This window comes from Amphiura filiformis, chromosome 2 (genome assembly GCF_039555335.1).
Source record: "Amphiura filiformis chromosome 2, Afil_fr2py, whole genome shotgun sequence".
NCBI lineage: Eukaryota > Metazoa > Echinodermata > Ophiuroidea > Amphilepidida > Amphiuridae > Amphiura > Amphiura filiformis.
Genome location: NC_092629.1, coordinates 88,920,751 through 89,025,171, shown reverse-complemented (window position 1 = coordinate 89,025,171; position 104,421 = coordinate 88,920,751). Strand labels below are relative to the sequence as shown.

General features: G+C 36.4%; 1 protein-coding gene across 1 annotated transcript; it reads right to left on the bottom strand.

Moving 5' to 3' along the window:
• Positions 1-16,679: 16,679 nt before the first annotated feature.
• On the bottom strand, positions 16,680-91,435 carry LOC140144478 (SHC SH2 domain-binding protein 1 homolog B-like). Its single transcript, XM_072166290.1, has 11 exons — positions 91,070-91,435; positions 88,591-88,808; positions 86,092-86,303; positions 82,462-82,554; positions 80,428-80,682; positions 60,279-60,411; positions 29,036-29,189; positions 27,618-27,737; positions 21,996-22,138; positions 17,496-17,630; positions 16,680-16,964 (listed from the first exon to the last, which is right to left on the bottom strand). Exons 1-11 carry the CDS (start codon positions 91,260-91,262, stop codon positions 16,680-16,682), a joined length of 1,941 nt encoding a protein of 646 aa, XP_072022391.1. The 5' UTR covers positions 91,263-91,435.
• Positions 91,436-104,421: the final 12,986 nt, after the last annotated feature.

Below are 104,421 nucleotides of genomic sequence, written 5' to 3'. Positions count from 1 at the left end.
AACATTTTGTGATAATCTACTGCTCAGCAAACATAAAATGTTTTACAGAAAACGTTTAAATGTCGGGTTATATAAAGGGTATAAAAACGTTTTAATAACATTCCAAAAACATTCTTGAAACCTTGATACAAAACATTCTAAAAACATTTTTGCGAAAATGTTTGCCCAAAATATTTTCAATAACGTTTTAAAAATGTTTCATAACCCGACATTTAAATGTTATTAAAAGGTTTTGAAAAAAACATTTTAAGAACATTTCTGTGTTTCCTGGGTTCAAATATTGTAACATAATGTTATTTAAGTATTGACACAATATTTGGCAAAAATGTTTGTAAAACAAAGTTTACAATAACATTTTTTGAAAACATTTAAAAATATTGTTGTAGTGTGTTTTCAAACAAAACGTTTTAAAACGTTATCATGGCCTTTATATAACCCGACATTTTAATGTTATTAAAACGTTTTTACCTAAACCAAAAGCCAAAATATAAATTATTTAAAACGTTTTTAAAACGTTTTTGTGTTTGCTGGGTTATTGTGCTTATGGAAGGAAAGGAAAGTCTACTTTAATGTGCAAATTGCTCATGGAAGGAAGCTGGGAGCAAATAAAGTCTACTTTTTGCGCAAACAAATTGCCCACGGAAGGAGGCTCGGCGGCAAGAAAGTCTACTTTATTGTGCAAATTGTTCATGGAAGAAGGCCTGGAGCTAGGAAAGTCTACTTTATTATGCAAATTGCTCATAGAAGGAGGCTCGGAGCAAGGAAAGTATTATTATGCAAATTGCTCGAAAAAAGAGGCTCGGAGCAATAATCACCGCGCTTTTGTAAATAGCTCGGTATAACCTGTGTGCTCTTATTGAAACATGTGCATTTTTAATTAAATATTGCTAAATTGGTGCTGTTTGTATTTCTTTGGTGAAACAAATAAGCATTATATAGTGAAAACGAAACACCAACTGTTTGCTTAGTTCTGAACACATCAATTTATTGGCTTTTGATTTAAAATTGCTGTATTATGTAGGCTATATTCCTCGCTGATGTTGATGTTAATACTGTTTGTACCAAATTATTTGCATAAAAGTTGTGTTTTTACTTTTAAGGAGTATTTCGTGATAATAGCATCCTCATTTTATGATATATTTCAGTAGATATCCACAATGTCCACGAAAAAAGCTTATTCCCAAAATTTCAGTTGATTCCGATTTTGCATTTGTGAGTTATGAATTACACTGCTCCATAGACACTATGTTGTAATTTCGTTCTGGTGTACCAGGACGTAACGCGTAATTCAAATTTCACGATATTTTTGCTAAACGAATTAATCGGCATGAAATTGTGTGTACATAAACATTATGAGAGGTTTCCAGTGGTATCAAATCTCAACTTTTTTGTGAAAACTGGGGGTACTGTGGATCACGAAATGCTCTTTTAATAGTTTGATGTCTAAAATTCTAAATATTAATTTGAGTATTCCTGACAACCAAAGAGCGTGATTCCACCAGAATTTAAGCAGCTAAAATTGTGTATATCCTTCGTGTATTTGAATACCAAACAACTCTTATTCTAACCTTAATCCTATTCCTACCTTAACACTAACCATTATCCTAAATCGTAACCCTAACCATAATCCTACACTAATCCTAACCCTTACCCTAATCCCATTAGTATTCCGTGCTCTCTTACACTAAGGATAAACCTAAAATTGTTTACCAAAACAGAACAAAATATTGCATGTAAAACAGAAAGGTGATTTTATTCTTCAGAATTTAGTTGGTTGCATGCCTAGGCTAATATCAATTCAATTATTTAGTCGGTATATAGCCTATACCAACTGTCATACGAGTCTATTATGATCTGGAATAATATGAAGTTATTCAGTTAATAATAAAAATCGACGCTTGAATGCAAATTCATTGTTACCTTAGTAATTACGTCCGTCACAGAACAGAGATTTTGAATCGACAGGTTAACTAAGTAATCACAACTCCTCAAATAGCAAAGTACATTTTAATATGCAATTTTTGCAATTGAAGCGTTGATATTATTATGACACAGATTGTCCTGCAATAAAGGAGGCCAGTCGAGTGCAGATCCGTCGGAACATGCTTTTCAATACGGAATAAATGCTAACCTCATCGTGACATCATCCAAGTAGCAAAGTTCATTTCCCATTGAAAATGCGTTAAATCCGACGGATCTGCAGTCGACCATTCTGAAAGGGTTGATATGACTTGGCTTCACGCCATTTTAAAGATGCGTAATGATATTGACAATAATAATTATTGTTATGTTACATAAAGGTCACGTACGTCAGCAAAAATTGCAGTACTGGGCCAATAAAGTCTAATACCGGCATCGAACTGGGCCAGTAGGCTACTGGTGCTAAGCTGGAAAAGTATATATTTTCTGGCTGAACTTGCCAGTGTGTGGGTAAGAGAGTGAGAGTCATGATAAAGTATGAGAGAAAGAGAGCAAGCTTCAAGCGGTAATTTTTATTTGTCCAGTATTATAGCACCATAATGGTCCAGTCCGATGCCGGTGTGCAAACATACATTGGTCCAACCACGGGGCCCACTATTGGCCCAGTTAAGCAATGTTTGCCGTTAACTGTGTCGGGGGGGTACGCCTCTGATAATATGTTACGTAAAGTCACGTGGATCTGTCAAATTGTTATTTGTAATTTTGAAATGAATAATTTGGCAAGTTCAGATTCAGTTCAGTAGGCCTATTATATATCTCCAAACCGCTATGGGTCAGTGATTGTCAATAGACGGGTATTGACTGAATAGATCATGAAGATATAGGCCTACTCCCTTTTTCAGAAAAATACGGCACTAATTTTTTGGGATTAAAAATATTATCCTGTAATCTTTAGTTATTCCTACAACTAGCAATAAAAGTCAAATTTTAATATTTGGTCAATTTTGGAAAGGGCCAAAAAGCAGTAGGCCTATTGACAATGTTGAAGCCTTATTCAAATACACGTATAACTAATATACAGAAATATTACAGATTCATGTAAATGTCTTATTTCGCGCATATACCATAAACTTATTCTGTCGCCAAAAAGTGCTGCCCCATTCACTATACAAGAAATTTTCCCAACCTCATTCCCCCAATGTCCAAAAGAAATCCACGCCACTACTAGCTAGACGTTCGCTTTTCGTATCTCTTTCCTTGTTGGAAAGGTATAACGTTGAGGAGATAGGAACATGTACCGTCATCCGGGACCTACTCTGCCATGTTTGGCTGAGTAACGGTACATGAACACGGTCTTTTGTGCTTATGTAAATTAGTCATTGTGTAAAGATGTGTTTATACCCATGGGTTACTCATCATCAGACTGAATCCTTGTTGTTAACTGCACAAGTTATGTGTACAATTTTAGAGAACGTTGACCGACAGAGGGTGTCAATATAGGCCTACGTGTCGCTTTTGAAACATAGCGAATCATGCACATGCTCAGCAAGCAAATATGACGGCGATTTAGTACACTGATCATGCGTGCGATTCAGGTTTCTGCAAAAGCGATTGAGTATAAATGCATCTTTAGAAATGACCGGCGATTGTGTGTTCTCAAGTGGGTTTTATCATGTTAATTAGTGACCTGACACACCTTTGTATTGGTTCGATCAAGCATTGAAATGCTGTCATTTTTTGTACTGGATCGTTCAAGCATCTCCAACAAATTTTTCAATGTAAGTGCCTCTGGCCCTAGTAGAAGTCAAAAACGGATACTATGGCCAGAGTTCTAGGGCTACTACTAGCAAGCTAAAATACACTGCACTAACCATGCTAACCAAGGTGCCAAAATCTAAATTTTGATGATTTTTACGATCCTCCGGATGAGCAAATCACTAAAGATAAAAAAAAAATACAAAAAAAACCGACCTATATTAAAGCTACATAATTGATAAATAACAATAACAATGAATCATGATGCAGTCATGGTCCATGGCAAAGGCGATTCGACCTTTGTGGCATTAAACCCAGTTAACAGGAAATTAATCCAGTAAATCGATTCAGTAAAGCAAATAAGCTCATGCATTCGATCACTAACGGCAACAAGCTTCGGTCGATTCCCCCAGCTGCAGCGTGTGTAAACTCTAATTTGCATAGAGGCTGTACGTGAAATTATTGATTGGCTCCAAACAAAGGATTTGAACCGGTGCACGTAATCATGGCGCAGTGCAGTTCATTCAATCAAATGTTATCATCAACCTATTTGATCGCAGTGCATTGTTATGTGTGTGAGACGAACTGTCGCGGTTGATTGCAATCAAACAAACGATGTCTTATGTATTACTTTGTTCCGTGATGAAAATCGTGATGTTTTATTCAATCACTCTTGAAAAATGTATTTCTTTTGTAGGCCTATTACTTTGTTTTGTGATGAAAATCGTGATGTTTTATTTCATCACGCTCTAAACAATAATTATAGTTACATGCATTTCAAGAAAAATCTTATTAAAACGGTAGGCCCTATGTTGTTTAGAAAAAATGTAGAAAGTGATGATGATGATGATGTCGATGATGATGATGATGATGATGATGATGATGATGATGTGATGATGTGTCCAAAAGTGTCCCGGTTTGTTTTTTCTTGCCCTAAATCGTGCGTATCTATTAATAAGGCACTTCAATAATCAATAATCAGTCCCGTGACGGCCTCCACTAACTAGCTACTAACTTGGGTTTATGGGCGCTGATATTTCATGTTCACTGTCACTTATTTATCAGAAAAGTGCGACCATTTGTCAATCACCTACAGTACCCAATTTCGGCATACTATATAAGAAACTCATCATGATGATTGCCAGAGAATAGTTAAAATGTAGCTTGTACCGTTTTTTTGTGGCATCCTTCAGAAGTGAGCGGTCCGATACCAATATTTTCGGTCAAATCTCCATTCAATTAACACGGGGAGTTGGCTAGCTATGCCTTGCCCTCACTCATATTTTACAAAAGTGCGACTATTTCTGAACATCTAACCTAGCTGTAATTTTAGGTCATGTTAGAGAAATATATTTGCTAGAAGTTTGGAGAATAGCTAACATATTGGCTGGTTATTTTTCACACAGTGATGTTAACTAGGCAAGTGCCCATTCTTCCAACGTAGATCATTTGTAAAGGTCACGAGTCAATGGTGAGAGCACTGTGTATTGTGTATAGGAAAACGGACAGTAACTGCAGTATGTATTACCCCGCGAATGCAAATACCAATGACTGGCAACAAACAAAACAAATATCCACTATTGACAGAAAAGGTCGAATGCTACATATGCAGCCCAGAAGAGCCGCCTTCGCCATTGACAGGCCTACTAAAGTACTATGCCTCCACATAATTTGCCCCGTGACTATCAGATTATGAAAAGAACAAGCGATGGATAAAAATAAGGTAATAGTAAGGCAGAAAAGTGTCATGACTCTGTGAGTATCAGACCAAGCAACTTTGAATTTGTATCTATTTCTAAATAAGATCAGCTTGATATTGATTGGGTGCGCAGTTGATAGTGCCCAGGCCTATACTCTCATGGAAGACATGTCCTTAATCTCCAATACAGATTTCAAAAGGAGTCACCCATCCAGGTTAAACTCCATTTCAAATTCATACCCCTGGTGGGAGATTCAGGTCATCCATAGGCTATTGCGCCGCGGAATTCCTATTATCATTATGGCAGCAGGATTGAGTATAACCATAAGACCAAATATATTAGGCCTAATATAGACTACTCCGTAGGCCACTTGCCCATTCTGCATACTCTGGATATTGTATTTAAGCTTAAAACTCTGATTTAATTAATGTGTGCACAATTGATAGATTTTCACAACTGATCTTTTCAGTCACCGTACTCCCTCTGTTTGTTAGCTTCCCAAGTGGACTTCTGACTTTGGATTGCGGTTTGCATGCTTAACACGGCTGTCTATGGATGAGATTGTCGGATTTCTGGCCTACTAAAATTGGTCATGATGTAATGCATCTTTAAATGGATCTGGCTTGTGATTGGTCGCCCAGATCTCGTTATGGTTTAAATCCTCCGGGCACCTGCCATTACCATTAATAACTACATGGTATACACAACTATACCGCCCTTTTTTTTACGGTGTTGGCGGGAACATTAAACTCTCTGTAGGTGCATGAGCGCGTCTTGTACTTGCTTGCGGTTTAATTGGATTGATAAACAAGAATGATTGACAGTGTGAGTGTTAGGGACTTTGCCTGTTCAAAGTCCCGTTTAAAATCCAAAGTACATAGTCGACTATCATATATCTGTTCAAAATATATATTCAAGGGCATGGAACCACATCTGGTTTCTTTATACGAAATCATTTACGGGAGATATTCATCATTTTCTACCCGGTATCCAAATATTTTCTTCTCATATCAAACTCGTGCATAGCAAATTCCCGTGTATCGATCCCGGGTACATATTTTAGTATCTCTGCTAACAAAGTAATTATTAGCACTTGTTCAGTGCCTGTATGGGATCATGACAACCCCTCTCTGACATATTTCCGTGGTATTAGGCTGAGTTCACATAGAAGTATACGGTATTCGCTATATACGAAATACGCTCATTCGATCAGGCCAGGGATGCAAATTGTGCGGGAGCGGGGAGCACCGCTCCTAGGAAATGAGAGTTAAAATTGAGGAAATAATGACATGGGAAGAAAAAAGAGAGAGAGAGGAAAAAGGAGGGAGAGAGAAGAAGAGAGGAAGGGGGAAAAGAGGAAAGAAAACGAAGAGGAACTGAATGGAAGAGAGGAAATCTTTAAAGACACTGGTTGTGCAAAATTGGGAGGAATTCACATTATTGTTCAAGAAATAAGAGCAAAAAAGAGGAAGGTTTTGGTGTTAGACTATGGAAATGGGATATCATGAGGAAATTTACAATTCATCCCCATATGAGGTATTCAATGCAATTTAACAGGAAAAAAAGAAGTTGGATGAAGTCAGGTGGAAACAGGGCACATATCTGAGGAAATTTACAGAGAGATGGCAATCATATACATGATATATGAGAAAATTTATAGAGAGGCAGCAATGAGGATTTTATGGGAACAAAAGTCATGAAGGAATTCAGTGTATCAATACTAATGCCACTGAGAAGAGGACAAACTGGAAAATAATGAGGAAATTTAAAAAGAAGAACCATAAAGCACTGAACAAGTTGTGATCCCTCTGACAAAAAATGAAAGAGGAAATGGGGAGTAAAGGAAATTAAACTTGGAAAGAAGCCTCTGTCCCACCAAAATTGACCCCAAACTAATGTAAAATACCAATTTTTTGCCCGCTACGCGCGCACATTGTCCTCTGAAACCCTTTTTTGGAAGCTCGAAAACTTAACATAGAGTCGCTCTAAAAAACGTTCTCATCTTTTGAAGTGCAGAATAAAGCTATTTTATGCATGGTATGATTGAGGAAATATTGAGCCTAAAAAACTTGCTCCTGAGGAAGAAATCACAATTTGCACCCCTGGATCAGGCTGAGTTCATATAGGCGTATACTATGTGAACTCAGCCTTATCGAATGAGCGTATTTCGTATAGTGAATAGCGAGTAGGTCAGTTGACCAATGTTCTTCGTCTAGGCCCTAATCAAATGCTTGTAACTTTACTTCTTGAGGTCACATTGCATTCACGTGCAGAATTAGATAGTGCACCTATTTAAAAAATATGAATTTACCCACATATGGTTTAGTTTTAAAATTAGGACGGTATACGCTGCACTAAAATCGAACACGCACGATTCCCACTATACTATACTATACGCAGGTATACGGCCTTTTCGAATAGTGCCCTATGTGACTCGGTAGGCCCCTACTATGAAATTACCTTGCTCGATTTAAGCTATACGCGTACACCTGCAAAACGTGCACCGTATACCCGAATAGTATACTTCTTGTGAACGCAGCCTAAGACATTAATTTACACGGCTTGTTTACATGCACTCAGTGTCAAATACTATAGGTCTTAGCTTAACAAGCAAAGGGATTTGCATAAATTGGCATGCGCCATTATGTGCCTGTCAATAGACCCCCTTTTTTTTCTCTGCAACTAATAGTGATCCCCTTTTACAAATTAAAGCTTGCAATGTCATTATAATGCATAAAACTGTAATGAACGATACCCAGAGACCTTTCATTTTTCAAAATTATTAGCCTTATCATGAGCATATAATTTTATGGCTCATGCTCAATTAAAGGAGTAATTTTAATATAATATTTAAAAAAAACATACAAGGAAAATATACACGTTTTCGCTCAACAAACCACTTCGGGATGAAATCAAAACTCGACAGGCGGTTGGACGCCAGTTCCCATTGTTTAGAACAATAGAAACCGGACAAAAGCGGCAGTCAACCGCCAGTCGAGTTTTGATTTCGTCCCTTAACTTTTGTTTGGTCGTGTCGTGTGTTACAGCCGTGTCTAAACCAGCTGCATTCGTTAATATTTATGATCATGATAATTGAAGTCCATACCTTTTTGTATTCAAATGTGATTGTCACAAACACTTACATTTTCATTAATGTTCAATTTAATGGTTCATAAAAGCGTATTTTTAAAAAAAATTAAAATAATATTACATTTTACATAATTCAGTATTGTATTCTCATTTTATAGTAAGCAGTAGGGTTGCAGTTACGGTGTAGTATACATTACATATATATATATATATATATATATATATATATAGGCGTAAGAAATTTGAATAGACGACAACGTAGCTGAGTAACATTAACTTTAATTCCAAGCTTTCGCCCTCAGGGCTTCATCAAGGCATAGGCAAACTGTTAAATGAATAAACAGAGAGAGGATACATAAATACCAGGCAATAAATCCCTACATTACAAGAAAATATTATACAATCAAAAACCTGAGCAGACCAGAAACAATGTTCATGTATAAAGATTATACAGAAAAGGTATTATATTACAAACTGATGATGCAAAAATTGCAAAATTCTGATGCTATGATGTATAAAGTCAACAATAAAAAACATAATGAGTATGGGAATATTATAAAACCAAAGCAAAACCTTAACTTACCGAGAGAGGAGATGCTAGATGTAAAGTATGTGTGCTGGTTACGGAAAGACAATGATCAATGTGGAACAAGAACAAAGACAAAAAACAGCGCGAAAAAAGAAATGAGGGCGTAAACGGCCGAAACCAAAAGTGAGGGCGGAATTACGTAAAAAGTCCGAGGCTGAAAAAAGTAGGGCACTGGAGTACCGACGCGTTATGAAAAACAAAATTAATAGGCCTATAATTAAGATTCGGCGTTGATACCGTAACCAGCACACATACTTTACATCTAGCATCTCCTCTCTCGGTAAGTTAAGGTTTTGCTTTGGTTTTTATAATATTCCCATACTCATTATGTTTTTTATTGTTGACTTTATACATCATAGCATCAGAATTTTGCAATTTTTTTTTTTTTTTGGTTGTAATATAATACCTTTTCTGTATAATCTTTATACATGAACATTGTTTCTGGTCTGCTCAGGTTTTTGATTGTATAATATTTTCTTGTAATGTAGGGATTTATTGCCTGGTATTTATGTATCCTCTCTGTTTATTCATTTAACAGTTTGCTATGCCTTTGATGAAGCCCTGAGGGCTAAAGCTTGAATTAAAGTTATGTTACTCAGCTACGTTGTCGCTATTCAAATTTCTTACGCTTATATAATATTTCACTAATGGATGAACCAAGTCGTAAAAAAGCCAAGACCAAATCTCACACTATATATATATATATATATATATATATATATGTCAACATGGTTTTAAAGCATATAAACTAATGTAGACTTTCCTCGCTCTGGACCTCTCTACCCAAGCACTCTGTACTAATATAGACTTTCATTGCTCCGGACCTCCCTACCCAAGCACTCTGTACTAATATAGACTTTCCTTGCTCTAGACCACCCTACCTAAGCACTCTGTACTAATGTAGACTTCTCTTTCTCTGGACCTCCCTACCCAAGCACTCTGTACTAATGTAGACTTTCCTTGCTCTAGACCACCCTACCTAAGCACTCTGTACTACTGTAGACTTCCCTTTCTCTGGACCTCCCTACCCAAGCACTCTGTACTAATGTAGACTTTCCTTGCTCTAGACCTCCCTACCCAAGCACTCTGAACTAATGTAGACTTTCCTTGCTCTAGACCTCCCTACCCAAGCACTCTGTAGTAATGTAGACTTTCCTCGCTCTGGACCTCCCTACCCAAGCACTCTGTACTAATGTAGACTTTCCTTTCTCCGGACCTCCCTACCCAAGCACTCTGTAATGTAGACTTTCCTTGCTCTAGACCTCCCTACCCAAGCACTCTGTACTAATGTAGACTTGCCTTTCTCCGGACCTCCCTACCCAAGCACTCTGTAATGTAGACTTTCCTTGCTCTAGACCTCCCTACCCAAGCACTCTGTACTAATGTAGACTTTCCTTTCTCTGGACCTCCCTACCCCTTTGTACCAATGTCGATGACCTTTGAAGTTTGGTTTCAGTTGAATGTTATGACTTCTCATTTTCAGCCTAATTTAATTTATTTGACCTCAAGTAATCTTTGACCCTTGCATTTGACCTTTGATACCACTAATACATAAATGTTCCCATAGTGCAGATATGACCCAAGTTTGATATACAATTGGATGGTTTGAACCCAACACACAAATTCATTGGTCAATATTTTAAAACTCATAGCGAGACCAATACATTTTGTATTGGGTGAAAAAAAACATCAAGTTTTATCATTTTGTTTTCAGAATCTTTTCTTGGTCAAAAATGTGATTTTGTCAAAAATGAGTTTTGGTCAAAAAATTGTAGAAAACACAATTTTTGGGGAAAAGTGAGTCTATCCAACACAGTCCAAGTTTTGAGACCAAGTGTTGATTATATTGGACTCTTCAACTCTGTACAAAGTATAGGAAGGAAGATTCTGAGAACATAATAATGGTTGGAATAGGATTTGAACTGTTCACCTGAGAGCATTGAATCAAAACACAGTCAATGATTAAACCGTTAAATTTTTATCAAGTTTATTGAAAATGCTTTCAAGCGATTGATTACAAATGATATGTAAATAGCCCGTAAGTTGGAAGGTTTAATTTATGTGCGTAAAACAGCCATATTGGTGTGTCACTCATGAAGGCCAAAATAGTGTAACTCTGGCATTTATTGGCAAAGCCTGATATCACACACTTTAAATCAAAGTTTACCAGGTATATAGCAAAATAATTTGCAGGTAGTCTGTTCAGCTTATAAAATTGCCAAAAAAATTAGACATATAATCTGTGCATCCAGTTCGGCACAGCACTTATGCTAGTTGTGTACTTGGCGCAGGCTTATGTGAATTTACGCGAGCTTATGTTGGGACTTTATTGATACACGCAGTAACAAAAACCTAAACATTTTAGCCAATTGCAAGTCAAACAAACTATACACTATTGGAGGGCCATGAGTCACATGAAAACATGGTGGAGTCGGTTCTATTTGGACAGAATATCTTTGAATTTGTCAAACAAACATGTTCAATAAATCACAAGATCTACTCACTTGTTATACCCAGCAAACACAAAATGTTTTTAAAATATTCTAAATGTTTCACCACATTAAATGTCAGTTTACATAAATTTCATTTAAAATCATTTTGTATGAAAAAATACTACAAAATGTTCTCAAAATGTATATACTTTTTTAAGCAACCGTTTAAAAACACTGTTGTCAACACTTAAATAACATAGACATGTTCTAAATGTCTGTACTGTACACTGTTTATATAATCCAGCAGATAAACATTTTCTGGCAACTTTCTTAACCTTTCTAGAATGTTTTCGACATTTTGTGTTTGCTGGCAAAGTGGCAATAAAAACTCCAGCCCTTTTCATGTGCTATTTGAGTCTTTTAAATAAACATAAAAACTACAAGCCCCATCCCCACTTTGTTTTGTTTCAATGGTTTAAACAAAAATGTAGTAGCCTTATCCTGCAGCATGACACCACCTGTACTCTTGGGCCATTTTTGATACATTCTTGTTTCTTAAACCCAAACCGCATGAACAATGGAACTCAAACTTGAATTCAGATTGTTTTTTGGTGAAAACTTTAAAGTAAGGCCCACAGCGCTGTATGAAACAATCAGACCATCCTTCAAGAATATCTAAATTTTCAACACATTAATTTTCACTATGATAAATAATAACTGGAATTACTAAATTGAGTATGATAGTATAATAATATTGATAATATCTAACTTTGCAACATGTTATAATTTTCACTAAGGCCAAGAAAAAAAAGGTTTGTCTCACGAACCTCCATGCGTAAGTATGTGACAACAATTAAGCGCATTAGTCTATGCGCCGCTCGTCTTTTCAAAGGATTTTTTGTTTGTTTTGGATTCCATGTGGTTTCTTTTACAAAAACTAAGACACTCATTGAGTACCAACAAAAAAATTTACAAAACCTGTCGCAATGCCTAGTCATTTGCATCGATTTGTGTATCCTTATACTCGCAGTGTTCATATACAGCACAAACTATGTTGTACAATTTCCTTTTCCTACAAAAAATAGCATTTGCCGACTGGAAAAAAAAAAAAAAAAAAAAAAACGCATTAGCATAGCTCTTTTCACTGAAAAAAATAAATCACATAGCACTTACCTTTTTTGGCAAATGTTCGTGAGACAAACCTTTTTTTTTCTTGGCCTAATATAAAGAATATGATAATATAATTGATAAGTATACTAATATATGAAATATTGCTGTATTATAATAAATAACAAAATATAATAGATGATGTAAACACAAAATATGACCTCTACAGGAGTTTTGTATAATAAAATAGACATTTTAAAAGCTCCAACTATGCCCCTCAGGATATTCCTCGGTTCCTAAAGGCAAAATGTATAGATTTTTCAAAATGCCTTCCAAATAACCGATGCGCATTTATTAACCACTAAATCAATTAATTGACTTTTGTTAATTGTAATAACATTTACCCTTTGCATAAAATGGGGGATTGACCATCAATTCTGAAATGATTTTTCTACGATATATTAAAGGCAAGCTTAATATCATACTGGTAATTACCTCATTTGGCCAGTTCAACTTCCAGCTGTCCATACCCAGCTGATTAGCGGTTTTAGATTCCCTTTTCCTTTGAAACTGGTTAGTTGATACTTGCAGCATTGACAATTAGAAGATTGATCCAACATGGCTGCGGAGTAGCGTAGCCAGTGGGGGTGGCGGCCAGAGTGAAATAAATGAAAGAGAAAAGGGCCCTCTGACTAAAAATGAAAGATAAAATTGGGTAGGCAAAGCAAAAGAAAAGAGGCAAGAGCTAGTTTCCCACCAAATTCACAAATAAAGTCCTTTTTTTTAAGCTTGAAAAATTTACATGTACGGTAGTTTCTCTAAAAAAAAGTATTATATCTCACCGACAATACCGGGTCAAAATAATGCAATAGGGATTTTTTTGTTAATTGGCCCAAAATTTAAATTAGTCCCCCGACCAAGAAAGCAATGATAGTAAAGCTCAGTGGAAAAGCAAATGGGGAGCAAGGGGGGGCCGACAAAAAAATGTTGGTCTCTATCCCCCCCACTTTTTTATATTCATGAACACTCTAACCAACAATGCACAACACTCATCAGTGATATGTGATGTGATCAAGCAAAATCAGTCGGAAGTCAGAAATATTGATTTTAAGATATAGCCAAACAAAGGAAATAATTTACTTTTGTTTCTTGTTTTAGAAACTTTTTCACTAGTCATATCTTTTGAAATGGTTGCCCAATTTTGATGGAGTTTTCTGCAAAATGTAGCTTTGCAAATGCTTGTTACTGGAAACTGGAAATTGGAAATGGCCGACTTCAGACTGATTTTGCTTGATCACACCACATATGAAGAGTTATTGGCATAATATTATAGTGTGGGTAAAAATACACATTTTGGTGGTTGTTTGACCTTCATACTACCTTCCCTTCCAGAGTTATCGCATATTTCCCGTTTGGGAAATCTTAGGAATTTCCGAAATCTGAACTTAAAATGAATATAGAATTGTTTTGTTTTAATTTTTTGATGTATAATGGTAGCCTGGAATGTTCTTTACCTATTAAAACCAAAAGGAACTGTTTTTGGGTCACTGTGTTTGAAAAAATCATTTTAATTAACAAAAGGTGTAGCTTCGGAAATACCCAAAAAATGATTTTCAAAGCATTAGTCAAGTTACATAATGTAGTGCAAACAAATGGGCTCAAATTTGATTGCAAAGGTGGTTTCTAGAAAAGGGGTAAATTTATTTTGTTGCAAAACCCCTTACATCCACAAAAGGTGCGATATAAAAGAAATAATAAAATAAATAGGAAGGCTTGAAAATTGTCCCTCTACAGGAGTTTTGTATAATAAAATAGACATTTTAAAAGCTCCAACTATGCCCCTCAGGATATTCCTCGGTTCCTAAAGGCAAAATGTATAGATTTTTCAAAATGCCTTCCAAATAACCGATGCGCATTTATTAACCACTAAATCAATTAATTGACTTTGAAAATTGTCCCAAACCTATTCTTTTAGTTTCTATTCATCAACACTTTATCCAACCCCAAATTGAATCAAATCGAACAAGTAATACTTGCACAATTAAAAAAGCTGTTTTTCTCAAAAGTCAAAAGTGGATGTAAGGGGTTTTGCAACAAAGCTCTTCATATGTTTTTGTCAATACATTCAACAGTTTGTGCCTCCCCAGTTCCAAAATCTGGCTTTGCTACTGGTAATGATAAAGATAGAATGAACACAACTTTGATGATAATGATAATAACAGCGATCCAACAAAAATGGTATTAACAAAAAAATGAAGTGTTAAGGGATCTAGAATGAGCGTTTATGGCGTTTCGACAGTATTTTTGTGGGACATGAGAGCACCTCAGACGTGTCGAATTGCATTCTGAATAATGAAGCATGTCTTTCTGATATCAAATAATTTTCATTTTTGAAATTTACGATATAATACAAATTTTATGACAAATTATTAAAATTTGATATTTTTCACATTTTTGATATAACAGTCCTCAAAATATATTTTATAAATCTAATGATATATTCTTAAAGTGTATGTAGCTGGGAGGAAAAGCCGACGATCAATTGAACATTTTGACCTTTTATATTGAAGATATGGATTTTTTCCCAAAAGACCTATTTTTTTGGTGTTTTGGGGAAAAAAATCCAAATCTTCAATACGAAAGGTCAAAATTTTCAATTGATCGTCGGCTTTTCATCCCACCTACATACACTTTAAGTATAACTCATCAGATTTATAAAGTTTACTTCAAGTACTGTTAAATATCAAAATATCAATTTTTAATGATTTGCCATAAAATGTGTATTACATTGCAATTTCAAAAATCAAAATTATTTGATATCGGAAGGACATTCTTCGTATTCAGAATGCAATTCGATATGTCTGATGTGCTCTAATGTCCCACAATAAATACTGTCCAAACGTTCATACCCCTTCCCTTAACTCTAATCGTAATTTGGTAATTAACGGTTTCCTGCCACTAAGTATTAAACTGAATTTAATTGATTATGTATCCGCCAAGTCATCCAAATATATAGTAGAAACATGCAGCTGCATGTCTAGCATGAAACACAACATTTATCCCAGCCTATTCGCTGGTCTTTTAACATGTTTTTTTAAAAAAAAGCTTTTATATTTATATTTTTCAAAATTTTGATGTGCAATAATTTTATATGTACCAGTGATGAAGTTTAATAAATAAAATAAATAAATAAATTAAAAAAAAATACAAAAAAAAACAAACAAAAAAAAAACAAAAAAAAAAATACAAAAAAAAAAAAAAAAAAAAAAAAATAAATAAATAAATAAATAAATAAATAAATAAATAAATAAATAAATAAATAAATAAATAAATAAATAAATAAATAAATAAATAAATAAATAAATAAATAAATAAATAAAGTATTCATGTAATTGGTTATTCCTGTTCAAATCCATACATCCCCTACAGGAAGATATAACCATAATCTTCCACAAAGGGCCTGTGAATTTCAAATTGTATTACCTGAATGGGTGATTCCATTGAAATCTACACCTCGGCGAGATTACGGGGATGTCTATCATGTCTTCACCAAGTTTGTATGAATTTCAATTGGTATAGCCCATTGTGTGTATGAATCTTCCTATTTCTGTCTAAAAGAGGTATCTTTTGAGTATTGAAAAAAAAGGTTTTAAAAGGGAAAACCTGAAATTTGCAAAATGAGCAAAATGGGATGTTTTCCAAGTTTTGGGGATGAACGTGCTTAACAGGAGCCTGTCCAGTGTAGTAGGTTATCAGTAGCAGGGCTGCCCAGGATCTAGGTTAAACGGCTGCTGATTGCCTCAAAAGTGGGGTAGCGTGGGTCATCACATTGGGGGGCACCGACCATGATTGGGGGGGGGGCACAAGCCGTTTTTCAGCAATTTTCCTATGGGATTTTTTTAAATTTCAGATTGATTCGGGCCCCCTTATGATGCTACGCCACTGTGCCTCAAAATCCCCCAGTTTTCATGAACTCCTTCCTGATCCAGCAAACCATGTGCTAATCACCCCCCTGCTATACTTGTCAGCACACCTGTACACTTTCAAATTAGCTGCATGACTTTTCAGATGTCCGAGTCCATCGATTTAAAAACTTGTATCCATATTTTCCATGCTAGTCTTTCCCACATGCATCACACAGATATTCCCATCTTTGTTATTTGTAAAAGTATTGTCCTTTGTCTCCCACTTAATACCTGATGGCAACAGACTGGCAATCTCATTGTCTGATGCCACATTGATTGGTTTTGGAATGTCTGTGAGTTTTGCTGAGAAGATAGTGATGCATATACCTGAGCCATTGGAGTCTACTATTTTATTGTCGTGCATAGTAATGGTTGTCTGATCTAAACCTTCAGCACCTTCATCTGCCTGTTGAATAAAAAAAAATCACAAATTTTAGGCTTAGGGCTGCACCATTTTAAAAGTCATATTGTAACATTTGCCAATATGGGCAAGGTGCTTTACTTCATTTGCATCACCTCACCCAGATGTAATGGGAAGCTGTTAGGGATAATCACAATCAAAGTACTGACTCTGAGAGGAGCTGCACTGTAGTTGCAACCTTGTAGAAGTGAAATGATCCTCATGTATATATCTCAGTGGTAGTGGTATAAATTGTTGTAAAGCGCTTTGAACTATTATCATTTTTCTTAATTACTATAATAATTCTTAGTTTCAGTATCAGTATGGGAAGAAGAACATCAAATTCATGTTAGGGTAAGTGTACGAACACATTTTTTTCTGAAATTGTAGAATTTTTCTATACTTTTTTTGCAGAGAAGAGAAGATAAATTCAGAATTAATCCTGAAAACTTGTATCCCTGAAGCATAAAAATACAAAAGAATGTGCTTTTCCACAGCACATTGAATATCAATTCAAAGCCAATTCATACAGCTTACCTCGATCAACAAGTTATTACTACCGAGTCCAAGTCCCATTTGGTTCTCTGTGTTGGTGTTGCTCTGACCACAATGATGTATATGTGAGTTGGAAAGACTCAGGGTACCACCAGCCATAACTTGTATTCCCGGGCTCTTAATTTCATGAACACATAAAATACCAATTTATAAATCACTATAGTATAATTAAAATGCAGATTCAAAACTGAAACCGTGCAGACAAAAATAATGTGATAGTTATATACTGCACCGATAAAGTATCCTTAATACACTTGGAAAAATAATCACAATTTCCAAACTGAACAATATTGGGGTAAATTTGTTTTTTGATTAGATGCACTATCTAATCCTGCACATTATGACACCACATTGAATCAAAATGTGACTTCAAGAAGCAAAGTTACAAGCATTGATTTTAGACGAAGGTCCCGTTTTAAAAGTGACAAACTGGCCTATTCAAAACTCCACAGACTAGACATCTGGTTTGAGAGTGGTGAATGGCTAATTTATGCATTTGGCTTTTAATTTAAAACAAAAGGAACAAACGAAAATTGAAACAAAAGAACTGACAAATAAAATAAAGTTATGAAAAGTACAGAGAAGTAAAAACTGAAATAAAAACTGCTTTAAATAACGCTTCATTGAAGAAACTGTGTTGTCTCTTTGTTCATGTTGTTGCGCTTGTTGGAATCTTTTTGCGCCTTGTATAGGCCAGTTTGTCACTTTTAAAACCGGATCTTCATCTATTTAATTGGTTATAACTTTACTTCTTGAGGTCACATTGGATCCAATGTGGTGTCATAATGTGCAGGATTAGATTGTGCATCTATTAAAAAAACAAATTTACCCCAATATTGTTCAGTTTTGAAATTGTGATTATTTTTCCAAGTGTAAGGATACTTCATTGGCGCAGTATATAATTTTGCAGACCAGGTGCAATGATTACCATTACATAATGCAAGGAATACTGATAAAAAAGAAATAAAAACAATCAAAAGAAGGCACATGCATGTATACTAGCCTTAATTTAGAGTAAAATTGTAATATTTGCACAAGTGTACAATACGCCCTCAATTTATTTTCAAAATTCAAATTTTGACAAGTTTAAAACTTTAATTAACTAATAGTAATAATATACCCTGTAAAAAAACAAGGCATATAAGTTGTTGCATTTGTGACAAAAAATAGCAGTTTTCTTTCATTTAAACTCATTAGTTTTGGCTCAAAATGAAAAATCAATATATCCAAAAGTTAAAACTAATATTCTTTTTGGAAAAGAATACAAATTATTTATTTTTTCACAAATCTTACAAGTTTCTTTAAGCTTGCCAGTCAAAATACAGATATCATCCCATAGAATTTAACCTTAAAACATTAACCAGGCTCAGGCCTGTACGCAGGATTTTTTTTGGGGTGCTGATTTTGAATAAGTGGACTTTTTTCCCAGGAGGAGGTGCGATTTTTTTGCTCACTACGCTCGCAAATTCTGCAATTTTGGGACTTTTTTTATAGTTTTGCAAATTTGGGGAAGTGCGGTCGCACCCCCCTGCGTACGGGCCTGACCAGGCTCCAACAGCCTACCGGGTGTCTAGTGAGCTGAAGCATGTGATACTATGACCTTCATTTATAAGCTGAGTGAAACTTTTTCCACAACAGTATCATGATAACCTCATTGCCTAAAATGATGGATGGACAGGTGGCAATGTATAAGACCACAAGCTTTGTATGCACAAAACACGTTAGACCAAGTTAGACAATTCATATCCTAAACTGATAGGGCTACCCCCCCTTTAAGCTTGCCAGTCACAATATAGATATCATAGAATTTAACCTTAAATCCGGGTGTCTAGTGAGCTGAAGCATGTGATACTATGACCTTCATTTATAAGCTGAGTGAAACTTTTTCCACAACAGTATCATGATAACCTCATTGCCTAAAATGATGGATGGACAGGTGGCAATGTATAAGACCACAAGCTTTGTATGCACAAAACAAGTTAGACCAGGTCTAACTTTAGACCTTTCCGTATGCACAAAAGAGTTAGACTGGGACTTAAGTTAGACCTGGTCTAAGTGGAATTTAGTAACAGGAGAAAGGACATTTTCCTTTACATTTTCTTAAGTTAATTTGTATTATTTTTGAACTTTGCATTTTAAAAATCTTTAGAATTTGCTAGCTACTCATGGAAGAAAGTGAGAGTAAAGGACCATTCCTGATGGAAATAAATTCCACTTAGACCAGGTCTAACTTTAGACCCGGTCTAACTCTAGTCCTATAGAGAAGGAACATTTTGGTATTTAAAGGTGAACCTCATTGAAAATAAAGTTATATATCAATGGAAAGCTTATGATGTCAGGAAGCAGAAAAGAATATTTTTTATTTGCATAGCGTACCAGGCTAGACATAATCTCCATGCAAAGATTGGATATTGGCACCCCAACTAAAAAAAAAAACGAAATCGTTCAAATTGGGCGCTTTCGTTGATGACGCCAGCCCAGGGACACACAGTTACTTCCGGTTTGATTGTAAACACAATGTCCGTGTATTACTGTGGCATGCATCGGGCCAATGCACTAATTCAGTCATTGTCAACTTACCTTAAAAAATGTCTTCAATAAAATAAGAATAACATGAAGGAAATATCATGATCAAATCAAGAATGAAGTTCCTGAATAAAGTGTGGGATTTAAAATGGGAAAAGTGCTGGTCGGGTGATTTGGGATAGGCCAAGCCATCCACGATTTGCATAGGGAATATTACAGTAAAGCACTAAGAGTGGAGATTCGCCAAGAACCGGAAAGAAAACAGATTGCAAAAAATAACTGCTACCTACCAGTTCAGATCGTCACACCAAGTTGAGATGAACTTATCACAATGAGAAAATGAAGGAATAGAATAAGGTACATGTACAGGATTTTGTAATTATTTCTTAGCTTTACAACCGGTCATGGCCGGTCATGTATATGATAGGCGAACACGTATATAGATACATACGGGATGAGCTCAGTGACTGACTGAGTCTCACTACGCCGAGTGTTCAGTATCCGCGACTGTACTGTACTTGCAGACAAAATGACCGATTTGATATTGACATTCTGATATTTCCAACTTATTGCTACTTCATCAGCAAAATTTATTCCTGTAAATGTTCCAAATATAAGGGAACGATTGATCAAATCTGCTGAAACACCCCATGAGACACACGCGCAAGTGCTGAGGACGAAGCCCCGGCGAGTCGCTGTGTTTGTGCATATCCGTCCCTTCAATTTCTTCAGCAGTGCTAGCAATTTACGATCGTATTCGGTAATCCATAAAACATGAATGTTTCACTTTTTTTTTTTTTTTCACTGATTGTACTATCATTAAAGAATCGTGACACAAGTGACAATATTTTAATTTTATTCAGATTTCAGAATTCCATCAAATAATGGTCTACTATGCCTAAATTGTATTTATTTTATAATAAAGTAATCTGGCCGAGTATCTGTTTCTTTCAATCGCGATTGTGTGGAAAGAATGTATTATCGCAATGCGCTAAATATGAAAACCTTTATATGGGCTGGATTTGATGAAATCGGCGGTTTTTTATTAATTTTTTTATTACTGCAAGACGATATTTTTTGAAATCAGATATTTTAAAATGAATCAAGAATAGGGAATGTCACAAACAAGTATTTAATTTGTTATTCGATCATGTTTATTCAATCCATGACATGAACGGTAGCAGCAAGCATTTGCGCATGGGATTGATCCCAGCGCGAAATTCAAACTCAATTACCCAGTTATACCCAGCCAGTTATGACTGATTTTGTCAAAAATTTACGGAAAATTTATGTATTGACAATAATTCTATTATTTCTAATATATATAGAAGGAGCCAGCAACTTGAAGATTCCTCTAATTTCAAGCTTTATTGTGAAAATCAGACTTGCCGGGCAGCTTGCAAAGTACAGGAAGCAAGTCTTGTTTACATGTTTCCGAGTAGGATCACGTGATCATGAACCCTGAGCTTACGCCACGAGCATTCCCAAGGTCATAGACGATTGATTTGGGTGCTTTTTGGGCGCCTTAAAAACGACCAAAAATTCAATCATTTTTTTAATTTTTCAGCTTTATTGGCCATCAAAAAAATCGGAAAAATAATTTTTAATATCCTGACATCATAAGCTTTCCATTGATATATAACTTTATTTTCAATGAGGTTCACCTTTAAATACATGTAGCTTAATATTAGATGGCTGCAGTTTAACTTTTGGACTTTGCTAGGAGTTATAAAAGAAAAGACACTACCTCCGTTTAAAGTTTAACCTCCATAGTCAGATCAGTTGTATAACATTAAGACCTGGTCTAACTTGTTTGGTGCATACTGACCGGGTCAGGGGAAATGACAAGCTGATGTCCGTTGTACATGAATTTTCAACTCATTCATAGCTTTTGATTAAAATTCAAAGTTGTGATTTTATTTTAATCTTTTGTTCTTGTGAAGATCTTCAACTTACGAGAAATCCATGAATCTCACATTGATCCATTAAGAGTGAACCTTCCTTAGATACCATGATTGGTTGGCATAGCGACTTGAAGACACAGTTGCTTAAAGTGGTTGTGCCACTGCGCACATCTAGAGCTGCAAAATTGGGAGAATCTGTAAAAAAAAAAAAAAATTTATTAAAGATTTTGACCACATAGAATTAATACTAGTAGCCATTTGTTATTTGTACAGTTTAAAAGTGCAAAAATGAACTAACAGTTGACCTACACTGTAACATATAAAATGTAGTATTTTACAACTGAGCTTATCATTTATGTCATTCCCCTACAATCTACGAAAAAAGTCCTTGGAACGCTTGGTACACTCTGTCGAAATCCCGTGCAGAATTTCATATGGTCATGGAAATGACGTGTATTTTGCCTGGAAACAAGCATGACATCTACAACAATGATTTATTTCTTCCCTCTCCCCATCAATCAATGTTGGAACACATTGGGAAACCGCTGAAGACATTGGCATTTCTCAACATTGAACGGGGAAGGGGGGTGAGAGTTTTGCGTTATTTACACGCAAGCGCTCCAAGACATATTTTCGTTGATTGTCTCTACCGAATGCAAAATATTTCATATAAATTTCGTTTTTGTGTCATAACTCAAAAACAGAATGTCGTATGAGCTTCATATTGCACACGATTTGAGAGTGGATATTGGGCTTTGGAATCATAACAAAATTGTTGAATAAGAAATTGGTTTATTTAGGGAGTGGTCACTGAAACCATCCCCTATGCTAAACTACACACGTTTCGTAATTATGGCTCTAAACTGCTCTAAAATGTCATTTTTGTCCCATAACGTAAAAACAAAATGTTGTATGAACTTCATATTGCACACGATTTGGAAGGATATAATATTCCTTTGAATCATAATAAAATTGTTGATAAAGAAGTTGGAATATTTAGGGAATGGTCACTGAAAACACCTCCTTTGCTAAATTACACACATTTCGTAATTATGACTCTCTACTGTATGATATTGAGTCAAATCTCGTTTTTGTCTCCTAATTCAAAAACACTACAAATATAATTTTTAAAGAAATATTACAATGTTTGCAGCATGTTTTCTAAAATGTTTTTGAATTTTATTAAAACGTTCTGTACCCTTTATAATATAACCTAACATGTAAATGTTTTCTGTAAAACTTGCGTTTGCTGAGTATAGGCATATCCGAACGAATCAGAAAGATTGTGATATAACAATTTGAAACAACTCATTTCTGAATATTATTTATAATAAAATACGCTTTTGCCGTGCGCAAAAAAAAAGAAAAAAAAAACAACAATTCAATACACTTTAAAAAATCGACCACCACGGGACTCGAACCATTCACATCAATCAATAGTCAAAAGATTATGAGTCGAAGGTCTAAGCCGTTGCGCCACGCTGTCATTTCGCAATCAAAATAACCAGTTTTGGTCTTTTATAGTAGTCAAGTATCGGGGAAAATGTAAACCTGTATAGTGGAAATGGCAAAGTGCATCAGTTGACCATAATGACAAAATGGTCCAAAATCGACATTTTATGGTTTTTAGGCCGCATCTCATGAAGCGTGACGCTCGCTTACCTTAGCTATACCAATTGAGAATGTTTGAATACAAAAGGAATGACAAATTGATCACATTTATGACATTTGTTAACAGTTTGCCATTTTGAATTGAAATAAATATCTATACGTATATATTAATATCAATGCAGGGCAAACTGCTCAGTATGCAAGTTATTCAATGCAGCAGTTTACCATTACAGATTACCATTATGGGTTTACACTTTACACCCTTTGACTATTCGTGTTTTAATTGAGTGAATGTTTGCTAAATTATGTATTCATTATTTTCTATGCTTTTTTTCTTTCTTTGTATTAAAAATAACTAAAGAAAGAAAGAAAGAAAGAAAGAAAGAAAGAAAGAAAGAAAGAAAGAAAGAAAGAAAGAAAGAAAGAAAGAAAAAAGGAAAAAAAAAAAAAAAAATAAAAAAGAAAGAAAGAAGGAAAGAAAAATGAATGAATGAATAAATGAAAGACATTTGAAATAAATAAAAACATGAACGTGGAAAAGGGTTGAAGTGACCGCTTATATGTTCAAATTGCAAGCAACTTAATCACGAAGCTCTCGTGGCAAAGTGGTTAAGGCATAGGTCTTGTAAACATGAGGTCCTGGGTTCGAATCCCAGGCAGTGTTACTTTTTCTGTTTCATTTATTATTTGCGACGGTGAACCCGGTGAAAATATTTGTTTATCATAAATACATGAAGAATACATTTTTGATTTATTTTTTCTGTCTTTCTTTCTTCCTTTCTTTCTGTATGTTTGATTAATTAATTTAATTATTTCTTTCCCAAAAGCCCCCAAATGAAATACTTTCCGATTTAAATGTGATCTTATAATAGTCCTACAAACCTCCTCCACCCTACCCCATATACATCCCACGCCCAACATCTCGCACGCACACCCCCCTCCACATTATACACACACCCCATACACAAAAATGTGAAGCACAAATCTGCTGAAGATAGTTGTTACATCATGTCAAAAACAAGTTAATGCTATCTACTGAAGATAGTCTAGTTTATTATTTACTTCCTTACAATCTTAACGTATATGTGGTTTTAGTATTTAATTAAAACTCATTTTTCTGTTTTTCTAACGCTGCTCACCTATCTGACAAGTGCTATGAAGGTGAACTTTAAATATTAATTTTAAAAATAAATTAAACAACTCGGAATCATGCAGCTTAGAGCCGTGATATGATTTCTCGGTTTTGAGATATAGCATAAAAATGTCATTAAATGCGTGTATGTTAGGGTATGGGGTGTTTCAGTGTCCATTCCCTGAACCAACCAATTTCTTTATCAACAATTGTATTATGAATCCTAAGTACATGGTCTGCTTCCAAATCCTGTGCAATATGAAGCTCATACAACATTCTGTTTTTGAGTTATGGGACAAAGACGACATTTTAGAGCATTTTAGAGCTATAATTGCGAAATGTGTGTATTTTAGCACAGGGGGTGATTACAGTGACCACTACCTAAATAAACCAATTTCTTTATCAACAATTTTGTTATGATTCCAAAGCATATAATCCACTCTCAAATCGTGTGTAATGTGAAGTCATATGACATTCCGCTTTTTGAGTTATGAGACAAAAAACGAAATTTAGATGAAATATTTTGCATTCGCAGAGACAATCTACTGAAAAAAGTCCTTGGAACGCTTGGTACACTCTGTCGAAATCCCGTGCAGAATTTCATATGGTCATGGAAATGACGTGTATTTTGCCTGGAAACAAGCATGACATCTACAACAATGATTTACCCTTCCCCTCTCCCCATCAATCAATGTTGGAACACATTGGGAAACCGCTGAAGACATTGGCATTTCTCAACATTGAACGGGGAGAGGGGTGAGAGTTTTCCGTTATTTACACGCAAGCGTTCCAAGACATATTTCGTTGATTGTAGGTCAAAGTAGGGGTGTATATTCCATCCTGTGGAACAATCGCATTATTGTGGTATACGTATGTGCAGCCTTGGGGTACTCAAGTTGGTTTGAGTAGGGAAGTGCCGGTGAGAATTTGAAATCGACCCATAAATGCAAGAGTTTTTTACAACTTTTCCTCAAAATTGGGCTGATATTTTGGTTACAGTGAGGCAAAGCTATTTTCCCCCAAATTTAGAAAATTTAGGAAAAATTACCCATATATATGTGAATATGGCCGAAAATGTGAGCCATGTTTCTGCAATGTGATTAGAGTTGGGCGACTAAGTCGCCAATAGTCGTTAGTCGCGACTATTACTGGTAGTCGCGACTACGACTATTGAAAACCAAAAGTCGTCAAACGCAACTATATTTAAATGTTACAAAATCATGTTAAAAGCACCAGATATCCGCAACAAAACCAAGCAAATACTTACATATAAACTGTGAAAAAATGTTAGTCATTGTCTTACCAATAGTAATATACAAACAAGTAATCATAAAGTCCATAAATCATCATTAAATTGGTCTTGTTGACTTGTTATTGTAAATTTAAGCGCAAACTTTCACCCGATTATTTGGTCCAATTCTGACCACAGATAGTCGCGACTATAGTCGTAGTCGTGACTATTTGCTGCCGACTAGTCGACTAGGAAAAAAGTGATAGTCGCCCAACTCTAAATGTGATGACAATCAATCAATATTTTTTTAGACCTAATGAGGCAAATTTAAATGTGTGTCCTCATACAGGGTGATTACCAAGGTTGGCGTGATTAAATCAATACATTTAAATCATGATTTAAATCAAATGATTTAAAATTGTAATTTAAATTGTGATTTAAATCAAATGATTAAAAAAAAATCACAGATTTAAATCAACTTTTTCAATTTTTACCATTTTTGATAAATTTAAGTTAAATTCATTCTTAAATTAACTGACTGTTTTATTTCATTTCTAATGCTTGTACACATTTTGGATATAATTAAAATACCTCCATGATGTCATTTTATCTACTGATATAGTGCTAAAGATTAATCTTCAAGGTGCAGAATTCAACAGGTTTTTCCCCATAATTTTCCCGAATTCTTTCATCGAAATTTCCGCATGTAAAAACATGCTTTGATTTCTTGTAAATATCTGATGGGATTGCACATAATGTCTACAATCAACAAAATTAATAGTTGGCACACCTTGACAATATGTTACAACTCTTCATTGCCGCTCTGATAATTCAGTGAAATTAGTATAACTATGTTGGATGAGAAGTACAAACCTTCTCCTTTCCCCTTCCCTCCCCTATTCCCCCGAAATCAATGTTGGGGAGACTGGAGAGCCCAATGGAAAAAGTGCTTTCATCAACATTGAACTGGGGGAGAGGGGTGGTGATTTACATTTAGTATGCCACTGTGTGCCAACATTGTAGCATTCTACATTCCACTGGTCTCTTGACTTTATCATGGGGTATAGCAGTTCTTGGAAATAAAAAAAAAAAAAAAAAAATCTGATTTAATCAGGGTTCGCAGGTTTTTGCCGCAGGTGGAAAAAAACATGGTTTTAACCGTGGTTTTTTCCACTTGGCAAAAACAGTTTTTGCCGGCAAAATGGCAAAAACTAAAAATTGATAAACGTTTCACTTTTTTCATCTCAAAACAAATTATTATGTCACAAAAATAATTTCCTAGATTTAATACGGCAAGATTTGGTAATTATAAGCAATATTTTAAGAAATTATATGGATTTTCATTGTTCACTAGTGCACTTAGTGCATATGTGTCATATCAAATCCAAAACGTTTTCATTTTAAGGATTTGATGAGACAAAAAATATGTCAAATGATTCATTAAATGTTATGTATTACTGTTTATGAGCTTTCTGTGTTACTTTTTTATACTTGACTGACTATATGTGAGTTTTTGCCATTTTTGCCGGTTTAAACCAGGCAAAAACTGGCAAAAAGAGGTTTTTGCCACTTTTCCGGCAAAAAACAAACCCTGGATTTAATTAAATCAAATAAATCGATTTTTAAAATTTTTTATTTAAAAAAACAACAAAAACCAAAAAAAAACACCATTACCAATACATTCACAGTAATACACTTACCTTGGATCTCCGATTCAAAACTCATATTGCTAAGATGAAGCTTATAAGCCGTACAATCTACAAATATGCTGACTTTCTCCTGACACAAAATCACAACATCAGATGCACTCTTTCCAACACCTTCAGAAATTTGATAACAAAATAATGCAAATTTTTGAATTTTAAAGTTAATGAGAAACTAGTGATACTTTTGCCAGTCAAATAAGTGCACTCTTAGGACACACAATCCACTGATTTCTTAAAGGCCCCTTTAAAGGCACTATCAGAGATCCAATAATTCGGAATACTGTATTTCCTAAAATAGGAATATGCCTGCATTTATGATTCTTATCTTTAAATAAGGCCTGCTATCACAAATTTATTGAAGATATCACTAATTTGAAATAAGGTTCAGTATTTCTAAGGTTCAGTATCACTAATTTTAAATAAGGCCTGCTATCACAAATTTATTGAAGATTCACTATATCTTAGGTTCCTATCTATCACTAATTTTAAATAAGGCCCGCAATTTCTAATTTTAACAAACCCGATAGTCCTAAGGTTCGTTATCTCTAATTTGAAATAAGGCCCGCTATCTCTAAGGTTCGCTATCTCTAAGATTCGATATCTCTACGGTTCGATATCACTAATTTTAAATCAGGCCTGCTATCTCTAATTTTAAATAAGGTTTGTTATCTCTAATTTTAAATCAGGTCCACTAACCCTAATATTAAAAAAGGTACGCTATCTCTAATTTAAAATAAGGCCTGCTATATGCCTATCTAATTTATATGGGAGATATCGAACCTTATTGAAAATTAGAGATAACGGGCCTTAATTAATTAGTGATAGCGAACCTTAATTAAAATTAGTAATAGCGAACCTTAGGTATATCAAACCTTAATTGCAATTAGTGATAGCGAACCTTAGAGATAGCGAACCTTCAATATATTAGTGATAGCGGGCCTTATTCAAAATTAGTGATAACGAACCTTATTTAAAATTAGTGATAGCGAGCCTTATTTAAAATTAGTGATATCGAACCTTAGAACTTAAGCGAACCATATTCTGAATTAGTGATATCAAACCTTAGAAGTAGCAGACCCTTTTTTAGGTATAGCAAACCCTTTTCTCTATTAGAGATTCTGATCTCCATAGACTTTACACATTAGTGATAGCGAACCTTAGAGATAGCGGTCCTTAGAGATAGAGGGATGTTGCGCTCCCCATTCCAGAAAAATACAGCACTAATTTTTTGAGAAAGATACTATCAACTTCTGCCCAATCAAACACAGCTCAATCCTAATTATTAATTACTAACTGACAATAAAAGTTAAATTTCACTACTTGACCAAATTTATGAATTTAAAGGACCAAAAACATGCATTTTTTGGGTGTTTTTCACCTCCAGGAATTTGGTCTGTGAATAAAATTCTCACCTTTTATGTGAACAGACTGTGTGAGATTATAAAATCCTTCACCAGAATATGTTCCTGGATACAAGAGTATAGTGTCTCCATTATAACAGCTATCAAGTGCTGATAATAGGCCACTGTGCTGGACAATGACTGCATCATCTTTCAAGCTAAGATTCTGCAGAACAGAAAAAAGAAAGAAGATAATAAAGCAAGATGCCTTCCAAGGAGACCCATATTATAGTTGTAGTTTGTACTATGGCTGAGTAGGTAGGATGGCAGAGGGTCCATGAGAGCACTCAAAAATGTTTTTTGCCAGTCATCCCCCAAAGATCCCATACTTTTCATGTTTTCTCCCAAAGACCCCCTTCCCTCATTTCTGAACTCAGTCAATTGAAAAAATTAATGCAGATAAATCTAAAATGTATGGCAGACAGTTATTTTGTTGTCAAGATATTGTGTCTATCTTGACAACAAGGACTCCCTTTCTGGAACCATACATTTTAAGATTACTGTATCATCAACTATCTTTGGTCTATTAACAAAGCAGAAGGCAAATAAAAATACTGCCCTGATTCAGTCTAAAGCTGAAAAGCTTTATTGAACTGAAACGAAAGCTTGAGTATTGTATGGCCCCGAATGACCTACTCCTGTTTACATAATAATGTTTTAAGTGATTGGCAATTAATGCTTGTAAAACCTGCGTTAATGAATAATCACATAAATTCCCAATCATAATTTACAGAGAGCATACTGCACCACCCCTGGGGTGGGGGCAGGAGGGGTGGTTCTCAAGGATTTTTTTGTTTCCCATGCTAGATCTTGGGTTCTCAGAGTTAACCTAATGGGACTTGTTTTTGCAGCAAGTTTCGGTGACAGGCTATACCTATAAGGCCAATTACAATTGATTCTTAGTTTCCTGTTTCCCACCCGCGTCCAAAGTAGAGAATTGCAAAATATTTAATTATTTTATTTATATTTTGGATTTTCTCTTGAAAAATAACTTTTAATGACTACCATTTGCTACTTTCTGACTTTCTGATCATATCATCTATATAAATGATGAATAAACATAGAACCTAATTGTACCATTACTTATGTATAAAATCAAACATAGTAGTAAAATAATTAAATGCATGCTCCTTGTCAAAATGGCTTGATGTAGGTTGCGACCACTTATTTTGAAATAAAGAAAATAAAAGATAATTAATAATTAAAAGTCGCCTCATCCCTGGTTTTCAACCATGAAACAGGAAACTAAGAATTAATTGTGAAGGGCCTAAGACCAAGTGCACAAATACCACAATTATTATACCAAAAATGACTTTTGAACGGCCAAAAAGTCATATTTTGTTCTATTTTTATCAAGCAAACTAGAAGAGGCTACAGTGATTTTGATACTCCTTGTGAGAGTCCTGAGACTAGTGATTGTCTCCCCCTTTTTGGATCGAGCATGAGTAGAATTGACCATCGGGCCAGAATCGAAGTACACCCCCCTGCACCACCCTTTGCTGTGCAATAATATGTTATTATTAGGTATATCACCTCAAAAATAAGCGCAGCAGAAAAACGTTATTTAATGTTTCTACATGAATGAGCTTTATTAAAGCATCAAAAATCAAAAAACGGAATTGAAATCAGTCAATGCATTGTGATGTAGTGTCAATTTTAAGATGCTCGTAAATGGAGTTAAAACCTGCCACAAATGGCTATAATGACAAAATTGGCACATTTCGAGATTTTGAAGGTTTATTTGGACACTTGCTTGAAAAAGCAGCGTTAATTTAAATATCACATGTTAAATGCTTATCTGTCCTAACTTCGTTAAAGAAAACAAAATTAAAAAATCTATCATTGAATAATTATAATAAATTAACCCAATATACTATTTTAGCAAATTCAGCCAATCTGCAGATAAATTAAAGGTGAAAAAATGACTAAGTTCAGCTAATTAATATGCAAAATTGATGCCAATAGAAAACCGTACATGATATCAGGGTGCGGTTTTTTTTGCACACATATGTATACAAAGTTATTTCAATTGATAACAAAAATACACAAAAACTAATTAATTATGCAAATTAGCTAATTACAGGTAATTATGTATTCATGGTATTTTTATGTAAATTAGGCATGAGTAATTTTGGGTTTTTTCAATATTTAATGAAAGTCTATTCATTCACCATAAATATGTCAAGTATGAACCTGTTATGATGTTGAATAAAGAAACTGCAGTTAATTACTTAAATATAATACAAAACATACAAAGTTTGACATTTTGACCATGTCAGGAATAGAATTTTCATTTTTTTCTGTAAACATGGTATGTGTCACCATTGCTCAAAGCCAAATCCAAAAAGTAAAAATCATAATTCATTTGCAATGAGACTTTAAATGAACATTTTGTTATCTGGATAACATGGGATGACAAATGGTAAACGGAAAAGCCATTCCCACTGTACCGCATATACAAAAATAGTATGGCCTTGGACACACACAATGGCTTAGAGCTATTGAGGTTTGGAAAATTACTCCCTAGAAATATCTTTGATATAATGTTTTGTTTCAATTAGTTTTCTCAAGTGTTTCATTCGTTTCGACGGAAAATAATTTACATGCTAAGACAGATTAGTATTTCAGCTAAATGGTGGTAGGTCCCTTTATTTCAATAGGCCTATATTTACTGATTTATGAGCGATCTTCAAAAATCCATAAAACAGGCAGTAGTTCTTAAACAAAACAATTTTTAATTTTGGGGGACCCGATGGTAGCCTCGGGAAGGCTTCACACACCATATATTAAAAATTCAAACAATTTGAATAAATGAAGCATATGAAGAAATTCATTTATCGACATGGATGTTTTCTAAAATTGGCCAACTTTGAAGCGCACGCTTTTCAATTCACTGTTATGCTTGCATGCACAGTGTAGCAGAATTATTGTGCAGCCACTGTGACATACAGGCTGAGTCAAAAAGAAGTAAACTCATGTTTGAGTAGAGGGGTGATCTCTGACCAAAGTTTTAAAATACTTGTGGAAATTATTGTAGTGACATTGTGCGAGTGGGAAAATAACCTTTATTTCGTTCGATTCGGGCATTTTACCCCATGGACATGGCTTTTTACGTTTTTTTTTGCTCATTTTGGTACATTGTAATGCATAGTGTGTTAGCTGATAATAGTTTATGGGTGCAGGGCCGTTCTTAGGGATTTTGCCGCCCTAGTCAAAGCCCCTCCCTGCCGCCGCCCCACTTTTTCTCCGCCCCATTATTTCTTTCTTTTTCTCCGCCCCGTCTCTTCTTTCCTTTTCTCTGCCCCGTTTCTTTTCTTTTTCTCAGGTCCCCTTTTCCTTTCCCTTTTCTTTCTCTATTCCGTTTTTTTCTATTTTTGCCCTTTCTTTTGCGCCCCTCTGCATTTGCCGCCCTAGGCCACCGCCTTACCTGGCCTAATGGTCGGAACGGCCCTGTATGGGTGGCTTTAAAACTCAACAGCCGGTCGACCGGCAGCTAATGGTGGTTGAACCGCATTCCATATTGTTTAGAACAATAGAAACCGTCTATAAGGCGAGCCTGCACATTATCGCCACCCACTTTCGTGGTGACCACGAGCCCTTCGTCGTTAGCTTCTCACCATGTTGAGTTGTATGCTCGGCCACTAGCAACTACTAGAAAGCTATGCTTTCCTCGCCGAAAGATCACATTCCGTCACTGCGAGCGGCTTATAAACTAGAACCAGAAAGTATCGAAACGATTATAAATGGTCAGATATATCGGGAACTGAAATATAGCAAAAACATATTTAATGTTTATAAAGCGCAGCTTTCTCCTGCGCATTTTGATACCTCTTTTGTTGCTCTACGATATCCTTTGGTCGAGTTCTGGGCGCTTGAGTGGCTTCAAATCGGATTTTGAAAGTTGCACTTAGCACCTATTCAAGCCAAATGCGTTGTACTGTGACCAATAAATGACCATTGCTTTTGTCCGCCAAATTCAAATGAGTATGTGTGTCGTGTGTTGAGATGTCAGCAGAAAGAGTTCATGAGATAAGTCATGAGATAAGTCAGAGATAAGTAAAGGGTAGCAATTATTGAAGTTGGAAGCCGAAGGAGTAAAATAAAGTTCATGGTTAAGTAAACAGAGCACATCGGTGTCCTTTGTCTTGATTTTGTGTGTGGGGGGTGTGTGTGTACACGATACAAGTGCCAATGATGGCAGTGCTGGGGATCTGGTCCTTAATAGCTTCAAGCTTCCTGAGAAAGTCCGGGGTGTCGTGTATGGTGTATGTATGACGGAGTATGAGAAACAAGGGGTTTAATGAAGTGATCAACATAGAGGGATATGTATAAAATAATTAGAAAATGTTTTATAAAGCTTTCTTTATGTCTTTAAATGATATTAAACTGGTAAGAAGTCAGTATACACTACATGAGGATTTTAATTTTTTTTTATTTATTCTATGGTTTTCTAGCCACTTATTATAAATCTGACATATTTCTGGCGAGTTTTGCAACTTTTTAAATTCTATTTTTTGATTTAATTTTTAATGCTATACAGTAATGATAATGTGATACAGTTTGTTAAAAAGATCTGACTCACTATCTATTAATGTTAATTCAATGCATTGAAATCGAATTGAATTGAAACGAATTTTGGGCGATTTTCATTTCAATGCATTGGAATTGAAATGAGTGGGCTTGGGCATGAATTGAATTGGATCGAATTGAAATCATCGTGAACAATGAAGAATTGAATTGGATTGGAATTGAAATCATGTTGAGTGATGAAGAATGAAGTGGAATTGAAATGAAATTCAGCTTTGATTTCAATTCAGCATTTCAATTCACAAACAGATGTCTGTGATTCCAGATCATTCCACCTGTAAAAAGTGCCCTTCCCCGTTCTGAATTCTGATACACTTCCAGGTCTATTCACACATGAGACACACATTAAAAATTTAGCTTCAATAGATGGCACCATATAATGACCATCCCTGTGTGGCACAACATGCATTTTCAGGGAATTTTTGTTTATATATAGCAAGGAGTCTGGGAGAAAATGCTTATATTTTTGGCAGCTTTTTTCACACTTTTTCAAAAGTACAAGGATTTTGGGCGTAAAGTAGGGGCTATCTTGAGACAAGTAGGGGCTATCTTGATTTTTGACATCTTTGAGGTCAGTGTGGGGACAGGGTCCCATTATTGATCGTACCACACACCTTAAGTTTAGAAAATAATGTGCATGGTGGAAGTTAAGACAAATATTAGGAAGTCAGTCACCTAAGATTAGAACTAAGAACTTCCAAAGTTTCATAAAATAGGATTCAGAGGTCAAGGATCACTCGCATTGTTTGAATGTGAAAAGTGAGTTAACATAACAAAAAAGAAAGTTGAAATGCTTTTGTGACAAGTAGTGTACTTGATTTTGACTTTGTGTTGCTGACTCAAGTGTTATAAAATTGGTAGTAACATTTAACACATGCACTGCAAAAACAGTGTCTAGATATTAAACACAATTCTAGACACCATCTTGTTCTCGATTTGTAAACATGTCTATGCTAAACATGTTTAGTAATTTTAGTAATTTGATGCCTTGTGTTTAGATATTAAACACTTGATGTTTTGAAATTTGACATAAATTTGTGTTTAGATTTTACATTTGTTTACAAATCGAGGACAAAAAGTGTTCAATCTCTAGGCACAGTTTTTGCAGTGTGCCTTTGGTCAATTAATACAAACTGCAACTGTATTGGAATTGGAATTGAATTGGAATTGAAATGAATGCTCAGAATTGAATTGAAATTGATTCGCTGTTAATTTCACTGCACTGGATTGGAATTGAAATGAAATGATTTTGAAATTGAAAAATTGAATTGGAATCGAATTGAATTAATTCTAAAGCAAGGTGGATTGAATTGGAATTGAATAGCAAGACTCCAGGTGTAGAAAGAATTGAATTTGAATAGAATTGAAATCAATTTTCTGGGGTGAAATAACAATACTATCTACGTGCGTGTTTTGACAATAACACGCAACAGGTGCTCAACATTAGTGTTGTCTAAATGATGCTGTTTTCGAGACATTAAAGATCATTTTATACAACTGTTACGTGTAGAAATATATAGAAATACAGAGTACAAAATATGATTCACATAACTGATCAATTAAATAATATGCTAATGTTGTTGAGTTTTGTATTGTCGACTACGCTTACAATGTACAGTGTAGAAAACGTCATTCGGACCAGCTGTGTACAAAGAGTTTTGCAATGATGTGATTGTGTAGATCTGAATCGTGGCAATATGAGCGTCAGCTGGAGCGTGTTTATATTAAAGTAAATTTGCAGAATTGTACGTACATCTTTGACGATCATCTTTAATTTATCGCTACGGCTGCTGTTTATAGCGAATCAAATTTACCAAATTGAAAATAAATATTCCTCCCTCAAATGATCTGGGCTATACCGAGATAATAACTGCAAACATGGGCATCAATCCGGGGAGACAGGGGGACATAAATCCCGGGGAACAGGGGAGTGGACATCCCTCATGTTTTTAGATATAGGACACAATATCAAATCCCTCCATGTTTTGTCAAAATGCAAATTTCATGTCAGTATGTAATAAGTTGATACAGAATATCGACCGATATGCAAACATTTGGAAATTATTTGTTAGTAATGACATAAATTCACAAGCAGATTCACATTTACAAAACAGAAACATAAAAAAATCGAGTTAATGTAACTTATGGAAAACAGGTGCATGTGGCATGATAGAGGCAATGCTCTCGTATTAACAAACTGTCTGCAGTCATAAGCATTATTACAACTAGAGCTGCTGTGACTCACAAGCCACGCAGGTTAGGCGATGGCTTCTGACTTTGATGACATCTGCATGACATTGACCTCACCCATTATCAGGCGCGGGTACCGGTGGTGGGGGTGGGGGCTGTTGGCACATTTTGTCTCGAAATTCAGTACTAAGATGGACTCAATGCTGACTTCAATATCAATCCATGCATGCTTTGTAATTGTGAGTCTTAAGTTTTATTAAGTGTCAGTGGACCAGTGTAATAATAACAATTTTGCAAATTGAGTGTAAAAATAATGCGCCAAATGGCTTCAATTGGACCTTCATTTTGCACAGATTTCCAACTTCTCAGGGGGGAACATCCCTCAGACACCCCCTACATATGGATAAACAATTAGTGCCTGTTTTCGCTTCTGTTTTGGACACCCGTACACTTTATGTTTTAAGCAACAAGACAAAAGTAATTAAAATAATATGTACATAATTATTATCAGTTGGATTGTTTTGATAATGTGATATCAAACACCCAGGGGAATTTTATTTAACCATTGAATTTACTCAATACACTTCACGATCATGATGAAACGATTGCTTGTATGCTTAAAGGAAGGTGACCTGATATATTTGGAAAATCAAATTCTTTAAAACTTAAGTATAACATAAAATGTCATCCCTTTCAAGCACTCATGCAAAAAGAAAATGTAAATGTTTTTTGTAAATGTGACTAATTCCTAATGGAATTACTGACATTTATACAGTGTGATATTGGTAGTCTGCAATGTTTTTATTAATGATAATCATCATGATCATGTAATATATTGATTTCAAGTGAAAGGCCTTATTTTTCTCATAAACATATTGAAATTAGGCGTTCCAAATCGGTATATTTCCGAAGAAATCATCAAAAAACTGCCGAATTAGTCTCAACTATGGTTAATTCGGTTTTTGATGATTTCTTCGAAATACACCGATTTGGAAACGCAAAATTTCAATATGTTTATGAGAAAAATATGGGCTTTCATCTGATACCAAAAGCAGCATTTTGTTGAGGTAACGTGGGGGATTAGATTTTCAGGTTACCCACCTTTAACAACACCACGTAGGATACAACCGGCTGACACTAAGAAATTTGCATGGCAAAATGACCCGTCTCCTACGCAGCCAATTTGGTTCCGCTCCATCGAAATCAGGCTGGTCACGGAGGAGACTACCCTCCTTTGTGTTTGTTCATTTGTGTATGGAGAGCCATTTTTGGAGTCTATAATGACTTAGGCTACGCTCTCAGCTAGAGTCCGACGCTGCATTGTACTAGAAATACCTTTTCTGTGAAATCGCTATAGAGCCAACCGGGAACACGTATTCATTTAAATATATATAGCATTAATTTAGTATCACCCTTGTGGCCACCGTGCAGTGGAAAACCTTAATTCTTTCTTTAAAAAGAAATGAAAAAAAAAAAAAAAATACGGATCCACCTGTGCAACTATAAAATGGGCACAGCAATTTGTCTCAAATATGAATGAATTTTAAGAAACATATGGGATATGATGAACAATGACCTGACGCCATGATAGTAGGATCTATTAGTCGTATTATATACAATGTATATACCGTATTGTCATAATACCAATATTTGTCATAATATAATAATATTTAGCATCGTATATGTGCAGTCCATATGCACAAACGAATACTGATCTTTATGATATTCAGGTTTTTGTACATCTCATATAACATGTCACGCAGGAGGTCATACGTGTTGTCAAAACCTAATAAATTATTCATAACAGTTACGTAATCAATCGATAGTGCGGACACTTTTCACTTGCAAACCACCAAAATTTGTGATCTTTTAGCGTTGGAAAAGAAACCACGTGAATAGAGTGCCCTCTCAAGGATAGGTACTCTTTGGTAAGATAGTGCAATAAGCGATTTCAAAGGAAGTTTATGAGTGGTTCGTCGTGGTGGCCACTAGTCTTCGCTGTGAAGGGTGCTGTGAGTATTGAGTTATGCATTGCTGGTCGCAGATACATTATCATTCAGTGACTGTTATGTCCTAAAGGTGAAGCTTCATGGTCATCACGTAAGTGACGGCGATAATGTGCATACTCGCCTAACAGGGAAGAACCGGGCGTCACTGGTGCGCAACTGGCGGATGAGTTTTGAAGCCCTCTCTATAAATTATGTGAACTTATGATTATTGTTTTCAGTGCTCTCAGACTAATGAATAACAAGAATCAACACAGCATTTGTAAAAAGAAATTGAACAACTTTGTTACTGATGATATAAGGGAGTGTTGAGAGATGTTTTTATGGTAGGGGTTGCTTGTATTCTGAATTTCAGAAGGTTCAAAACATCTTGGCTCCCTAATCCCAAATTAAGTGGTAAGGCGGAAAAAGTTTTTTTAAAAAACCACATTTAAGTACCACCTTCTATGCGTGTTGGTGCAACCCACAAAAGACATCTTTATTATGACGTCATTGTGACGTCAAATGGGGGGGGGGGTGTTGGAACTTTTTTTGTTTTGTTTTATGATATAAAAAAAACCTCTCTGATATTAATGATAAGTTATGTTACAAAAATAAAATGGAAAGAATATTTGGTTAACTTGTTGTAATTGGCCTTATAGTCCTATAATCAAAATTTCAGACCCCATGTCCAGGGGGTAAAATAACCGAATCGGATTAAATGAAAGGCATTTTCCCACTAACGCAATGCCACTACAACTATTTGCACAAGTTTTGAAATGATATCTCACAAAGTGGTTCAGAGATCATCCCTCTAGTTTGAGGGGCTGTAATTTGAGATCTGTAAGGAATCTGCTAAAAATGAAAACACCACTGGAAAGAGCAACTTCTACACGTTTAAATAAAAAAAGAATTGTTGCAATTGCTCACAGGAAACTCAAGTTATACTCATTTGAATACAACCACCCATGTTTGTAGCTGCACACGGTTTCACTTCCCAAGTAGGGGCCTACCTATTATATTGATTGGTGGAGGCGCGATATTCAAATGCAAATAAAGTTCTGTGGCAGGTGTGGTTTCGATCAATAATTCCTACATGTTAAAGGGCTCTTTTAAGGTGAATTTTACCTCATTGCACTACATTATAATAAAACGGGCCAAATGACAACATGGCACCACAATTTACCGCACGGGAGCGCACCTTTCTGTCGACGAAGTATCATGAAACTAAGAGTCCCACTGAAGTTCAGTGTCTTTTTCATCTCCAATTTCCTACAGCTAACCGGGTTTCATGTAAGGGAGCAGTATATAAGAATATGAACAAGCTCAATGTGCATGATGTGCATGGGACACTAAGGAACAGACAGCCGGAACCTTTAGGCAGACCACGAACTGCTAGATCACAAGTGAACATTGTTAGAGTTAGACATGCGTTACAGCAAGACCAACTTGAAGATCAGCTCAATCCTTTACCCAATATTCCCCAATCAAGCTTCTGCCGGATCGTTCGTAAAGACTTGAATTGGTATTTTTACAAACTATAGTACCCATGGACTTTGTTGAATATTAATTAATAAAAGCAAAAGTTGTCTTTTCAACAATAAATCCTGTTAGCACTTTGCTGATTCGTCAAAATTGAAATAGATGAAAATCAATCAGCCGTGTGCAGCTACAAAAATGGGTGGTTGTATTCAAATGAGTATAACTTTAGTTTGCTGTGAGCAATTGCAACAATTCTTTTTTTATTTAGACATGTAGAATTTGCTCTTTCTTGTGGTATTTTTATTTTTTAGCAGATTCCTTGCAGATCTCGAGTTACAACCCCTCAAACATGAGTTTACTTCTTTTTGACTCAGCCTGTACCTATTATTATAACGGATGCATTCTCAACACATGCCATCACAAAATATGGGGAGAGTGATGATCCCCCTGCCAACAGGGTCTTAGCTAGCCACCCATCTGGCCGTCATTTTAGACGGCCAGTTTGCTCCTGGGACGGGCAAAATTAATGCCTTTGACAGATGCTATATTATAAATTGTATGTTTTGAGAAGCTAATTGACCTTTTTAGTAGACCCAATTTGTAGAACAAGGCCATATCAGCACATATTTGAACTCTTTGAGGCCCCCAATGGGCTATAGATGTCTGGTAAATGTTTTAAAGGTCAAATTAGGACAGGCAATTTTATTCAAATGATGGGCAACCCTCAATTTCTAGCTAAGACTCTGCCTGCCAACACCACTGTGAGTGGGGAAGGATCATTTATTTGGGGGGGTGTCACGGGCCATATTCAGCTAATTTGTGGGGTGGAACCTTCCCAAACTCCCACACAAAAACAACACTGTATAACCACCATGGAGAATGAAATTAACTGTTTTATTCATACCATGTAAAAGAACCACATACCTGGGGGGTAAGAATGAAATTAACTTTGTTCATACCATGTAAATCGACCTCCTGCCTAATGTTTTACTCCAGTTTTACTGGGGTAAGGTTACTGCAGGCTCATAACCAGGGAAGCTGGTGGGGCGGAAGGCTCCCCCACCCAAATCCCAAAATGCCCAAAAAGTACCATTGTGTTTTTTTACACCTTTTTGGTCAAAAAAGGTCCAAATTTTGGAAAAAAGTTCACTTTTACAAAATCCACTCCCTAGTGAAGGTCCAAATTTTGAAAAAAAGTCCACTTTATCAAAATCAGCCCCCCAAATAAATCCTGCTTACGGGCCTGGGTTACTGAACCACTTTTGCCTCGCTTGATCACCTGAGTTTGTGATTACCGTACCTTGGGCAAATGAAGTTAATAGTATGGATTATGGAAGAACACATTATCTCCCCCCCCGCAACCTGGTAGGACTACCCGGTACCCAGGGCTGTCAACTTTTTGGAATTGTTTAGAGTGAGATACTGTTATGGACAAAGATCACATTATAGACTAGAAGGAGGCAATTCAGGTCAGGAAGCAAGACAACATCATGAACAGGGACGAGGGGCAATACAATCTTACTCATGCATTTGACGATCTTCTTGGAAAACCAACTGGCAACCGAGTTGCTAAGCAACCTGTATCATCAGCGGTAAACAGAAGATCATCACAACAACATCAGTGTTGAAAATGAAGTCTGCAAGACTTTGAAACGTCCACCGTGAGTACTGTTTTATTGGACTAGAAGTATGAAATCTCTTCCATTTACTGTCGAGCTGTGGCGTACCAGGACGGAATTATTGTTTGTTGACATTTTTTCATTTTGACCCATGATTATTTCAGTCAGGGCGCTAGGGATCCGAGAATCTTTAAAAAAAAGGGGGTGGGGTAGGGACAACCATTTATTTTGACTACCTTGGCATGACATTTACTACCTTGGTGTGAGATTTTATTTCCTTAACCCTAACAGGACGGTATACTACAAAATACTACTTGATATATGTGTTGTTCGTGCATGCATCCCACGTGGTGTGATGACGCAATCGCCCTAAGTGATATATAGGCACAGTTTCGCTGGCCAGCGAAGGGGTTAGGGTTAGGAGAGTGTGAGAAAGTGAACAAATGCATGAGTCGATCATACTCAATGTGTGAGAGTTGACAGCTCTGGGACTACCTAGTATGTCCACTACACACCACCTCCCCTACCTCTACCCTACTTATCCCTGTCCACTACTCTACCCCACACCCCTGCTCTAGACCACCCCTAACAACTACCCCGCAACACCACACTTTACATTACCCTTATCCCAACACTCCTACCACTTGGGACTTACCCCACTCCTACCCCCTTACCCCAAAATTGGACAATTACATAATTAACAGCTCAATTGACAGCCTCATCATTCCCTATCCTGACACCCTGTGACCCACCCTGACATCCCTTGACTGACCCACCATGACACCCATTGATCCACCCTGACACTTTGCCCATCCATGGGCCATCCCTTGACCCAACCTTAACCACTGTGACCCCCTTTGACGCCACATTAAATCATCAGTCTGACTTACTCCCAGAATAACTCTACTGAAAACACACAAAAATGGGACAATTAAACAATTAACAGCCTCATCATCCCCTACCCTATCAAAATTGAGGTGGGCCTGGGGGAAGCTACTCCCTCCCTGTGGGGCATTTTACTCCCCTCCACCTCCAAATGGGATGCTGGTCACTGTGATTTTTTTAAGGTGAAGCGACATGCAGGTAAAAAGTAAAGCGGCTCTAACAGACCTGAAAAATTAAGGATACCTAATGATTTTAAAAAATCCAAATAAAACACTGTACATGTACTCATTTTATTTCATTTTACAATGAATTTTAATAAACCATTAATAAACCATTTTCACTCAATCTACATCATTTATTATATAGCTGATTACAAAATGCAATGTTAATATACAGATTTTTCTCTGTAACTTTGGAAAGGATGAAAGACAAAGAAACAAAGAAGAAAGAATGAAATAATTTAAAAAAAACCAGAATAATAATAAACAAAGAAAAAGAACAAAGAAAATTAACAAAAACAAGTATTACCAAAGAGACCATTCAATGCAAAGGAAATAACGAAAATAGGAAAGAAAAAACAAAAAGAAAGAAAAGAAAGAAACAAAGAAAGTACTAAGGAAGGAAGCAAAGAAAGAAAGAAAGAAAGAAAAAAAGAAAGAAATAGAAAAAAGAAAAGAGAAAGAAAAGAAAAACGAAAAGAAAAGAAAAGAAAAAGAAAAGAAAAGAAAGAAAGAAAGAAAGAAAGAAAGAAAGAAAGAAAGAAAGAAAGAAAGAAAAAAAAAAAAAAGAAAGAAAAAAAGAAAGAAAGAAAGAAGGAAAGAAAGAAAGGAACGAAAGAAACGAAGGAAAGAAAGAAAGGAACGAAAGAAACGAAAGAAAAAAAAAAGAAAAAAGAAAGAAAGAAAGAAAGAAAGAAAGAAAGAAAGAAAGAAAGAAAGAAAAGAAAGAAAGAAAGAAAGAAAGAAAGAAAGAAAGAAAGAAAGAAAGAAAGAAAGAAAGAAAAGAAAAGAATCAGACAGGAATGAAACACAACACCAAAATCACAACGAAAAGAATGACAGTAATTTTAAAAGAACTAAACAATGAATCATTTTGACATTTGGTTGACCTCTGGTGACCTTGAAATGACCTCCAACATATTTTGAATCATATCAAGATAACATAATACTAATTTTCAATTAAATTGGACAAACTTTAGAATTTTACCCCTTTTGACCCCAAAACAGACCCCTCCTCCATGTTTAAGCCAAATCCAATTACTATCGTATATGAGCATAATGCTCAGAGCCCTTTTGGCATTATATTCTGATCATCACAGCACATAATAGGCATGAAATATTGAATTTTAAAGCAATTTTCGGTAAAAATCACATTTTTTAGCCAAATTTTCATGCGTGACGTGGGTCATATCAAATGTAAAGGTTGTGGAGCTTTTGCGCAAGTTTGATATAAAATTGGATTGATTAAGCCCATATTTATTGAATCGTGCTATGAGTTTTAAAATATTGGATGAGACGTAGTCCAGCCCAATATTTTATAACTCATAGAGAAAGAAAGAAAGAAAGAAAGAAAGAAAGAAAGAAAGAAAGAAAGAAAGAAAGAAAGAAAGAAAGAAAGAAAGAAAGAAAGAAAGAAAGAAAGAAAAAGAAACTACTAAAATTATACAAGTCTAGCCGAGCTCTGCTAGACTATAGAAAGAAATCAGATTACTCTAATTCATAAGTTCACTGACAGTGCCTAAACTGAAAGTATGGACAGCAGGGTACAGTACATTGTAAATTTGTAATACAAAAGAGCACATATTTCAGCTTTTTCGATTTTAACACATTCAACTTAAGCCATATAAAATTTCTGTCAAAGTGTGCAATTAATGGATAATTACCAAATTTCTATAGCCATTTATAACACAACTGCTTACGGAATTAACTGGCCCTTGCAGTATATTAGTGGAAGTATACATTGTAGGCCTATATGTTAGCAAGAAAGTTTATTGAGTGAAAAGCAGATTTCATGGATGAACAAAATTCTTCTTGGAAGAAGGGCCCAACTCCATAGAGTTGGGCCTTTCTTCCATGAAAATCATGATTAAGTGTACGTGGAAGACTATTTAGAGAGTGGATTTTGGCTCATCTTATACACACAAGGAAGAACAGTCTGTTGGCAATAAAATGCTGGGTCTAACTCATTTTTGTCAAAAATTGGAGTTGGGCCCTTCTTCCACTCAGGTATTCAATTGCTTAAATTGCCTTACATTTAATGTATTATGTATTACATTTTGACAGAAATATCAGCAGCAAAAACAAGCTATATATACATTGCTGTTGACTAAATTATAACAGGAGTAAAAACATTTTGCTCTGGAATACATACGTACTACGTAGCATACATCTATATAATATTATTTTAAAAATCTATTTTCTATTGTCCATGTCACCATGCAAATAATCCAGCAAATCTTTTTGGGTATGCATTGTCATGCTCCCCCCCACAACAACAAAAATAAAGAAAAAAATAAAATAAAATGTTTTCTTTCTTCTGTTGAGGGATCAATGTACGTACATAAGTCCATTTTTTTCTACCTAATTTCTTAAACTTCTAACACAAGCAAGACACAGCAGAGATGTGTTACATATTTTACAGTCCAAAGTTACAATTCATCTTTCTTTTCATCATAGCTCTCTACATAAGCATAAGGTGGGTAGTCAATGTTTGTACATGGTATGCGACCAGTTACTGTACATTGCAGGAGAACCTCGCATGCCTGTATAGCCCTACGTTTAGCCTCTGCACTAGCAGCCTCGTTCTGATTCCACATCTGCCAATTACGCACCACCTCGTTGTTCAAGTCAGCAGCAACCCAACAGTCAGCTGCTGGTAACATACGAGTATCAATTCTAACCAGTTGGAATCCCGCAATTCTAGCACGTGTCAGATATCGCTCCACAAACCTTTCATTATCCAGAGTGGAGGTGGTTGATATATATGGACCTTTGAAGTAATCTCGACTTCCACACATAACATGAGTAAACATCTTTGTCCATATTTCCCTTGGGTTTTTAGCGACTATCCCATCATCACACGATTCGTGCGGGTAAAGTATGCGATAAACCATCCCATCTCCCTCTTCTTCATAGTTAATACAGTCTGGCCTCAAGTTTATAGTTTCATCAACTTTGAATTTGCCAGCATTGTTTGCATCATCACAGGGAAATGCATCAAACTGTGACTCACATGAAGGGGTACACTCAGCATTGTCATCATTACAGCACATGCCATTACTACAGCAAGTCTTTTTGGTTTGTCCATTTTGATCTTTACCAGTACAACATGATTCAGTTTCCTTGCAACACTCTGACCCACAACATTCATCCTTTGTCTTGCAACAATTGTCTTGCTCTTTATCACCACAACAAACAAAGTCATCTTGACAGCATTCAGCTCCACAACAAGTTTCTTCATTGTCACAGCAAGTCTCACCGTCTTTACAACAAATACTTGTAGATGAACAACAGTTCTCTCCACAGAGTTCAGGTTCCCCTTCTGGACAACAGACTCCATATGCCAGCAGACACAAAGGATGACTAGCAGGACAACATTTACTTTCTGGACTCCCAGGTGTGCAACAGATACCATCACCTGGACAATAGTAAGTTGTACATGACCAGAATCCACACACCTCTGCACACTCTTCTCCGTTGACCGCGCCTTTTTTACCCTGTATAAGCTCTACAGGTTTCACGCTGGGTTTGTATATAACAGGTTTTGTGTTTTTACCATCAGCATCACTTATCAGTAACAGTGCTGATACACAGAAAATTGAAGTGACCATCTTATACTCCATTCTGTTAATCCGTTGAACATGTGATTTGAAAACACAAGCGGGTGGACCGTTTCAACAGTCAACATGCACCATAGAAATGGTAGAAATGCAAGCCCATTCAGGTATAATAACAAAGTCAAATGTATGTACTTTCATTTCATCATTAGGGAGTAATCATTACATTTTGGGGGTGTATTTTCTGTAATAAAGCAGGCAATAAAAATAATACTAAAAAAATACTGCTAGTATAATAATAATAATTATAATATAATAATAACAACATTAATTGCAATAATTACTGCCATCATCATCACTATTATCAACATCATCATCGTTAGGTATTCTCTTCGCACATGCAATAATGAATCTAATGTATTTCCTGTGTTAAAAATGGAATATGCTCTCAGTATTATGATACACCTGACAACGGTAACTTAGCCTGGTTTATGCACAAGAACTATGAAGTCACAATTACGTTACCATTTATGATAAAAAGTTACTTTGTCAATTATTACTTGTATTCATTTCGGTTCAGTGCCTTCGAAATTTTTTTTAAATACATCAGTATATGTTCACATACTGTGGAGCACAATATTTTGGCAGCACAAAACTTTTGCAGCATATAATATTTATGAAATTGACACATTTTCTTTTAGGAAAAATAAATATTTGTAAGCATGAAATTTTGCGAATTCCTGTCACCTGCAAACTTCACATAAATTTTAATACAAGCAATGTGCAAACAATTCATGCTTTAATAGACTGGTTATGGGTGCAGAATACCAATATGTATGTCCTTTTGAACTCTCCATGGTTAAAATAATAATTGAATTATACATGAGGCTATATTTTGGTGATAGTCTCAATAGAAACTGTGTGTAATTCAATGGCAATAATTTTGGAACACATTATCATATGCCAGGCAGGGATGTAGCTACGGCGGGTGGCAGAGCCCGGCGTTCAGATTTAGAGCCCACCACTGATAAACAAGCTCTAGCACCCAGCACTCAAGTGTCAAAAATTGCAAAATCACATAGAATTTGGCAAAATTTAGGCAACTTTCAATAATATTGTCAATTTCACGAAAAATTCCTCAAATAGCACCCACCACTAAAAATTCTCTAGCTTACTTTGTACAAATAAGCCATTTACAAAAAAGAAGTTCCTAATATGCCTCAGTTTCACAATTCAATTTTGAGGAGCGCTGTGAATTCACAGACTCCTGTGAATTAATAGACCCAATTGTGAAAGCACACACCTGCACTTTTTCACTTGTTTCAGTTTTGGAAGCAAGTGAAACATTTAGGTAGTCTGTTACATTAGATAGTTAATGAGATTTTTTGCTTCAAATTCATCAGTGCAAATTAAAATTCTATCTGCCCAATTTTTTTAAACACAGCAAAATGCAAAAAGCAGAATATCCGAATACCTTGCAGCATTTAACACCGTTCACTGTTTTTTAAAGATATTATATTGCTGGATAGCACAAAGGAGATGTTTAAACCACAACAATATAAACAACTACATGTAAGCACTTTGAAACAAAACTAGCTAAAATGAAACAAAACTAGCTAAAAATGAATACTGTGAAGTTGGCTGGAGATTGGATACTTAGGGATTCAATCATGTTTCACCGTTGTTCATCACCGTTTAACAACGATGCGGCGTTGGTTTACTTCGCGAGGGCAGCTTTAGCTGCCCGAGTGAAGTAAACCACGCAGACGCGCCGGACGCGAGTTGTTAAACGGTGATGAACAACGGTGAAACATGATTGAATCCTTTCAACAACGAAAAGAAGCTAAAGATCGTATAATTCACGATTATTTTACGAGGAAATGTCAGTTAATCATTGTCACTAAGTCTTACAAAAACTTCGATGATTTCTCTGTTAATATCAGCAATAAAACTATAGAAATAACGGCAAAGTTTAGCCGCTACCTGAAAAATACTGAATTCAACTTGTAAGCTTGCATACGCACAAAGGTTCCAGGCATGACGAATTTTACGCACTCGCGTAACGCGTAGTCTCGCTTCGCGTTCGCGTATACGCTTCAATAAAAGTGTGGGTTCATCACGGATTAACAACGGTTGGCGCCTGTACAAAGGTATAGGAGGAGTTGTTGAATGGACATTCGTTTACAAACTGAACTAGGTACTCAGTCAATTCATATTACAACTTGTCTGACTTGTTTAAAACTCTCAACTGCTAACAGGCAAACTTGTGTTAAACCCAGGCCTACATAAATCAAATCTGTACCATAACTAGCTACAGCTAGGTTTTGAGTTGGTGAGTTGGTGAATGCAAACAAAAGATTCAATGGCAGGTTTCAATAAATCCCTTAAAATTGGGTGATGGGTCACACGCTGCACAATAAAGGACATTTCAGGGAAAATGCAGGAATTATTTCACCCAAATAAGTTGTTTATCCCCATACTGTATAGGGAAAGTATATTGATCCTAAACATGACTCACTTTCACTTTCAGCCTATCACAATTTGTTTTTTTCATCAAATTTTGTTTAAAGGTGTAAACAATTAAAATTGTTAATAAATTGCCTAAAAGTGAAGGATAAGTCATTAAAATTGTCATTAATAAGTATTTTTGAAATGATATATTTGGCAAAAAAAAAATATATATACCAATAATATTCAAATATGTATATAAATATAATTTATCTAAATTTACAGATTCATGTAAAACGTCTTATTTTGGCTTTAACATGGCTTTCGCTTAACCACAAACAGGCTACGTTAGCTTATGTTAGCACATCTATGACTCTTACAAAGGTGCCAAAATCTGAATTTTGATGATTTTCATGATCATCCGGATGAACAAATCACTGAATAGGGCAGGCCTTTAATAATATGTGCAAACAAGTGCTGCTGCTGTAAATGAGCTTTTTAAGTAAATCAAGTCACCCAAGTCTATCATTACTATTCTTTATTATTAATGCATCTAGAAGTATAATTTATTATATTCCATTCCCTTTTTGTCCAAAATGTAACACATACATGTGACACGTTCTGGTCCATGGGGGCCAAAGGTGGCAAATTTGGAATTGAGATACAGGCACAAATATGGAGTAAAAAATAAGAAAAAATATATAAGAAAATAGACATAATAAAACTTCAGAACTTTAATAAGAACCAAGTATCCTACACCTTTAATTTGGTGTTTTCAGATTTTGAGATTTCGGAGCTATCTTTTTGTTATTTCCCTATTCCACATGCATCAAGGCCATTTCTATACCATTGAATGAGCATGAAAAGAATCTTCCGCACGACTATACACTGCGAAGTAAATATCATATTGTTTACCCATGAAATGTAATGTGAAGTGGTCAAGCGCCGCTCTCGCTCATGTCTCATTGTAATAATTATATTTTAAAAGGAAGGATACATGTATCCTATGCGAAAAAGGCATGGTTGAACTATGGTTAACCATGGTCAACCATGGTTCAACCATGGGTTTTGACCATGGTCAAACCATGGTCAACCATGCTTTTGAAAAATGGCACCACGGCCAGAGACCATGGTCAACCATGGTTAACCTTTTGACCATGGTCTATCTAAAGTGACCATGGTCAACCATGGTTAAAACTTAGCATGTTTGACCATGGTTGAACCATTGTCAACCATAGTTCAACAACCAGGGTTTTGACCATGGTCAACCATGTTTTTGACCATGGTCAACCATGTTTTTGACCATGGTCAACCATGTTTTAGACCATGGTCAACCATGTTTTTGAAAAATGGCACCACGGCCAGAGACCATGGTCAACCATGGTCTATCTAAAGTGACCATGGTCAACCATGGTCAAAAATTTGCATGTTTGACCATGGTTAAGAAACAATAGCAATCAAGAGCAATCAAGCTTAAACTTTAAATTAGCACCCGATAGAGGGCAGGGCCTGAAGATGAGGGAAATTATGGGGTAAATATTTAACGGAATAAACTGCATAATCATATTATTTAGATTTATTCCGTTAAAAATCTTATTTTAACTTATCAAATTACTAGTTTTTATATTCTATGGTGTCAAATATTTATTCACAACGTTGTAAATACGCATTAAATAAGATTAATAACAACAGAGGGCGCTTTTTCTCATTCACTACCCAGAGTCAACCATGGTCAGGTGAGGTGATGACCATGGCTGACAATGCTCAGCCATGCTAAAGCATGGTCGACCATGGTATACTTAAAAGTGACCATGGTCAACCATGGTCAGGTGAGGTGATGACCATGGCTGACCATGCTCAGCCATGCTAAAGCATGGTTGACCATGGTATACTTGAAGTGACCATGGTCAGGTGAGGTGATGACCATGGCTGACCATGCTCACCCATGCTAAAGCATGATTGACCATGGTATACTTGAAGTGACCATGGTCAACCATGGTCAAGTGAGGTGATGAACATGGCTGACCATGCTCACCCATGATAAAGCATGGTTGACCATGGTATATGCCAAAAGTGACCATGGTCAACCATGGTCAAGTGAGGTGAAGACCATGGCTGACCATGCTCGGCCATGCTAAAGCAAGGTCGACCATGGTATACCATGGTGACCATGGCAACCATGATTGACCATGGTCAAGCCACCATGGCTGATCATCGCTGACCATAGTTAACCATGGTCAACCATGTTTTGACCATGGTTGACCATGGTTGACCATGCTAGCACGGTTGACATTTCGCCTAGGATGTAGGCCTTTTTGCCAATTCTTTCCATCTATGCTGGTTTTTCTCCAAATGGGTACTATATTTTGTCCCTTTTGGATGCTCCTGCCTATACTACTCTATATTTCATCCTTTTCTACTTTTCATCCTTCTATCTGTCTACCTTCTCTACCTTGAAACTTCCTTTCGCAACACAGCTGGTTAGGAAAGGTGAGCCAAATTAGTTGGCTTGGTAGCTTGTTTTATTGTCTGGTGTTGTTTTTGGATTGGAGCTTCCGTCCTGAGTTTCGTAGAGGATGGGAGTTCTTATTCCACATACTAGGGTAAAGGCACTGAATTCCAGTACTGATGGGTACATAAATCATTTCACACTGGCGGTACAGGACACAGATCCCCAGTGTGAAGGTGACAGCGTAACCCCACACGGGCATCAGGAAATGGGAGATGCCGTCAATTAAATCCGGACTGTGGACTAAAAGGTTGTCCACAGACGGACATCATCGTCCATTTCCTTTTGTTGGGTAAAAGCTAGTGTGGGTGCCAGCTTGTGTTGTGTCTATTCTTACCTCATCCTCTTCATCTTTTCTTTCTTCCTGTCCCAATCATAGAGTTTTGTGTAGAAATGTGGATGAACCTCACTGCCTTGTGAGCGCCTCGGGAGAGGCAAAGGCTAGGGAGTAAACCTTACACAAATCCGGAGTGGAGCCCCTAAGGCGGTCTGGTGAATGAACTTCAACACCTTCCGGCAGCTCCTGCATCCAAGTTGATGCCAAACGTATTGCTTCGCTCTCCTTTGGACTACATCAATGAGGCCAAGAGGGGGACTCTGATTACTGGGCAGCTCAGAGTCTCCAAAAAACTTGCCCATATTGGAGTAGCCTATCCCAATGGCTCTAAATCTTCATCATGGGCCAAAGAGCGGAAGAGGAAGATTTACTTCTCAACGGTCATTAGCCTGGTGTTGAACATGTCATCATTAGTCAACCTTCCAACAGTGGCCAACATGTTCCAGATCAGGGGCGAACTACTACATATTGGTAGATTTCGGCTGCTGTGTGTCCAGAAATAAGCTGAAACAGGGCTGATCACCCGTAAAGCTGCTGGGACTGGACCAAAATAATTCCCAGCAAAATTCATGATTACGAAAACTACAAGCAAATCTTCGAAAATACTGAGGGTAGATGAGCGGCAGTCTACTGTTGACTTCATGACGGACCAGCGGGAACTCGGCACACCATCACAAACTGTTGGCCCTGATTATTGTCGCCTGTCACCTTCAAACCTCTTGTAATATCTGAGGGAAAATGCATCAGCTATTCATGGGCTGTGCTGATGCAGGTATTGACATTGCCGGAATTCAAGAACATCGTCTCATTACCCCAAGCCCAACCGATGAACTTTGGTCAGATGATAGGAACTGGGTTTTATCATTCAGTTCTGATACCAAGCAAAGGCACGGAGGAGTTGGTCTGGTCATGTCCAAGCACATTCACAGATGTCTTAAGGGATCTAAAATGAGCGTTTATTAACGTTTTATTACAGTATTTTTTGTGGGACATGAGAGCACCTCGGACCTATCGAATTGCATTCTGAATACTGAAGCATGTCTTCCTGATATCAAATAATTTTCATTTTTGAAAATCACAATATAATACAAATTTTATGACAAATTATAAAATTTGATATTTTTCAAATTTTTGATATATAACAGTCCTCGGTAAATTATATAAATCTAATGATATATTCTTAAAGTGTATGTAGCAGGGAGGAAAAGTTGACTGTTAATTGAATATTTTGTCTTTTCATATTGAAGTTATGGATTTTTTTCCCAAAAAGACCTAATTTTTTTGGTGTTTTTGGGAAAAAAATCCATATCTTCAATACAAAAAGGTCAAAATTTTCAATTGATCGTCGGCTTTTCATCCCACCTACATACACTTTAAGTATAAATCATCAGATTTATAAAGTTTACTTCAAGTAATGTTAAATATCACAAATATCAATTTGTAATGATTTGCCATAAAATGTGTATTAAATTGCAATTTCAAAAATCAAAATTATTTGATATCAGAATGACATTCTTCGTATTCAGAATGCAATTCGATATGTCTGATGTGCTCTAATGTCCCACAATAAATACTGTCCAAACGCTCATACCCCAGCCCTTAAGAGTGTTGAAGCTGTTTCCGAGAGGATACTATTTGTAACATTCCATGGCAACCCTCAGTTCAGCATCACTGTTGTATATGCACCCACTGAGTGCGCAACATCTTCTGACAAGGAGGAATTCTATTCATCTCTATCTGACCACCTGGATGGTATGAAAAGACACAACATCCAGGCGCGGATCCAGGCATGGGCACACCGGCCCGTGCCCCCCTTTCGAGGGTCCTAATTTTTTTTATTTTTAAATAAAACCCCTTTGTTTTGCTTTTCATTTTTACATCACCGCCTCCCATGCCAGTGGCGGATCCATGCAGGGCACACCGGACTGTACCCCTTTCATGGTCCATGAATTGGCTTCAATTTGGCCTTTATTTTTTATTTTTTCCAAATATTAAGGGGGCGCATCCTCCCTCAGACACTCTCCCTCCGCGTATGGATAAAGACGTCAACATAATAGGCTTCTTTTTTGGACCAGGCGCGGATCAAGATGGAAGGGCACACTGGCCCGTGCCCCGCCCCCTTCACGGCTAAAAAAATGAGAGAAGAGAAAGTGCGAAAATGAGATAAAGAAAAGAGGAGTAAATGGAGAAGACCGGGTGAGAAAATATTTGCACGTAATTGAGTGGGCCCAAGCCTATATACTTATCTATGATTATTTTAGGCATTGCTTGAAGGCGGGTCCTCTGCCCAAAAGCCTGTGAAATTACTGCGGGCCCGCCGATACGCAGGGCCCATCACATTTTATCACCAACATCAGTATAATGACGGACTCAATGCTGACTTCAACACTAATCCGTGCATGCTAGGCCTGATAAAATGTCAATCGGGACCAGTCCCGGGACAAGTGTAATATTTAAATAGTTGGGGCCTTTTTTGTTTTAAGCAATGATAAAAGTGTAAAAAATGATGCACCAAATGACTTAAATGGGACCTTCATTTTGCAAAATTTTTCCAACTTCTGAGGAGAGATAAACAGGTGACCGCTTTCAGTACACTTTATGTTTAAACATGTTGTTTAAGCAATATAATTAGGCCTACAGTAATCTACGAGTGGCTTCAATTGTGCCTTCATTTTCACATATTTTCTAACTTCTTGGAGGGGGGGGCATCCCTCCTCAGACACCCCTGTGTATGCATAAAGAAGTTGAAGTTCACTTCTGCTTTAGACACCAGGCCCTTTATGTTTCAAGCAATAATTGACACAATAGTGTAAATTTGTTGACGAATGACTTAAAATTTTCCACCAAATGGTTTCAATTGGGCCTTCATTAAGCAAAATTTTCCGACTTCTCAGGAGGAACATCCCTTTCTACGTATGCATACCGGGGTGGTAATGAAGTTGCCATTTTCACTTCTGCTTTGGGCACCAGACCCGAAATGTTTAAAGTAATAATTTACACATTAATAGTGGAAAATTGTCGACGAATGACTTCAATTAGGCCGTCATTTCACACATTTTCGGCTTTTTCAAATTAAAACTTTACACAATAATTAATAGTGCCAACATGGTCCACCAAATGGCTTCAATTAGGCCTATGTCTTCATTTTGTCTTCACTTTTGAGGGGGGCGCATCCCCCTCAGGCACCCCCTGCGTATGCATAAAGAAGTTAACATTTCGCTTCTGTTTTGGACACCCGACCCTTTATGTTTAAAACAATAATTTGCACAATAATAGCTTGTCGACAAATGACTTCAATTGGACCTTCATTTCGCAAATTTTCAGCTTTTTCAAATTAAAATTTTACACAATAATAGTGCCAAAATGGTCCACCAAATAGCTTCAATTAGGTCTTCATTTTGCAAAAGTTTCTCATTTCTGAGGGGGGCACATCCCCCCTCAGACACCCCCCTGCGTCGCGCAAGCGCGACGTACGCCGCTGACGCGCCAATGGTTCTAAGTTTGTGCCCCCCCTTTTCAAAATTCCTGGATCCGCCACTGACAACATCCATCTCATCCTCGGCGATTTTAATGCCAGAATAGGAACAGACAGTCATCTTTCCCATCCTTGGGTCATTGGTCCACATTGCTACCATGATTCAACAAATGACAATGGTGAGCGTCTGGTCAACACCTGCCAGGAGTACAATCTGCGGCATTATGGAATACCAAAGGTTGTGGTCAATGCCATCCAGGTGCTCTACAAAGACTCCAATAGTGCCGTTATGGTAGATGGCAGTATCTCAGAGCCTTTCCAAGTAACAACTGGAGTGCTTCAGGGTGATGTGTTGGCACCATTCCTGTTTATTATCCTGGTAGACTACCTTCTGATGAAATCAACTTCTGGAATTGACGCTGGAATTGTTACCTACCCACATCGGTCAAGCAGGTATCCTGCCAAGATGCTGAATGACCTGGATTTTGCTGATGATATTGCCCTGCTGGAATCTTCCATAGAACGGGCCCAGTCACAGCTTACTAGGACTGCAACTGCAGCAGCAGATCTAGGCCTTGTAATCAGCGCACCTAAGACAGAATATATGACTGCAAACTGTAACGCCCAACCAGCACTTGAAGTCTATGGTAGTACCATCAACCATGTCACAGACTTCAGGTATTTGGGTTCCAAGATGGGCTCTAGTGTTGGAGACCTAAAAAGAAGAAAAGCACTAGCCTGGGCAGCTTTCTGGAAACTGGAACGCCTTTGGAGAAGCCCGTCCCTGCCAATCGAAACAAAAATCAAGCTGTTTCAGACAATGTGTGTTACTGTCTTTCTGTACGGGTGCGAGTCATGGGTAATTACCAAGGACATGGAAAACAAGATCAATGCATTTGCAACATCTTGCTACAGAGTCATGTTAAACATCAAGCTTGTGGATCGGATTCCAACGAAACCATCTACAACCTGACCAACACCACTCCACTGGTTGCCAAATTTCTCGGCCATATACTGCGTCTTGAAGATGGCGAGCCTGTGAAAGAATATGCGCTTTATATTCCACCACATGGGAAGAGGAAACCGGACGGCCATGAACACTGTACTTACAGTATGTCCAGCACCTCCTGGGAGATACTGAAGGGATGCTGCAGCCAAACAAAATTGTTTCGCTTGCCCAAGATCGCATTAGTTGGAGAAAGCTTGTAGTCGCTTGCTCCGCAGCCGACTGATGATGATGTAGGCCTACAACACGTCCAAAGTCAAATTCAAAACTTCGATGTTACACTGGTCCACAATAATGTGACACTTTAAAAATCACCATGCTCTTGATGATGTTGCGGACCTGCAATGTATCAGTGGGGAGGGGGTGTGCCTCAGGAAATCATAGACATTATTTTCACAATCTCCTCTGCAATCTCACATTCCTCTCTCCTTTTCCTCCCCTGACTTGCTCTTTCATTTTATGTTTTTATCATCTTTCCAATTTGTGGCCTTTCTTAATAAATCTGTATATGGGTCGGTTGGGCCTGTAGAATAGGTTTTGTTTTGAATGTAATATGCAAATTTTGGTATCAGAAGAAAACTCATATTTTTCTCATAACCCCAGTGATATTTTATATCTGAAATTTGTGTTGTTTTAGATAGTATCCCAAAACATGAAGCTCGATAGCCATAAATGACCAATTACAAATCCTGCAAAAATGACAGACCCTGATGACATGAATCAAGTAAGTAATACAAAAGTGCATGGAACAGGCAAATTAAACCAGAGGCAAAAAAAGACAAAAAGATAAGTTTAGAGAGCATTTTTACACATATTAAAATTAACACAAGTTTACAACTTGAAAACCTAACAAACCACAAATGATACAAATCCAATGGCTATTCTTGCATATATTTTACCATAAGAGAAGATTATAAGTTTGTATTTCATTGCATAAATGTGAGCCTAGCTCCACCAAATTATGATCCGTGGTAGGCATGATATATCCTCTATTAATAAATTCCCTATGATTTTTAGTAAATACTAGAGCTATACCCGTGTGCGTAAATGATTATTAAGCTCAATATGCCGGTATCTTACTATACAAATGGTATAGGCCTAATGCTATAGGGACTTTTATTGAGACCGATTCCTCCAATTTATTGTACCAAGTTTAAGCCCAATCCAGCTGATAGGATACTGTTTCACCCCATATGACCTTTGACCGCAGATGACCTGTTGGATGACCTGTGACCTCAGATGACATTACTTAATTACCGGTAGTTAATTAAATTAACTAATTTATATATTTACTTGTTTCACTGACTACTCTTTCTTTCTTCCTTCTAAACCCACAGTGGAAGACATTGCCTTAATATAGATTTTACCAAGTTCAAGTACATACATGTATCAGAATGCATCAGAGCTATTTACAGAACACAGGCAGCAAGTGCAATTGTTTATACCACTAGTGCGCCTGTAGCTGTAATGGCCCTGTAGCTATTAGGGCATCAGATGCATGATAGCGATACTGCTTGACCGTTTTTGACTTTATGACATGTTCCTGACATATCAATGATTCTTTTTACCATGTTTAAGCCCAATGGACATACTCGTAACATTTGACCCCATACGATCTTTGACCTCGAGTGACCTTGGTTTGATTTTGTTCATGCTCCCATGATATGGAGAATACTTTTAGCCAGATTGGGCAAAGTTTGAAATTTTGACCCTAGATGACCTTTGACCTGGGTTGATCTCAATTTTGTTTTGCACATATATTCCCCTTATATCAAGGATTCCACTCACCAAGTTTGAGCCCAATAGGACAAAGTTTGAAATCCATGACCTTTGACCTTTCACCTCGGATGACCTCCATATAATGTTTTTCATGCTCCACTCATACTGAAGGATTCCACCCACCAAGTTTGAGCCCGATCGGACAAAGTTTGAAATTTGACCCTCCGTAATGACCTTTGACCTCGGTTGACCTCGATTTTATTTTATGCGCATATATTCCCTCCTATCAAGGATTCTACCCACCAAGTTTGGGCCCGATCGGACAAAGTTTGAAATCCATGACCTTTGACCTTGACCTCCGATGACCTTCAAAACTACCCGATAAACAGCGCCCGCCTGGTACCCATCTATGTCCGAAATATTGGAACGATGCATCGAAGCGCGGTGAAACGCATTGCCGGACAGACACACAGAGCTCATTATTTTATTAGTACTAGTGCACCTGCGGCTGTGAGAGCCCAGATGCTGTGAGAGCACTGGCATGATAGCGATACTGTTTGACCCCAGATGACCTTTGAACTCGGATGACCTTGGTGCAATTTTTTTCATGCTCCCCTCAGTCATACTAAGGATTCCACCTATCAAGTTTAAGCCCAATAGGGCAAAGTTTAAATTTAGCCCCTACATGACCTTTGACCTCAGTTGACCTCAATTTTGTTTTGCGCATATATTCCCCTCGTATCAAGGATTGCACCCACCAAGTTTGAACCCGATAGGACAAAGTTTGAAATCCATGACCTTTGACCTCGGATGACCTCCATATAATGTTTTTCATGCTCCCCTCATACAAAGGTTTCGACCCACCAAGTTTGAGCCCGATCGGACAAAGTTTGAAATTTGACCCCTCCGTAATGACCTTTGACCTCGGTCGACCTCGACTTTATTTTGGGCATATATTCCCCTCGTATCAAGGATCCCACCCACCAAGTTTGGGCCCGATCGGACAAAGTTTGAAATTTTGACCTTTGACCTTGACCTCCAATGACCTTCAAAACCACGCGGTCAATATGCTTTTCCCGGCACCTACCCATGGCGCAAATATCGTAGTGATGCGTCGAAGCGCGGCGAAACGCATAGCCGGACACACAGACAGATAGAGACCGCTCATTATTTTATTAGTACTAGTGCACCTGCGGCTGTGAGAGCACAGATGCTGTGAGAGCACTGGCATGATAGCGATACTGTTTGACTGCAGATGACCTTTCAACTCGGATGACCTTGGTGCAATTTTTTTCATGCTCCCCTCAGTCATACGAAGGATTGCACCTATCAAATTTAAGCCCAATAGGGTAAAGTTTAAATTTAGCCCCTACTTGACCTTGGTTGACCTCAATGTTGTTTTGCACATATATTCCCCTCGTATCAAGGATTGCACCCACCAAGTTTGAACCCGATAGGACAAAGTTTGAAATCCATGACCTTTGACCTCGGATGACCTCCATATGTTTTTCATGCTCCCCTCATACGAAGGTTTCGACCCACCAAGTTTGAGCCCGATCGGATAAAGTTTGAAATCCATGACCTTTGACCTTTGACCTCGGATGACCTCCATATAATGTTTTTCATGCTCTCCTCATACGAAGGATTCCACCCACCAAGTTTGAGCCTGATCGGGCAAAGTTTGACATTTGACCCTCCGTGAATGACCTTTGACCTCGGTTGACCTCGATTTAATTTCGGGCATATAATCCCCTCGTATCAAGGATTCCAGCCACCAAGTTTGGGCCCGATCGGCCAAAGTTCGCCATCGGTCAAAATTTTGACCTTTGACCTTGACCTCCAATGACCTCTGATGACCTTCAAAACCACACGGTCAACATGCTTTTCCTGGCACCTACCCATGTCCCAAATATCGCATTGATGCGGCGAAGCGCGACGAAACGCATAGCCGGACACACAGACAGAGCTCATGATTATTATAGTATAGATAGATAGATGGTCACTGACTTGGGCACTGTGGATTTTTGAAAATTCACATTTTCGCGGATTTTGAGCCCAATCCTTTACCAATCGCAACCAAATGTGATCCCCGCATTCGACCGAAAGTAGCTTAGGACACTCCCCATATTTTCCTTGATCTCCCGTATAAATTACAGCCCAATCGGACCAAGTTTAAAATTTGACCTTTGACCTCGACCTCCAATTTCGACCGAAGGTAGCGTAGGGCACTCCCCATATTTTCCTTGATCTCCCATATGAATTACAGCCCAATCGGACCAAGTTTAAAATTTGACCTTTGACCTTCGACCTCTGATTTCGACCGAAGGTAGCGTAGGACACTCCCCATATATTCCTTGATCTCCCATATGAATTACAGCCCAATCGGACCAAGTTTAAAATTTGACCTTTGACCTCCGATTTCGACCAAGGTAGCTTAGACACTCCCGTATTTTCCTTGATCTCCTGTATGAATTACAGCCCAATCGGACCAAGTTTAAAATTTGACCTTTGACCTTCGAGCTCCGATTTCGACCGAAGGTAGCTTACGACACTCCCCGTATTTTTCTGCATCCCCCGTGCGAATTTGGCGAGACTCGGATTAAAACTGACGGAGCCTTTTACACACATACATACACCCCCGCATACATACATACAAGCATACAACATTAAGCTACTTTGCAGGTTCCGCCATTATGCACTATGTGCGGGAGAGCCTCGAACTGGCAGCATACATGAATGGGAATTGAACTAGTCATAACGTTCTGTGTAAGGTTACATAATTCTTCCTTTCATGTATGCTGCCAGTTCGAGGCTCTCCCGCACATAGTGCATAATGGCGGAACCGCAAGTAGCTAATTAGGCAAATTATAGTAAGATACTTTCGACGTATGGTTTGGACTGAATTTTTTCCGGACACTTGTCACGCCGTGGAAAAATTAAGTCGCCATTTCAACATCATTCAGATGGGTGCAGTTCTAAACACACATATTACAAAATGAGTACGGACAAGGAATCCAAGAATATGTGAACTTTGCTCCACAACATCAGGATGATGTTTCTTTCAAGCAGGGTTAATCTCACTTCCCAGTCGTTTCAAGATGACAGAAAGTTTCGCGACCAGGAATTTTTTCTTTTTTCTTTTATTTTCCCATTTTCTATCCTTTTTTTTCTGGCCAACAAGGATTTAAAAAAAAAATCGCTATAATAATTTTATTATGGAACTCAAAGAAACTCCTACCTTGATCATTCCCATTGTCAGTTTCTCTGCCACAAGGTGTGTGAAGACCTCCTGGTTAGGACGGGAGTGGCGATCTTCAGAGGATCTCTTTTTCTTGTCTTTCTTCTTAGCAGATCCTTTCATAACAATAGCCCTGCATGGTAGTATAAACATAGGAAAACAATGTGATCTAGCAAACAAAATATGCTGCTTTGACAGCCAGGGTTTGGTTTTTGCCAGCAAAAACTTGTTTTTGCTGTTGCCGGTTTTTTCCAGTTTTTGCCTGGTTTAAACAGGCAAAAACTCACATATAGTCACTAAAGTATTAAAAAATAACACAGAAAGCTCATAAACAGCAGCACACAACTTTTAATGAATCATTCAACATAATTTTTGCTGAACCATGAAATGGTATCAGCCTATAAGAGTGAATGTTACTAGCTTACTTACTAGCTTACTTACTAGCTTACTTACTAAGTTACTACAATCAAGTGCAAATTTGCTGGGACACTTTCATAGTTCAATGACCCTCCCGCACCCCTTTATTCAATGTTGTATACCAAACGCCTCATTTTTAAATGGCCTATATTTTTGCTCCAACATTGGTTGGTGGGGAGGAGGGATTCGAAATAGGTTGGAAACTATACAAATAAAATATCACATGGTGAACTTCATATGACCGGTTTTATTGAACAGAGGGCGCGAAATATGAACAAGTGTCCCAGGAAATTTGCACTTGATTGTATTGAAGAAGACAAAAATAATCTATTACTTTCAGTAAAATTACCATAACTCATAAACGCGCTTGCTCGATTGACATGATATTTTCACTAATTTCAAACAAATAACATTGGGCATTTTTGGTTACTTTAATTGTCATTTTTGTCAAACTAAATATTTTTAGGTATCAAAACGCTGTAATATATGCATTATTTAAGGCATATTTGACACATGATTGCTATTATAAGCGCATTATCTCAAAATTCACTTTTAAAACAATTTAAAACTAATCAAAATTAAATCATATTGGAAATATAGAGTACAATCAGTTAAAAACACCTACTGAAATAACCAAAAAAATCATAAAACAAAACAATTGTTTCCCTTTAGTTCATTGGTAAATGTAAATGTAAATTGGCAACATAAAGGAAAAAGAAAAAGAAAAAAAAGAAAGAAAGAAAGAAAGAAAGAAAAAGAAAGAAAAAGAAAGAAAGAAAGAAAGAAAGACAAAAGAATAAAAAGAAAGAAAGAAAAATAGCATTACATGGATTCGAACTCGAGATCTCGGGGCGAGAAGCAAGGCCAGTAACTATATGCCACCGGGAGACTGATGACAATTGCACTCGATTTCAGCGTATTTAATCCTATCATTGCAATGCTACTGTATTGTGTTATCGAGCTTGATCCAATGAAATCATTCATTAAAACTCATGTTTTGGTCAGATTCAGCATTTATCTAACGTATATTTTGAATATACACGGTCACATTATACATACCTTACTAACTTTGATATGTTTATTGGTAATTATTCCTCCATTTAAGCCAAATGAGCACGGTCTACCATAATGTTAAATAAATATATATTACTTTTTAAGTTATATTATTCTGGTAGACCGTTATTAAGTCATTAATTCTTGTTATCCTTGTTATAAATAAATTCGCATGAATAACAACAGCTCAACCATAGTGTAGTGGTTTGCTTACTGCCTTCTGATCATGAGGGCTACGGTTCGAAGCTCATTGTCGGCGATATGTTTACTTTTAAATCCTGCTCTTTATCTCTTTTTTATCTTTGAATACCAATAATATGCACATTTAAAATGTGTAATTGTATATAATTGTATATACACTTTTGGCATGGCATTGTTACGTTGAATTAGCGTGTCTGTGATGGGTAGTTGAAGGCCTATATTAAAGAGTTTAACGTGCATTCCGATAATAGCATTTGAAATAGGGTAATGAGTTTGAAAGGTCAATGATGAGACAAACATCATGATTCTGTTCTATTTATTTCTATATTTTCTTAATTTCTTATTTGGTTTGCTTTTATTATGTTTGTAAATTCTTCCAAAGGGGAATTTATATGTCCACTCTAATATAAGCAATCAATGTGTCAAATATTCCTTGAAAAATGCATGCATTGCAGGGTTTGATATTTAAAAAAAATGTTTATTTTAATACATTTTTTAAAAATTGGCTAATCATGAAATGCATAATGAAATTATCTTGACATCACTGAAAAATTATGAAAATCGAGCAACGCGTTCGAGAGTTATGGCGATTTTATTGATATGAATAGATTATTTTTTCGCATCCCCTATACAATCAAGTGCAAATTTGCTGGGACACTTTCATAGTTCAATGACCCTCCCCGCACCCCTTATTCAATGTTGTATACCAAACGCCTCATTTTTTAAATGGCTTATATTTTTGCTCCAACATTGGTTGGTGGGGAGGAGGGATTCGAAATAGGTTGGAAACTATACAAATAAAATATCACATGGTGAACTTCATATGACCGGTTTTATTGAACAGAGGGCGAAATATGAACAAGTGTCCCAGGGAAATTTGCACTTGATTGTATTGAAGAAGACAAAAAATAATCTATTACTTTCAGTAAAATTAACATAACTCGCAAACACGTTGCACGATTGACATGATATTTTCACTAATTTCAAACAAATAACATTGGGCATTTTTGGTTACTTTAATTGTCATTTTTGTCAAACTAAATATTTTTAGGTATCAAAACGCTGTAATGTATGCATTATTTAAGGCATATTTGACACATGATTGCTATTATAAGCGCATTATCTCAAAATTCACTTTTAAAACAATTTAAAACTAATCAAAATTAAATCATATTGGAAATATAGAGTACAATCAGTTAAAAATACCTACTGAGAATAACCAAAAAAATCATAAAACAAAACAATTGTTTCCCTTTAGTTCATTGGTAAATGTAAATGTAAATTGGCAACATAAAGGAAAAAAGAAAAAAGAAAAAAAAGAAAGAAAGAAAGAAAGAAAAAAAAGAAAGAAAAAAGAAAAAAGAAAGAAAAAGAAAGAAAGACAAAAAGAATAAAAAAGAAAGAAAGAAAAATAGCATTACATGGATTCGAACTCGAGATCTCGGGGCGAAGCAAGGCCAGTAACTATATGCCACCGGAGACTGATGACAATTGCACTCGATTTCAGCGTATTTAATCCTATCATTGCAATGCTACTGTATTGTGTTATCGAGCTTCGATCCAATGAAATCATTCATTAAAACTCATGTTTTGGTCGTATTCAGCATTTATCTAACGTATATTTTGAATATACACGGTCACATTATACATACCTTACTAACTTTGATATGTTTATTGGTAATTATTCCTCCATTTAAGCCAAATGAGCACGGTCTACCATAATGTTAAATATAATTAGAGAGGGCGGCCTATCTGCTGTGTCATAGCATGACATCAGTCAATATGAGACATTAAATATTAAATGCGAGGATCCAGAGAATCCATAATGTTAAATAAATATATATTACTTTTTAAGTTATATTATTCTGGTAGACCGTTATTAAGTCATTAATTCTTGTTATCCTTGTTATAAATAAATTCGCATGAATAACAACAGCTCAACCATAGTGTAGTGGTTTGCTTACTGCCTTCAGATCATGAGGGCTACGGTTCGAAGCTCATTGTCGGCGATATGTTTACTTTTAAATCCTGCTCTTTATCTCTTTTTTATCTTTGAATACCAATAATAAGCACATTTAAAATGTGTAATTGTATATAATTGTATATACACTTTTTGGCATGGCATTGTTACGTTGAATTAGCGTGTCTGTGATGGGTAGTTGAAGGCCTATATTAAAGAGTTTAACGTGCATTCCGATAATAGCATTTGAAATAGGGTAATGAGTTTGAAAGGTCAATGATGAGACAAACATCATGATTCTGTTCTATTTATTTCTATATTTTCTTAATTTCTTATTTGGTTTGCTTTTATTATGTTTGTAAATTCTTCCAAAGGGGAATTTATATGTCCACTCTAATATAAGCAATCAATGTGTCAAATATTCCTTGAAAAATGCATGCATTGCAGGGTTTGATATTTAAAAAAATGTTTATTTTAATACATTTTTAAAATTGGCTAATCATGAAATGCATAATGAAATTATCTTGACATCACTGAAAAAATTATGAAAATCGAGCAACGCGTTCGAGAGTTATGGCGATTTTATTGATATGAATAGATTATTTTTTCGCATCCCCTATACATGTATTGAAGAAGACAAAAATAATCTATTACTTTCAGTAAAATTACCATAACTTCATAAACGCTTTCGATTGACATGATATTTTCACTAATTTCAAACAAATAACATTAGCATGTTTTGGTTACTTTAATTGTCATTTTTGTCAAACTAAATATTTTTAGGTATCAAAACGCTGTAATGTATGCATTATTTAAGGCATATTTGACACATGATTGCTATTATAAGCGCATTATCTCAAAATTCACTTTTAAAACAATTTAAAACTAATCAAAATTAAATCATATTGGAAATATAGAGTACAATCAGTTAAAAACACCTACTGAAATAACCAAAAAAAATCATAAAACAAAACAATTGTTTCCCTTTAGTTCATTGGTAAATGTAAATGTAAATTGGCAACATAAAGGAAAAAAGAAAAAAGAAAAAAAGAAAGAAAGAAAGAAAGAAAGAAAAGAAAGAAAAAAGAAAGAAAGAAAGAAAGAAAGACAAAAAGAATAAAAAGAAAGAAAGAAAAATAGCATTACATGGATTCGAACTCGAGATCTCGGGGCGAGAAGCAAGGCCACCAGTAACTATATGCCACCGGAGACTGATGACAATTGCACTCGATTTCAGCGTATTTAATCCTATCATTGCAATGCTACTGTATTGTGTTATCGAGCTTCGATCCAATGAAATCATTCATTAAAACTCATGTTTTGGTCGTATTCAGCATTTATCTAACGTATATTTTGAATATACACGGTCACATTATACATACCTTACTAACTTTGATATGTTTATTGGTAATTATTCCTCCATTTAAGCCAAATGAGCACGGTCTACCATAATGTTAAATAAATATATATTACTTTTTAAGTTATATTATTCTGGTAGACCGTTATTGCGTCATTAATTCTTGTTACCCTTGCAGAAATAACTATATCAAATTCATATCAAATATGTATCAAAACTGTATCAAATCCTGATTTGATACAGTTTTGATATAGTTTCAGTATATCAAAACTGTATCAAATTGTTTTTGATATGAATTTGATAGTATCAAATCTATATCAAAGTGTATCAAATTGGACTTTGAAATTTTTTTTGTATCAAAATCATATCAAATTGTATCAAATTGGACTTTGACAAATTTTTCTGTATCAAAATCATATCAAATTGTATCAAATTGGACTTTGATAAAAAATTTCTGTATCAAAATCATATCAAATTGGACTTTGAAAAAAATTTCTGTATCAAAATCATATCAAATTGAACTTTGAAAAAAATTTCTGTATCAAAATCATATCAAATTGGACTTAGAACATTTTGTTACATAAATTGCTATATCAAAATTGTATCAAATTGGACTTTGAATATTTTGCTATAGAAATGACAATATCAAAATGTATCAAATTGAACTTTGAAAATTGTGTTACTGAAATGGCTATCAAACTAGTTTTTTTTACATTAAACATTGATGAGCATGCACAGGGATTTGGACATTAAATTATAAACATTAAAGCATGGAAGTGTGTTTATCGTCCCACACAGGCATGGGGGAAATGCCCCCAGTCGAACTCTTCCCCTACTGTTCCTCCAGTAAAACCCTGAAATTACAAAACTTTCCATTTTTGATGCAATTTTGCCAAAAAAATAATTAAAAAAAACACCAAAAAAAACAAGGAATATACATGCATGAACATAATTATAAAGGATTTGATTGGTAAACACTGAACAGCTATCTTTTTTTTTTGTTCAGAATTAATTCTTTTATTTCTATCTATGCCAAACAAATGTCTTCATTTTTTATTTTTTTCTTCTGGATTTTTTCAACCTACCAACCCCCCCCATTTTTTATAATACAAAAAAGGTCTAATTAATTTTATTTTACTTTATTTTTGTTTCATTTTATTTATTTACTATTTTTATTATTTATTTTATTTTATGATATTTTGTGTTGTTTAATGCGCTCTTTTTTTTGGTTTGGAATTCTTTTGTTTCTCTTTATACAAAATAATTTCTTCAGTTTTTTTTTTCCTTCTGTTATCATAAATTTCATTTTTTTTTTTTTTTTTCATTTATTTATTTATTCTTTTTTTTTGTTTATGTTTAATGCTCTTTTTTTCGAATTCTTTTTATTTCTAAAAAAATTTAATGCAAAATCATTTTTATTCTGATTTTTTTGAACAGAATTGCTCCCCACCCCCACACACTTTTTTTAATACACAAAAATAATAATAATAAAAAATATAAATAAATTTAAAAAAATGCAACCATTTATTTATATTTTTATTATTTTTTGGTTTTTAAAAGCTCTTCTTTTTTTATTCAAACTTTGGTTTTTAATGCAATTTTTTTAAATATTGCCCCCCCCCCTTTTGGGGGGAGGGTGCTACTAATATTGAATTATCCCATCTTGCAGCCCCTGAGAATCTTTTTCTCTGACATTGCTGATTACTCTACAAGTATTCCTTCCCATATGTCCAGAAAACTCTGATGTAGCTAACCATCCCCTTTTAAAGGAATTTTTTTGTACAGTTTTTAAAATGGCAGCCAGTATGAAATAAACGGTTTATACAGAGCTCTGCAAAACTTTTCGAAAATAATAATTGTTATGGAGGTAATTTCCACATCAAAAGTCACTGTGTTAGTTTCTATGGCCATTGTGCATTTATTCTCAAACAACCATGACAACTGAGAGCTGTTATTGGAACTTGGAAGGAAGATCGAGAAGAAGATGTAAGATGACTATCTAGATGTAAGCTTAAAACACATGAACATGTGCATAAAGCTACAGTCATCACACAGACGTACAATGCAGTCACATTGCAGTGGTGCTACGATACTACACTTCTGCTCATCAAGGTCAGCAGTCGCGGCACAGTGTTGATCGACATTTTGATTACGGTAATTTTAAATAATGATAATTTAATATTTACATATTTAAATTATATAAATTCAGGGACAGGGACATGTCTTTTTTCTTTTGCAGGAGAACATTGAATAGCTCTTCTGGAGCTTTAAGCAGGGCCTCAATTTCATGCCAATTTGCGAGAATCAAAAACATACAAGTCGCTTCAGAATCAGACTTTACTGCATGAGAAGCTGATTCTCGCAAATGAGAATCATCATACTCTGTATAAAACCGGGAATTGATTAACATGATAAGCACACAAACGTGCTTTGTCTTGACTTTGTCTTTCATGTGATATAAAAGGGGCTAGGATGTACCACTGGGCGTTAAAATCATGCAAAAAAGTATAAATTCAAGAAATATTGATGTCACTGTGGAGCAAATCACACATTAAACAGGGCTGTCAACTTTTTGGAATTGCTTGGCGTGAGACAGCCGTACCAGGATTTGCCGACTACAATGTTCATTTTGACCAGTGATTATTTGAGCCACAGCAGCCCTAGAATATGTAAGGGGGTGGGGGGTTGTATGGAGTGAGGCCGTGAGAAAGTGACCCAATGCGTGAGAGTTGACAGCCCTGCATTAAATGGCTTTAATAATAATAATTGCTTTAAAAATAATAAAGGCAAAAAAAAATGCTATGTGCATGGTCTGCAATTGAGATGCTCTTTTTAGAATAATGAGTAGGGTCAGTCCATCTCAAATCACCTAGTTTTCACAAAAGGTTCGCTGGTCACCCTCTCAGGTTTTGTTTAAAATCACTTATATCATAGCCCTACATGTATGTGCCAAATGAACACATTTCAAATGGTAGGTCTCTACGCGCATGTGCAAAAAGGGGGGGGGGGGTCTGACCCAATTTTGAATAGGCCGGTTCTCGGAAACGACAAGGAGTTGAGACCTACCGTTTGAAATGTGTTCATTGGGCACATAGGGCTATGGTATACATGTAAGTGATTTTAAACAAAATCTGAGATGGTGACCAGCCAACCCATTTGGTGATTTGAGAGGGACTGACCCAGTAAAATGACTGTCTCTCCAGTCTCCACGAACCAAAAGGCCAACACTTATGATAAGAGACTAGATTGTCAAATACCATTTTAATTTTAATTATTTTTTTTTCATACAGGTATATGCAACCATGAAGTTCCATACCTGTCGCAACACCAAACACCAACATATAAATCACTATACTGTAGTCTGGAGGATTACCAAAGGTACACGGTATTTAAAACCGCTTTATCAAAATTTTGAATCTGAAAAAAATCTTTTTATTTTTCTCATAAATCCCAGTGAAATTTTAAGTCTGATATACTTACGGTTCTCGTCCACTGTGATTCTGTGAAACACATTTTTGCTTCTAAATATTAAAACCACTACTGCTAGTGCAATTTAGCTTTTAAAAGTCAAAACTTAAAGGAAGGGACATGGTAAAATATTTTGTATTCTTATTTCTATACAGTGTACATATTGAGGCTTTACAAAAAAAATGTACCATTAAAATTATTGTTTCCAAATTTTGAGTTGCTTAAGCTTGTTTGCGCAGTTTTGATGAGAAGCAAAACGTGTGTTAACAATGCCTCACAGGATATGCAGAATATTGCAGATTATGCACTAAACGAAATTTATCTCAGGCGATAAATTTTAGTATTACCGTATTTTACTAATGTTAACGAGTAAAATATGAGCTTTATGCCAATACCAAAAATCTCAGTTTTTATATAAAAATTAAGGGGAAAAAAGGGGGAGGGGTTAAGTTAAGACAGTACTCTACATGTATGTTTGTATCCTTCTCTGGCGGACTCTAAAAAGTGATGTGGAAATACCTGGCTAACCATAGACCCTTGATGATTATGAATTTCTCACGACACAAAAATATTTTTTCAGTTGTTTTGGAAAATGGCCAGATGTGTAAGTGGCAATAAAATATTAATTTTGTTAATTTTTAAGTTAAACTAATTCGTAATTTTATGTACAATTTTCTTTCAGTTGCTGCTGAAATGGGACCCAAGCTCTGCAAACTACAATGGGACATGAATGATGATAGAATACATTTACCAGCCCTGCAAAACAGTGACGAAGATAGATATGCAAAAAATAAATGCCTCCAATTGATGACAAAACATGAAAAACATAAATTTAAAGACTGTTTTTCTCACAGTCTTAATTGTGGAAAATGGATTCATCAGATTCAGAACTTTTCATTAGGGATGCCGTTTTTTAATAAGGAATATGAGTGACAAACTTTAAGACTATTTTTCCCACAATCATGAAAATATGGGTACATGTATATCATGAAGATCGGGGCCACAATGTCGAGTTAAAAACATGAAAATGTAAATAAAATAATTAAGAAACTCCGACATAAATACATATGTAAGAGTGTTCTGGACTACCTATTGTCAATGCTGTTTAAATCGCAAATGCATTTTAAGATGTGTAGACTGAACACTGTATCACTGACATTGGTTTTAAATGAGTTTTGTCAGATATGAGGGGTCAGACTCCAGCCCCAGAAAGATTTTATTTAAATGGTTAATTTGAATAAACCAAGATGTCATGTATATTACAGAGAGCTGATACATAATTTATGTTTGCAGTACCGTATTTAATTTATTCAATTCTGTAAGTGCAGCAGGGTATAATGTATGATGTTATTGCCGTAATCACAATCTATTTTTATATAATTTTGATACAGATTTTGATAGGGCCCCAAGGAAGATCAGCGTTTCATTGATGGGGTTACGCTGCTTCAAGAAAGTATAAATAGATGCATTAGTTTTTGATACACTTGGAATACATCCTGTTATCATATGATATCAGCTAGTATCAAAATATAGTGTATCAAAAAAAACTGGCTGTTGAACAATCAAGTGTATCAAATCGTATCAAAATCTTTCAAGTGTATCAAATTGTATCAAATTCTTTCAAGTGTATCAAATCGTATCAAAATTGTGCAAGTGTATCAAATCGTATCAAAATCTTTCCAGTGTATCAAATTGTATCAAAATCTTTCAAGTGTATCAAAGTGTATCAAATTCTTTCAAGTGTATCAAATCGTATCAAAATTTTGCAAGTGTATCAAATCGTATCAAAATCTTTCAAGTGTATCAAATTGTATCAAAATCTTTCAAGTGTATCAAATCGTATCAAATTTTTGCAAGTATCAAAACTGTATCAAAATCTTGAAAGTATCAAATTGTATCAAAGTTGATATGATTTGATACAATTTGATACTTTTTGATATGTTTTGATACAATTTGATATATTTTGATACAATTTGATATATTTTGATACATTTTTGATATATATCAAAAACGTCCCAATTTGATACACTTTCGATACAGTACTTTTTGATACAATTTTGATACAATTTTGATACTATCAAAACTATATCAAATTTCTGCCAGGGTATCCTTGTTATAAATAAATTCGCATGAATAACAACAGCTCAACCATAGTGTAGTGGTTTGCTTACTGCCTTCTGATCATGAGGGCTACGGTTCAAAGCTCATTGTCGGCGATATGTTTACTTTTAAATCCTGCTCTTTATCTCTTTTTATCTTTGAATACCAATAATAAGCACATTTAAAATGTGTAATTGTATATAATTGTATATACACTTTTTGGCATGGTATTGTTATGTTGGATTAGCGTGGCTGTGATGGGAAGTTCAAGCCCTATATTAAACCGTTTAACGGGCAGTACGATAATAGCATTTGAAATAGGGTAATGAGTTTGAAAGGTCAATGATGAGACAAACATCATGATTCTGTTCTATTTATTTCTATATTTTCTTAATTTCTTATTTGGTTTGCTTTTATTATGTTTGTAAATTCTTCCAAAGGGGAATTTATATGTCCACTCTAATATAAGCAATCAATGTGTCAAATATTCCTTGAAAAATGTATGCATTGCAGGGTTTGATATTTAAAAAAAATGTTTATTTTAATACATTTTTAAAAAATTGGCTAATCATGAAATGCATAATGAAATTATCTTGACATCACTGAAAAATTATGAAAATCGAGCAACGCGTTCGAGAGTTATGGCGATTTTATTGATATGAATAGATTATTTTTTCGCATCCCCTATACAATCAAGTGCAAATTTGCTGGGACACTTTCATAGTTCAATGACCCTCCGCACCCTTATTCAATGTTGTATACCAAACGCCTCATTTTTAAATGGCCTATATTTTTGCTCCAACATTGGTTGGTGGGGAGGAGGGGATTCGAAATAGGTTGGAAACTATACAAATAAAATATCACATGGTGAACTTCATATGACCGGTTTTATTGAACAGAGGGCGCGAAATATGAACAAGTGTCCCAGGGAAATTTGCACTTGATTGTATTGAATAAGACAGAAAAAAATCTATTACTTTCTGTAAAATAACTATAAATCGCAAACGCGTTGCTCGATTGACATGATATTTTCACTAATTTCAAACAAATAACATTGGGCATTTTTTGGTTACTTTAATTGTCATTTTTTGTCAAACTAAATATTTTTAGGTATCAAAACGCTGTAATGTATGCATTATTTAAGGCATATTTGACACATGATTGCTATTATAAGCGCATTATCTCAAAATTCACTTTTAAAACAATTTAAAACTAATCAAAATTAAATCATATTGGAAATATAGAGTACAATCAGTTAAAAACACCTACTGAAATAACCAAAAAAATCATAAAACAAAACAATTGTTTCCCTTTAGTTCATTGGTAAATGTAAATTGGCAACATAAAGGAAAAAAGAAAAAAGAAAAATAAAGAAAGAAAGAAAAAGAAAGAAAGAAAAAGAAAGAAAGAAAGAAAGAAAGACAAAAAGAATAAAAAAAGAAAGAAAGAAAAATAGCATTACATGGATTCGAACTCGAGAACTCGGGGGCGAGAAGCAAGGCCAGTAACTATATGCCACCGGGAGACTGATGACAATTGCACTCGATTTCAGCGTATTTAATCCTATCATTGCAATGCTACTGTATTGTGTTATCGAGCTTCGATCCAATGAAATCATTCATTAAAACTCATGTTTTGGTCGTATTCAGCATTTATCTAACGTATATTTTGAATATACACGGTCACATTATACATACCTTACTAACTTTGATATGTTTATTGGTAATTATTCCTCCATTTAAGCCAAATGAGCACGGTCTACCATAATGTTAAATAAATATATATTACTTTTTAAGTTATATTATTCTGGTAGACCGTTATTGCGTCATTAATTCTTGTTATCCTTGTTATAAATAAATTCGCATGAATAACAACAGCTCAACCATAGTGTAGTGGTTTGCTTACTGCCTTCTGATCATGAGGGCTACGGTTCAAAGCTCATTGTCGGCGATATGTTTACTTTTAAATCCTGCTCTTTATCTCTTTTTTATCTTTGAATACCAATAATAAGCACATTTAAAATGTGTAATTGTATATAATTGTATATACACTTTTGGCATGGCATTGTTACGTTGAATTAGCGTGTCTGTGATGGGTAGTTGAAGGCCTATATTAAAGAGTTTAACGTGCATTCCGATAATAGCATTTGAAATAGGGTAATGAGTTTGAAAGGTCAATGATGAGACAAACATCATGATTCTGTTCTATTTATTTCTATATTTTCTTAATTTCTTATTTGGTTTGCTTTTATTATGTTTGTAAATTCTTCCAAAGGGGAATTTATATGTCCACTCTAATATAAGCAATCAATGTGTCAAATATTCCTTGAAAAATGCATGCATTGCAGGGTTTGATATTTAAAAAAAATGTTTATTTTAATACATTTTTAAAAATTGGCTAATCATGAAATGCATAATGAAATTATCTTGACATCACTGAAAAAATTATGAAAATCGAGCAACGCGTTCGAGAGTTATGGCGATTTTATTGATATGAATAGATTATTTTTTCGCATCCCCTATACAATCAAGTGCAAATTTGCTGGGACACTTTCATAGTTCAATGACCCTCCCGCACCCCTTATTCAATGTTGTATACCAAACGCCTCATTTTTTAAATGGCCTATATTTTTGCTCCAACATTGGTTGGTGGGGAGGAGGATTCGAAATAGGTTGGAAACTATACAAATAAAATATCACATGGTGAACTTCATATGACCGGTTTTATTGAACAGAGGGCGCGAAATATGAACAAGTGTCCCAGGGAAATTTGCACTTGATTGTAGCTTACTGACTAACCATTTGGTCTGAAATGGACATATCTCTAAATGCCACGAAGGTATGACCCCATGAGTGGTGTCATATGAAAGAGTAAAACATAAAGAATATAATAAAAATATTTCCAAATGCTGGAGCTCATCCAGGGGTCACAGGGGTCAAAAAAGGTCATTTTAACTGAAAATGCGCCGATTGAGCTTAAATTTAAATGCAATGATCCTTGTGACATTCTAAACATGTTTTAAACATTTAAAAATTTATTTAAGGTCATTAAGGGATCATAAAGGGGTCAAAGGTCAAGGTTCTCAAAATGCTCCAATTGAGCTGAAATTTAAATGCAATGATCCTTATGACATTCTAACCATTTAAAAAATATTTTAAGATTCATTTAAGGTCATTAAGGGGTCAATAAAGGGGTCAAAGGTCAAGTTTTCCAAAATGCTCTGATTGAGCTGAAATTTAAATGCAATGATCCTTATGACATTCTAAACATGTTGAAAATATTTTAAAATTCATTTAAGGTCATTAAGGGGCAATAAAGGGGTCAAAGGTCAAGTTTTCTAAAATGCTCCGATTGAGCTGAAATTTAAATGCAATGATCCTTATGACATTCTTAACATGTTGAAAATATTTTAAAATTCATTTAAGGTCATTAAGGGGCAATAAAGGGGTCAAAGGTCAAGTTTTCAAAATGCTTCAATTGACCTGAAATTTAAATGCAATGATCCTTATGACATTCTTAACATGTTTTAAATATTTTAAAATTCATTTAAGGTCATTAAGGGGGTCATACAGAGGTCAAAAGTCAAGTTTTCAAAATGCCAGCTTCTCACGATCAAGACGGCAATTAATGAAACAGTCTTATTAAAATTAATACTATCCTGCACAGTATTGCTGCTTGATCAGACCGTCACAGTCATCCGCCTAACTTACCTCGTGCCCTTGCAAAGGGCACACTTGCTCTAGTTTATTTTATATTCTTTACTTTTATATTCTTTACTTTTATTCTTTCATTAACACCACTCGGGTGGTCATACCTGCATTTCGAGATTATGTCCATTACAGACTCCGGGTGACAGTGGTATAGGCCTACCACAATATACTGCTGAAGCCACATGGTTCAGCTATGGTGCGGTTATCGCTCTAGTTTTCTCATCAAATCCTTAAAATGAAAAAGTTTTGAATCTGATATATGCCACATTTCGGTTAAATGCACTTGAGCAATAAACATGCATATCTTTAATTTCTTAATATCATGTTACTTATAATTACAAAATCTGGCCTTGTTACACTCAGGAAATGATTTTTGTAACTTAATAATTTTGTGTTGAGATGAAAAAATTGAACTATAAATCACTTTTTTAATTATAAATCACAATAATTTTTGCCAAGCGGTTAAAACCACGGTTTTTCCACCTGCGGCAAAAACCTGCGAACCCTGTTGACAGCTCAGCGGCAGACAGACTGATCTCCATTCTGCTGTGTTTATGATTGCCTGTGGTTTCCATAAGTTCCCATAATGCAGAGTACATTCTTGAACCTTGTTGACTTGGGGATGATTTGAAATGGCTGCCAATTATGACTGTTTGATATTTATTACCAGCAATGTGGGAAAAGAGACACATGTAGAACCGAAAAAGGTATATGATTTTGTTGAAGAAGCAAAGTTCAACAAACCATGACTCCGCTTCTGGATATCGTTTGAAGTCAAATGATATACAATTTTAAAGCTTATGATATATATTTTCTAAACAAGAAATAAAGCAAAATTGACACCATATTCCCATATTTTAATAAAACAGTAGTTACTTTAGCCCTTCTACAATATTCTTACAGGGCAGGTAAAATTTGTGAATTATATGCAGTAGCGTATTTAGCCCTTTTTGAACGGGCGCCCCCGGTACAAAAAAAAAAAGAGAGCGAGAGAGAGAGAGACGGAAGGAGGGAGGGAGGGGAAGAAAGAGAAAGGAGAGATCGAACTAGCAGAACGGGACATTAATTTGCAGGCTTCAATTTAGGCCTTATGCGTATTAAATTCGACTATAGCCCTATGCTAGCCTATATTCTGTGATAGGGGCCCTACTTTCCGAGCACGCTGGCAATTTGAGAGCACACTTGCCCGCAGACTTGTAGGCCTATGGCATAAATTGCTTGGGCCTGGGGCGGGCAAATATGATGTTTTGAGCATTTTTGAGCAGTTATTACATGTACTACTTGTACATACCGTTCAGGCGCGGATTCAGGGGGGCTGCGGGCCCAGCCAAGTTCCAAGTTCCTCCTAAAAAAGGAGGAAAGGAGAGAAGAGAAGAGAAAGAGGAAAAAAAGAGAAAAAAGAAGAGAAAGGGGAGAAAAGGAGCAGAGGAAAGGTTAAATTGCACGTATAAGTAGGCCCATGCCTAAACCGCAGTCGGGTCAATCTATAAGGTCTGTGATTATTTTCGGCATTTCTTGAAGGTGGGTCCTCTGCCCAAAAGCAGATAGGGCCCGTCACATTTTGTCACCAAAGTAGGCCTAAGACGGACTCCATGCTGACTTCAATTCAACATCGATCCATGCAGGATTTTATTGCGAATCTCAAGTCTTAGGCCTAAACTGTAACATTTAAAATTTTACAAATTGAGTTCGGGCCCTTTTTTGTTTTAAAAAGCAATGATATACTGAGTATTATAGTGTAAAATGATGCACCAAATGGCTTCAATTGGACCTTCATTTTACAAAATTTCAAAACTTCTCAGGAGGAACATCCCCCTCAGACACCGTCTGCATGTATATAAACAACTGTCCGTTTTCGCTTATCTCTGTATATTTAACACTCAGTACTTGATGAAATACAAAAACAGTGAAAAAAATGGCTTCATTTCGCAAATTTTATATTTTCGGCTTTTTCAAACTAAAAATTTTACACAATAATATTGCCAAAATGGTCCACCAAATGGCATCAATTAGGTCTTCATTTTGCAAAATTTTCTCACTTCTGATATTCCCCCTCACATTCCCCTGAGACACCCCATTGCGTGAGAGAGGCCTTATGTTTACATGTAAAGCAATACCGGGTAATTTATACAATAAAGGTCAAAACTTGTCCACGAATGGCTTCAATTTGCATGTCATTTGGCAAATTTTCGGCCCTTTCAAACTTAAATTTTACACAATAATAGTGCAAATATAGTCCAACAAATGGCTTCAATTATATCTTCATTTTGCAAAATTTTCTCACTTCTGAGGGGGCACATCACCCTCAGACACCCCCTGGCCTCTGTATGCGCAACTTCATGGGCACATAATTATAAAGTAATACTTTCAAAACTTGTCCACAAATGGCTTCAAATTGGGCCGTCTTTTCGCAAATTTTAGGCTTTTTCAAACTAAAGTTTTAGATGAGGAGAGGAGAGGAGAGGAGAGAAGCCTGAGGAGAGGAGAGGTGAGGAAAGGTTAAATTGCACATGTCTAAAAAAAAACAAAGTCGGGTCAATCGGAAGTATATAATAGGCCTATGTGGCCTGTAATGATTTAGACATTGCTTGAAGACGAGTCCTCGGCCCAAAAGTATGTGAAAATAAGTACTGCGGGGGCAGTGCGGGCCCACCGATCACCCGTCACATTTTTCACCAAAGTAGGCCTAATTAAGACGGACTCACTGTCAATGCTCAACATCAACATGATCTATCCATGCATGCATGCTTTAGTAATTGCGAGTCTCACATCTTATAATAGGCCTATAAAACTTTGCAAATTGAGTTCCGGGCATATAATATTGTTAAAATGAGTGTACAAAGGATGCACCAAAATGGCTTTAATTCGACCTTCATTTAGCAAAATGTCCTAACCCCCCTGTGCGTATGGATAAACAACTCTGTGGCCGTTTTCGCTACTGTATTGGACGCGTGTATATGTTTTAGGCAATAACTTGATAATTAGGCCTATAGTAAGAGTAAATAATAAAATTGTACAAAATAATAGTGTCAAAAATCACCCACCAAATGGCTTCAATTGGGCCTTCATTTTGCAAAATTTCGAGCAAAATTTATAAAGCAATAATTTATACAATAACATTAACAGTGAAAACTTGACCATGAATTGGGCCCTCATTTCACAAATTTTCGACTTTTTCAAACTAAAATCTCACATAATAATAGTGCCAAAATGGTCCACCAAATGGCTTCAATTAGGTCTTCATTTTGTAAAAGTTTCTCACTTCTGAGGGGGCACATCCCCCTCAGACAACATCTGCGTCGCATAAGCCTCCGGATAGTCCGCTCATGCCATATATGTATTTCACAAAAATCTACTTGGCGCCCCCCGGTCTATGAATTCCTGGATACGCGCCTGATATGTGCCAAAAATAGCTTGCCTGGCCATCCTCTTGGTGTCCAAACATTTCATGTCTTCAATTTCTTCATACAAGTGCAAACACATTCTTGTTCCTTCCCTTTTGACATGCCAAAACATCCTTCCCGCAATTTGTAAATTTGGGTAATCTTACATTTTCCCAACCTTATATAGGCTAGATACTAGCTGTTGTTAATAACACAATGAGCAGATGATAATAGCCTATTTCATTTAAAGTCTGCCATACGCCTGTGGATCTTTAAGAAAACAGAATGGAATGAGGGTTACTTATTTTGAAAGTGAAACCCATACTCCACCTGTATATGGCTTTACCTAGCTATATCTGCCACAACTGCAGTATTTCAAATGGCAGTTACCCAAATTCTATTCTATTTTATTTGAAACACATACTCCCTCTACAATACTCATTCATACCTAGGACTCTCATAGACTGGAATAATTTACCACAACAAATCATCAGCACAGAAGATCCAAAAGCATTTAAACAACAGCTACAGAACCACTTCCAGTAGCAAGCATCAAATCAAGCACTAGCGCACACACAATATCCGACTCGCTTTTCTCCACCTGGAGTGTTGAGCCGTAATCTAAAGAAGAAGAAGAAGAAGCTCAATCTTCCACAGGGGGAGTGTGGATTTCAATGGAATATTTGAATGTTTTCCAGCCATTTTCTTGCACATCAAATTTGCTTCATTGTATGGATATCTTCCATTTAGGACCAATTTCAGGCAATTTGATAAAAACTACAGGGTGTAACAATAAAATTTGTACAATTGCATTTTGACTTCTCAGGAAAAAACTAAAAGAGTTACGGCACAAATGTAATATGCAATAGCATTAGTGATATCTTGGCTAAAAGAAGACGTTTAGTTGGTTTCTTTACTAGCTTGGGTTCAAAAGTTATGTCCAATTAATTAAATCGTCCAGAAAACGTGTTGGGCCACTTTTGCCATGTTAGCGTATATCAAGTTTGAACCGCGTTGATTGTGTTTATCGTGCATCGAACGTCAAAGAACTGACACAAAAGAATTATGAGTGGTGTTTCTTCATATTATTAACATGAACTAATAATAATATGATATTTCTTTCAAATCTATAAATAAAGTCATGAAATCTCTTTCAAATTATCTTCTAAATAAAGTAATTTCTCATATCCCTGAGATATCATTGTTAAACTGAGAACAGTTTTTGCACCCATAAGTACAAAACAATAAAAATTTGAAATTAGGTTCAGCTGGGCTTCTAGCTGTTCTGGGGCGACCACTATTGCCAGCATTTCTGTCAACACATTTTACGTACTTCTCATAGTTATATGTAATTGTATGCCTTTTTGAAGGAAGACGTGAGTTTTGAAAATGAGCTATAGACAATATGATGGTTTCTGCTTGACTCCATGTGCTACCGAATGTCACAACCATAAAAATGCGCTCTTCCAACGTGAATTGGGGTTGAAGGTGTTGAGCTGCAGCCACGATTTCTAGTAAATGAGGTTGTTATGTCAGGGCTTAGTTGTGACTTTCAAAAACTCAAGGAGATATTCTATTATGTAATCATTTCTACCACTTCGAATACCCCATTGTTTAAATTAACCTATCATAAGAGCACCGTCCAACTGGTCCATGGTTCAACTCTATTCAGTCACTTAGATAAAAGTGGCCCAAGCGGTTTTAAGACTAGGTTACATAATTGGCTATATCTTCACTTGTATACCTACGATTTTATTGAAACAAAGCTTATCTGGTGGCTAAAGAAATTATCTTGATAGACATATTAATATCAAACCAAAAAATAAGCGGCATAGTGGTGTCATTTTATATTCAAAATTGTACAAATTTTATTGTTACACCCTGTACAAATTTGCTTTAAATTTGACCACAAATTTGGGCTTTAGGTATATGCCAATGGATCCTATTTTCTTGGAAAGTTGGTATAATGATGGGTCCACTTTTTTCTATACTTCCCTATTCAAACCAAACTTGTGGCCCCATATATTGAGTTACTACAATTGAAATCCAAATACTCCTTTGGAAGATATGACCTTAATCTTTCACACACAGGGAGTTTCAATTATGGGGTTACCTGAATGCGTTTCTCCATTTGAAATCTACACCCACTTTCTGGGAGATTACTGCCATATCTTCCATAAGGGGCATATCATCAACTGGAATACCAAAAAACTTGATAGTTAGCAATAGCATACATGTGCTTTAATACTAGTGAATGCTTTTAAAACATATGCAAACATGAAGAGCCTCATCCACAAAATTGTAAAGGGTATTGAGCAAATCATCGATACACATAGTTATATATGAACAAGCAAACCTGCAAATGTTTGTCTCAACCCCATTAGCTCAGCGGGTGGCTCCATTGGTAAAGCGCCGGACTTCGGTACAATTTCATGTTTTCAAAAGCGCTCAATAGTAAGCACATTATGCTAACTATCAAGTTGTTACGGTAGCCCATTACCTCATAACAGGATCTTCCAACTTCTCCAAAGTCTTCATCAACACATCCAGCTCATCACAAAGCTCCGTCATCTCAACCATCTCAGCTTCTGGGATTTCTGGACCATCCTCATCCTCATCATCTGCATCGCTATCTGGATCAAATTGTGCCCTCTTGAGTTTCAGTTGCCAGTATTTCTGTTGATATTCTGTCATGGCTTCGGTGTATTTGTCTGCAATCGAGGCTGATAGAGTTTTATTCTTTACATCATAATACCTGGGTAACAAACAAAATATGCGATGTAACAATACAACAACGGGGTTGGAAACATGGATGTTAAAAAAATGAAGACACTAAATGGGTCATTTTTCAAAATTTTCTTAAAATTTCTCAACAGCATCATTTTGCCTCAATGGTTTGAGTAGGCATGTGCCACTGATTCATGGCTATACACATTTTCCAAAAAAAATGCCACATTTAACCACAATTGCCAGAGGTTTTGCAACTTTTCCCAGCATCTTTGCCAAAATTATCTCCCATACTGGGTTTGGTGAAAAAGGTGTTCAGGGTCATATCATCATCACCCAAAATTAGGTCATATACTGAAAGGAACCATTGATATTATTATGTGCCTGGGAATTTTTTTTATTGTCTCACGTACGCTACCATCACACAGTGGCCACATCCTTCCCCAGATTCTTTCCAATCCTGAATCCCACAGAAATGGACCCAAAAGGGAAAATGTTAATCATAATTTACATTAGGCACTACAAAAAATTGTTTCATTGGCGTAACCCGACTGACCCTAAAAACAGGCCTGACCCTAGAATATTTTCATATCATTTTTGCAAAAAAATTATTTAAAAAAAAAAAAGAAACAAAAAATATCCAAGGCAATCATACGCAATTTATCGCTTAAAATGTGTGTTTAAATTTTTTTTTTCTAAATCTACCCTAATTTTTTTATGTTATGCCAATCAAACAATTTTGTTTAGGCCTTAACTTTGATCTCCTGTGACTAGTTTTATTCTGCCTTTATAAACCTTAAATTATTATTCTTCCCTAGATGGCACCATCTGGGCACTGAACCATTGCATCAAGGGAAAGACTAACGGTTCATTAATGCTCTGCGTGCTAGCCATGCGCTTCAACGGAAAAAGTTGAAGTTTTGCAATATTTTCTCAAAATATCCAGAGCTATCTTAAGAACTACTGAACCAATACTAGGCTTGTTTGTACTCATTTTAATGCATTTTTCATGCTGATTCCAAATATGGTCATGATAATTTACATTTCTGACATTTTTGAATTTTTAAATTTTGTTTGCAACATGTCGTCTGCATTCGACACACGCGTGAAGAGAGTTAAAGTCGACATTAGTGTGTTAAAATTCTTTTGTAGATGGTAGTCTCATGGCAGTCTAATTAAATCCTGTTGGAACTTCTTTTTTGTTGTTGTTCTTTTCAAAACACAAAATTCTTCCCCAAAGGGCTAAAATTATTCCCTCCCCTTGGGGGTGGAGGGCGAATAACGGAAGAATAGATACCCCTGTTCCATTGTTACTGTTGAGGGGATATGGTCAATTCTGGCATTATTGGCCTTTCAGTCTCGTTCATACATTTGTAATTTTTCTATGATTGTTTGATTAGGCCCATGAAAGTCAATTCCGAGTTTATCGTCCCTTTTTTTCCCGGGTTGGTGAGGTGACTTTTTCATTATTTCATCAGATTTCATTATTGACCTAAAATGTGTGTTGATTTAAAGCCACACTCATACATGTTATTTATAAACAGGTTTTTATATGGGTAGGGACTAGAAAAGATAGAAAAGAGCCTGGTTTTGCTTCCAAATATGTTTGACAAACAAAAATATATGTTTCCAATTGCTAAAACTGGTGAAAACACTGATACTTTGAAAATAATGAATTATTTTGGCATTTTTGAAAATTTGACGCTGGTGTTATTGGTTTCCAAAAAGTGACGCCTGGCAGGGGACGATAAACTCGAATCGACTTTCACACGCCTTATGCAGACTTTGATTTGATTTGTGTACTTACATTTTCATTCTCTGTTCTAGATGCCTCATTGCATAAATGTAATCACCATCATCATTCTCATCTGATAATCTCCAAATATAGTCATAGAAGAATCTAGAAATACAAAACAAGGAGTTTAAATTTTGTGAAAATTTTAGGTGGACTGTCATTTTCTTCGGAATAGGGGGGGGGGGATTATGAATATACTGGGGGTCATAGAATTTTTATACCAAAATAGGGGGATCATAATTTTTTACACCAAAGATAGGGGGTTATAAAATTGTAAGGGCTGGTGGCTCCAAATTTTTGCGCGCTATGGGTGCATTCTTTTAACTTAAAAATCAAAATGTGTGTGCAATCTTTAGTATATGGCTCTGGTTTTTTTAACATGTATCAAAAGTGTGAACTGAGAGGGTAAAAATGAAATTGACAGAAGACACTTAAAATATGTCATTTCTCAAAGCAGATGACTTGAATTTTATGAAAATACAAAACTTGGAGCTTAATTCTGTTCATTTGGTCTGTAAACTTTGTAGACCCTTTGGCCAAATGAGATTTTTTTCATAAAAAGCAACTTGTTGCCAAAGCTAGATATTGCTTACTGTAATGCCCATTAGTTACCAAATTAGTTGTCATAGGAAAATAATGAGTCCAAGTTACTATTGACCAAATATGGCCATTCTGCGATCACTTTTAGGTAACTTTTCAGGCATATGAAACTGAAAAATGGGCAAAATAGCAGGTTTGGTGGTCAAAAATATGCTCTAAATGTAATTAATTTCATCCACATATATTGCTAATCCATATGTGAACAAGGTAATGATAACCAAGTACTGACATATCAAAATAAGTTTGATAATGCCTTTATAGTAAAAATGTAACTCTAGATACTCGTGGGTTTCGGATGTTACATTATTTTGTTAACATGCATTATTTGCAGGTATCTGGCCCTATTTCTAAGCACATATTAGTTCAAAAATGTAAATGATAATCACTGTCAGATGATTTATCCTATCACTTGAAAATCTAATCATCATTAAATGATATTTTCATCTTACTGAAGAAATTTTTAATTTAGATGTATATACATGTACTGATATGGCATTTATTCATATACATTGTTACCCACATCCTTATTGTAAATGTGCACTGGACATCATAATAAACCAAATTAATTAGCTCCCTGAAGCATTAAGTTGATAATACAAAGGGCTACACCTTTCTTACAATCATAATCAGGCTTTCTTTTACGTCTTCCCAACTTAAGAGTGTTTCGATGTTACATTACGTTAACATGCAATTGCAATCTAATTGAACTTATTGAGGGAAACATTTGGGACATTTCATTATTTTAGCATAATATCAATCACTTTGAATCAGAAAACCTGTTGAAATTATTCAAATGATTCAAAATATGTACAAATACGTGTATAATTAGAGGCAGTGATTCGGATGTTACATGATGTTAACATTTTTACAAAGTTTGATGGTTGGAAGTTGAATTAACAAACATGAGATCATTGCATATACAACAGGTATGTTGCCATGATGGACACTCAGAAATTTTTTAATGCAAGGCACAATCATTTATCATTTGCACACATATAAAATATGCAAAAACTGATCGTATTAAAACAGCTCATAATTCCCATGAAACTTGTTCTGTTGTAAGAGTATTTTTCTTAGTGGTTAATTTGTTTCCATTGATAATTTATTGTTTTATCGGACATAATGAAGCTGTATGAAGCATAGTAAGTATTTCTCCTGCTTCGTTTCTGGTATATGTGCATAGTGATTCCAACATAGGCCTAACACATGTACATACTTATATATTTTATGTTAAAATGATCACTTTTTTTTAATGAAAATGCAGCTTTTTTCAATTTTGAAATAAATGATTATGACAAAATTGCTACTTAATTATTTTCAATAAGTTTTAGATATCATCTAATGCTAAAATATTATAAAGTTTATTGAAATTACAACTTCATTTTGGACTTGTTAACAAAAAATGAGTAACATCCGAAACACATTTTAAATCAAAGTATTTTGCTAGTGTAATGGAGAAATATTCAGTGTAAGTTGCTTTTCAAATTTAAAATAAATTTCTTAGGACATGTGTATATGTCAGTAATGAAATTAATTTGAAAGGAGTGAACCAAATTAATTATGTTGCTTTTTATCTTATGTGTTATGCATAGAGACAATAGATATTGTAGAGCTAACAACTTGTAATTTTTCCACTAGCAAGGTTTACAAAGGTGAAATGGAGTCAGCAATATTAGGAAAATGAGGATGTACACCATATTTACTAGAAATTCACATTCATTTAAGTGTATATTCTAAAATCTTCTTACAATGCCCTGTAATTGGCCTCACTTTCCGTTAACATTTTGCCTTGTAACATCCGAAACAAACTTGACATGTTAATGGTTTGCACACTCAAAGAACAAACCTGGGTATGGTAAAAATATTTCTACTATGGCCTTCCCATGATTTCCAATCCATTTGACCTTTTTATTTCCCCTCTAATTAAATTTCTTCAACAAAATGTCACTCTTTCTGTCTCGGATGTTACATTTGATTCGGATGTTACCATTGTTAACGGAAATGTTATGTGGCCAACATTTTACATAAAGTCAAGAGGAAGTGAAATCATTTTACATTTAGATACTTGTTGTCATGTCTACTTCAACTTAATAATGAAAATTCAAAGCTAGTATTGTTCTTCACATAATTATAAGACAATATGTATTCTTTCGGATGTTACAAAACTGTTAACGGAAAATGAGACCCATTTAAGTAATGCTTCACCATAATTTGAAAACATTCAACCAATACAAAATTTGCACTTGCAATTATTTATATTGCCCTGAGGCAAACATTTTAAGTATTTGTGTATGTTTTACATGATAAAACAATCACTTAGACCATGTTAAAAATAGAGCAAGATTGTTAACGGAAAATGTAACGTCCGAAACATAATTTTCAAGTGCTCAAAAATTTTTCATGTTAGAAATTATTTGGGTAAATCTTGGATTTCTTGGAACTTGTACTAACATGTGTTCATAAAATATTGAACAGAATACTCAGAGCTGATCTGATTTTATTTTGTAAACAAAACAAATTAGTCACTTTTGTTAGGTTGACAAATTTCCGTTAACAATATGGACATTTGGTCTTGTCACAAGTAAAGAAAGAAAACTGGGACAAATTTTGTTAAGCTATGGGAGATTAGCCTAGGTCTACACTACATAAAAATATAAAAAGTTATCCGGAAATAGGTCATGTGTTTCTGCTGGGGTCTCCCAAAGTGTCATTTAGCCTTTTGATACATGTTAAAAAAACCAGAGCCATATTATATAATGCACAATTTCCGCACAGCTCCACACATGTTCTTTACATTTATGATCATAATTTTTACCTGCTCCAGGGGCAATTTTGTGAAAAATGGAATTTTCTTCCCCAAATCGGGACATTTTGGGGAAGAGTTTTTGGCTAGCTACGCTAGCAATATTCTTAAATTTTGGGACTTTTTGCAATTTTTTTTTTTTGGGGGGGTCACACCTGGCTACGGCTCTGCCTGAACCTTCTGAGATACAAGTGTATGTTGTGATAATGCAGATGACTATATTATGTACGGTACCGTACCTGAGATGTTCCAATGCCATTGCTGTGTTGTCAAGGTCTCCTGACTCATCATAGACTGGAAACAACTCCAACAGACTAACTCTCCCCTTACTGGTTTCTAGCACCCTTTCCACTTCTTGCTGAGATATGCTTCTACCACTTGAAGACTCGCAGCAAAATGGCACAACTAGTTCTACTTTGGCTCTCTGGTCCTCGGCTTGAACCTCTGTAACCTGTGACAAGGGTTATGAAGGGTAGAGAGAGAAATGTACTGTTACCATGAATATGCATTGTCTTTGGGAGGAGCTTGGAACTTCCAACAGACCAACTCTCCCTTTACTGGTTTCTAGCACCTTTTGATGATGCGGTGTATGCTTTGAATCAGACCAGGTACCCCAATAATGGTCAGTGCCAGGGGCGTAGACAGCTTTCTTGGTCAGGGGGGGCAAAATAAAATTTTGGGGGCACAGACGAAAAAAATTGCAGTTGCATCATACAATACTTATGTCTTTGAGCTTCCCGTAAAGGGCCTTATTGGGATGATGTGCGCCAGCGTAAGCGCCAAAAAATGGTATTTTACACTATTTTCGCCCATTATCCGGCTAAAAAAGGGCTTTATTGTTACAATGTGCGCGCATAGCGCAGAAAAATTTTGTATTTTACACTATTTTGGCCCTGAATTTTGCTAGAAAAGGGGCTCCTTGCCCTTTTTCTTTTCCTTTGCCCTCCTGATTTTCTCTTTCATTTTTTGTCAGAGGGGCACTTTGTCTTTCATTTTTTGTCAGGGGGCACTCTGCCCCCCTGCTGGTTACGCTACTGGTCAGTGCCCCCCCATAGGATGGCTCATACTACACCAAAAATTGGCAAATATGTTTTTAATGATGTTCTCTTTCATTTTTCCAAGTCTCATCAGTCAAAATTAGCTAATTAATTAGTAATTTTAAATTAATTAAAGTGGCGTATAGTTACACAGTGAAATTGTGTGTTTTCCATAGTGGCGTATCGACCATACGCCACTTTTTATACACATTTTATAATTAAGAAATATCTGCAAAAATGAAAAACATTGCATGTTATAGTGGCGTACAGGTACACATACCTCACTATATGCCATAGTGATGTATCGGACCTATACGTCACTATGGAATGAAGCTGATGAAAAGTAACGCCATATGGGATTACACAGCGATCGAGGTGGCGTAAGGTTAACGTTAGGTTAGGGTATTGCATTTTGTGTGGTTTCCATAGTGACGTATAGTATACTTCTGTTTTCAGTTTGCCAGCAATATAAGTATGTATTTATTTTGAAAAATATATAAAAATAAAATCTATTTAGTTTACTACAAAAATTTCACATCATATTTACAAAATATGATGAATGTCTGATTTACACAACTCAATTTTAAATTGGCATTTCTTCAAACCTGATTTTCTCGAAAAATTGTTTATTCGCGGTGCCCCACTACATGTATATGCCACTATGGACCGAGAAAAAGAGATAGAGAAGCGACACTCTGTACAAACTGCCTATACCATGCTATACAGCAGTTGAAGACATGCAATTGCAAGCGTCCGTCAGCCGCCAAGTCTTACTACTTAACGCGTAATGAGTAAGATACCAGAGAGTCCTACATAGAGATCTGAGGAAGAGACGGTCCGAATTGACCTAGTGCAGGTGACCTATAATTGATTAGAGAATCACATTTTTAGAGTATAAGTCCGCCCACCGCTGTCAATCATTCTAATGAACAAATGAAACAAGCTCTGGCATTCTGGCAATGACGTAATCCTAATTATAAATGAGAAAATCACATTGTACATGTAACTGTCTGCTGTACTTCATGTCTTCCAACAAGTGCCGGAGTGTCGCGGCCCTGCTATGGAATACAGCCGACAAGTTGTGGGTACAACATGTTTATATTCACACCATCAGAAACAAAACATATCTCGAGAGTTGAATTTTTTATTGGGTAATGAGAAAAATATGTGATACCAAATTCAGGTAACTAATAAACATACAAAATATCATAAAAAAACAAACTACAGTTCAACCTGTTTTATCTGGCATGATGGGACCAAGCATTGGCCGGATAAAGGGCAGGCATGCACGTATTTGGGGGGGCTTTAGGCCTAGCCCCGGGGTAAAAGCAGGGGCGCCAAAATGAAGGGCGGTGGAAGAAGAAGGGCGGCAAAAACAGGGGCGGCAAAAACGAAGGGCGGCAAAAAGAATTATTAAATAAAAAAGGGCGGACAAATTTGATAAAGCATAAAAAATTGTGAAAAAATGGTACTATACATCAAAATGTGCTGCTTTTATGGCGCTAGCGCCTGAAACCCTTTTTTTTGTTTTTTGTTTTGCTCTCCACTTTTACAAAAAACAAAAAAAAAAAATGGGTCAACATTTTCGGGCTGTTGAGCAAGGGGCGCAAAATTGAATTTTCTTCAGCCCCCCGGGGTTGGAGCTGCCACGGTACGCCACTGGGAGGTCTGTGTATGGGCCTACATGTAATTCTGTCTCACCTGAACTAAGATGTCACCCATGAGTTGATGAGACCTCCAAATTGCCTCCCAATTCTGATCCAATTCAACATTGCTTTCAATATAATAAAAGAATGCTTGTTCCACCTCAAAGGGTTTCCTGTCCGGTAGTATATCCCAACAGACGATGTTCCAGCGCTCATCGTAAGTCAAGTTTTCTGTCTGAAAAACCGCTGGTAGCCCACTACTGGTGGTAGGATCTGTTTAGAGAATAAGTTTAGAGAATAAACAATACATCATACATGTAGGTGGCAGGAGTAGGGGGGACTTCCCCCCTAAAATTCATAATCAATTTAGAAGAAAAAAATAAAGCATTAATTGCCCCGAGCATCTTTCTTTTTATAATGAAAAACACCATTCTGGCCCAAATTCTATGACCCAAAAAGTGTAAAATTTCGCCACTTCGCACTCTGGACCATCAAACTGCAAAACATGCATAAAATATATCTTTATTTAGGGCTAAAATATGCTTGTCTCCTGACCCCCCTCCCCAATGTTAATGCTTCCACCACCATTCAGGGTCTTATTAATGGTCATCCCCCAAGGGCGGCGGAACTGGGGGCTAGGGGCCAGTGGCCCTCCACTTTTTTTGACTGGGGGACCTGCCCCCCCACTTTTAACCCATAATGTGCTGTGTGTAACATGTCTGGGTGAACATAAATAATCAAATCTCTATTCTAGACCTTAACATGCTAAAAAAGAAAGTGTAAAAATTATGCACAAAATGGCTTCAATTGGACCTTCATTTTGCAAAATTTTCCAACTCCCCTGTATTAGGACACCCAACACTAAAAGCAATAATTTATACAATTAGAGTGAAAACTTATCCACGAATGGCTTCAATTTGGGCCTTCATTTAACCAATTTTCGGATTTTTCAAACTAAAATTGTACACAATAATAGTGCCAGAATGGTCCACCAAATGGCTTAAATTGGGCCTTCATTTTGCAAAAGTTTCTCACTTCTCAGGGGGGCACATCCCCCATCAGACATCCCCCTGCGTCGTGCACGCGCAACGCGATGGCCGCTTCGCGGCCATTATATTTTACATCACCCTGACTGGCCCCCCACTTTCAAAATCGTTCACGCCTTTCTGCCCCCGACGGACAGACGACCAATTATCCCGTCCAGTCACCATCATGAGTGGCATAACTAGGGTTGGTAGTTACGGGGGCAGGGGCAGGGCTGTCAACTTTTTGGAATTGCTTGGCATGAGACAGAGACGTACCGGGATTTACCGACTACAATGTTCATTTTGACCCATGATTATTTGAGCCACTGCACTTGAGAATCTGAAAAGCGGGGGGGTGTAGGGACAACAAATTATTTTGACGATGCTGCGTGAGATATTACTCATTTTCCAGCTTTTTGCATGAGATTTACGACCTAGGCGTGAGATTATACTACCTCGGCGTGAGAACGTGACCAAATGCGTGAGAGTTGACAGCCCTGCGTGGGGGTGTGGGAATGGCATTATGATATTAAAATGAATTGCAATCATGCAATATTTTTTAAGTGAGGCCGATTTGGCGCCCCCAAGTGGTAGCGCCCGGGCCACGTTTCCCCCTTGTTATGCAACTGACCACCATCATCAGTGGCATAGTGTGGCCGTTCTGGGGGGGGGGTCATACAGAAAAGGTAATTTTTTCCACCCCTTCAGTAACAGTCCGAAAAGGTTGATCCATTTTTTCCAGCCAGGATGGCACTTGAGAATAAAAAAAGTGTGTGTGTGTGGGGGGGGATCAAAAATGTTCTCAATTTTTAAAAAACTAGCAATAACAACACCCACCCCATCTCAAGCAGTGGCCCTGCTGGCGACCAAACCTTTTCAATAATTTTCTGCCCTTTTTTCTCAGACACAACCTTTTTTTCTTTAATTCTTCTTGCTGCCCCTTCTTCTTCAGCCGGCCCTTCTTTTATGCTGGCCCCCGGCTTAGTTTTGTCCAGCCAGGGGGGTGGCTCGCACCCCAAATCCCCTAACCCGAGGTACTCGCACCTCCATCACTACGATTTCCACTGTCCTTCTCCATAAGAAGGGGAAGGAAGAACTAGGGCCATGATGTTTCGGGCTACAAATCCCCCACCCAAAAAATATATGCGCACACATGAGATTTATCATGCATCAGGCGCCTATGGGGTACTTGGCGCAATAATTATGTGTAGGCCTACCCGCGGTCTGGTGAATTATAGGGGGGGCAAAGATTCGGGTTCCCCAAAATTTTGCATGTGTATTAAGGGGGGCGCAAAGAATTTTTGGCACATCAAATGGGGGGGCAAAGATTTTTGGCACGGCCAAAGGGGGGGCAAGCAATTTTGGCAGACCATTTGAAAATTCACCTCCCGGGGTACACACTAATTATTGCACAGCCCCTAAAATTACGACAAAGATCGTCCTATAAACAGAATAGTTCCGACCTAGGCTACTTTATACCAGTGACATTTGAAGAGCTAGAAATATTACCATCACTTCTGAAGTTTTGCTCATCAATAGTGTCCATTGATGTCAACCGTGATGCTGCATTCTCATTTGCGACTAAATTGTTATTTGGCTCCATTTTTTTCTCGCTGTCTCTAGGTCTAGCAATAGCATCATCATTGCTCTCAAACAAGTCTGTCAATTTAATTTTCTTATCTTTTCTCTCTTCACTTGCCATCGTTGCAAGATATTATGTAAAATAATAGAATTTATGAAGAATATTCGAGTGATCTCGCGACACCCACGACGCAGTCAATCCGCCAACAGGTGATTTGATTGAATTTCTGTTTCCGCCCAAAGATCAAAACATAGCGTTGACAGCTCGTCACCCTTACCTGCTCAAGGGCGCATTCCACTAGAATGACTAGATGAAGCAGAACTAGAGACACGGCCGGGATTTTGGGGGGGGGACACGCTCACCCATAAAACCCCTGGCCGCGCAGTCTGAAAGACCTGAATTTTACGAAAACAAAGGGCTCAAAGATCGACCCTTTATTTTGATCATTTCAGCTCTAAAAGACCCCTAAATTGCCATTCTTCTCCATGATTTCTCAGTTCCCAGGCGATTTTTGATTCCCTTAGGGAGTGTTCATAAGTAGGCCCCCTACGGGGAAATTGATACATACACAATTGAATACTAAAAAATTAATTAACATTGCGCGCAAATTGTTTGAAATGTGCATGCCTTGTCCCTCTATTTAAAAAAAAAAAATTTTTGCTTTTTGATCTCCTCATATATATATTTATGATCCACCTAAAGGAAACATTTTTTTTTGATCCCCTGTAAAATTTCCAACGGATTAAACCCCCACCATACCAAAGTAATTATGAAGACTCCCTTAGGGGCCGTCCATGATTTTCGCCATTTTTACTTACATACACTTTAAATAATAATTTAATTCTGTCCTAGGCCTAAAACATTGTTTCTACATGTATTATTTGTAAATTCAAAATCAATTTTTGCAACACATTGTGTATTTTCTTTAAAGTTTTCTAGAAAAGTGGACTTGTCCAGAATGAAAGTACACAGTGTTTCATAAACCAGACTTCAGCAAGTCGACAGGAGAATTTAATATAAATCCTTCCTTGGAAGAGGTACGCACTTTGACATATTCTAGATCTTCTCCGATATACAATGACTACATAAATTATTTCTAGTTCGCAATTTCCTTCCTTTGAAGGCATATGGAGTGCACACTACCGAGCCCACAACAACACAATAATGACTCAAGAATTGTGTTTACATTTTGCTTATATACCAAACATCAGAAAAATCCCATATAGGCCTATTAATAGTCAATTACTACTTTCACCATTTATGATGTAATCTAGGAATTCCCAAGAATAATTCCAAACATTGTAACCTTTCACACTACATCACTTCCTGGGTTTTTTTGTAACATGTCATATCCATTTTACAATCTCAGGGGAATAGTAGGCCTACCCAATCCATATTGGGTTGTGCAACAATTATGTGAGGCCGTAGGCCTACCCCTGGGGTAGTCACTATATCTCATTAACCAATGATCCTACAGATATGCGACCACTGACTTTTTTGTTCCTTATGACCAGAGTAAAAGTTTGACATATGGCACGACTCTCTAGGATATTTGGTTAAAAAGATAGAGGGTTAAGTGCACAAAATTAAAAAAAGTGACTATATCTCATTCAATGATCCTACATATGCGACCACTGACTTTTTTGTTCCTTATGACCAGATGAAAAGTTTGACATATCGCACGACTCTCTAGGGTATTTGGTTAAAAAGATAGAAGGTTAAGTGCACAAAATAAAAAAGTGACTATATCTCATTAACCAATGATCCTACATATGCGACCACTGACTTTTTTGTTCCTAATGACCCGAGGAAAAGTTCGACATATGGCACGACTCTCTAGGATATTTGGTTAAAAAGATAGAGGGTTAAGTGTACAAAATAAAAAAGTGACTATATCTTATTAACCAATGATCCTACAGATATGCGACCAGTGACTTTTTTGTTCCTTATGACGCCAGATGAAAAGTTTGACATATCGATATCGCACGACTCTCTAGGGTATTTAGTTAAAAAGATAGAGGGTTAAGTGCACAAAATTAAAAAAGTAACTATATCTTATTAACCAATGATCCTACAGATATGCGACCACTGACTTTTTTGTTCCTAATGACCAGAGGAAAAGTTTGACATATCGCACGACTCTCTAGGGTATTTGGTTAAAAAGATAGAGGGTTAAGTGCACAAAATTAAAAAAAGTGGCTCAACCAATGATCCTACAGATATATGCGACCACTGACTTTTTTGTTCCTTATGACCACAGGAAAAGTTCGACATATGGCACGACTCTCTAGGACATTTGGTTAAAAAGATAGAGGGTTAAGTGCACAAAGTACAACGAAATGGTTTGTGACCGAATGCAAGACATCAAGGCATCTAAATATGGAGAAAATCACGAAAAAGTTAAATTTGGCCAACTTTTTTGTACATCAATTATACAGGGTTCGAATTGGCATGTGGGCGAATTGGTTTGGGACTAAATTGACGATGCGGTTTGTCCCGATTTACATTAGAATTGAGACTAGATTCTGCGCACACACACGGCTATGCTCCCGATACGAGTGTATTCAAATAGACAGTCTATTGTCAATTCATTTTAAGTCGCTGGTAACCAGTATTTCAAAAAGGGTGTAGCTTTGAATTGATGTGATGGGATTCAATTTTATTCAATATCTATGCTGACCAACAGATCGTTCTACGGTTTCACGATTTAAATTACTATAGGCATATGGCCCGAGATTGCCGAGAAAGCATTGAGACAAACAGCATGCATGTGAAATGTTCCAAAGGTTAATGCCGGGGGTTAATGATCGAGAATGAAAAGAACAGATTAACTTTATCATGTTTGTCTCCCTATGCATGAGTGCGTATACTTATATGGCCTTTACAATATTTTCTTATGTTCTTGGTTAGGTATGGGGTATCATTAAAATAAAAAATAGTTATATTAAATGAAATCCTAGCACAAATAAATCGTCTTCATTCAATTGTGCTCTCTTTAAAGCAAGCAGAAATAGCTTGTCAACTTTCAACATGGGAACACGTATTGAAGTATCTATAATTAGTGAAAAGATGTAGCTCAGCGGCCGGTCAACAAAAATAAATTGTCTATGGTAGGCCCTATACGAGAAACAAGATTTTCTCTCTGAATGGCCGTATTTTTACGTATAAGAAAATCAATCGCATTATCGTGTTCACTCTAGCGTAAGTTTGGGCCCTATTTGACTCATTGGAACGTTCGAAAGGACCCCCCGCGACTGTCAAGGTAAAATGAATCAAGTACCGGTATAGTACATGATCAGCGCTGTGGTCCGTTTCGTTGCTGCAAATAGTATTGATATCGATATTGATATTTTTACACTCACGTGAACTTTCGATATGATGATTCGAATTGTCACGTGATCGTCAAACCTGTAGTAGAAGGTGTCAGTTCTGCAGGAACTTCTGTTAGAGGTCTTCCGCTAGCTTAGCGGAGATAAATACTCATTGTGGGCTTTATTCAGGTTCCTCTTCACTTTCAGGGCGATTTTGAAGTGCTTGATTTAGAATTTCTATATGTACATTGCTGAATATACTCTCTTTGCAGCTTTCTGCTTCGACGACGAAACGCGGGAAAAAACCATGGCAAATTAAACCTTGTGGAAGAGCTAGTATTTGGAAGTGATATATTTTTCAGTATGCTGCATAAGGGAATCTCTCAGACGTGGGTCCATTCATTTTACAGATCTTGAGTTCACTTCTTCATTACAAGGTGTTGTCTAAGCTTTTTGGAGCGTCGAATACCGAGCTACCTCGGTATACCATTAAGTACATCTGTCAGCAGCAGGATTAGTGCCCCTGTTAAAGTTAAATCAATAACATTCAGCAGAAACCATATGCTACCAAGAGGCCGCGGGGCATATAGCGGGTATCCAATTTCGTTTGCATCACAAGTCCTGACTGCTTTGCTTACTGTAATATCACCGACCTTGTTGCAAGGGCCAATCAGAGCCAATATACTGCGCATGCTGAAATCCTCCGGTAATTAAAAATTCCTTTAAAAAGGAAAAGGGCAAACAAAGGATTGGGTGTAACTTTATGGGTGTACGCTAGTAATTAGTGTGAATGTGAATCAATGTGAAATGTGTTTTTTTATTATACGATATTCTCTGTAGATATAATTTGTCTATTTGTATGTGACTGCTAATGTCAATATGAGGCCGTCGTAGTTCGTACGGGGCTCAAACTCGGTGGGTGGATGTAGTTTTCTTTTGTTATTCTTATTATTATTTACTGAGTAGTCCTACGTGCATGGGGTGGGTGTTAGATGAAAGTAGTCCTACGGAGGACCTTTTTTTATACTTTGGTGCATGTAACCCTACAGGGGCCCATTTTCCTTATTAACTGAAGTCCTGCGTGTGTGGGGTGGTTGGGTGTTAGATGAAAGTAGTCCTACGGGGGACCTTTTTATACTTTGTTGCATGTAGTCCTACAGGGCCAGTTTTCCTTATTATTATTTATTAAGTAGTCCTACGTGTATGGGGTAGGTGGGTGGGTTTAAGATGAAAGTAGTCCTACGGAGGACCTTTTTTTATACTTTGTTGCATGAAATCATACGGGGCCAATTTCCTTATTTACTGTAGTCCTACGTGTATAGGGTGGGGTGGGTGGGTGTTAGATGAAAGTAGTCCTACAGGGGACCTTTTTTACACTTTGTTGCATGAAGTCCTACAGTACAGTAGCCCATTTTCCTTATTATTATTTACTGAGTAGTCCTACGTGTATGGGGTGGGTAGGTGGGTGTTACATGAAAGTAGTTCTACGGAGGACCTTTTTATATTTTGTTGCATGTAATCCTACAGGGGCACATATCCTTATTACTGTAGTCCTACGTGTATGGGGTGGGGTGGGTGTTTGGGTGTTAGATGAAAGTAGTCCTACGGGGACCTTTTTATACTTTGTTGCATGTAGTCCTACAGGGGCCAATTTTCCTTATTATTTACTAAGTAGTCCTACGTGTATGGGGTGGGTGGCTGGGTGTTAGATGAAAGTAGTCCTACGGGGGACCTTTTTATACTTTGTTGCATGTAGTCCTACAGGGGCCATTTTCTTTATTATTTACTGAGTAGTCCTACGTGTTTGGGGTGGAGGGTGGTTGTTAGATGAAAGTAGTCCTATGGAGGACCTTCTTTTATACATTGTTGTATGTACTCCTACATGGGGCCATTTTCCTTATTTACTGTATTACTACGTGTATGGGGTGGGGCGGGGTGGGTGGGTTTTAGATGAAAGTAGTCCTACTTCGAATTTCCAATTTCGAACTTTGGTCGTTCAGTTTAGTATAAGTGACATTCCTTTTCGCGCGAAATTGAATGAACGCTTACATTCTCGATTTCAATTAAGCGAATGTTCAATCTATTTCATTTAATACGCATTCAAAATTCTAAAAGTGCACCCAATTTCGCACATTGTGCAGCAAATTTTGCAAATTGTGCAGCCAACTTCACGTAGCCTTTAATTCAGAGCCTATTTGGAAATACAAATTAATATTATGCGAAAACAAAATGGAAAAATGTTCAATCGAATTCGCAAAGTGCAGAACCAAATCCTGAAGTTCTTAAATATTTTACAATGGTTCAAATATGAAAATGCTATTGATCGTGTTTACCCAGTGGGCACAGGTTAGGATTTCGCCGTTGAATCAACGTTGACACAACGTCGAAGTTTCAATCTAACCTGATTTCAACCCGATTTCAACCTAAAAGTTAGTTGAAAGCAGGTTGAAATATGGGCACATGTATTGTGTGGTATATTGAAAAGGGTAGCACAATTTTTGAAAGGGCAGCACGTGTATTGTGTGGTATATAGGAAAAGGGTAGCACAATTTCTGAAAGGGCAGCACATGTATTGTGTGCTATATAGGAAAAGGGTAGCACAATTGTTGAAAGGGCAGCACATGTATTGTGTGCTATATAGGAAAAGGCTAGCACAATTTTTGAAAGGGCAGCACATGTATTGTGTGGTATATAGGAAAAGGCTAGCACAATTTATGAAAGGGCGGCACATGGATTGTGTGGTATATAGGAAAAGGGTAGCACAATTGTTGAAAGGGCAGCACATGTATTGTGTGCTATATAGGAAAAGGCTAGCACAATTTTTGAAAGGGCAGCACATGAATTGTGTGGTATATTGGAAAAGGGTAGCACAATTTTGACAGGGCAGCACATGTATTGTGTGGTATATAGGAAAAGGGTAGCACAATTTCTGAAAGGGCAGCACATGTATTGTGTGCTATATAGGAAAAGGGTAGCACAATTGTTGAAAGGGCAGCACATGTATTGTGTGGTATATAGGAAAAGGCTAGCACAATTTTTGAAAGGGCAGCACATGAATTGTGTGGTATATTGGAAAAGGGTAGCACAATTTTTGAAAGGGCAGCACATGTATTGTGTGGTATATTGGAAAAGAGTAGAACAATTTTTGAAAGGGCAGCACATGTATTGTGTGATATATTGGAAAAGGGTAGCACAGTTTTTGAAAGGGCAGCACATGAATTGTGTGGTATATTGGAAAAGGGTAGCACAATTTTGAAAGGGCAGCACATGTATTGTGTCGTATATTGGAATTGCAGGCTAGCACGCAATTTTTTGAAAGGGCAGCACATGTATTGTGTGATATATTGGAAAAGGGTAGCCGTATCATTGAAAGGGCAGCACATGTATGGTGTGGTATATAGGAAAAGGGTAGGACAAATTTTGAAAGGGCAGCACATGTATTGTGTGGTATATAGGAAAAGGGTAGCACAATTTTTGAAATGACAGCACATGTATTGTGTGGTATATTGGAAAAGGGTAGCACAAATTTTGAAAGGGCAGCACATGTATTGTGTGGTATATAGGAAAAGGGTAGCACAAGTTTGGAAAGGGTAGCACAAATTTTGAAAGGGCAGCACATGTATTGTGTGGTATATAGGAAAAGGGTAGCACAATTTTTGAAAGGCAGCACATGTATTGTGTGGTATATAGGAAAAGGGTAGCACAATTTTGAAAGGGCAGCACATGTATTGTGTGATATATTGGAAAATGGTAGCACAATTTTTGAAAGGGCAGCACATGTATTGTGTGGTATATTGGAAAAGGGTAGCACAATTTTGCAAGGGCAGCACATGTATTGTGTGGTATATAGGAAAAGGGTAGCACAAATTTTGAAAGGGCAGCACATGTATTGTGTGGTATATTGGAAAAGGGTAGCACAATTTTGAAAGGGCAGCACATGTATTGTTTGGTATATTGGAAAAGGGTAGCACATTTTTGAAAGGGCAGCACATGTATTGTGTGGTATATTGGAAAAGGGTAGCACAAATTTTGAAAGGGCAGCACATGTATTGTGTGGTATATTGGAAAAGGGTAGCACAATTTTTGAAAGGGCAGCACATGTATTGTGTGATATATTGGAAAAGGGTAGCACAATTTTTGAAAGGGCAGCACATGTATTGTGTGGTATATTGGAAAAGGGTAGCACAATTTTGAAAGGGCAGCACATGTATTGTGTGATATATTGGAAAAGGGTAGCACATTTTTTGAAGGGGCAGCATATGTAGTGTGTGGTATATAGGAAAAGGGTAGCACAAATTTTGAAAGGGCAGCACATGTATTGTGTGGTATATTGAAAAAGGGTAGCACAATTTTGAAAGGGCAGCACATGTATTGTGTGGTATATAGGAAAAGGGTAGCACAATTTCTGAAAGGGCAGCACATGTATTGTGTGCTATATAGGAAAAGGGTAGCACAATTGTTGAAAGGGCAGCACATGTATTGTGTGCTATATAGGAAAAGGCTAGCACAATTTTTGAAAGGGCAGCACATGAATTGTGTGGTATATTGGAAAAGGGTAGCACAATTTTTGAAAGGGCAGCACATGAATTGTGTGGTATTTTGGAAAAGGGTAGCACAATTTTTGGTGTATATATAGGAAAAGGGTAGCACAATTGTTGAAAGGGCAGCACATGTATTGTGTGCTATATAGGAAAAGGGTAGCACAATTTTTGAAAGGGCAGCTCATGTATTGTGTGGTATATAGGAAAAGGGTAGCACAATTTTTGAAAGGGCAGCACATGTATTGTGTGGTATATTGGAAAAGGGTAGCACAATTTCTGAAAGGGCAGCACATGTATTGTGTGCTATAAAGGAAAAGGGTAGCACAATTGTTGAAAGGGCAGCACATGTATTGTGTGGTATATAGGAAAAGGCTAGCACAATTTTTGAAAGGGCAGCACATGAATTGTGTGGTATATTGGAAAAGGGTAGCACATTTTGTGTATTGTGTGGTATATAGGAAAAGGGTAGCACAATTTTTGAAATGACAGCACATGTATTGTGTGGTATATTGGAAAAGGGTAGCACAAATTTTGAAAGGCCAGCACATGTATTGTGTGGTATATAGGAAAAGGGTAGCACAAGTTTGGAAAGGGTAGCAGAAATTTTGAAAGGGCAGCACATGTATTGTGTGGTATATAGGAAAAGGGTAGCACAATTTTTGAAAGGCAGCACATGTATTGTGTGGTATATAGGAAAAGGGTAGCACATGAAAGGGCAGCACATGTATTGTGTGATATATTGGAAAATGGTAGCACAATTTTTGAAAGGGCAGCACATGTATTGTGTGGTATATTGGAAAAGGGTAGCACAATTTTTAAGGGCAGCACATGTATTGTGTGGTATATTGGAAAAGGGTAGCACAATTTCTGAAAGGGCAGCACATGTATTGTGTGCTATATAGGAAAAGGGTAGCACAATTTTGAAAGGGCAGCACATGTATTGTGTGGTATATTGGAAAAGGGTAGCACAATTTTTGAAAGGGCAGCACATGTATTGTGTGGCATATTGGAAAAGGTTAGCACAATTTTTGAAAGGGCAGTACATGTATTGTGTGGTATATTGGAAAAGGGTAGCACTATTTTTGAAAGGGCAGCACATGTATTGTGTGGTATATTGGAAAAGGTTAGCACAAATTTTGAAAGGCCAGCACATGTATTGTGTGGTATATAGGAAAAGGGTAGAACAATTTTTGAAAGGGCAGCACATGTATTGTGTGATATAATGGAAAATGGTAGCACAATTTTTGAAAGGGCAGCACATGTTTTGTGTGGTATATTGGAAAAGGGTAGTACAATTTTTGAAAGGGCAGCACATGCATTGTGTGGTATATTGGAAAAGGTCAGCACATTTTAAAGGGCAGCACATGTATTGTGTGGTATATAGGAAAAGGGTAGCACAATTTTATAGGAAAAGGTAGCACAAATTTTGAAAGGGCAGCACATGTATTGTGTGGTATATTGGAAAAGGTAGCACAATTTTGAAAGGGCAGCACATGTATTGTTTGGTATATTGGAAAAGCGTAGCACTATTTTTGAAAGGGCAGCACATGTATTGTGTGGTATATTGGAAAAGGGTACCACAAATTTTGAAAGGGCAGCACATGTATTGTGTGGTATATTGGAAAAGGGTAGCACAATTTTTGAAAGGGCAGCACATGTATTGTGTGGTATATAGGAAAAGGGTAGCACAAATTTTGAAAGGGCAGCACATGTATTGTGTGGTATATTGGAAAAGGGTAGCACAATTTTGAAAGGGCAGCACATGTATTGTTTGGTATATTGGAAAAGGGTAGCACAATTTTTGAAAGGGCAGCACATGTATTGTGTGGTATATTGGAACAAATTTTGAAAGGGCAGCACATGTATTGTGTGGTATATTGGAAAAGGGTAGCACAATTTTTGAAAGGGCAGCACATGTATTGTGTGATATATTGGAAAAGGGTAGCACAATTTTGGAAAGGGCAGCACATGTATTGTGTGGTATATTGGAAAAGGGTAGCACAATTTTTGAAAGGGCAGTACATGTATTGTGTGATATATTAGAAAAGGGTAGCACAATTTTTGAAAGGGCAGCACATGTATTGTGTGGTATATTGGAAAAGGGTAGCACAATTTTGATAGGGCAGCACATGTATTGTGTGATATATTGGAAAAGGGTAGCACAATTTTTGAATGGGCAGCACATGTATTGTGTGGTATATTGGAAAAGGTTAGCACATTAGGGCAGCACATGTGTTGTGTGGTATATAGGAAAAGGGTAGCACAATTTTTGAAAGGGCAGCACATGTATTGTGTGATATATTGGAAAAGGGTAGCACAATTTTTTAAAGGGCAGCACATGTATTGTGTGATATATTGGAAAAGGGTAGCACAGTTTTTGAAAGGGCAGCACATGTATTGTGTGGTATATTGGAAAAGGGTAGCACAATTTTTGAAAGGGCAGCACATGTATTGTGTGGTATATAGGAAAAGGGTAGCACAAATTTTGAAAGGGCAGCACATGTATTGTGTGGCATATAGGAAAAGGGTAGCACAAATTTTGAAAGGGCAGCACATGTATTGTGTGGCATATAGGAAAAGGGTAGCACAAATTTTGAAAGGGCAGCACATGTATTGTGTGGTATATAGGAAAAGGGTAGCACAATTTTTGAAAGGACAGCACATGTATTGTGTGGTATATTGGAAAAGGGTAGCACAATGTGTGACAGGGCAGCACATGTATTGTGTGTATATTGGAAAAAGGTAGCACAATTTTGATAGGGCAGCACATGTATTGTGTGATATATTGGAAAAGGGTAGCACAATTTTTGATAGGGCAGCACATGTATTGTGATATATTGGAAAAGGGTAGCACAGTTTTTGAAAGGGCAGCACATGTATTGTATGGTATATTGGAAAAGGGTAGCACAATTTTTGAAAGGGCAGCACATGTATTGTGTGGTATATTGGAAAAGGGTAGCACAATTTTTGAAAGGGCAGCACATGTATTGTGTGGTATATAGGAAAAGGGTAGCACAAATTTTGAAAGGGCAGCACATGTATTGTGTGGCATATAGGAAAAGGGTAGCACAAATTTTGAAAGGGCAGCACATGTATTGTGTGGTATATAGGAAAAGGGTAGCACAATTTTTGAAAGGACAGCACATGTATTGTGTGGTATATTGGAAAAGGGTAGCACAATTTTGAAAGGGCAGCACATGTATTGTGTGGTATATTGGAAAAGGGTAGCACAATGGTTGATAGGGCAGCACATGTATTGTGTGATATATTGGAAAAGGGTAGCACAATTTTTGATAGGGCAGCACATGTATTGTGATATATTGGAAAAGGGTAGCAAAGGGCAGCACATGTATTGTGTGGTATATTGGGCAAGTGTAGCACAAAGTTTGAAAGGGCAGCACATGTATTGTGTGGTATATTGGAAAAGGGTAGCACAATTTTTGAAAGGGCAGCACATGTATTGTGTGGTATATAGGAAAAGGGTAGCACAAATTTTGAAAGGGCAGCACATGTATTGTGTGGCATATAGGAAAAGGGTAGCACAAATTTGGAAAGGGCAGCACATGTATTGTGTGGCATATAGGAAAAGGGTAGCACAAATTTTGAAAGGGCAGCACATGTATTGTGTGGCATATAGGAAAAGGGTAGCACAAATTTTGAAAGGGCAGCACATGTATTGTGTGGTATATTGGAAAAGGGTAGCACAATTTTTGAAAGGGCAGCACATGTATTGTGTGGTATATTAGAAAGGGGTAGCACAATTTTTGAAAGGGCAGCACATGTATTGTGTGGTATATAGGAAAGGGTAGAACAAATTTTGAAAGGGCAGCACATGTATTGTGTGGTAGGCCTATATATGAAAAGGGTAGCACACATTTTGAAAGGGCAGCACATGTATTGTGTGGTATATAGGAAAAGGGTAGCACAATTTTTGAAAGGGCAGCACATGTATTGTGTGGTATATTGGAAAAGGTTAGCACAATTTTTGAAAGGGCAGCACATGTATTGTGTGGTATATTGGAAAAGGTTAGCACAATTTTGATAGGGCAGCACATGTATTGTGTGGTATATAGGAAAAGGTTAGCACAATTTTTGAAAGGGCAGCACATGTATTGTGTGGTATATTGGAAAAGGGTAGCACAATTTTTGAAAGGGCAGCCCAATTTTGTATGGTAGCAAATGTATAGCATGTGACAAGGGTAGCAAAATTGTTTAAGGGCAGCACATGTAAAGTATGGTATATATGGACAAGGGTAGCACACGTACATGTAGCGTGCTATATTGGAAAAGGTTACCACAAAAATTTCAAGGGTAGCACAGATTTTTTTAAGGGTAGCACACGTATAGTGTGCTATAATATTGGCAATTGTAGCAAAAATGGTTGATGGGCAGCACATATGCATAATGGTATATAGGTCAAGTGTGTAAAAAAGATTATTAATGGGCAGCACATGCATAGCTTGGTATATTGGACAAGGGTAGCACATTTTTGTAAGAGCAGCGCATGTGTTGCGTGGTATACTTGAAAATGTTAGCACATAAGGTTGTACCCTTTTTGGACTCGTAATTTACTAAAAATGTGAAACGGTACCCTAAACAAGTTGATCAGTTTCAGAAAACTACCCTTTTCTTGATAATCAGTGTTTTTAGACCCTAAATGCGTCACTCGCGTAACTTGCCTTGCCTAAAAAATCCCACCCCATATTCCTTGTTTTTTTGTTCACGCATGCGTACAGTTTATGTGAGTGGCTCCCGGTCAAATTTGATCAAATCCTCCTGAAAACCATACCAATGTATTGCTCTCGTCAAATGGATTCAGAAAAACTATAGTTCGACATATCTCCGATGTACATTTTTTTGAGTTATAGGGAAAAGGTCAAATGTCAAAATTTCAACTCCATGGGGGGGGCAAAATTTCTATGATAAAAAATTGTCTCATATTGATCTGCTTGCAAAAGTATTAAATAAAAAGGAATATCTATCTGTTTCCACCAGTTTTTGAATGGTCTTTTATAAAGACCAAGAAATTCCAATGTGTCGATGACGGGGCAATAAAATTGGTTATTCTGATATAATAATTCTATATGGAAATGAGGCCATCCTAATGCCGCTGCGCTGTGTTGAAATTCTGCTTACTTTTTAATAGAATATTATATTATTAATTTCTTTCATACAGGTTCCTTGCTTGTCGTAAGGCCAAAAATTGTTTGACTGGCGTAACCCGACCGACCCTAAAATTAGGCCCGACCTACCTATTTTTTTTTTATGTTCCGCCAATCAAACATTTTTTAGGCCTAAGATATTGAGATATTAAGCAACGTGCTTGGTCAGTTTTATCTTTTATTTGGAATCCAGATATTCTTTATTTAAACACCAGTTAAGAAATTAAATGAAACTTCGACGTACGACAGAGAGTATATTTAGCTG

Bases quoted from the DNA above. Each gene is read 5' to 3' on its own strand.
- LOC140144478 (XM_072166290.1), bottom strand. From the start codon at position 91,262: ATGGCAAGTGAAGAGAGAAAAGATAAGAAAATTAAATTGACAGACTTG. The intron at 17,631-21,995 runs GTAAGTTGAAGA...CATGAAATTAAG, and splicing joins GTGAGATTCATGGATTTCTC to AGCCCGGGAATACAAGTTAT. The intron at 16,965-17,495 runs GTAAGCTGTATG...TTTATTCAACAG, and splicing joins GTAATAACTTGTTGATCGAG to GCAGATGAAGGTGCTGAAGG.